At 31.3% G+C, this 135,926-nt stretch overlaps 4 protein-coding genes and 1 long non-coding RNA gene across 10 annotated transcripts; 3 read left to right on the top strand and 2 right to left on the bottom strand.

Moving 5' to 3' along the window:
- The first annotated feature begins 4,785 nt into the window (after window positions 1-4,785).
- LOC143074398 (sialate:O-sulfotransferase 1-like) lies at window positions 4,786-14,147 on the top strand. Its single transcript, XM_076249878.1, has 4 exons — window positions 4,786-4,872; window positions 6,591-6,715; window positions 13,643-13,781; window positions 14,046-14,147. Exons 1-4 carry the CDS (start codon window positions 4,797-4,799, stop codon window positions 14,048-14,050), a joined length of 345 nt encoding a protein of 114 aa, XP_076105993.1. The 5' UTR covers window positions 4,786-4,796; the 3' UTR covers window positions 14,051-14,147.
- Window positions 14,148-29,828: 15,681 nt separating this feature from the next.
- Window positions 29,829-80,124, top strand: LOC143074397 (uncharacterized). Its single transcript, XM_076249876.1, has 15 exons — window positions 29,829-29,912; window positions 39,032-39,340; window positions 40,840-40,900; window positions 61,872-61,987; window positions 64,850-64,891; window positions 65,836-65,934; window positions 67,196-67,312; window positions 67,701-67,817; window positions 70,674-70,759; window positions 71,973-72,149; window positions 73,023-73,233; window positions 74,815-74,919; window positions 77,428-77,556; window positions 79,050-79,153; window positions 79,840-80,124. Exons 1-15 carry the CDS (start codon window positions 29,855-29,857, stop codon window positions 79,948-79,950), a joined length of 1,842 nt encoding a protein of 613 aa, XP_076105991.1. The 5' UTR covers window positions 29,829-29,854; the 3' UTR covers window positions 79,951-80,124.
- Window positions 80,125-92,231: 12,107 nt separating this feature from the next.
- Window positions 92,232-101,417, bottom strand: LOC143075432 (uncharacterized). Of its 2 annotated transcripts, none has more exons than XM_076250836.1 (6): window positions 101,280-101,417; window positions 97,589-97,762; window positions 96,695-96,800; window positions 95,324-95,419; window positions 94,985-95,047; window positions 92,232-92,528 (listed from the first exon to the last, which is right to left on the bottom strand). In XM_076250836.1, the coding sequence occupies exons 2-6, from the start codon at window positions 97,687-97,689 to the stop codon at window positions 92,247-92,249; spliced, it is 648 nt and encodes a 215-aa protein (XP_076106951.1). In that variant the 5' UTR covers window positions 97,690-97,762; window positions 101,280-101,417; the 3' UTR covers window positions 92,232-92,246. The 2 variants fall into 2 exon arrangements, with proteins under 2 accessions (XP_076106951.1, XP_076106952.1); XM_076250837.1 differs by lacking the exon at window positions 101,280-101,417 and adding an exon at window positions 101,105-101,236.
- A 114-nt stretch (window positions 101,418-101,531) lies between these two features.
- LOC143075431 (rab5 GDP/GTP exchange factor-like) lies at window positions 101,532-115,093 on the top strand. Of its 5 annotated transcripts, none has more exons than XM_076250831.1 (8): window positions 101,548-101,641; window positions 102,867-103,065; window positions 105,299-105,417; window positions 106,503-106,529; window positions 109,859-110,119; window positions 110,959-111,186; window positions 112,465-112,721; window positions 113,959-115,093. In XM_076250831.1, exons 2-8 carry the CDS (start codon window positions 102,884-102,886, stop codon window positions 114,430-114,432), a joined length of 1,548 nt encoding a protein of 515 aa, XP_076106946.1. In that variant the 5' UTR covers window positions 101,548-101,641; window positions 102,867-102,883; the 3' UTR covers window positions 114,433-115,093. The 5 variants fall into 5 exon arrangements, with proteins under 5 accessions (XP_076106947.1, XP_076106946.1, XP_076106945.1 ...); XM_076250830.1 differs by having other exon boundaries at window positions 105,296-105,417; XM_076250832.1 differs by lacking the exon at window positions 106,503-106,529 and having other exon boundaries at window positions 101,532-101,641; window positions 105,296-105,417.
- An 11,916-nt stretch (window positions 115,094-127,009) lies between these two features.
- On the bottom strand, window positions 127,010-133,408 carry LOC143075430 (uncharacterized). Its single transcript, XR_012978311.1, has 3 exons — window positions 133,189-133,408; window positions 132,706-132,732; window positions 127,010-131,635 (listed from the first exon to the last, which is right to left on the bottom strand). It is a non-coding gene; the product is annotated as an uncharacterized LOC143075430 (long non-coding RNA).
- Window positions 133,409-135,926: the final 2,518 nt, after the last annotated feature.

Raw genomic sequence — 135,926 nt, 5'->3', positions numbered from 1 at the left:
TATAATTTAACTAAAACTTGATTGTAAAAATATAAAAATGTAGAGTTGCAATCAGTTTCAAATACAGATCTTTAAACTTACTACGGTCTGAAAAGACTTGTTTTACTAGACCTTAAAGGATCATCTGGTTGTGTCCTAATGTTACACACCTTAAAAATTATGTAGGCAAACATTAATTTATTGGCTGATGTGATAATTACCTGAACAGAAAGTAAAAAAGAGTTTTGTCATATCCTTGTTAACAAAGGTTGGACACAAGATATGTATTTTAATCCGATTGAAGGCTATTTGGTATGATTGCTATTAAGACAATACTCAACAAAAGTCCAATTGACATGTACTTAAAAATTGAAATATAGGTACAGTAGGAATTTCAATCATTAAAAAAATCCATAAGTTATAAAAAGACTAAATGTTAAATAATTCAAACAAGAAAACTTAACAGTCTGATCTTTAACAAAACAATGAATTAAAACAAATATGAATCGAGGCAACCACTGAATTATGAGCACATGGTAATTGGTTTTACTGACATTGCCATTAACACTCAACTACATTTGATTAAGTACAATCAGATAAAGGATTGATTGATTGCTACTGAAAACCATTTATAATCAGTTTGTATAACAGTCCAGCACTGATTTTTGCTTTCAATTGATGTCACAAAATCATACATTTTTCTCAGTTAATTATGCACTGCCTTTCCGTAAATATGAAAGTAATACTTTGAATATACCCATTCTTCAAATAGTTTCTTTATGTAGATCATATTCACCCTCACACAAAAATTTGAGAAAGCAACAATCAGTCTGTCAATGCCTATAACTGATCTGTTTGAGTGTTTTAGGTTGCACTTTGTAAAAACAGCTGTTTCTCAAGACACGCCTCTTTTGGGGAGATCTTGAATATTCATAGAAAATTAATTTTTGTTTACATACTGGTTCCCAGTTATGCTCTCTGTGTTCCATATCTCAGAGACAGAACTTGGGAATGTTACCAGTTAATAAACATGTGCATATTGTTTACATTGAAATCTGTGGTAACCTTTCATTTGAGGTAGGGGTAGTTAAGAAAGTTCGTGTTAGTTTAAACTCTGAGAAGTTCAGGGCATATAAACGTTGAAAATATGCCGCACAGCCCTATATTTTGACCTTTATAAAAATTGTGGTGCATATGAACTTTCAATTCTAAGGTAAGATTTTTTTCAAAACTTCATAGTAAAAGTGGTACAGTTTTAGTCGTAAAAGGAGTTCCTATGGGAAATTGCATTGTCAATATTTACTGAAATACAACCTATAAGGTTGATTATCTTCAAGATGAAACTTGCATTATTTACTTGTCATTATGATTATGAATATGGTAACATCATGGACAAACACAGATATACAGTTATCCGTTTGAGGTGGTTTTCGATATTCACTTTATAACATAAAGCTGTCGAAGTTAGCTTTTGTCTTAATAAATTCACCAAAAGCAAAAGGCTTCACAACCTGGACGCATCTATATATAATGGATGTATACAAATACAATATGTCTACAGTAAAAGAGGGACGAAAGATTCCAGAGGGACAGTCAAACTCATAAATTCAAAAATAAACTGACGACATGGCTAAAAATGAAAAAGACAAACAGACAAACAATAGTACACATGACACAACATAGAAAACTAAAGAATAAGCTACACGAACCCCACCAAAAACTAGCGGTGATCTCATATGCTCCGAAACGGTAAGCAGATCCTGCTCCACATGTGGCACCCGTCGTGTTGCTCATGTTATAACAAATCCGGTAAATAGTATAATTCGGTAGGTCACATTGATGATGTAGTTACGACGTAAGGAACATATCCGATATCATTTGTGAAACTGTTATTCCATAACGGTCAACCAACTCGTGATGGCGTCCGTAAAATTTACGAAGGGATGATTTCAACTTCACCATTTGGAACTCTTGGTTTAATAGCTTCCTTGTGAGCGGCAAACCTATATCAAGAAAATCATGATAGGAAGTGCAAGCACGAGAATATCGTTTCAATTGGAAGATATATAATGTATACAATTGAGAATGGAAATGGAAATGTGGCAAAGAGACAACAACCCGACCATAGAACAGACAACAGCAGAAGGTCACAAACAGGTCTTCAATGCAGCGAGTAATTCCCGAACCCAGCGGCGTCCTTCAGCTGGCCCCTACACAAATATATATATTAGTTCAGTGATAATGAACGCCATACTAAACTCCAAATTGTACACAAGAAACTAAAATTAAAAATAATACAAGACTAACAAAGGCCAGAGGCTCCTGACTTGGGACAGGCGCAAAAATACGACGGGGGAGATCTCAACCTTCCCCCTATAACAATGTAGAAAATAATCGCATAACAATACGCACATTAAAAATCAGGTCAATAGAAGTCCGAGTCGGATGTCAGAAGATGTAACAAAAGAAAAAAACAAAATGACAATAATACATAAATACCAACAGGCTAATCATTAACTGACATGCCAGCTCCAGACTTCAACTAAACTGATTGAAAGATTATGTCTTCATCATATGAATATCAGGCACAATCCTTCCCGTTAGGGGTTTAGTATCATACCATCATAACATATATGAGAAGAACATAACCCGTGTCATGCCAACAACTGGTTTTTAAATAAATGTGTTTAGTTCCGATGCAAAGACCCTATAAGTGGATTAATATTAACGCCAAAATATGCAATCCTTAATGAACTGACAACAGTATCGTAACTATATCCCTTCTTAATAAGTCTATTTAAAGTTTTTGTTAGCTTCTGAGGTGAATACTGACATTTTTATGCTTTATTAAGAATATTTCCATACAAAAATGGATGTGAAATACCTGAACGTATAAGAAGTCTGCATGTTGAGCTATATTTACGAATGATGTCCTTATACCGATGATAAAATTTAGTAAATAGTTATCAAAGGTACTAGGATTATAATTCAATACGCCAGATGCGCGTTTCGTCTACATAAGACTCGTCAGTGACGGTCAGTTCACAAAAGTTATCAAGCCAAACAAATACAAAGTTGAAGAGCATTGAGGACCCAAAATTCCAAAAAAGTTGTGCCAAATACGGCTACGGTAATCTATTCCTGGGATAAGGAAATCCTTAGTTTTTCAAAAAAATCAAAGTTTTGAAAACAGGAAATTTTTAAAATGACCATATAATTGATATTCATGTCAACACCGAAATGCTGACTTCTGGACTGGTGATACCCTCGGGGACGAAACGTCCACCAGTAGTGGCATCGACCCAGTGGTGTAAATAGTTATCAAAGGTACCAGGATTATAATTTAATACGCCAGACGCGCGTTTCGTCTACATAAGACTCGTCAGTGACGCTCAGTTCAGTGCTGACTACTTGGCTGGTCATACCCAATGTTTTGACTAGTTTGTGATATCGAAAACCCTGGTGTAATAATTTTTCAGTAATACATAAATTTCTCTCGTTAAAATCTAAAACATTGTTACATACACGAGCCAATCGTACAAGTTGAGATATATAAACACGTAAGATGGTGACAATGGAACGTTACCATCTAAAAATGGATAATTAACGATAGGAAATGAAAAATCATCTCTTTTATCATAAATTTTAGTATTAAGCTTTCAGTTAATGATATAGATATCAATAAAGGCAACAGTAGCATACCGCTGTTCAAAACTCATAAATCCATGGACAAAAAACAAAATCGGGGTAACAAACTAAAACCGAGGGAAACGCATTAAATATAAGAGGAGAACAACGACATAACACTAAAATGTAACACACATAGACAAAATCCCACGAGAATAACAAATATAACATATATATATAACATCAAAACCAAATACATGAATTTGGGATAGACAAGTACCGTGACACGTCTTATCGCAATGTGAATTTACACTCAAAAATAAGAGAAAACAAACGACACAACGTAATAATGTAATACACACAGAAACGAACTATAATATAACAATGGCCGATCGAGGAAAGGGTAGTGGTCATTGTTAGTTTTAGCTTTATTTAACAGGATAAATTTATTTAGTATACATACTGAAGTCGTCATTATTGAGAGCCAAAATATCATCCAAATATCTAAAAGTATTATTAAATTTGTGTATCAGATGTTGTTTCGATGGGTCTTTGCTGATTATGGTCATAAATTGTAACTCATAGCAATACAAAAAACAGGTCCTTAATAAGTGGTGCACAGTTTTACTTTTGGTTTACTTTCCTTTATTTTGTGTATAGATGCTTTAAGATCATGATTCCAGTGATTGTAGCATGAATATGAACCACACTATGCATTAATTCTTCACAATCAAATCCTGCAATTTCTTATGCTATTTCCTAATATTAATTGTTACGACCTATCATATATATAAACTTTTGAGAAGATCATGTAAAAATTGCATTATTTGTTATAAAACATTTCCTTATGTAATGATGATTAAATGGTATTAAGATTCCAGACACGAATTTGAAGACATTATTTTTTTTACATAATTTACTGTTTTGGCTTACAAAATTGTACACCTAGCATATTTGCTGAGTTGTGGCAAATAGCAAAAACAAAAGTTCAAACACTACAAAGGCATGGAAAGCAACTGTCATATATCTGTCTTGGTACAGACATTTGTTATTTTATAAAATGTTGGATTCAACCTTGTTTTAAAGCTAAATTTATTCAATTGCTAGTGTGTGTGATGCCAATAATGGGAACTGCTTTCTTTTCAAGATTTTCATATCTTATTTACATTTGTTTTGTAGTGCGAGAAATAATGGCAAGTTCCGTGTCAATACATGTGTATCTTGTAGTAATACTGGTATTCTATCACACTATAACTCCTGTAAGAGGTAAGTGTAGAGGGAATACAAGTGCAATATCTTCAAAAGCTGACAAAAGAATAAGTGAAAAACAATTCACTAGGTAATTTTGATTCATTGTAAAAAATGCGAAGAACTGCATATATATAACTAAAATCATATCTGGATGGCTATACATTCTCTTTTCTCAATACATTTCGTCCTCAAACACTTAAAAGATTCAGAGGTTGATTGTTTATCTAATTTATGCCCATATATACGTGCAGCACTTTACGCAATATTAACTCTTACGATATACTACTGGTAGTCGTTAATTTAAAATCCATGTTCAGAATGTTCGTGATTTTACTTTTTGACAGCAATGTTTTGGTTTAAGATAGTTCCATGGTATACCGCCATCTTGAATTGTACAACCACAGTACATAATCGGTCTAGTTCTTTGCCCAAATTTATTGGTTACACTGTTTATTTATATAAAGAAAACTGAGTGATTCTTTGCATTATCAACAATGTTTTAACAAATACCAAATATTTGTGTTTTTAGAATCAATTTTTCAAATAAGCCATTCAAGTATGTTAAGGGGAGATAACTCTTTTAGTACAAAATTTATACTGGACATATAGGCAAATTTTTCATTTTTTACTTGAAGCAAAAAACAAGTTTGGTGACACCATTTTTATTTTTTATTTTCTTAAAATATGTTATAAAACCTATTTTTCTCATATTTTATTTCAAAATTCTGTCTCATAGATCTCTTTTTATGCATAATAATGTGTTTTTTCATGAACAATATAAGCAAATTTTGGCAATTTTGAACGACTCGTACCTTGAAAAATAGCGCGGTGACCCATACTTTTTATTGTTTTTTTTGAAAAAAAGCATAGTAAAATCTTCATTTTGACAAAGTATAAGAAATTCTGTTATTTTTTTCTGAACCCCTAAACTACCTTAATGAGCTAAAGTTTTACAAATGAATGTCAAACAGAATACTGAAAAAAAGTTATGTATTGAGTCAACTTACAGTGACGCCAAAATAAATATATTGTCCGACTTGCACTGTTTTGTATTACATTGGTACGGATAGACACACATTATTGTATTTTGTCATAGTCTATCCTTTAACCTTGCCATTCGTTAGTCATTTTGACGCCAGTTCTTGTGGGTTGTTCATTACATCTTTGGAGACTCATCGATTGACCAATTTGGTGTCAATTTATTATAACAACGAACACGTGCACGTTTATGTACATTGCTCCAAACTGGTCTAATATAAGGTTCCGAATTCCGCGTTGTAAAAGATGTTATGCACTTCAGTAGTGGTTGTAGCATTGATTGTTTGATTTCACATTTGAAACACCTGCAAATACAGATCTGTTGCCATTTAATATCTGTAAAAGGGGTGAAATAGTAATCTGGTGAACGTTAAATTATCGGGAGACATCAGTATAAAGACGGCCATAGAAGCAGGGGCGTAAAGCGGTTTTTCACAGTTGCAATGACTATTGCCTATTTAACATCCAAGTTTTACGCATGATAGGGAGATTGAACCACAAATTTCCTGTTGAATTCATAAACAATTTGTCTGCCCAATAAATGCGACCTTCAATTTTCAGATCTTGAAAAACAACATTGGTTAATCATGTTAATATTAGATAATTTAGTTTACAATTATTTTATGTTAACTTAATATTTTTATGAGTGTTTGTATGTTGAATGGAAATAACATACGAGTAATCTTTCACTTTAGGAAATGTTGGTTGTTTTGCCGATGATGCAGGGAGACTATTTGACACTAAGAAAGCTAAAAACTCATCTATGAGTCTCAAAAAATGTCGTCAACTGTGTCAGAGCTACACATATGTAGGATTGGAGGTGAGTTTATTGAGAACGCAGGTATGAAGGTAATAACAATGTCATCAACAGTGATGATCCTACAAGTTTTAAGGTTTGAACACTGGTATATTACTGTTGCCTTTATTTACAATGCTATCAACAGTGATAAGCATTGTATATGCAGGTAAATTACAACAGCGATGAGCAGCATACCAGTATTAAAGTAAGTTATAATGTTATCAAAAGTGATGAGCATAAAAGTATGAGGGTAAGTTACAATGTTATCAACAGTGATGAGCAAACAAGTTTTAAGGTAGATTACAATGTTATCAACAGTGATGATCAAACAAGTTTTAAGGTAGATTGCAATGTTATCAACAGTGATGAGAAAACAAGTTTTAAGGTAGATTGCAATGTTATCAACAGTGATGAGAAAACAAGTTTTAAGGTAGATTACAATGTTATCAACAGTGATGATCATATAAGTTTTAAGGTAGATTACAATGTTATCAACAGTGATGATCATACAAGTTTTAAGGTAGATTGCAATGTTATCAACAGTGATGAGAAAACAAGTTTTAAGGTAGATTGCAATGTTATCAACAGTGATGAGAAAACAAGTTTTAAGGTAGATTACAATGTTATCAACAGTGATGATCATATAAGTTTTAAGGTAGATTACAATGTTATCAACAGTGATGATCATACAAGTTTTAAGGTAGATTGCAATGTTATCAACAGTGATGAGAAAACAAGTTTTAAGGTAGATTACAATGTTATCAACAGTGATGATCATATAAGTTTTAAGGTAGATTGCAATGTTATCAACAGTGATGAGAAAACAAGTTTTAAGGTAGATTGCAATGTTATTGTCGTAATTTCTGCTTCTCGCTATGTTTTGATATAGTTATAAAGCCAGCAAATACGAATATCTCATAAAACTAGTAAATGCACGGGGTAATAAATAAATACGGACGTCAAATATGTTGTCTGTTCTCTCTTGGTAGCGTGAATAAATAATCAATAGTAAAAATGATACGTTTATTAAACATCTAGAACTGCCGATATATTTCCATACAAGTACAATATTCCAACAATAATATATAATAAACATACGGGACGAAACTACTAAAATAATAATCTTTCTCATGTATTTTCGTACGGGTCAACTGGGATTATCTTACATATTACAATGATAAATACGGTAAATAAATGCAAGGCATACAGCTAATGCGCTGCTTCTTACCTCTAGGACCCCCCGGGATGAGCCTTGCTGCAAGCCAAACGTAAACACAGCAAAGACTGACGAACGTGACGTTGCACTCGTATTTATTTTAAATTACCGGAAGTAAATATTCTAAGCAGGAAGAAAAACATAACGTAACATAACGTAAAACGCTTACATAAAATATAGGAGTCCTCGACTCAAAATGCTTATAATCAAACACTCTTATAAATAAACATATCTAGATATATTAATTCTTCCAGTTAAAAACTCGTAAATGTACACTTTTGGGTTCACGCTTAAAATATTGACCCAACGGTAACGTTCTGAACAATACATGACAAAGTTGCGCCATATACGACGTTATCGATACAGCTAATAACATAAAGTAAAACGTACGTTAATTACTCATTCAATATACTAAATACTCAATCGGAACAACTCGGCCTTTCTGGTTGCACGAAGAAATAACCTCGTATGCATTAGGCGGAGGAATCATTGTCCGGAAAATTTTCCGATTCGATTCAAAATTATATTTTTTCGACTGGACTGGTACATTTTTTTTACCACTACTGATTTAACTTGCTCCTGTCCGGAAAATTTTCCGATCCGATTGAATTTTATATTTTTTCGACTGGAATGGTACAAATTTTTTACCATTACTTATTTACTTTGCTCCTTCTTTCGCGCCAAAATATTTGGCAGAGTTAAAGTTCTTGATTACTGTGATATGTAACCAAATTATAGCGCCACCTGGAGGATAGAACTTCTTTGTGTCGCGGATCACTACAATTCCGGCCAACAATTTAAGAAGAATTTCTCCGTAGTGCATACGAGGCTATTGTACTGCGTAGCGAGAATGGCCGAGTAGTTACGATTGACTAAATACTAGAAATAACTTCTGACAACTTATATAAACTCTCTTAATACAATAATAACAATATTCCTTTACTTGGAAATAACCAATATACACATTTACAACACTGCCCCTCCCCCAGAATACATTTCGTCCTCGAAATATGGTCTTGTCAACTCTGACAACTGATACATTTAAAAATATTATGTTCACAATATTCATACGTACGTAACCCTCTTATCATACAAATAAAACAAAATTAAACATACATGAACAAACTACTGCGCCTGTTAATGTCATAGAAACTAATGTCTGTGTTAACAAACTAATGCGCCTGTTTATACTTTAAAAGGCAAAATACATTTTTCTAAAATTTTCTTCCAAGTATGAATATCTTCTCTTATACCTATATAACAGTAAAGTGTCACGAAAAAACAAAGTTCTATTTTTTTTTCATCCAGTTACAACACTAATATACTTCATTTAAATTCAATCCAAGATTCTCCATTCTATCAGACACTGGAATTATAAAAATCATGAAGGTCAACTTCTTTTAAACACCCGGCTTACCATAAGCCGACAGATGTCCTATTAAGTTCTATACCACAAGGGTACCCCGCGTATAAATATATACACCATCTTCGATACTGATGCACCATACAAACATAAGTATACAAATTAGTACAAGGTACAACAAATAAAAAAAAAATGGTCATCAGTATTCCCCGAGAAATATCTAAAATGGTGTAGACTATAGCTCAGCATACCCATGGTGTAACCTAAATGCATATTACAATCTAGACTAATCATTAGCCTTAACTTATTCTCGCACCAAAACAAAAATGGCACCTAAAGTATCCCAACTGTCAATATACACCCACCGAAAGCAGCTTCCCACCAAAATAGTATTAAACAATCTTTTCTGCATAAAAACAACAACAATTCAATAGGACCATCAAATTCCAGATTCTGATAAAAAAATCTCCTGTTTTCTAAAAATCTCAAAACAATTTCAATATCACAATATTTTCCTTAAAGTGCAAAATCTATACATATTGGTGCTACGTATACTGTATTCTCAGTGGATAAACTAATATTACAATTCTTTCTCAATAAACAAATTAATCAATTTTTACATTTTATCAATCACAAAAAAAACCACACAAGTTTCATATCTACATTATAAAAAGTCCTAAATCTACTCAAAAATATTCTGATATTTGGCCAGTAGGCTTATCTGCTATATAGGCCTAACTATTTCTGATAACCCTGACTTGTAAATCCAAAGTGCGGGCTCCCTCCGAAAGTATTCATATTTTCTGGTTTCCCTCTTTTTCCTCTTGAGAAAGGACAATCTCTGCTGTAATGTCCCTCCTGGTGGCATGAGTAACATGTATTTACTCGGTAACTGCTGTTTGCATTAAATTGGTCTTTCTTAATGTCTTGAAAATCCATCAACTCGTCTATGCCCGTTTTAAATTCTGCATTAGCGATATATTGGGTTGGACTCTCTGTCTTACATACCTCGAAGTCTTCCGTTTTCCCTTGTGCTGTGAAATTTTCATCGGTATTTACCTGTCTGACATTACAATTTTTGCCTACATTTTTTCTACAACTTGCGTGCCATGTTACTATTTTTATTGCATCCTGCAATGTTTCTGGTTTCTGTATGAGGACTTCATATGATAGTGACTGGTCTGGCAGACCCTTAATAAAGTGTTCTGTTTTAAAACGGTCCAGCAAACTCGAGTCATTTACATCAGGGTATGCCTTACCTACCATCCACTCAACACGAGAAGCATATTCTTGTATGCTTTCTTTCTGATCCTGTTTGATAAACTGCAAATTGGTCCTATACGTCTCTGGTAAAATGTGATCCCCAAATCTCTGAGACATGGCATCGTGTATTTGTTGTATGTCTCTGTGAAAGGAAACAGGAAGCTCATTTACGAATACCAAGGCGTCATCTCTAAGACTATTTAAAATGAGCTCTTCTACTTGTCTGTCGCTGGACCAATTGAACCTACTACTCAATAACCTAAACTGTGTCCAGAAGGCCTTGAAATCCCCCTTACCATTAAATAATGGGCTTCTAGGTTTTGGTTCTTCCCTTTGTATTTGCTGAACATGACTACTTTCTCTTATATGATTTGTACTAACTGGGCGTGGTGTATAAGTGTTATCGGTACTTGGACCAGCTGCTAACTGTTGGGTCACTGATACCTGGTTAGTTTGTTCAGTTGTGGTCATGTTAAGGCCTATACTATTTTGACTAAAATTCTGAGTATTGGTGTTATTTTCAGCCACATGCTTACCCCTTATAATTACTAACTGAGCTATATTTTCCTGATTTAGCTTAACTTGCGTGCTCATCTCAGAAACTTGCGTGCTTATCTCAGAAAATCTATCATTTTGATTTTTTAATTGTCTCTGAATGTCCGTTAGAATCGCAATAATAGTATTATCATTTAAATTCGTCTTACTTTCCTCAATCGTCCTAGTATTCTGCACAGGCGAGTTCATCGGACTTACTGTGGGGCTGGAGGTGGATAAATAAACATCATCTTCTATTCCCAAATCTATTAAATTACAGGGCTTAACAGTTCCGCTCTGTGAAATAATCATATTTTTCATACTTTCCCCCCTTCCAAAATTTGGAGCTGGGATTTTTCTATTTCTAAGATCCATGTTTTAACAAACAATAATATGCCAATAGAAGCTAACTGCACCTCTATTTCTCTTATAAATAATTACTAGGAAGCTAAATGCACCTCCTTTATATATATTTTTTTTATTTCTAGGAAGCTAAATGCACCTCCTTAATAAATATTCTTTTTTTTTTTTTTTTATAGGAAGCTAATTGCACCTCCTTAATAAATTTTTAAAAAAAATCAGAAGCTTAATGCACTTCTGTATTTTCCAAAATAAGCCATTTATCACAGTGTAATGTATAGAGCTAAATGCACTCCATACTCAATATATGCCACTTAGCGTGTTCCATACAAATTAATATTTCTAAAAATAGACGTGCCAAATTCCTTGAAACGTGAGAACTAAACCGCTGCCACCATTGTCGTAATTTCTGCTTCTCGCTATGTTTTGATATAGTTATAAAGCCAGCAAATACGAATATCTCATAAAACTAGTAAATGCACGGGGTAATAAATAAATACGGACGTCAAATATGTTGTCTGTTCTCTCTTGGTAGCGTGAATAAATAATCAATAGTAAAAATGATACGTTTATTAAACATCTAGAACTGCCGATATATTTCCATACAAGTACAATATTCCAACAATAATATATAATAAACATACGGGACGAAACTACTAAAATAATAATCTTTCTCATGTATTTTCGTACGGGTCAACTGGGATTATCTTACATATTACAATGATAAATACGGTAAATAAATGCAAGGCATACAGCTAATGCGCTGCTTCTTACCTCTAGGACCCCCCGGGATGAGCCTTGCTGCAAGCCAAACGTAAACACAGCAAAGACTGACGAACGTGACGTTGCACTCGTATTTATTTTAAATTACCGGAAGTAAATATTCTAAGCAGGAAGAAAAACATAACGTAACATAACGTAAAACGCTTACATAAAATATAGGAGTCCTCGACTCAAAATGCTTATAATCAAACACTCTTATAAATAAACATATCTAGATATATTAATTCTTCCAGTTAAAAACTCGTAAATGTACACTTTTGGGTTCACGCTTAAAATATTGACCCAACGGTAACGTTCTGAACAATACATGACAAAGTTGCGCCATATACGACGTTATCGATACAGCTAATAACATAAAGTAAAACGTACGTTAATTACTCATTCAATATACTAAATACTAGAAATAACTTCTGACAACTTATATAAACTCTCTTAATACAATAATAACAATATTCCTTTACTTGGAAATAACCAATATACACATTTACAACAGTTATCAACAGTGATGATCATATAAGTTTTAAGGTAGATTACAATGTTATTAATAGTATGATCAAACAAGTTTTAAGGTAGATTACAATGTTATCAACAGTGATGAGAAAACAAGTTTTAAGGTAGATTACAATGTTATCAACAGTGATGATCATATAAGTTTTAAGGTAGATTGCAATGTTATCAACAGTGATGAGAAAACAAGTTTTAAGGTAGATTACAATGTTATCAACAGTGATAAGCAAACAAGTTTTAAGGTAGATTACAATGTTATCAACAGTGATGATCATACAAGTTTTAAGGTAGATTACAATGTTATCAACAGTGATGATCATATAAGTTTTAAGGTAGATTACAATGTTATCAACAGTGATAAGCAAACAAGTTTTAAGGTAGATTGCAATGTTATCAACAGTGATGAGAAAACAAGTTTTAAGGTAGATTGCAATGTTATCAACAGTGATGATCATACAAGTTTTAAGGTAGATTGCAATGTTATCAACAGTGATGAGAAAACAAGTTTTAAGGTAGATTACAATGTTATCAACAGTGATGATCATACAAGTTTTAAGGTAGATTACAATGTTATCAACAGTGATGAGAAAACAAGTTTTAAGGTAGATTACAATGTTATCAACAGTGATGATCATATAAGTTTTAAGGTAGATTACAATGTTATCAACAGTGATGATCATACAAATATTAAGGTAAATTACTATGTAATAAGGAATGCAGGTGTGAAGGTAAGTTTTTATGTTATAAACAGCGCTGATTATACAAGTTTTTAAGCATACAAGTAAGGAGGTACGATTCAACCTTATCACCAGGGGTGAGCATACAAACCATTGTTAAAATACTTAGTAGATTAAAAAGTGTTTATCAAACCATGCATCAACAGACTAAAATTCTCAATCTCTTGCATAATTCTTTTACATAGGGTGGTGATGAATGTTTCTGTGGCAACAGACTAAATCGTCAGCAGTATCCATCAAAACCAAATTCCCAATGTAACAAGAGATGTTCAGGAGAACATGCCAGAATGTGTGGTGGCACATGGAGAATTTCTGTCTATAAAGGTTTTTATTTTTTTTTTCTTAAATTTATTTTATTATCTTATTTCTTTTCTTTGAATTTATTTGCATTTGACAAAGAGAAGAATTTAAAATTTTATAATTTAGTTTTAACTTTTGCTTACACACACTTTTTCTCTTTCAAATCTTGGTATAACGCCTTATGTTTCACATTTTTTTTTGCAGCGCTTCGTAAGTAATGCGTATTCATAACATCTGTATAAATTTGACCAATTCCATATTTAACTGGTAAATATTATATAATTTTAGTTTGAAGAAAGATAAAGAGCCTGCTGTACAAGATTTGAAATTGCTTCACCAGTGTCATGGTACTTTTTTGTAAATGCAAATCTAAAAGTAAAAATTAAAATTAGTCAAAGTTTTATTTGTATCGTAAAAACAAATCGTCATTGGACAGAAAAGAGCAAATCGTGTTAAAAAGATAATGTTGGTCATCTTTCAATTCCATTTTCCATTGTAAACAACATTATAATAGCAGTGCGAGTACGAATAAAAAAAACACTCTTGGTGCGCAGGTGAAATATATTGATGTAGTCATTTTTGGCTACAAGTTTTGAGCGAATTCTCAATTTCTTATGTACAGACAACTCGTCTGTCTTAGACAGATTTTTAAAGCAGAAAGACAGAAAAACAGGACACCACAATAGAATTATAGACTGTTATTCACATAAATGTATCAACTCAACAAAAGGTGACAAACTGAACTTTCCCTTTGAATATAACAAAGCTATAGTTCTTTGTTTAGTTCATTTAAGGGGAACTTTGTAATTCTCTTTGATAAAAGAATCATTCTTAATTAATTTTGCTAAATAAGAAAAGAAACCTTGTATTGAAAACTATGTACCATCACTTGAAAATGACACCCTGGATGTGATAATGTATTTATGTCTAGACTGTTTCAATGGAGTTCTAGGTTGTATGAGGAAACTGTTGACTGCATTGCCATAACAGCCTTATGTTTGTCATTATAAAAAAATCCCAAAAAACTAATATAATTTCTTTGTAGTAAGTAACATTCAAAGGGACATAAGCTACAATTAAGACAACAAAACAGCATGTGGTGGGGTTAAAATTGTTTGCTGGCGCCAAACCGTCTCCTAACCTGCGACAGCGGTGAAACAGTACAACTAATAAACAATCTATAAAAATCATTCGAACGGATTCAACTCACAAGACCGTTACAAAGCACAACACAACTAACAGACACATAAAAGACACAATGTACAGGGAATTCTTGTGGATACTGAAAGCTAGTTACAAGCAAATTACAACTGATAAAAACATCTTGTTATTCAAAGCTCGAGTTATCATAGTCTGATTTGTCTTTGGTCCGTGTTGTTTAACACCAATCAACTAATCAATCAAACATTGCTTTGGTAATTTAAAAAAAAAAGGTGTACATAGAGGTGGATATCAATGTAATATCTCATCCTATAATTTGAATAGAATACGTCATCGTAATTAGCATAACAAGGGAGTGAAAGTAATGTTATACAAACTGAAATTTGATTTAGAATATTGGTAGGTATATAAATAAATTAAATATTATTTATTCAATGGTTATGTGAGACGGGATTTATTTATAGTTTAACATAAATATTTTTCAATATAAATGGACTGATTTTACTTGTCTATATAGGCTATATAACCTCGGCATTTTATATTTGTAACATTAATAAAGTATTCTTTCGTGATTTATGAAACATGTGTTTAGCAATAAAATATTCTAAAAACGAAAACAACAATGTAACCTATAAATGCTTTCATCTACTTTATTTGGACTTGGACGGAAAGTTGTCTCATTGGCACTCATACCACATATCATTTCGTGGTATGACCATGCTGATAATAATAATTGTATACCAGATGTAAATGAGAAGTACATGTATGTTATTATGATTGCCAATGAGACAAAATCAAACATAGTCAAAATGAATTAGATGTAGGAATCTATAGGTCATATTTTGCATTTAAATTTATTAGTTGTTTTGAAATGCAGGTAAATAAATTTAGTTTCATAAGAGTTAATTGATTACAGTAGGAAGATACAGTAACATATCGTTATTTGTTTGAAAACACGTCCTTTAGAATGATAAATTACATGATTTTGAGATTCTTTACACGGATTTGAAGACACAATTAACTGGTTAAGAGGAAAACATTAACTTAAGGCATAGTTTGTTTTAATGAGTTTTGATTGAACGTTGCCACTGAAGGTAGAAGTTTAGTCGCCAACAGAATCAGCTATTTTTTTGTTACAAGTTTTGATATTTCGAATTTTAAATGCTTTTTAATTTCGTTCCTAATTTGGCCGGCCAGCAATTGTTGTATTCCTGCTACATTGATGAGTGTCATGTAGACGAAAAGTGCGTTCTTTGTGCTAATTTATCAGTCTGCTTAGTTTGATGACCTTTGAGTAGACTAAATTGCCAGTAACGATAGACAATGTGAATAATGGATTAAAAGCAAAATCAGGGGAGATAATCTTAAGAATAATTATACGAAAGTAACTTATGTTTCTTTTTATTAGAATTTTTAAAAGACAGCAAATTGGCTATATTACTTTATGTAAGTAATGTCAGGTATGGTTTACCAAATAAAGTACCATATCAAATAATACAATATTTTTTTTATCAGTAATGATAAATAGCAGACACGACTTGAACTGTAAGGAACAATGTATTACGTTCACGAAAGACGGATTTGTAAGTTATCATAAGACCAATTGCAGGGTTTTAATTAATCGTAAGGTGGGTTTCGAATTTTGATGTAAATTATTACTACTAAGAGTTTAAATAGGGATTATAATGACTTAATTGTGTGGACACGTACTTGAAAAATAAAAAAAAGTTTTCTTTCAAGGGAATATTTCTGAACAGATCAGTTAATGTAACAAATGATGAACATTTCGAGGATTTTTCTATTTAAAATTGTTGCTACATTTATATGAAATAATAAGTCTATGCAAAATGAAAGCTGTGGCTTTTACTGCTAAAAAGAAAACATTTGCTTACAGATAATGAACATGCATAACTCTACACACATAATGGTTTTCATCTGCACTTGGCCTTATATATATTTAGAAACTCCTAGTATATAATATTTCTTTTGGACAGCAATTGAAACATAACGCAATGAAAATCGTTCGGCTATTGCTAAAAAAGTGTTTATCTCGTCAGAATAAAGTCATTTTAAATTTTTTTTCCCTTAAACGAAATACATCGTACAGAACAATTAAAATTTTAATTGGTGTACTATTGTATTCATGAGATAGAGATTGTAATTGACTTTAACGTAGACGGTCTAATAGGTTTATGTATATACACTCGATGCGTACATACCGAGAAATTTGTAAAATTAAAAAAAAAAATGCGAATAAGTCGATCGGTTCAATGTTAAACTCATCACACACTGTTTATGTATTTGTTTGAGTGTTTTGCTATTAAAATCACTATGCACAGAACATAAATAAGATATCAGTGCAGAGTATATTTTGATTAGATAACTATCAGCATGTCGAAATGTCCAGTTGTATTGTTTATTTGTATATTTCACTGTTCTGAATGTTCTTGCATGTATTTGTACTGTGATCCTGTCATGTAATGTTGTCTTTTTAGTGTGATATTTAACATTGTCTTAAAAGCACGAGGTTTTGCTAGCCAAAAAACCAGGTTCGACCCACCATTTTCCTTAAAATGTCCTGTACCAAGTCAGGAAAATGGCAGTTGTTATCTTATAGTTGGTTTCTGTGTGTGTTGCATTGTCGTTTTTGTTTGTTGCACTTCAGTGTTTCTGTTGTTTCGTTGTTTTCCCCTTATAGTTGAGGTGTTTCCCTCGGTTTTAGTTTGTAACCCGAATTTGTTTTCTCTCAATAGATTTATGACTTTCGAACAGTAGTATACTACTGTTGCCTATATTTCAATAGAATTAATGAAGATCTTTGCGATTTTAACTCATCGTTTTAATGCACTAACACCAAATGAGCTATCTATTCAAACTATTGGATATCTACATTCGTGTTGACGTTGAATGTTAAATGCAGTTATCAAATTTAGCAACGACTAACACTTCCCTACGAAATGTGTTATCGATAGGTCCAAAATATCGTGAGCCAAAATCTATCAATTGGAAATACAACTTTAAAATTTTGATAGATTCAGTCGAGGATTATGCCAGGCAATGGGCTAAGCGTGAGAAGGAAGACGTAGACACTCTTTCCGAATGGATTAAGGCAGTGAGTTCGTTGATACAAAATAGAATTAAGAAACTAAATGGGTCTATCAATTCCTATGCTGCGTCAATCTTTAAAGACCCTAATGTTGCAAAACACTTATCCTACCTTCATGACAAATATGTTGTTGTCCCCGCAGAAAAAGCCCCAAACAACATCGTTTTTGTGTGTTAAACTCATTAAATTAACTGTTTGATAAACGAATTAGGTATTGACAATTCACATGGAAATCCAACATATACCCTCACGACACTAACCAAAGAGGAAATCCTAGATAATCAGAGGTCTGTTCTATGTTCCTTTGGAATTTCAACCAAAGATAATGAACTGGATCTTCCATCACTGTACTGGATACCTAAACTGCATAAGTGTCCTAACAAACAACGGTATATTGCTGGGTCTTCCAAGTGCTCCACGAAACCTCTCTCTAAATTATTAACATCTATTTTATTAGCAATCAAAGACGGGCTTCAAAGTTATTGTGAAACTGCCTATTCTAGAGGTGGCGTGAATCAGATGTGGATACTTGAAAATTCCAAAGATCTTTTAGAGTACATTCAATCTAACTCTCTTTCATCTTGTAATAGTATTAAAACATTTGAATTTTCTACACTTTATACAAGTATTCCATATTCCAAACTAAAAGAAACATTGAAAGAGTTGGTATTGCTTTGTTTCATAAAAAAGAATAGCCAACGAAGATACAAGTATCTTGTCTTAGGAAGGGATAAATTCTACTTTGTAAAGGATCACTCTGATTCAAACAAAAAATTCTCTGAAACTGACATTATCAAGATGCTTGATTTCTTGATTGACAACATATTTTTTACGTTCGGAGGACGTGTTTTTCAACAGACTATCGGCATTCCAATGGGAACAAATTGTGCCCCTCTTCTTGCCGACTTGTTTCTTTATTATCATGATGCTGACTTCATACAGGAACTTCTTAGGAAGAAAGATAAGAAGTTAGCAATATCCTTTAACTCTACTTTCCACTATATAGATGATTATCTTTTACTAAATCATTCAGAATTTGGTGACTATGTCGAATGCAGCTATCCCATTGAACTATAGATAAAGGATACAACAGATACAGTTAAGTCGGCCTCATATCTTGACTTACATCTAGAAATCGACAAAAGAGATGAATTGAGCTTTCCATTTCTAAGTAGCAACATTCCAGCAGCACCTGCTAACGGTGTATATATCTCCCAATTAATACGATATTCCCGTGTTTGTATTTCCTATCATGATTTTCTTGATAGAGGGTTGTTGATCACAAGGAAGCTATTAAATCAAGAGTTCCAAATGGTAAAGTTGAAATCATCTCTTTGTAAATCACAAGTTGGTTGACCGGATTACCGGATTTGTTATCTCATAAACAACACGACGGGTGCCACATGTGGAGCAGGATCTGTTTACCCTTTCGGAGGACCTGAGATCACCCCTAGTTTTTGGTGGGGTTCGTGTTGTTTATTCTTTAGTTTTTTTATGTTGTGTCATGTGTACTGTTCTTTGTCTGTTTGTCCTTTTTTTATTTTTAGCCTTGGCGTTGTCAGTTTATTTTCGATTTATGAGTTTGACTGTCCCTCTGGTATCTTTCGTGCCTCTTTTGTAAAAACGCAGAAAATGTTTACATTGATTTGTTTTGATATAAAGAGAATAAATAACTTTTCATACCAAACGGGCAATTGAATGTATATGTAGACATGGATGATATTAGTGTAATGGCAGTTTTACCCAAGAAAAAGGTACAATTAATTACAGCCAAACGTGTTCTTCATAAAAGGAAAAAAAAACCTTATGTCTATATATTTTACCTTCTCAAATTAATTAAGTCTTAAATGTCAAATGGAACATCAATATCATTAATTAACCGTCTATTCAAATATTATTAAAGCAAAAATAATATCATTTAGAGATGAAGCTCTGGCAAACAAATATCCGTTGAGGACCCAACCATTGAACGCTAGAATAGATGGAAAATATTGTGTTAGTGTTAATTCCATTGAATTGATTGATTGTTTGTTGAAGAAAATATGTCGTGTTACAAAATATGCTGATTAGGATCGCTCGTATGTTTTAGCTATTGTTCATCATTGAGAGAGAGAAAAAAAACTTCCTGTTAAAATGTTAATCAGTGGATAACTCCTTTTAGATGGATGATTTGAAATAAAACAAAAAAATTATACAAACGAAAAAGAATTATATTGTAATGTATACAATAGAAAACATTATCACTTCTGGAGTTATAGGAATTTGACATAGTTTTATTGTATCAAATAATCTCGAGTTAAACCTCTTGTGTCCATCTATATGTGAAAAGTACTGCCGTAGTCATAAAAGTGAGCTCAAAGGAATGGTAGATATATGTTGATCACAGAGCTTCTCTAGTATTAAAATTCTTGACTTGGGATAGTGGGATAGGCCTATAAAAAGTGTGTCGGGGACAATCACATATGTAATAACCTGGAACAGTGGTGTAACAGTACAACATAAGAAAAACCTATAAAAATCAGTTGAAAAAAGACTGAACTCATCAGATGGATACCGCTATAAATACATCTAATAACACAGAGTGGACGTGGACTGGTCTTTATGCATCCCCTAACAAAAAAGACATTATGTACAGACCTGAGAGTACTTGCAGTTAATCCAAAATTTTCTACAAAAAAAAATTATTGTACAAAGTCAGGAATCTGAAAGCTGTTATCAAATCGTTTGGTGTGTTTGAGCTTTTAATTTTGCCTTTTGATTATGGACTTTCCGTTTTGAATATTTCCTTGGAGTTCGAGATTTTGTGATTTTAGTTTTTATTCACAGCTAGTTCAAAGCCAATGACAATACATAAACATGCATGTATCTAAGACTAAAATATCAATCAGTACACATCAAACGGATTTAATGTAAAAACAGTTAGAGAAAAAAACGATCTTGTTCAATTGAGAGTAAATATTTGTAATATGTTTTTTTTTACTGAAACAAAATCAATATTTATACCAATAAAAAGAATATTCAAAGTTTCAATTACAGTGTTGAATAGGTAACTTTTTAGAATAAGCCTACTTAAAAAATTGATGAATTTATCAAAACCGTATCTAAATTTACTGACTCGGTTTTAGATGTTTTTAGGCATACATAAACTTATATAACCTTTCTACAGTTGGATGAGACCAAACAAAAACATTCTTATATGTCTTTTCAAAAAGTCACACCAACAGGACACATCTTACTTTGTTACATCGTCTTGAACAACACCAAGCTTTACACGACTAGATCATTGGTCGAATGAAAATAAATAAATCTAACTATGTCTTCGGTCAAATGCTGCAATTTGTTTTCTTTTCTTGGACTTTGGTCCAGCAAAACAAATTTAACCTTATATGGGGTACGGTCGGATATAAACCCTTATCAGGTATTTAGTCGAGCACGAACAATCTAGCATAGCTAGTATTTCGAACAAGAAATGATAAACAAGACAATTTATGTTAAAATTACTAATAAAACAAGGGTCTCCATAATAACAAAACAATGTATCTAAAACATTGTATATGGATTTATGAAGGTTTTCCAAATCCAATATTTGAATCTCATGTACAATTATAATATTTCTTTGTTGTAATATTTCATTTATAAATACTGTTGAGACTAAATACATTATATTATATCTTAATTCATTATTATTCAATCCCCTATAAAAACAATATTTTGATAACTTCGAAATTTTTTTAAGTAACTACATATGCTGCGTATTAAACATCACCAAGTTCTATTTCCCATCCAATATTATATAATAAGTTAAAATAATCTTAACCTAATTTTTTTTAAAGACAACCTCGCGATACCAAGAATTCACCTTGTTCTTTGTAGTCGATAAGGGTGTATTACTTCATGTTTTGGCACATATCAAGTGTGTTGTCATAAGACGTGATATAAAGTTTCTTTCATTTTATTATTGCTGTTGAGTCCTTGGAGAAGTGTATTTCATATCCTAATTTTATTTTGGAAATGTAAAAAATCAATGCCTGGCTTGAAGTGATCATTTATGATTACGAGACCATTTGTTTTCGAAAAAAATCGACAATAAACCATCACCTAGCCTTTTCATCAAAATTTGGGTTTTTAATGTAAAATTAGAATAATAGGTGAAAAAGCCTGTGTGAGACCTCGAAATTGAAGGTATTATCCTTTTCCTTTATTAAATTATTGTTAATCAATAAAAAATCACTAAACAAATAATCGTGCTTTGGTACTAGCTGTTATCAAATTGAGACAATTCAATCTCAATCTCAATGTGTTTAAATCCAAGGAAAGATAAATCTTGTTACACGTGGCGATAGCTCATCAATTATAGTCTATTTTTAAAACATCTTCTAGATATGTATTTTGCTTAACCATGTTTTATAATTAATTCTTCATTTTGGGCTCGCAAGGTAAACTTTAGTAGAAACCCTGAATATGTATTTGCTATGTAATCTTTGTGTTTTTGTGAAAAGATAGTTTGTATTGTGTGCGTTGAGGCCATGTAGTTGATAGTAAAAAAATATGCATGGGAGTTAAAAACGAGATGTGTGAAAAAATGGACATTATTTCAAAGCAAACAAATCTGACTCGTAATTTTTGCATGTAGGAAAGAAATCAGGTGGTATAATATAATTTGTCGCCGAATGATGGGTTGTTAATGGGTGCGAGTCATTGTGACACTGATAAGGTGGTGGACATAATTATGGGAACTATGGAATGAGAGCACTAGAAATGAGAATTTGATGGATGAAAGCTTGAGACAGGGTGTTTTTAATCGTGAGAAAAGTGTGGTTAAAACATGGATAATGCATGTTGATGAAAACAATAGGAGTGCAGAGGAACATAATATGGAGTGAAGTAGGAGTTTAGGGAGGGAACTGGGAATCAATTCCCCCGTTCACCAAATAATTGAAAGCCATTAAAGAAATAAGGGAGCGGGGGTCTGACATGTATGTATACGTAAAAGGATCAATTATGCAGGGAATGCAGACCATAGATTGGTCTTATTTGACAACTGATAAATAGGAAGACGAATGTAATAGTGCTATCTAAGTTAAAAAAAATTAAACCAATATATAATTCAATCAATAGTAGATTTTTGATTATGTAGACCAACAGTAGAGAAATGTAGCTTTGCATGACCGTATTAGTTAAAAATGCATCCAGCAGTACACAGCTACCCTTGGTGGGACTGAACTTCAGTCCACAAACATCTCAATTAGTTAGAGATGTCAACAAACCATATACAACTTAAGCCTAGGCAGCCATGTATAGCGCTATAGAGGGCATTTAATCAACAATATTCTTCCAAACGACTTATTAATGATTAAGTCTTTCAAAAAAGGTTATAAATGATAAGCAACACTGCAAATATTGAACTTTAGAACATAAATAATTATCTTAAATAATGAATTTAAAACAGCAATATCTATTCAATTTATCAAATATGTACTGAAAAGTGGCATGTAAATTGTTAAATAAGGAAACACGCAATTTCTATTTTTAAACAAGGGAAATAATATTTACATGACAATCCTGTCTTCCAAATGTATTTTAAACATTTTGTTTTTATCAACAATTACTAATTAAAAAAAAGAAAAAAAAACCACATTCACACACTGAAGATTACATGTATTTTAGTTGCAACAACTTTATCATGGATAAAAACTGCCAACCTGTACCAGAAACAACTAATGGTTTGGAACAAACTATACACTATGAACGACAACTCGACCTAGAATGTTACTCACATTTGTTCATAATGTAAACAAACACGCATATAAAAAAAAAACGGTAGTATGTAGCAATTAAAAACAACCAGAATGCTGTAGTAAAGTTCATCGGGAAATTGATCTGGTTTGCCGCCCGGAGATGACGATAAGTGATGATTTACAAAATCATGTTTTCAGGGGAAGGGATGCATTGTCCTTGCCAAAATTACAATTAATTCAGGTATCTAGCATTACTAACGTATATTGATACCACGATAATACATTGATAATACTGCCTTGTTAAATATATCTTAGAGTCAAAGAATGCAGCAATAGTTCTGTCGTCGACGGCCAAAGAAAAAAATCGTGATGATAAAGCATGCAATTCCGGAAATTGACCGTCTCCAAAATTATTTAATTCTAAAATTGAGTTATCGTCCTTTTCGCGCCAGACGACTATTGAAAAGGCTACATCACCACTCAATCAGGTAGGATTTTAAAATTACGATTGTTATCAATGAATAAAAAAAGTACAACCGAAATATTATTTCAAGCAATACATATAGTTTAAATACTTTCACATAACAACATGTTCAAACATAGGTTTAAACTATATGTTGTGTATAAAAAAGTGAATTCACAAACATACTGAACTGAAAATTTAAAAGGAAAGTCCTGAATCGAATGACAAAGTCAAAAGCCCAAACACATCAAACGAATGGAAAACAACTGTCGTAATCCTGACTTGGTACAGTACTTCATTTTCAGACACATTAAAGGATTAAGGATTAAGCTTTAGATGATTGTCGGAAAAAAATGTAAAAGGAAACTGCATCTATAGTATCCTTTATTTCAAGTTCAATTGGATAGATGCCGTAAATTCAAACTGAACTTTGATATATTCAGAGAAAAAAATATCCTTACCGTTTAGAGTGAAATCATTGCTTATTATATTCTTATGCTCATTGTTGAAGCTCGTATGGTTATAGACATATTATTCTTTTTGTCAATGATTGATAACTTTTGCATTGGCTAATAGGTTTCCGATTGGTTTAGGTGGTTGGAAATAGTTCACATGGAGTTTGAAGACGTAACATAATTGTGTCAGAATTTTAGACGAAGTATGTACAAATACAAGTAGAATGAACATATCAACTAGAATACTCTTTTCAACATCACTAAATATAGTTAACTATATTTCTGACATTTGTTGGACTTAAGATGGATATGATGTATTTGATGGCATTATTGGTTCTGATATACTGTAAAATAACTCGAGGTAATTATGACAAACGTAGATATTATGTTATAATGTAAAATTACAAAAAAATAACACATTACTCTTTTATATAATCATGTATGGTATTCTATTATATTTTGATTTTTTTCACATTATATGGACTTCGGGGGTTTGCTTTTGACAGAATCAAAACGTAATCAAAACATTTTTTGTCCATTCGTTTGATGTGTTTTATCATTTGATTTTTCTCTTTGAATAGGGACCTCTTTTCGAATTTTCATCGGAGTTCAGTATTTTCGTGATTCTACTTTTCAAATATATCAAGATTAAAATTTGGTACACCAGACACGCATTTCCACTATTAAAAATACACCGGTGTGACTATAAACATAGATTGACTGAAACAACGCAACACTATAAATGTAGATACGATCCGGGTAAACTTATCGATATTTAAAAAAAAAAAATCTTTCAAGTTATCAGATCATCACTGTAATTATTACATTGATTTGTTTCGGTATAAACATTGATTTCATTCTCAACAATTTATGATCAACCTACATACTATTGGTTCAACACATATGTGCATTTATGGTCCTATAATCTGTCTATACCTATATTTAGCATTGCACACATAAACTCATCATAGATACTAGGATTGAATTTTGTATTTACGCCAGACGCGCGTTTCGTCTTCAAAAGACTCACCAGTGACGCTTGAACCCCCCCCCCCCAAAAAAAAAAAAAAAAAAAAATTAAAGAGGCCAAATAAAGTAGGAAGTTGAAGAGCATTGATGACCAAATTTCCTAAACGTTTTGCCAAATACAGCTAAGGTAATCTATTCCTGAGGTAGAAAAGCCTAAGTATTAAAAAAAATTCAAAAATTTTGTAAACAGTTAATTTATAAATATGACCATATCAATGATAATTCATGTTAGCACAGAAGTGATGATTACTGTGCTGTTAATATCCTTTGTATTTTAAAACTCTACCAACAGTGTCAGCGACCCTATGATTGTGAATAAACTCATCATAGATACCAGGATTAAATGTTGTATTTACTCTAGACGCGCGTTTCGTTTTCAATGACTTATCAGTGACGCTCGAATCCAAAAAAGTTAAAAAGGCCGAATACAGTTGGAAGTTGAAGAGTATTGAAGACAAAAATTCTTAAAAGTTTTGCCAAATACAGCTGAGGTAATCTATTCCTGAGGTAGAAAATCCTAAGTATTTCAAAAAATCAAAGTTTTTGTAAGCAGTTAATTTATAAATATTACCATACCAATGATATTTTTCAATGGCTGTTAATAACGTCTACACACTTAATTTATTCAATGTTGAAAGATAAACAAACCCTTTTTGACCAGTGGCAATCCAAATGTCTCCGAGCCTCATCTTAGACAGTGTCTATTACAGGAACTAGTTGTCCGTATTGTTAATTTGTTCCTATCCTGAACATGATGAACCAGAATATAAGCTTTGGATTTCAAATTTGTTGGCCACGAGCATCACTGAAGAGACATGTATTGTCGAAATGCGCATCTGGTGCAAGAAAATTGGTACCGTTAATTTTATTACTACCATTGGGTCGATGCCTCTGCTGGTACACTATTAGTCCTCGGGGGTATCACCAGCCCAGTAGCAAGTACTTCGGTACTGGCATGAACATTCGAATTTTTTGTGTTATTAAAATTTGCTGTTACAAAATATTAGAAATTATTATAAATTAAGGAATGTATCTCCCTCATGCAAAGCTCTGATTCCTTTCACGGATTTGGCTATACTTTTTGGACCTTTTGGATTATAGCTCTTCATCTTTTATATAAGCTTTGGATTTCAAATTTTTTGGCCACGAGCATCACTGAAGAGACATGTATTGTCGAAATGCGCATCTGGTGCAAAAAAATTGGTACCGTTAATTTTATTAAATTCCGCATTTGGGTGTGTTGAAGCCCATTTAGTTGTTTTTTCCTATTTGGTCGGGTTGTTGTCTAATTGATATATTCTTTGGTTTATTTTCAATTTTATGCAATATTTGACATCAGGCGTTAAGCAACCAACATTCACTCCATAAACCACAGGAATCAAAAAAAAAAAATCTAAAAAAAAAAAAGGCAATCCAGTAGCAAAACAACCCAAGAAGAAACAAGAAAACAGACAAATATTTACAAAAATACTATTAGAGTGATATAATTTACTCGTGTAGAGTGAGGGAATCTTGCTTGACATGTGACAGAAGTCGTATAGCTAATATAAATTCAGTTATTAGTCTCATCCCGTTATGTCACAGTTGCAGAAAAAGGTAGACTGACGCCAGAATAGATGGGAAATATCGTGTTTGTAGGTTTATTCCATTGAATTGATTGATTTGTTTTGAGGAAAATATGTCGTGTTACAAAATACGCTGATTAGGATCGCTCGTATTTTTTTTAGCTATTGTCCATCAATGAAAGAGAAAAAAAACTTCCTGTTAAAATGAAAATCAGTGGATATTTCGTTTTAGACGGATGATTTGAAATAAAACAAAAAGATTATGCAAACTGAAAAGAATTATATTGTAATGTATACAATAAAAAATATTATCACTTCTGGTGTTAAAGGAATTTTGACATAGTTTTATTGTATCAAACAATTTCGAGTTAAAACCTTTACACCGACAAAATTTTATGTTCTTGTGTCAATTTATATGTGAAAAGTATTGCAGTAAATAGTGAGTTCAAAGGATAAAACAGGTGTTTATGATAGATATATGTTGATCACTGAGCTTCTCCAGTATTAAAGTTCCTGACTTGGGATAGGCCTATAAATATTGTGGCGGGGACAATCGTCTCTGTGATAACCTGGAACAGTGGTGTAACAGTACACCATCAGAAAAAACTATAAAAATCAGTCGAAAAAAGGCTGAAATCATCAGATGGATACCACTATAAATACATCTCAGTGGACGTGGACTGGTACTTATGCATCCCTACAACAAAAAAGACACAATTTTCTACAAAAGAAAAAGATTGTACAGAGTCCGGATCTGAAAGTTGTTATCTATTCGTTTGATGTGTTTTGCTATTTGACTAGGGACTTTCCGTTTTGAATATTTCCTCGGTGTTTGGAAATTTGTGATTTTAGTTTTGTACTGACAGCTAGTCCAATGCCAAAATAATAAATAAACATTCATGTATCTAAGACTAAAATATCAATCAGTTCACATCCAACGGATTTAGTGTACAAACGTCAGATAAAAAAACGATCGTGCGCAATTGAGACAAATTTGTAATATTTTTTTTATTTACTGAAACAAAATTAATATTTATACCAATAAAAAGAATATTCAAAGTTTCAAATGCAGTGTTGAATATGTAACTTTTTAGAATAAGTCTACTTAAAAAAAATGATGAATTTACCAAGATCGTATTTAAATTTCCTGACTCTGTTTTAAATTTTTGTAGGCATGCATAAACTTATATAACCTTTCTACAGTTGGATGAGACCAAACAAAAACAAAGTCAAAGTCAGGTTAATGCAGCGTGCACATTCTTATATGTCTTTTCGAAAAGTCACACCAACAGGACACATCTTACTTTGTTACATCGTCTTGAACAACACAAGCGTTACAGGACTAGATCATTGGCCGAATAAAAATAAATAAATCTAACTATGTCTTCGGTCGAATGCTGCGATTTGTTTTCTTTTCTTGGACTTTGGTCCAGCAAAACAAATTTAACCTTATATGGGGTACGGTCGGATATAAACCCTTATTAGGTATGTAGTCGAGCACGAACAATCTAGCATAGCTATTAACATATTATATGGATTTATGAAGGTTTTTCCAAATCCAATATTTGAATCTCATGTACAATTATAATACTTCTTTGTTGTAATATTTCATTTATATATACTGTTGAGACTATATACATTATATTATATCTTAATTCATTATTATTCAATCCCCTATAAAAACAATATTTTGATAACTTCGAATTTTTTTTTAAGTAACTACATATGCTGCGTATTAAACATCACCAAGTTCTATTTCCCATCCAATATTATATAATAAGTTAAAATAATCTTAACCTAATTTTTTTTAAATACAACCTCACGATACCGAGAATTCACCTTATGTTTTGTAGCCGATATAGGTATATTACTTATTTTTGGCACATATCAAAGTGTGTTGTCATAAGACGTGATATTACGTTTCTTTTATTCTATTTTGGCGGTTGTGTTCTGGGACAAGTGTATTTCATAGCTTAATTTTATTTTGGAAATGTAAAAAGTCAATGCCAGGCTTGTAGTGATCATTTATGATTACGGGCCCATCTAATTTCGAATTTATATAAAGAACCCTATGTGTTATTTATTGAACGATATCAACTTCAGAGTTTATTTTGACAGCTCAAAGAACGGTCTTCAACAAGGAGCCTGTATGTAATCTGGCTATGATCTAATCAAGTAATTAATCAATATCTATAGAAAATAATAACTCAAACAATAGTTAATGGAAAACCATAAACAAACTATTTATTTATTAACAAAAGGTGATGAGTAGAACTTACTGATGATTTTAATAATATTCTGAGGGTATACCCAGGATGTAACGAATTTGTTTTTATTCTAAAATATTATCTTGTGAAATTGTTTATTTAAATTTTTATTAATTTATTAATATTTAATATCATAGGCTCTCAATAAGATATGTTTTGTTTTTTAGCATAATAAGTAAGCAACAACATTCTGAATCATAACCAACAAATAAAAGTAGAATTCAATATTCTTTTCATCTTGTCCAACAGCAACTGAGATCAGTTCATTCATTAAATACAGCTAATTATATTTTAGACAATTGTTGGACTTTAGATGGATATGATGTATTTGATGATATTATTGGTTGTAATATACTGTAAAATAACTCAAGGTAATTATGACATAAGTAGATACTATGTTATTATGTAAATATTTAAATGTATAACACATTACTTTTTTTTTGCAATCATGAATGTAACACTTTTATCTGTGCTACGTTGGATATATTTGGATGAGGTTATTAAGTTTGTGTGTTCACATTACATGGACTTCAGTGGTTTTCTCATGACAAAAACAAAACGTAATCAAATATATCAAGTTTAAAATTTAGTAAAATTGAGAATGGAAATGGGGAATGTGTCAAAGAGACAACAACCCGACCAAATAAAAAACAACAGCAGAGGGTCACCAACAGGTCTTCAATGTAGCGAGAAATTCCCGCACCCGGAGGCGTCCTTCAGCTGGCCCCTAAACAAATATATACTAGTCCAGTGATAATGAGTACACCAGACATGTTTTTCCACAATTAAAAATACGCCAGTGTGAAAATAGATTGACTGAAAAAACACAGCACTATTAATGTAGATACGATCCGGGTAAACGTATCAATATTTAAAAAAAATATTTTTAAAAGTTCTCAGATCCACACTGTTATTATAAAATATGTACATTCATCATTCATAGTCCTACACTATGTCGATACCTATATTTAGCATTGCACAAAGAATTTTTTACACTTAAAAGTGATAAATGTGCACTTATAGGTATGTTAGTCTTCGATGAAAGATGTGTTACTAGTTGTTGTTAACTTTGAACTAGCTTTCAGTAAATACGAGTTTTGTGTTGTCGAAAGATACGTCTTTCTATTGTATCTACCTTATACGTTAAACCTTTTAAACTGACACATTTTGATGTGTATATGTGTTTATGCATAGATCTATTTATTTATTTATAAATTCCAATTCTGTTCTGTTTTCCTATTAAAGGGGCACTAGCTACGAGGTACATAAAAAATCTAAAGTGTGATTTTTTTTGTTCAATCATTAATGAAAGTGAAATAGTGAAATAATAATTCACTTTTAGCAGCTAAAATGGATCAATTTTGTCAAATTAAGCTAATAAAAAAGTGATAAAGAATTATTCCCTTGCAAGTGAATAATTCGACCGCATTAAACCTGTATTCATGTGCACCTCAATTTTACTCCGTAGAAAGAGATAGAATAACCACGGGTAATCAAGGTCGTCATATCGGGGAGCGTTTAGGATAGTGATTTTGTCATAGTTTGATTAAGTTGGTCATGGATAAGTTATGTTACTTCCCAAAACGATTGCCTAAATTCTTTCCAAATGAGCAAATAAAATGCAAATTAAATGTTTGAATCTATGTTGTCTGTCAAACTATCTAAATTGAAATTGTTGTTTTTAAGAAAATAATGTAGGATAACCAAAACAATCCAAATTGGTATGGCTTGGTTAAGCGATTGACATGGTTCAGTTAAGAGTCTAGAAATGTGTCATGGTTTTGGTTACATTTGTCATGGTTTAGATCCAAATTAATACATATTTGTGGCACCTTAATATTGATGGTTTGTTTAAAGGCGATTGTAAAAAAATAAAATAACACAATTAACTAATTGACTAAAGAGGAAAAAAGCCTTGGATGTAAACGGCTAATCGTACATTTATATATGTTTGTACCCCGCGTAACGCATTGTGGGGTCATTGGAAATATCGGGCTTCCGTCTTCCGTTCGTCCATCTGTGTGGTCATCCGACGGTCTCATGTTTACAATTATATCAGAGTTTTTTAGTAATAGTTTGGGCTAGTTCGAAAATCAGTGCCGATCGTGTAGTTTTTAAAGAGTTATGCCCCTTTGAAATATTAGTTATATTAAAAATTGCATTGTTAGTACTCTCAAATTTACAATTCTTGCCAGAATTTTATGAAACTTACGTCATAGGTTTATATTAGCAATCTCTTGGACGAATTAAAAAAATAGTGCCGATCAATTAATTTTTAAAGAATTGTGTTCTTTAGAAATATAATCATATGGAGAACAGCATTTTAATTGCTCTCATATGTACAATTTATACCCGAACTTTATGAAAGTTAAATCATAGGTTTATATCAGAAATGTTTTGGACTGATTTGAGTCCACCTGCTTAGAAATGATACCGTCCATGATACAATAACTCAACTATAAAATTAAACAAACGATATTGAGATGACACCATACAATACAGTCTTCAGACATTCAAGGAACAAAATGTTAACCTGGACAAAAGTTTAAACTTATTCATGTAGTACACTGTAAGTGAAATTAATATGACAATTAATTGTGTGGAATTTAAATGTATGAAAGATCACAAGTTCGAATTAAAAATAGGTCCATAATGTCTATTTTTACGAACAAATAACAATGATTATATTTTATTTATATGGTATAAGTTTATTATGCAGTACCACTTAACTCGTTAAGCCATTTATATTGTATGGCTTAATGTTATTATAATATCAGAAAAAGCTCTGTCAGTTTAGTATTTAGTATGAAAACGTACATTATTAAACATGATTGAAAAACATCATTGAAAAGTGCAATGATACACGTACTGCTGTGCTTAGTAAAAGTACATTTAAACTGTGTACCGCCTTATTTCTGGCCCGACAAGGCGAGAAATCACAGACAATTAGATGACTATTGGTAGCAGTATTCCATTCTGAAATAAATAAAATAAACGTTTTGTCTTAGATTTATGATTTTTTTATTAGTTGTTATTGGCTTGGAATAGACTCAATGATCAGTTCTTTCGTTGTTTTTTTTTTGTTACTACTATGCTCTGTATCGATCTGATCAGTCAAGACTTAGTCCTTTTCAACTAGTTTTCATAGTTTGTTGTGTTGTAACCTGTATGCCCAGATTAAGACAAGGGTCTGGTTGGGAGCACGCAAACATAACCACCTCATATTCTGTAGTCTGTGTTACACTGGCTGCCGTTTTTTTCCTGTATATCATATTTATTTTTTGCTTTTTGTTTTGAACATAAGTCAGACTGTAAGTTTTCGTTTTTGAATTGTTTTATCTTGAATTGTTATCGAAGCCTTTAATTACTTAGAGGTATAAGTTGAAGGCGTACGGCGTACGATGAACGAACATTTACGTCATTTGGTCTAGGGTGGATAGTTTTCCCATTGGAAATCATACTGTATTTTTCTAATTGTATATCATTATGTGCTTTCTTAGGTTATATTCGAATTCCGAATACACCAACTTTTGAAGAAATTTGCTATAATTGAAATTCATGAATATATCACTATAGTGATCTCTTTATATGTGTTTGTTCTATGATTATGATAATTATAATGATAATATCTTAGCTTTACTGTAGACGACTTATTTTCTCGAGCGGTGTCTTTTTGCGAGTAGAAGATCATCGTTAATATGTTAAACTCAGATCTACTCGTCTGGAAACAAAACAACAACATAAGAAAATAGCGACACTATATTTACTCAAAAAAGGCTAGAATGTGTTTAACATGAAAAAAAGTATCAATAAACATATAGTTTAACCGTATTTTAATAGTTGTACATGCCTGATCATTTTGATTGTAACACTTCCATCATTAACCACAGGAATCACATAACTGAACCATGTCGAACATGAACTAAACCATGACACTAATGAACCAAACCATGACACCGAATTTTCTGTAATCTTAAATTGTGTGCAAGTAAAATTGAGAAAGGAAATGGGGAATGTGTCAAAGCGACAACAACCCGGCCATAGAGCAGACAACAGCCGAAGGCCACCAATGGATCTTCAATGTAGCGAGAAACTCCCGTACCCGTAGGCGTCCTTCACCTGGCCCCTTAAAAAGGCTCCTGACTTGGGACAGGCGTAAAATTGAGGCGGGGTTAAACATGTTTATGAGATCTCAACCCTCCCCATATACCTCTAGCCAATGTAGAAGAACATAACCCGTGTCATGCCAACAACTGTTTTTTGAAATAAATATGTTTAGTTCCGATGCAAAAATCCTATAAATGAATCAATATTAAAGCCATAATATGCAATCTTTATTGACCTGACAACAGTATCGTAACTATATCACTTCGTAATAAGTCTGTTTAAAGGTTTTGTAAGCTTTTGAGGTGAATACTGACATTTTTGTGCTTTGTAAAGAATATTACCATAAAAGATTGGATGTGAAATACTTGACCGTATAAGATGTCTGCATGTTGAGTTATATTTACGAGTTATTCCTTATACCGATGATAAAATTTAGTAAATGTTTGACTAGTTTGTGATATCGAAAACTCTGGTGTAATAATTTTTCAGTAATACATAAATTTCTCTCGCTAAAATCTAATACGTTGTTACAAACACGAGCGAATCGTACAAGTTGAGATATAAAAACATCATAAGATGGTGACAAGGGAACGTCACCATCTAAAAATGGATAATTAACGATCGGAAATGAAAAAAATATCTCTTTTATCATAAATTTTTGTATTAAGCTTCCCGTTAATGAAATAGATATCAAAATATCAAGAAGTGTAGGTTTTTATTCGGAAAAGTTGACGGCAGATTTAAATCTTAACGAAATATGTGATGTTACACACAGTAAAGAAATAACCGTACATTATGCATTAGATACGAACAACAACTTATAAATTTTGACATATGCAAGCATTATTTTGTGTCAATTTGTAACTATATGATGAAAACTTAAATGTACTAACATATTAGCAATAGACAAAGATACTTGCCAGCTTGAATTTACATTCAGAGGTTCCTTTAGCGAGAAATCCGAATGTTTATATTTTGTCATTGATTGTCAATAAAAACTCTTAACACAACCATGTCTAACTTTACCAAACCATGACAAAATCACTGTACTAAACGCCCCTCGATATGACGACCTGACTACCCGTGATAACGCATGCATTGTCCGTGTACGGTTATTTAAAGGAAAGGAATGTCAACATTGAAAGTGAAACAAAGGTAGATAATTTGATTGACTGATTCGATCCACAAAAAAATCATTGTTATTTAGGAAAAAAACGACGGTAAACATAACGTTTTAATCTACAATACAAAATTTAGTAGACATATAAAAATCCAACTGAACGAGTTGCTTAATCTATTTATATCTATATTTATGTATACATCGCTTATATGGTCATAGAAGGTCAACTCGAAATTTAATTAGATGTCGTCATTGCCAAAATTCAAACGTAACGAAGCTAAATCTTATTGAGACCATGGCCTGTAAATTGCTTATTTTAAATTTTGGATAGTTTTGAAAAATGTTTTACATTGTTATAAATAAAATATGAGAATTTGAGTCAAATTGGTGAACAACAATTTGACAACTAGTGCCCCTTTAAAAGTTTGCCTGATGGTGGGTCAGTGATTTTCTTTTTATTTTGAAGAACCATCAGTGGCCTTTAGCGGTTTGCTACCCTTTAGTTGGGTTGTTATCTCTAGGACACATTCCCAATTTCCATTCTTATTTTTTATCGGATATGTTCCTTATGTCGTAACTACAATCCCGTTTCCTTTTCACGAATGTGACCTACCGAATTAGACTATTTACCGGGTTTGTAATAACATGAGCAACACGACGGTGTCACATGTAGAGCAGGGTCTTCTTACCCTTTCGGAGCACCTGGGATCACCCCATGTTTTTGGTGGGGTTCGTGTTGCTTAGTCTTAAGTTTTCTATGTTGTGTCTTGTGTACTATTATTTGTCTGTTTGTCTTTTCTTTTTTAGCCAGGGCATTGTCAGTTTATTTTCTATCTTTTAATGAATGTTTATATCATGTTTCATAAAGGCAAACTTTATTTCTTATTAATTAAATACAATGAATTTTATTTAGAAGTAAGTTATATTCTTAATACACAATGACTTAGGTCATTGAAATTTGTTTCTTTTCTTTATTTAAATTTCTTTGGGTGTTTAAATATGTTTTTATTTAAATAAACAGTTTTTAAATATTTTAAAATATTTTAAGCTCTTTATTGAGTTCTTGCTCCTATTCATACGATCCAACAATAAATTTAAAACCATGTGAATAGCAGCAAGAACACACCAATTAAATGAAAATAAGCAGAATGTAGAAGACATTTTGTTATTGTAATGATGGTTTTCCATTTAAAAAAAAAAAACCAGAAAAGGATCTTCTGAAAAAACCGGCATTTCATTGACGAACGAAAAAGACGCTTAAAAGGAGTAAGTTTGGTATGGGACATATTTGGCCCCGATTATAAAGTTCAATGTTACAAGACAAAAAACATCTTAAGTTGACTTAGAGACATATGAGAAACTTAAATAGAACTATTCTTGTCAAAGTTTAATTCAGACACGTTGATTTTTACATCCCAATAAGGTCAAGATCAGAGATGTTTTGTAATTTTACAAAATCGGCTATATTTCAACCAAATTAGCAGAAGGAAACATAGAGCGCAGGCGTCGACAAATAAAATATCTAAATAAGAGATGTGAAATGTTTTCACAAACATTATTTTAAAAGATCTTTGTTATCGACGTATGCGCTCTATGTTTCCTGTACAATAATCTAGGAAAATTTAACCATTTCCATGATTTTTTTGTGGAAAATCAATAAGAATACAAATTGTGACGTCATAATAAAACGCAGGAACGTAATTTTCAACATAATGGATTATTATATATTACTTATCTATCTAGTCGCTCTATTAGCTATAATTTATTGTGATATTGGTCAAAAAATCCTAATTTGAAATTTACGCTAAAAAAGTAGGCCGTTTTATGACCTTACGGAATCTACTCCTTTCTCGTCGTTTTCTACGTTTGAAAATACCTGTAACAAGTCAGGAATATGACAGTTGTTGTCCATTCTTTTTTTATGTGTTTTGTCATTTGATTTTGCCATGGTTAGGATTTTTCCGATTTGATTTTCCTCTGAGTTCAGTAATTTTGTGATTTTACTTTTTACACTTGCGAAGGCAAGTTCTCAAAATTCACCATCATTCATACAATATGTAGTCGGCAAAGGAATTCAGTCTGTAACTTGTGTCGTTTAGAATTGGAGAATGCGAAGTGTATTTCTGCAAAGGACATTTAATAACCAAACGAGTATAATTCTCATAACGTCAGACCATACGCGTATGGTTGACATTCGTACATGGTCCAGAACACACAACTGAATCGATTACTTGTAAAATGGCTTGTTCGGCACGAAACAGAGTAAGACAATACCAAAGGTTTTATATTCTGTGTGTGACTGGAGGAACGGAATGTGGTCACTGTAGGTATTCTTCCGACAGGCATTAAAACCCTTGACTAATGGGTTGACCGTTTGGCTGTGTGGAGGTTACAAGTACGTGGTCAAAATGGGGACATTAATTCAAATGCCTCTTGTTCAGAGAATGCTGTGTCCCTTGCAGCAACTCTTCGATGGGGTCCGTAGATTACCTGTTGTAAGATAAAGTGTTGGTCCTGTTAAAGTTTTTTTATTGACCAGTGACAATCCAAACGTCCCCGAACTTCATCCCGGACAGTGTCTATTACAGGAACTTTTTGTACGTATTGTTAATTTTTCCTCGCCCTGAACAGGATATACTAACCGAATCCCGCCTTCGGGTGCGGGATTATCTAGCTGTGTTGAAGAACCGGATCCATTGGTAGTCTTTGGTAATTTAACCTCCTTGGTCAGGTTTTTTTCCTTTTGAAATACTTCCTGTTTCTATTTTCATTTTTATGCAATATTTGACATCAGACGTTAAGCGACCAACACTCAATCCATGAACCACAGGAATAATACAGAAGTAAAAATACCGGCAATCCAATAGCAAAAAAAAAAAAAAACCAATAAAGACAAGAACACGAACAACCATTTACAAAACATTATTTGAGAATGAAAACCACCCTTCCCGGAAATTGGATGAAATAATTTACTCCTGTAGTTTAAGGGACGCCTGCTTGACATGTGTCGTAAGTCGTATAGCTAATGACAAATACAAATTCAGTTATTAGTCTCATCCCGTAATGTCATAATTGAAGAAAGAGAAAGACAGATACAAAGTTAGATAGTGTTAATTAATTTGAAAAAAAAAGTTAAATACCAAAAATCAAATATCAGATAGAAAAACATTCCACATATAATGATCAATAGAGATTTAGGGAAAGTCTCGGTTCCGAATGTTGACTCCAACTCTGAAAGCAACAATACTTGGGTTTCAAAATTTAATTTAGCATCGCACTTTATTCATTATGAGTCTAAAACGGAGCATACTATCGCGCCACCGACACTATGAATCAAAAGTTGAATCCAGAGATTGTTAAATAGCAAATTTCAACTCATACACATGTATATTAAGCTAGAATTTTAAATCATTTTTTCCCTGCATCTATTATTTCCACAGTGATATAATGATTAATATATATATATATATATATATATATACATATGTACATAACCATATCCTGTTTTCTGATATAAAAATATCCTGACAGATACGAAAATCTAGGGAACATCAAGGATTGGGAGTAATCTTTAAAATTTATAAAGGGGATAAGAAGAAATAAATAGACAGTAATAATATTTACTGCATCTCTTCTTAGCACGAAGCTTAGTCGGTCTTGAGTCAGAATAATGGGTTAGGGTGGTTTGACATATTCTTATTCGGAGACTTACTTTTTAAAATGGAATGTTAAAGATCATTGTGTTGTTTTTGTACAATGCCAGGTCAAATAAACATATCTATAATTGTATTCCCGTTCCTGAATTAATTATAAGTTGAACATATATCCATTCATCAATCAACATTCGTTTTTGACAAGAAATTGAAATATAAAAGCTGAGGTAACAATTTGAAAATTTGAAAGGGTTGACAATCATAATTTCTGCAGTTAAAGAGCTTTGTTTATACAACGTTTGGTAAAATACTTATTTTCAGTCACAGAAAATAATTGGCAAATTTCACCCTGTGAGGCTAATCATTTGTTCATTCTCATTTTGAGACGACCCCTGTATTTTACATAAAGGAGTCGGTGTCAACAGTCGGTACCGAGACTTTCGTAAATGTATTTTATCATCTCTCTATTGAATACATTATCTAATTTTTCCGCGCGATCGTTTATTTTGTGTAGATTGTTTATTAATGTCACATACGGCTTAATTAAGAACAACAGCACGAAGTTAATTAGCAGGAAAAGTTTTTACTGGTTATAGCATACAAATTTCAGGTGTTTTGGAATGGATAGTCATTGGAAAGGTTACAGATTATGGACAAAACGTAACATTATTTTGCAATGTTTCACACTGCTGTCCCGATGATGCAGGATGGGATAGATGGACTCCAGTACAACAGACACTGTTTATAGATGTCAAAGCAGGAGGAGGAGAAAAAAAATATGATGGAAAGGTAATGAGGGATGGATACACCTTGATTATACAGAATTTGACGAAAGACGATCTTAACGTTTCTTATTCTTGTTTGTATGGCGTTACATTAGGTGAAAGGAAATTTTTACAGGAAGAGGATGTCTTCAGTTGTAAGTACTAAAGCTTACAGGTGTTATCTGTCAATTGTTGTGTAAGAGCTTTTGATTTTGTCATTTGAAAAGGAACTAATCGTTTTTATTTTCCTCTGAGTTCGTTTATTTTTGCGATTTTACGAAGTTTAGCTCTACATTAGGATGCTTACCAATCATAACGGACGCACAAAATTATAGGTACACTGTTTTAATTTTCAATTTTGGTAAAACATTCATCTAAGATAGATGATTATTATGCTAAAATATGTGAACAATTCAATGACTGAACAAGGACATGTTTTTATTAAGGTGGTACCTAACACAACAGGGAGATAACTCTGTAAAATCAGCTGAACCTTTTAATCACGTTGTGTTGTGAAGGCAATATTTAGCTAATCAATGATAAAAAGTAGTGTTTGACAAACTGTTATATAACTAGTGTAATTTTTCTGACAATATGGTTGGTTCAAATTTTTTGAAATTTAATTTTTTTGTTAAAAGGTCAAAGTAAATACTTTTTCAATATCTTATGAAAATTGAACGAGCCAAATTAATTTTAGTTAAGGTGTTAGGTACCACCTTAAACTATTTATGGCGTCTTTCCAAAAAAATATGTCGGGTGTGTATTCGAGTACTCTAATATCGTTTGGATGCAATAGGTATTAACAACAAAACGATACCAGTCTTACATTTGTTTTATAAGCAGTTAAAAATAAATAACTGACATATTTCGTGTGTATATATAATACTAAAATAACGAGGTCCAATTTGTCAGCCGTCACGGGGTAAAAACGACAAATCAAAGAATTCAACTTTATATATAGCTAATATAGGACATTGGTGTAGATTAAAAAGTACACCACTTCAGACCCTTTGGTTTTCCACACAATTAATATTGCCAATAATTAACAAGTTCCGGGACTAATCCGATACCGATACCAATAGTATATTCATCTGTTACCTATTTTCTAACGGGTGTGTTCTAGTTCAAGAAAAACCTATGACACTTAAATCACAAATAGCTGATAGACCAAATAAAAAAAAAACAAGATAAAAGTATGAAGTTGAAGCATTAAAACCAAACATAAGATGAAAAGGAATGCTTAGGCAATATGAGCAATGACGCAAAAAACCATTACATAGGGTTTCAAATCTTTCAACATTTAATAACTAGTAAAATTGCCGTAGATTGGGACAGAATTGAATTGTCAGGAACATTTAAATTTTTACAAATCTATTTTTACGTCAAAAGTCGTTGTCAACAGGCCTTTTTTAAATTTTTTTAATCATATTACATATCTTTGGAACTTAAAAAGCTGAGTCATCTATCTTAAATAGAATGAAATCGTAACGAATCACAGTGGATGGATATTGTTAATTTACCGGAAGAAAATATACAAGTCAAACAGCTCGGATGTTAATTCCCACAGTGTTTGTTAACTCTTTACCTTTGTTTTGTATTATAAAGTTACAGAAATGTTGCATATCTATAATTGTCAAACCTTATTTCATTTTAGACAAAAGTAATAAAGAATACAATGTACCCATTGGTAGCAGTAGCCAGTCTGCGGGTAACATGTAAGTGGGATTACTTTATAGGGTTATATGCAAGATTTCCTCTTAACCGATAGGCTTAGTGTCTTTTATATTGTTTAAAAGTTATATTTTATTGTTCGCTAATGAATACTGATTTATCTTCTTAATGTTATATGTCAAATAAAATGTGCACACAATAATGTTTGCATTTTTATGTACAAAAACAAATTGAAAGCGTGTATTTCTCTACGTCTCTCCGTCAATACATAATTTTATTTTGAGTTTTACTGGTAAAAAGGAACGAAATTTAAGGATCGATAAGGCAATGTTTTTTTTTTATATTGTTTATCTTTTAATCGATTTTTTTCTTGTTGTTGACAATAGGACTTGCTATGTGAACTAATACCTGTTGAGTACTAATAATTAGTTTAAAGCTATCTGTATTCATTTAAGAGTGGATACACTTACGTTTGAACTTGCAACTGTTCTAGCATGACCAACTTTTAACCAAAAGAAAACCGTCTATTTTTTAAGGAGATGTAAAACGCAATAATATGTTTAATCTGACTTTAAAAGCTATAGGAAGATTCAAATACTATTTCGATAAGCCCATCTTCCATTTTACCTAAAATATATTACTATATTTGATTGAAGAATTGACACCAGAATAAAAAAGGACACTTTGCATAAAGTGGCTTATACCATTGTTCAGTAAAAATCCAATTCAAGTGAACACATTACAGAGTGGCATTTATTCGAAACATTGATTCTTCAAAGTTAGGTGTTTCCCTCTTCAAAGTCATTAGTAGTAGTGTAGTGCCTGTTCTGGAACAGCTTCCGGTTTAATCTTATGCCTGTTCTGGAACACTTCCGGATTGAGTAATGATCTAAGGACACAGGAGGTCAATCAAAGTTCAAATAAGTGACATTCCAGCAATTGTCAGAATGATGTCATCAAGAATGTTGTAACCTTAGGAATGTGTAGAATGTGTGTATTTTGATTTTATGAATATACAGTATACATAGGTATACCTCATTCAGTAATATGTTGTTTGGATAGCAAGTAAATGGCTTGGGAAAAGATACGATGATTAAAACACATTAACATTTATTCAAAGCTAACATGCATGTTTCAAGTACCTTTATCATTTTTAAGTTAACATCATGTTTTCAATAAACTATATGTATATATAATATAAAATTACGATTTTTATCCAACGCAATTATAGGTTTGAACGTAGTTTTCAATTTAGACTCGTTTATATATAATATATATATATAAGTCGTCTAAATATCAGCACAACAAAGTTAGATCTGTAAATTTGCTTTCGCAAATGTTTTGTTCTTCCTTCGTCAGGATTAGAACTCATGGCACTAATATATCGTGCCATCAAATCGCCTCGCACTATGTCCGATGCGAAAGACCACTCAACCACCTAGGCTTTACTATGGTACATTGTTTTAAAATATGTTACCTGAGTTTTTTTTCATTGAGAAAATTATGCAGTGTATAGTTGTTAAACATCAATATATAAACATATAAACATATAACATGTATAACCTGATATAGTATTCAAAAATATGTTACCTGAGATAGCTTTGATTTAAAGAAATACACCAGTCAAGGACAATTATGTGATGAATACTATTATGTATTTACACTATATGTTGACATTAATGGCATGATGTGTAAAATAGACGATAAACAACTATACATGTCAACATCAATAATATTCATACATATGATAAAGTCTTTAACATATGTAAAAAACAAATAAAAAAAACCCGATAAAATTGAAAACGTACCTGAAACGAAATATTTTGAGCTCATTAAATCGATATATATATTAAACTTTAAACTATAAATTAAATTTTGAACTGATATAAGGTATGAAAAAAGTTACTTTATTTTTTTTCTTCTTTGAAACAGGTTTCTAAATAAAAATAAATAAATTGATTTTTTTTTAAAGAATTGCACCAATATATCAAAGAATCATAGAATAAGTATCAAATGAAATCCATAGAAACAATCAAAGTATACACATGGTCATATAAAAAATAATTTGATAAAAAAATATATCTGAAACACGGCAAAACCATAAAAATGCGACAATATTCTGTATACTAAACTTGGATAAACTATTAACTATGTAAAATGAGACATATATATATATAAACAATCAAAAGAATGACTTAAATATATAACTGTAATTTAAAACATAAAAATTTGTCTATAAACCCATCAAGCGCAAGACTAAAAAAAATATCATTTTCATAAACACCATCTATTTTAATTGAAATACCCGACCATGTAATAACTAAAGGTGTGACATATCACATATCACAAAATTGATTTATGTAAAAACACGACACATACCACATTTCATGTAAAAGAAAAAACAGCAAAAACTTCCTTTCAGAACTGTCTCGAATATCTGGAATAAAAGTGGGGAATGGTAAAAAAAAAGATTTATGTATTGATAGTTAAGTTCTATCTTTACATATTAAATAAAGGCAACAGTAGTATACCGCTGTTCAAAACTCATAAATCCATGGACAAAAAACAAAATCGGGGTAACAAACTAAATCCGAGGGAAACACATTAAATATAAGAGGAGAACAACGACACAACACCGAAACGCAACACACACAGAAACGGACCAAGCAATAGACAAAATGTTGTTAATATTATCAACACTAAGTATGTTAAGGTATCATATAAAAAATAAGTTATATAAAAAGATCATATATTAAGAAAATAATTGACATAAATAAGTGTTTAATTATATAGATGAGAACGTTTACAACTTAATGATTTTATATGCATTGGTAAAGCTAGATTTTTAACATGCATTTTGAAACATTAAGGAACTCTCAAAAAGAAGCAATAAGATTGATAAAAAGAACTTCACATACAAAATTTACACAAACAAAATTTTCCAATCTATAGTATTGTATTTATGTACGCTTTTTTGTATCTGTTTCTGAATAAAATATTGTTTACACTAAAATTTGACAAGTTTGGTCTTATAACTGTGGTTTTTTTTTTTTGTCTTTGAGACCTTCTCAGTACTTCCATTTCATTGACATATGGTATTGATTGATTCTGAAGGGAGTATTTGTTTATTCTGATCAAGTGCTGGAGCAATGGGATGGTCCTGACCAGCCTATGGTTTGTCATCTTGTTGTGCAGCAGGGTTTTCTTGGTGGTTAAGTAAACTTTGAAGTCTTTGTACAAATTTTCTTATAATTTCTATGATACCTTCAACAATCATCACCACAGCTAAGATATATTCTGTAAAAATAGTATTATCTACTTATTATTACATCTCTTGTTTCATCTATTGATATTCCATCATCAATTGATGTATAATCCTCATTTTACTTCTATCCAGTTGAAATTGTTCCATTTGAAATTCTTCAATAGGAACTCCTTTTCTTTTGATATTTGATTATGAATAATGTTGAAGTGCTCAAAATGATTATCAAAACTGAAAAATAAGAACAATGTCCAAATATCATGGCTCGCACATTTCAATTATCTTTTTTTTCTGCCACAAGATATGATATGAATAGTTTTATTTTGAAGACACAATATAACATAACTCCAAATGCTATAGCAAACACCACTGAAAAGGGAAAAAAATAAAGATAGTTATTCTGAACTTACCTTTCTTCTCAGTGTTTTATTGTGTAATTATATTTTCCTTTTCTGTGATATTTTTTTCTTTAATTGTATTTCTTTTGTTTAAGTTGTATTTCTTTTTTATGAATATGTTTTTTTCTTTAACTGTATTTCTTATGTTTAAGTTGGATCTATTTTTTATAAATATGTTTTTTTTTTCTTTAATTGTATTTCTTTTGTTTAAGTTTGTATTTATTTTTTGTGAATGTGTTTTTTTTTTTTGTTTTTTTTTTTTTTTAATTGTATTTCTTTTGTTTAAGTTTGAATTTATTTTTTGTGAATGTGTGTGTTTTTTTTTTTTTTGGCTAAATTTATCATAACATGTCAACAATTCTATTGAATACCTACTTCTTTTTTTTATTAATACATTTTATGAACGTTTACTTAAATATATATCCTACCAAGCTAACCCCATAAAATTAAAAAAAGTAACTAAATAAACTCATGATATATTGCAAGAATGAAATTTTGTATTTGCGTAAAACACGCGTTTCGTCTTAAAAAAAATCACTTTTGACGCTCGAAGAAACAAAATCGAGCATTATAGTCCATACCAAACGACAGAAATACAGTGTTTTGTGGTCATTTGTACACGAAATAAATGGATTTTATGTAGATTTTTTAAAACAAATGTATGGTCAAATTGTTTAAAGGACAAACAAAATATGAAATATAGAACCCCATCTTGAGCCTGATATTACACACCATTTCAGTTCATGGTTTTTTTTTGAAGACCTTGCTTTACTTTTTACATCAAAAGAATGTAAAATGTCTGTAAACCTCTTAGTTCATGTTTAACGAGATCAATAATCTATTGTTATGCCAAATATAATTATCTACATGTATTGTAATTGTTTCTATCGATTAATGACTGCATGAATTTTATTATATATATATATAAATATATATGAGACCGTTTGTTGTGTTTCAATACAAACTATGATTGGTTTAAATGACAATTATGTATTGTTTACATGTCAATATTTGGATAATGCAGTACTGTGTTCTTATAAAAAAATTTGCTGGTATATAGACTTTGAAGGGGTTCTTTCAAAACAAATACACATAAAAAAGTTGATAAACAAAAATGAAACTTGGGAGAAGTTTTCGGGGATAAAATTTTCATTCTCTTATATTCAAAAAATAAAATTCTCTAAATATTCATATTTTATGCAAAACAAACCCATTTTCAATGATCTCAATTTCTAGTAATCAGAATGATTTTTTTTACATTCTAAATATTCAAGATATATAAATATATATGTATTAAAACTGTAACACAATTAAAATATTGTCCATACAATTCTGTCATTACGGCCCTCTCCATTGGAATAAGTTCCATATCTATATGTTTTTAGGGTAACAATCAATGATACAAACAAAAATAGTTCATATCAGAAAAGAAAGCAATAAAATGAATAATATGTATATATTTATAAATGTATATGTTGAAATAAAGAATTACTAACAAAATAGATAATAAGTTAACGGAAAAGAAATTTGAGAAATTTGAGGTGATTTAACCCATAAAGAAGTCAACCCATTTATTGTTAAAGTATTTTGTAATGGGGGTTTATTCTCTAAAATATTCCTTTTCATGTAAGAATTCTTTAAACTTACTGATTTTAAGAAGATGCTAATATATATATATATATATATATATTTTTTTTTAGAAATGTTTTTTGTTGCAATAAAAGAATCGATAGTAGTTTGTATACGTTTTATGTAGATTGAAGGTGTGCGAATATTCTGGTAGCTGCCTTGTCAAATCAAACATATATAGCTACAGGAAACTTTTGACAATATTCTGTTACGCAAAAAAAAAAAACAACTTGTTGAAAAATCCTTAACGAAAAAAAAACCCGTTATAATATGAATAATTTTTAGAAGCAGACGAATTTCTGACTAAATTTTCGTTGTTCTTTTATAAGACATTTAGTTAGTAGAAATACTGGTTTGCCATATTATTGGCTTGCCATCCTTGATGATTTTATTCAATGAACAGACTCGTACCAATACTGAGTCATACTTGAGTTTTGAGATTTCAGAGCTTCTTGTTTGAAATTATTTTTGTGGAATTCAAAAAGGTGCATACGGACAGTTAACACAAAGTCAGTATTGAAAATATCATAAACTGTACAATACCTTCAAAATAGACAAGATGAAGGCATCTCACTAAAGTTCATTTAATGGAATAATTCCCCGAATTAAAAAATATGTAGCTACTATTAGAACAGACCAATTGATCCTTCTAGGAAATCAAATACCGTCATATATAAGACCTTAGGATTTGTTAGACATTATCGGTCCATTTTTTTGTTTGTTTAAAAGTTTTCTTTCTTTCTAAATGTAATCTGCCAAAGCCTGATATTTTGTTTATAATGGTTACTGTATACTTTTATCTTTTAGCTTGCCTGACCTCACAAGACACGTGAGATATTGCTATGACTTGGAAAATTTTGGAGTGAATAATAATGTTTTTCTTTAAGTATATACATAAATAGATAAAGATTATAACATTAAATGGAGTTAACTAATTTATGGTTGAAGTATTTTGTGATGAATTTTATTTCTCTGTAAAATATTCCTTTCCATGTAAGAATCTTTGAAGGTTTTTCTTTCCTTCTAAACTTACTGATTTTAAGAAGATGTCTTATGATGTATATATAAATGTTTTTAAATGTTTTTTTTTGTTGAAATAAAAGAATCGATAGAAGTTTCTGTAGGTTTTAAGTAGATTGAAAGTGGGTGAATATTCTTGGTACTGCCTTGTCGGCTGCCAAATCAAATACCATAATACAATGTCATAGTACCATTAGGGCTTATACGAAGACATCAGTTTTCCATTATTTTTTTTATTAAAAGTTTTCTTTTTTTCTGAATTGAATCAGCCAAAACCTGATTTCTTTTTATAGTTGTTACTGTTTACTTTCACCTTTAAGCTTGCCAGACCATACTAGGTACGTGAGCTTTTGCTATAAGTTATTGTTTGCTGAAATGGTCATAAACTTTTTAAAATCGTCACTTCGAAATCCACTTGAAAGCTCCAATTTCCACTAACGTTTGCATAAAGATCCTTAGACTATCTGAAGGATAATGTGTTTGGTTGTTCCTTTCTATGGAAATATATAATAACTTAACCTTTTATTTTGCTCATATCTTAAATAATATGATATAATGTACCAAGTCAGGAATACGGCAATATTAATTTAATAGTTCGTTTCTTTGTATGTTGCATTGTCGTTTGTATTTTGTTTCACTTCCGCGTTCTGTTGTTTATTTGTTTTACTCTTATAGTTGATGCGTCCTCGATTTAAGTTTGTAGTACGGATTGCGTTTTCTCTCCATCAATTTATGATTTTTTTACAACGGTATACTACTGTTGCCTTAATTTAAAAGAATTCCAATTTATTGGCATTCGAAGCTAAACATATTTTACAGATATCTACAATATTATATAATAAATACAATTTTCACTAAAAAATCCGTAATTTCAAAGTTCACTGGTACAATATTGCAATCAAAAGAATGCATATTGTCTTTTTTAAATAATAAAGATAACAATTTTTATATCTGTTCAACCTTGAAAAAAGAAAAGAATATTTTTGATACATAAGTTTTAAAATGTTCTAAACATAAGCTGCCATTGATTGATTACATATTCAATGTAACAATAAAAAAAAAAACGAGTGGAAAAAGAATCATTTGATGTATAAGATATAAAGTTATTCCAAGTCAATTAACCTATATGAATCTACGCCTAAAAAAAGAGTTTATCAAATAATGGAAGAGTTTGTATAAAACTGAAATTATTTTTTACAGATAAAATTTATGAAATATTTTGTTGAAAATAAACCTTAAGCATATATTAATGTACTTTCAAAAAGAAAAAAAGTACAAAAAGCATACTAAATAAATATAAAATGATCTTAAGCCTTAAACACTAGAAATTACTGTGGGTCAATTAAAGCGATAGCACATATTTACTAATGGAAATTCATTCAGATGGCAGAGAAGTAGAAATTAGTTATTTCTTTTTGCTCATATCTATGCTAAGATGTTTTAAAAAGAAGCCTGAATGGAAAGAACGCTTGTTTTATACTGTTCTTCCAGACAATATGGTTTGAGGCAAAGTTTTTCACTTTCAATAAGTTACTTGATAAAAGGTTATCCTAAGTACATTTCAGTAATATTTGAACCGCTCGTTATCCTTCAGAAGTAAACTGTGAAATAATTCATGCAAAACATTCATTCCGCAGTTATATTTAAATAGATTTTGTTATTAGTTATCAGGTAGCAGGATTATAATTTAGTACGCCAGGCGCGCGTTTCGTCTACATAAGACTCACCAGTCATGCTCAGATCAAAATAGTTATAAAGCCAAAAAAGTACAAAGTTGAAGAGCATTGAGGGTTGTAAAATTTTTATGAAGGACTTCATCTTTGTAAGTTCATTTTGCACATCACATTTAAATTGCTTGACACAAACCAGGATCAGGACCATAACTACGTTTTGTTCAATGTTAATCTACTTTTTTCTGAATTCATAGAACAAAACTAGAAGTGGGCAATTTTCGAAGCTGTATTTTGGCTATATAATTCTAAAATTATAAACATTTCTACAATTCTCTATGCAAAAGTGGAAATTCATTATGTATATTTTAACTCTTTTTAGGGGGAGGGGGTGACAAACGGATACCGGTAGTTGCCAAAAAAAAACCCGCAGTTTTATATTTACTGAATGCATCTCTAAGGCTTAAGAGAACACAATAATTCTGGTAGAAAATGCAGTGAATTTCTGTATAATGCGAAAAAAAATAGAATAAAAACTTGTTTCTTTAATCGCAAATACAGACAGGAAAAACAATTATTCTTAAACTCAATGTTGTATTTAATTTTATCATAATTTTCAAGGGAAACTATTTGTTCACTTCCCTTATAAATAAAATAAACTTATTCTTTTCAGAAATTAATAATCAAACAATGTATCTCCTTCCCCTTTTTAGACTCCTCTGTTTTTTTCTTCAATAGCCTAATAAGTCAATAAAAGTGTGTGTAGTGACTCGTTTTATGATATACACTTTAAAAAAATATCTACCAGATCAAACTCAAAACATGGACAATTGGATGTGATAAAGACAATTTTATTCAGGTTGACGCACAGCTCACTAAACTAATATCGAACCATTTATCCAAATGAATAGGATTACGTTTTTAAGGTATACACAAATATATAACAAAAATTGGTAATGTGTAAGAAAATATGGAATTAAGAAATCAGTGGATTAAATACATTACTCTCACTATAAAAAAAAATCAAAGACATTAATCAAAGCTCGCCTGCTGAATGAGGTAGATTGGAGAAGAAACAAATCAAATAAGCCTACATCTGGAATTACAGCTTTACAAAGGAATATATTTATAGCATTCTTACTTGGACATTGTTGCATTGCCTGGTGTAAAAATGCATTCGATTTTATGATTAATAGTAGGCTCAAGTAAAAAAGTTGGCTTTACACGTATGAATGTATGCTGAATTAATATAACAATTCCACAACTTGTGGCATATTCGAAAATATTTTAAACAAAACTAAATTTATTACTGCATAAAAAATGTTAAAGGAACATATGCAGGTCTTCAAAGCTCAATAAAGATGTTATATGTTTTCAATATATAAAGGACGATGTGATTTGAGTGCCAAGGAGACAACTCTCCATCTGTTTTTCAACCACAAAGACTTCCAACTGGAACATATCATATTTTTATGTGAATTATTCTTTTCCCACCTTCCAAAGCAAGTGTGTCCCTTTACACACTTCACATTAGGGTAAACATTGTATGGACAATTAAATCTCTGTCTTGAATAAAGTACAGCATTCCACAGGAATTTCTTTAGTATGAATCATTGATATTAATTTTTTTTGGGGGGGGGGGGGAATGGGGAGGGGGAGGATGAGCCCGATGCAAAGATAATGTCAATTCGATTTTGATCATTTGTATAAATTGAGCTTTAAAATGAATTAGTATACAGATTTGAATCATTTGTTTAAATTGAGCTTCAAACTGAATTATTGTACAGATTTGAATCATTTGTATAAAATTGAGCCTTAAACTGAATTATTATATTCAGTATTGATTAAGTAAAATTGAAATTAGTTTAGACTTGTATATGTTCCTTTAACAACTTTTATGCAGTAATGAATGTATTTCTGTTAAAAATATGTTCGGATGTGCCATGAGTTGTTGGAATGTTATAATAATCCAGCATACATTTGAACGTGTAAAGTCGAATTTTAACTTAAGCCTACTATTAATCATAACAGATTTTTTGCAAATTTTACTATATTTAAAATCGAATTGACATTATCTTTGCATCGGGCTCATCCTCCCCCTCCCCATTCCCCCCCCCCCCCAAAAAAAAAAATTAATATCAATGATTCATACTAAAGAAATTCCTGTGGAATGCTGTACTTTATTCAAGACAGAGATTTAATTGTCCATACAATGTTTACCCTAATGTGAAGTGTGTAAAGGGACACACTTGCTTTGGAAGGTGGTAAAAGAATAATTCACATAAAAATATGATATGTTCCAGTTGGAAGTCTTTGTGGTTGAAAAACAGATGGAGAGTTGTCTCCTTGGCACTCAAATCACATCGTCCTTTATATATTGAAAACATATAACATTTATTGAGCTTTGAAGACCTGCATATGTTCCTTTAACATTTTTTATGCAGTAATAAATTTAGTTTTGTTTAAAATATTTTCGAATATGCCACAAGTTGTGGAATTGTTATATTAATTCAGCATACATTCATACGTGTAAAGCCAACTTTTTTACTTGAGCCTACTATTAATCATAAAATCGAATGCATTTTTACACCAGGCAATGCAACAATGTCCAAGTAAGAATGCTATAAATATATTCCTTTGTAAAGCTGTAATTCCAGATGTAGGCTTATTTGATTTGTTTCTTCTCCAATCTACCTCATTCAGTAGGCGAGCTTTGATTAATGTCTTTGATTTTTTTTTATAGTGAGAGTAATGTATTTAATCCACTGATTTCTTAATTCCATATTTTCTTACACATTACCAATTTTTGTTATATATTTGTGTATACCTTAAAAACGTAATCCTATTCATTTGGATAAATGGTTCGATATTAGTTTAGTGAGCTGTGCGTCAACCTGAATAAAATTGTCTTTATCACATCCAATTGTCCATGTTTTGAGTTTGATCTGGTAGATATTTTTTTAAAGTGTATATCATAAAACGAGTCACTACACACACTTTTATTGACTTATTAGGCTATTGAAGAAAAAAACAGAGGAGTCTAAAAAGGGGAAGGAGATACATTGTTTGATTATTAAGTTCTGAAAAGAATAAGTTTATTTTATTTATAAGGGAAGTGAACAAATAGTTTCCCTTGAAAATTATGATAAAATTAAATACAACATTGAGTTTAAGAATAATTGTTTTTCCTGTCTGTATTTGCGATTAAAGAAACAAGTTTTTATTCTATTTTTTTCGCATTATACAGAAATTCACTGCATTTTCTACCAGAATTATTGTGTTCTCTTAAGCCTTAGAGATGCATTCAGTAAATATAAAACTGCGGGGTTTTTTTTGGCAACTACCGGTATCCGTTTGTCACCCCCTCCCCCTAAAAAGAGTTAAAATATACATAATGAATTTCCACTTTTGCATAGAGAATTGTAGAAATGTTTATAATTTTAGAATTATATAGCCAAAATACAGCTTCGAAAATTGCCCACTTCTAGTTTTGTTCTATGAATTCAGAAAAAAGTAGATTAACATTGAACAAAACGTAGTTATGGTCCTGATCCTGGTTTGTGTCAAGCAATTTAAATGTGATGTGCAAAATGAACTTACAAAGATGAAGTCCTTCATAAAAATTTTACAACCCTCAATGCTCTTCAACTTTGTACTTTTTTGGCTTTATAACTATTTTGATCTGAGCATGACTGGTGAGTCTTATGTAGACGAAACGCGCGCCTGGCGTACTAAATTATAATCCTGCTACCTGATAACTAATAACAAAATCTATTTAAATATAACTGCGGAATGAATGTTTTGCATGAATTATTTCACAGTTTACTTCTGAAGGATAACGAGCGGTTCAAATATTACTGAAATGTACTTAGGATAACCTTTTATCAAGTAACTTATTGAAAGTGAAAAACTTTGCCTCAAACCATATTGTCTGGAAGAACAGTATAAAACAAGCGTTCTTTCCATTCAGGCTTCTTTTTAAAACATCTTAGCATAGATATGAGCAAAAAGAAATAACTAATTTCTACTTCTCTGCCATCTGAATGAATTTCCATTAGTAAATATGTGCTATCGCTTTAATTGACCCACAGTAATTTCTAGTGTTTAAGGCTTAAGATCATTTTATATTTATTTAGTATGCTTTTTGTACTTTTTTTCTTTTTGAAAGTACATTAATATATGCTTAAGGTTTATTTTCAACAAAATATTTCATAAATTTTATCTGTAAAAAATAATTTCAGTTTTATACAAACTCTTCCATTATTTGATAAACTCTTTTTTTAGGCGTAGATTCATATAGGTTAATTGACTTGGAATAACTTTATATCTTATACATCAAATGATTCTTTTTCCACTCGTTTTTTTTTTATTGTTACATTGAATATGTAATCAATCAATGGCAGCTTATGTTTAGAACATTTTAAAACTTATGTATCAAAAATATTCTTTTCTTTTTTCAAGGTTGAACAGATATAAAAATTGTTATCTTTATTATTTAAAAAAGACAATATGCATTCTTTTGATTGCAATATTGTACCAGTGAACTTTGAAATTACGGATTTTTTAGTGAAAATTGTATTTATTATATAATATTGTAGATATCTGTAAAATATGTTTAGCTTCGAATGCCAATAAATTGGAATTCTTTTAAATTAAGGCAACAGTAGTATACCGTTGTAAAAAAATCATAAATTGATGGAGAGAAAACGCAATCCGTACTACAAACTTAAATCGAGGACGCATCAACTATAAGAGTAAAACAAATAAACAACAGAACGCGGAAGTGAAACAAAATACAAACGACAATGCAACATACAAAGAAACGAACTATTAAATTAATATTGCCGTATTCCTGACTTGGTACATTATATCATATTATTTAAGATATGAGCAAAATAAAAGGTTAAGTTATTATATATTTCCATAGAAAGGAACAACCAAACACATTATCCTTCAGATAGTATAAGGATCTTTATGCAAACGTTAGTGGAAATTGGAGCTTTCAAGTGGATTTCGAAGTGACGATTTTAAAAAGTTTATGACCATTTCAGCAAACAATAACTTATAGCAAAAGCTCACGTACCTAGTATGGTCTGGCAAGCTTAAAGGTGAAAGTAAACAGTAACAACTATAAAAAGAAATCAGGTTTTGGCTGATTCAATTCAGAAAAAAAGAAAACTTTTAATAAAAAAAATAATGGAAAACTGATGTCTTCGTATAAGCCCTAATGGTACTATGACATTGTATTATGGTATTTGATTTGGCAGCCGACAAGGCAGTACCAAGAATATTCACCCACTTTCAATCTACTTAAAACCTACAGAAACTTCTATCGATTCTTTTATTTCAACAAAAAAAAACATTTAAAAACATTTATATATACATCATAAGACATCTTCTTAAAATCAGTAAGTTTAGAAGGAAAGAAAAACCTTCAAAGATTCTTACATGGAAAGGAATATTTTACAGAGAAATAAAATTCATCACAAAATACTTCAACCATAAATTAGTTAACTCCATTTAATGTTATAATCTTTATCTATTTATGTATATACTTAAAGAAAAACATTATTATTCACTCCAAAATTTTCCAAGTCATAGCAATATCTCACGTGTCTTGTGAGGTCAGGCAAGCTAAAAGATAAAAGTATACAGTAACCATTATAAACAAAATATCAGGCTTTGGCAGATTACATTTAGAAAGAAAGAAAACTTTTAAACAAACAAAAAAATGGACCGATAATGTCTAACAAATCCTAAGGTCTTATATATGACGGTATTTGATTTCCTAGAAGGATCAATTGGTCTGTTCTAATAGTAGCTACATATTTTTTAATTCGGGGAATTATTCCATTAAATGAACTTTAGTGAGATGCCTTCATCTTGTCTATTTTGAAGGTATTGTACAGTTTATGATATTTTCAATACTGACTTTGTGTTAACTGTCCGTATGCACCTTTTTGAATTCCACAAAAATAATTTCAAACAAGAAGCTCTGAAATCTCAAAACTCAAGTATGACTCAGTATTGGTACGAGTCTGTTCATTGAATAAAATCATCAAGGATGGCAAGCCAATAATATGGCAAACCAGTATTTCTACTAACTAAATGTCTTATAAAAGAACAACGAAAATTTAGTCAGAAATTCGTCTGCTTCTAAAAATTATTCATATTATAACGGGTTTTTTTTTCGTTAGGGATTTTTCAACAAGTTGGTTTTTTTTTGCGTAACAGAATATTGTCAAAAGTTTCCTGTAGCTATATATGTTTGATTTGACAAGGCAGCTACCAGAATATTCGCACACCTTCAATCTACATAAAACGTATACAAACTACTATCGATTCTTTTATTGCAACAAAAAACATTTCTAAAAAAAAAAATATATATATATATATATTAGCATCTTCTTAAAATCAGTAAGTTTAAAGAATTCTTACATGAAAAGGAATATTTTAGAGAATAAACCCCCATTACAAAATACTTTAACAATAAATGGGTTGACTTCTTTATGGGTTAAATCACCTCAAATTTCTCAAATTTCTTTTCCGTTAACTTATTATCTATTTTGTTAGTAATTCTTTATTTCAACATATACATTTATAAATATATACATATTATTCATTTTATTGCTTTCTTTTCTGATATGAACTATTTTTGTTTGTATCATTGATTTTTACCCTAAAAACATATAGATATGGAACTTATTCCAATGGAGAGGGCCGTAATGACAGAATTGTATGGACAATATTTTAATTGTGTTACAGTTTTAATACATATATATTTATATATCTTGAATATTTAGAATGTAAAAAAAATCATTCTGATTACTAGAAATTGAGATCATTGAAAATGGGTTTGTTTTGCATAAAATATGAATATTTAGAGAATTTTATTTTTTGAATATAAGAGAATGAAAATTTTATCCCCGAAAACTTCTCCCAAGTTTCATTTTTGTTTATCAACTTTTTTATGTGTATTTGTTTTGAAAGAACCCCTTCAAAGTCTATATACCAGCAAATTTTTTTATAAGAACACAGTACTGCATTATCCAAATATTGACATGTAAACAATACATAATTGTCATTTAAACCAATCATAGTTTGTATTGAAACACAACAAACGGTCTCATATATATTTATATATATATATAATAAAATTCATGCAGTCATTAATCGATAGAAACAATTACAATACATGTAGATAATTATATTTGGCATAACAATAGATTATTGATCTCGTTAAACATGAACTAAGAGGTTTACAGACATTTTACATTCTTTTGATGTAAAAAGTAAAGCAAGGTCTTCAAAAAAAACCATGAACTGAAATGGTGTGTAATATCAGGCTCAAGATGGGGTTCTATATTTCATATTTTGTTTGTCCTTTAAACAATTTGACCATACATTTGTTTTAAAAAATCTACATAAAATCCATTTATTTCGTGTACAAATGACCACAAAACATTGTATTTCTGTCGTTTGGTATGGACTATAATGCTCGATTTTGTTTCTTCGAGCGTCAAAAGTGATTTTTTTTAAGACGAAACGCGTGTTTTACGCAAATACAAAATTTCATTCTTGCAATATATCATGAGTTTATTTAGTTACTTTTTTTAATTTTATGGGGTTAGCTTGGTAGGATATATATTTAAGTAAACGTTCATAAAATGTATTAATAAAAAAAAGAAGTAGGTATTCAATAGAATTGTTGACATGTTATGATAAATTTAGCCAAAAAAAAAAAACACACACATTCACAAAAAATAAATTCAAACTTAAACAAAAGAAATACAATTAAAAAAAAAAAAAAAACAAAAAAAAAAAACACATTCACAAAAAATAAATACAAACTTAAACAAAAGAAATACAATTAAAGAAAAAAAAAACATATTTATAAAAAATAGATCCAACTTAAACATAAGAAATACAGTTAAAGAAAAAAACATATTCATAAAAAAGAAATACAACTTAAACAAAAGAAATACAATTAAAGAAAAAAATATCACAGAAAAGGAAAATATAATTACACAATAAAACACTGAGAAGAAAGGTAAGTTCAGAATAACTATCTTTATTTTTTTCCCTTTTCAGTGGTGTTTGCTATAGCATTTGGAGTTATGTTATATTGTGTCTTCAAAATAAAACTATTCATATCATATCTTGTGGCAGAAAAAAAAGATAATTGAAATGTGCGAGCCATGATATTTGGACATTGTTCTTATTTTTCAGTTTTGATAATCATTTTGAGCACTTCAACATTATTCATAATCAAATATCAAAAGAAAAGGAGTTCCTATTGAAGAATTTCAAATGGAACAATTTCAACTGGATAGAAGTAAAATGAGGATTATACATCAATTGATGATGGAATATCAATAGATGAAACAAGAGATGTAATAATAAGTAGATAATACTATTTTTACAGAATATATCTTAGCTGTGGTGATGATTGTTGAAGGTATCATAGAAATTATAAGAAAATTTGTACAAAGACTTCAAAGTTTACTTAACCACCAAGAAAACCCTGCTGCACAACAAGATGACAAACCATAGGCTGGTCAGGACCATCCCATTGCTCCAGCACTTGATCAGAATAAACAAATACTCCCTTCAGAATCAATCAATACCATATGTCAATGAAATGGAAGTACTGAGAAGGTCTCAAAGACAAAAAAAAAAAAAACCACAGTTATAAGACCAAACTTGTCAAATTTTAGTGTAAACAATATTTTATTCAGAAACAGATACAAAAAAGCGTACATAAATACAATACTATAGATTGGAAAATTTTGTTTGTGTAAATTTTGTATGTGAAGTTCTTTTTATCAATCTTATTGCTTCTTTTTGAGAGTTCCTTAATGTTTCAAAATGCATGTTAAAAATCTAGCTTTACCAATGCATATAAAATCATTAAGTTGTAAACGTTCTCATCTATATAATTAAACACTTATTTATGTCAATTATTTTCTTAATATATGATCTTTTTATATAACTTATTTTTTATATGATACCTTAACATACTTAGTGTTGATAATATTAACAACATTTTGTCTATTGCTTGGTCCGTTTCTGTGTGTGTTGCGTTTCGGTGTTGTGTCGTTGTTCTCCTCTTATATTTAATGTGTTTCCCTCGGTTTTAGTTTGTTACCCCGATTTTGTTTTTTGTCCATGGATTTATGAGTTTTGAACAGCGGTATACTACTGTTGCCTTTATTTAATATGTAAAGATAGAACTTAACTATCAATACATAAATCTTTTTTTTTACCATTCCCCACTTTTATTCCAGATATTCGAGACAGTTCTGAAAGGAAGTTTTTGCTGTTTTTTCTTTTACATGAAATGTGGTATGTGTCGTGTTTTTACATAAATCAATTTTGTGATATGTGATATGTCACACCTTTAGTTATTACATGGTCGGGTATTTCAATTAAAATAGATGGTGTTTATGAAAATGATATTTTTTTTAGTCTTGCGCTTGATGGGTTTATAGACAAATTTTTATGTTTTAAATTACAGTTATATATTTAAGTCATTCTTTTGATTGTTTATATATATATATGTCTCATTTTACATAGTTAATAGTTTATCCAAGTTTAGTATACAGAATATTGTCGCATTTTTATGGTTTTGCCGTGTTTCAGATATATTTTTTTATCAAATTATTTTTTATATGACCATGTGTATACTTTGATTGTTTTTATGGATTTCATTTGATACTTATTCTATGATTCTTTGATATATTGGTGCAATTCTTTAAAAAAAAATCAATTTATTTATTTTTATTTAGAAACCTGTTTCAAAGAAGAAAAAAAATAAAGTAACTTTTTTCATACCTTATATCAGTTCAAAATTTAATTTATAGTTTAAAGTTTAATATATATATCGATTTAATGAGCTCAAAATATTTCGTTTCAGGTACGTTTGCAATTTTATCGGGTTTTTTTTATTTGTTTTTTACATATGTTAAAGACTTTATCATATGTATGAATATTATTGATGTTGACATGTATAGTTGTTTATCGTCTATTTTACACATCATGCCATTAATGTCAACATATAGTGTAAATACATAATAGTATTCATCACATAATTGTCCTTGACTGGTGTATTTCTTTAAATCAAAGCTATCTCAGGTAACATATTTTTGAATACTATATCAGGTTATACATGTTATATGTTTATATGTTTATATATTGATGTTTAACAACTATACACTGCATAATTTTCTCAATGAAAAAAAACCTCAGGTAACATATTTTAAAACAATGTACCATAGTAAAGCCTAGGTGGTTGAGTGGTCTTTCGCATCGGACATAGTGCGAGGCGATTTGATGGCACGATATATTAGTGCCATGAGTTCTAATCCTGACGAAGGAAGAACAAAACATTTGCGAAAGCAAATTTACAGATCTAACTTTGTTGTGCTGATATTTAGACGACTTATATATATATATTATATATAAACGAGTCTAAATTGAAAACTACGTTCAAACCTATAATTGCGTTGGATAAAAATCGTAATTTTATATTATATATACATATAGTTTATTGAAAACATGATGTTAACTTAAAAATGATAAAGGTACTTGAAACATGCATGTTAGCTTTGAATAAATGTTAATGTGTTTTAATCATCGTATCTTTTCCCAAGCCATTTACTTGCTATCCAAACAACATATTACTGAATGAGGTATACCTATGTATACTGTATATTCATAAAATCAAAATACACACATTCTACACATTCCTAAGGTTACAACATTCTTGATGACATCATTCTGACAATTGCTGGAATGTCACTTATTTGAACTTTGATTGACCTCCTGTGTCCTTAGATCATTACTCAATCCGGAAGTGTTCCAGAACAGGCATAAGATTAAACCGGAAGCTGTTCCAGAACAGGCACTACACTACTACTGTCATTATCGAAAATTTTTAGCCAAATAAAAAGAGATTTATTGTCAAGTTTTGAAATATTTTATGATTAACCAATTTTCATGGATGGAGGAAAACTTATATGTTCGTGGATATTTAATTTCGTGGTTTTGCTGAATTCTCCAAACAAGCCTTAAGGAAATTTGTCATTGTTTGAACATTTAATTTCGTGGTTTAACTGTACCCACGAAATCAACAAAAAAGGGTATCCAACGAATATGAATCCACAGTATTTTATGTTTTTTTGTAAGCCATTTTAGATTCAGAAAGCAGTACAAGGTCATCAGCATAAAGAAGACAATCACATGAAACATTTGATAGCAATACTGGGTCACTGGTTTCATCTAATCCTTTACTGGAACTCGGTCCAAGATTATATTATTGTCTTGCTCAAATACATGATCTAAAGTCTGCTTTTGATATGTTTTATGTTTTTATACATATAATTAATCATATATTAAAATAAGCATTTTTGATTGTATTATGAAAATGGGTTCCTACTCCAATTTAACTTAATTTACAAAACAGTCCTCTATGATTAACAGTACCAAAAGCTCTTCTAAAGCCAACGAAGCCTGATTTTCAATACTCTGACCTATAATGATTTACTTTTACAAATTGTGAGTTGGATGTTCATTGGCACTCATATTACACCTTCTTATATCCATATAACGATTTTGATAAATAAAGGCAACAGTAGTATACTGGTGATCAAAAGTCATAAATCGATTAAGAAAAAACAAATCCGGGTTACAAACCAAGACCGTGCCTTTTTGTGTATGCTGGTCTATTAGTGTTTGCCAGACAAAAATATGATCACTTGTCATTTTACCTTTAGGGAATCCGTTTTGTTCTTGGGATATAATGCCCTGTTTTTCTAAAATTTATAAATAAGTCTGTTAGCTGTTGAGAAAAATTTAGAAATTTATAAAATCTCTTTGATACTTATCAAATCTTCAGGTGTTTTTTTAATTATTTTTTAAGATTTCACTGCATCAAGAACCTCTTTTTCAGAAATTTGGAAATCTAACTCATTAAATTGTCTCCATTCAAATCCTAGTTCCCAGTAAGCTTTTGGATTATTATCTATAGAGCTGTATCATGGTTAATATATATGCTTTAGCGCACTAAAATAAGATGATCTAATATATTTATGTTTTATACCTAATTCAAAGCCAATTATCTGAACCAAAATGATTATGATATAGAAAGATATTCATAAAACTCAGGAGGTACCAATAAGGATTGTCACATCATATAAATAAGCAAAAGCAAAACAACAGTCTCATAAATAGTTATCAAAGATACCAGGATTATAATTAGATACGCCAAACGCGCATTTCGTCTACATAAGACTCGTCAATGACGCTCATGAAACGGTATAATACAGAATAAGCAAAACGAAGGCCTTACAAATATGGACAGGATAAGACAGCTGTGATCTAGCGAGATTTGTTATTTTATTTGAAGTCTGACCAAACATTATTAATTTTTCGTAACTTTTTGGTTGTAAGTGCAGTAAAGAGATTTGATATTCAATCTTATTGCATAAAATAGAAAATTCGTTATGATAGGAATATCACGCCTGTTATAGTAAATGTAATTATACATCGTCATTATTACATGAAGGGCGATAAATCATGAATGCTTTGTTTTCAAATTTCTGGTTTTTCGAAAATAAAGAAATTCTCAGATTGAGTCAACGATATTGTTTAAAAGAGGGACGAAAGATACCAGAGGGACAGTCAAACTAATAAATCGAAAATAAACCGGCAACGCCTGGCTAAAAATGAAAAAGACAAATAGACAAACAATAAAATACATGACACAACATAGAAAACTAAAGAATGAGCAACACGAAACCCACTAAACACTAAGGGTGATTAAAGTAACTTTGATTTACAAATTACATTTATTATTTTGTTTGATTCTTTATGATTTGATTCTGATTAACATCTACATCTTAGGTTTCAATTGAATCTATATAACTTTACCTAATTCTTAAAAAAAAAAACCCAACATATCTAAAACGTTTGACAGATATAACAAATGTTTGTGTGTTTTATTTAATCTAGTTTATTTTTATCCATTTGAATTTAGTGCTGGTATTACCATTGGAGTTATTTTTGTATTAGGGACAGTTGTTGGTTTCTTGATTTATTATAAAATAAGAACCAAAGCACCAAAAGACAAGAAGAATCGACCAAATCAAGAATGTAAGTTCCTATGTCACATAATATGAAAACAACCAAAAGGATAAACTATCGCTTTGTCAATTAAGCTATGTTTATATAAATGTATCTATCACATATGTTTAGATAAATAAAGTAAGTAAGATCTGGAATAATAATTATCCAGCTTTAAGTGTTAAATACAAATATTATTTTCTAATCCTGCCATCAATCAACTATTGTTCCAGTATAATGGACAAACCAACAGAAAAAATTTAATTAAATTATCTATACTTTATTGATTTTTTTATCGAGTATTTGTATTGTTATTGTTGTAAACATGCATGACCATAGTGGTATTATATTAAATGATGTTACACAAATAAACGTTTTCATCTCATACAATATTTCTGATCATGTGTGTATTATTTAATTTACTTTACAGTGTTTGCATTTTTTAACGTACAAAAATCTTCCATTTGGTTATGTGTCTCTTTATTGGGCTGAGTATATGTGCATCTCGCTTTCAGACATATAGCCTTGAAGGTTCCTGAGGAGGTTGGATCAGTGGTGCAAATAAAATGCTTGAGCTGTATATTATAGTGATTTGTTTTCATTTTGTTTACCTTTATTCCTTTGTTTCTTTTATTTTACATACTTTGTATTACCAATGTTATTTCAACTGATCGGGCGGAGCTTACGTTTTAATTTGCATAAGGACAGTCTATTTAAAGATGTGTGTGATAAGGATGATTGCCGTTATAATTATTACTGATTTCTAATCACCTATCAGTGTCATCAAAGGTATTCACAAAAGAATGACTGGACACTTCATTGATGAGTTTATCCTAAAACACCTATCTATAGATGAACTGGTTTATTATGAGCGAACTGGTTAAACTCCGCCCAGTCAAGTGAAATAAATCAAGTAATATCTTACCGGGGAAAAAAGTGTTTATGTCAGTATGACTTACTATACTGATTATCAACTACATTTTGTTCATGTTTGTCAGATTTAAAATCTAAAACACAGATGTGTTGTATGTATGTTATGTGTGTAAAGGAGGCTCGAAGGTACAAAAAAATCAGCAAAAATTTAAACAATTGTTTTTTCATTACAAATCTAGTGTATAACACTATTAGACCAAACACTTATATTCGTTTAAGCCCTAGATGAGTTGAAAATTTTATATTATTGAAAAAGCTCCAAATTATCTTCCTTTGGTGAACAAATGCATTTTTTTTGTATAAAAATTGAAATAACTTTTTTATTTCATCGGTGACATATATTTTTTATTATTTTTTTCAAATGAACTGTCCTTAAACTAAACTAATACCCCATATTTCTAAATATTTGGATTTGTGAACGTATTTTTCCTTCCGACAGAAATTGTTTTGTTTTAAAAGATAAACACAACCTGTTTTTTGTCAAATTATTTTTAATTTCTGTTTTATACGAGTATCCAATAAATTTACGATTATTATTTTAAAGAAATAGCTCAAAGGAGTAGGTTAAGTAAGACCCCTTTTTGCCCCAAAATATAGCAGTTTTACAAAATTGTGAAAATGTAATCTTTAAGCTATATTTTAGAAAGTAAAATGCTTCTGCTACATAAATATGGGCTGTTTTTGACAATACAATGCACAAATATCGCGTTCTAGCAACATTGAGTCATCCTAAATTACTGAAATCTTAAAAACCTTAGCATTTTGGTTAATTTTAGACGGTTTCCATCTAAAATGAAAGTGGCCGCATTTGTGTTCATTCATAATATTGAAAAGTAAGTTGTATTTGATGATAATACAAAAAATATATAAAGGTTGAGGATAAACACGGATGCGGCCACTTTCATTTTTGTCAAAAACCATCTGAAACTTAACGTTTTTTTGCATATTTGATAGATTTTTCATATTTAAGAATGAATCAGAGCGTTTTTAATTATTAAATCAGTTAAAATCTTTCACATAAACTAATCGAATCAATTGAAGCAGACACTTTTAAGTGTTTAAAAAGTGTCCAAAAATTTTCGTTAGATGAACCTGAAATTTGAGGCCAAAATCGGCCCTTACCGGACCTACTCCTTTATCGTGCTTGTCATAGTGAACTTCTTAAAACGACGCAATGTTCATGAATGTTGAAAAAGCATAATTGTTTTGCTGTAAATTTATCAAATTTAAAAAAAAATGCACTATTGACTTTTTCATGAAAATTAGTACAGATAACTTTGATGCGTTATCAAACCGAATGTCATTTTAAAAAAAGGGTTCACGAATTCTTTTCCAAGTTAAATCAGTTTGAATAATAACAATCAGTCAAACAAAATAATCTTTTCACGATATGTCAAAATTTGACGTCGCGAAAATAAAATTTTACGTTAGCAACTTTATCACTTGCCCTGTAACTGTATCGTATGCCCTTAAACCAAGAAGATCAAAGACACATGATAATTTAATTTCACATACAGGTAAAATTTTGAGGTGCATTTAATATCAGTCTTATATTTTCTGATTAGCTTCCATTGATATATTTCCGTGAAAAATATTATATATATGAAGAATACAGCTTCCTCCGCTCATTTTTAGAATTCATCTCGAATTTGACAACAGCTGTCAACACAGTACTAGCCTCTATAAAAACAAGACAATTCTCATTATCTTAAATCTAAGGTGTCTGCTCATTCCCACGTACATGACACTTTTGTAACGAGTACAACACTAAATTAACTGAAAATCTACAAGAACAAGCGTTCAGATTAGTTTACAATAACTATTTTAACACATACGAACAATTAATTGAGTAACGTTAACTTCCAACACTTAAAATCAGAACACATTAAATTGTAATAATATAAAGTCGTTAGTTCTTACACAATACGCTTAATTTTAAAGAAATTAATATAATTTTAGATTCAAAATTATCGAAGACAGCTATCGACAACGAACAAAAAGGTATGACAAAAGTAGCTTCAGCTTTACGAGAAGTCAAAATGGTGTTCTTTAGATAACTATTTCTGTAGCTCATGAAAACAATAGCTTTGCTGTCTCAAAGCTGAAGTCATCTAGCTTTAAGTGTTCGTTAATTGTTTGCTCTTGTTTCAATTACTATTTCCTAGTGCTTTGGTATTTTTAATAGCTATGGTAAAATGTGTTTTAGCTTGCTTGTTTTGATGAACGCATGTTATTCAGTTATTACTAATGATATGCATATATTATATTTATAATTGTTATATAAATGAATTGTCAGTCTCAATACAAGAGACCTTTTAATTCATTTACCAGTATTCTCATTACATGCGTTTGTGCGTTTAATTTTTTTGTGTCGCATGACTTATGAATTCACTCATTGTTTTTTTACACAACCTGCGTTATTTCTTTATTTACTTTGGGTGTTCCGGGTGCAGATGTGTTCTTATGTACGAGAAGCATCAACAATCAATCAATCAATTTTAAAACTTACATTTTGGTTGCACGTCTAAGCTGACATAAAATGGGAGTGTTCTCTTCTCTTTCTTTAAAAAAATGGCTTTATTGTGAGATGACATAACTCGCTAACCATATATAAGAGAGACCTAGGATATCTTTATTTGAGGTCCATGCTTAATGACCATGACATTTAGGTCATTGTCATAGGAAATTCAACGTTCTAGTTTTTGACCTTTTTTTATAAATTCATATTTATAAATTATAAAGTCATGGGATCTTTGCTTTGAAAAGGTCAGTCAAACGTTACGTAACTTTTTGATTGTTATACCGGAAGTGAAATTGTCATTATATGTGCAATTAAACAGAGGAATATAGACCCAAAATAGCACCTTCCTTCTGACAAAAGTATATAGTAACCATTTTCTTTTGGAATCAGCAAACAGTATTATTTGACTATATTTACATTGCAGGCGAGACAAATTTACAAATGTTGGAGACTAGTGATTCAAATGATGAACACGATGTCATTGACAACAAACCTGTTTCATCAAGTAAAACATTGAATGAAGGTAAACAAATAGTAACATTCATGGTACAAATCTCACTGTAGATGTAGCTAATAAACCTGAAAAAGACAAGTAACGACAAACATTACGAGAATTCAAAGCAGTACATGAGGTTGGTACATATTTTGTCACCGGGTTTGTTCTAACACGAGCAATGGTTACCATATGTGGAACTACATATGCGTACCCTGCTGATGAAACTTCTATTCGGCCTAGTATTTGGTAGGGGGCGTTGCTTATTATGTTGATTAGTTATGTTGTGTTTTGTGGACTAATTGTCTATTACGGTTGTTAATTTTTGCTAGAACATTTCCATATTGTTTTCAACTTTTAAGTTTGCATGTCCCTCTTGGTAGATTTTCCCTCTCGTTTATGAAATGATATATTGAAAAATTTTTTTTTTGCTTATCTCGGTATCAGTTTGTTGTGTGTTTGTGAATAACTTTTATGCTAAAGTTAAGAGTTTACATATACGAAAAGCAGTGTTGTCAACAGTTAGTCGTTTAACCGGTTAACCCTCGGAAGGACGGAATACCGAATACCAAAAACGCTAACCAGTTAACCGGACTTTTTTTTCAATTTCAATAGTTTTGATATAAATGTGTGTTGAAATCATTTAATAATCGTGTTATCTAATATAACTTGGACTACATCTGAATGTGCAACCTTCATCGAGCAAGGATTCATTACACTTTAAAGGAAATGCCAACTCAAAAATTGTGAAATGCTTATCAACGTGAATGTATACTTGATTGTACGGGTAAAAGGCTTCAAGTTTTTTATTATTTTTCCAAAGTTATTACAAAAAAATTCATCGTAGATACCAGGAATAAAATTTTATACGTCTACAAAAGACTCATCAGTGACGCTCGAATCAAAAAATGTTAAAAAGGCCAAATAAAGTACGAAGTTGAAGAGTATTGAGGACCAACAATTCCTAAAAGTTTTGCCAAATAGAGCTCAGGTAATCTATTCATGAGGTAAAACCTATAGAAGATACGATGTATTGAATTATTAAAAGTCAAATTTCGCCAGGAATCCTTACAGACAAGTCTTTAAATGACAAAAAGACAAACTTTAAATCATCGTTTTATGAAAATGAACATTTGTAGGATACTATAGATAAGGCCTTCACACATAAACTTAACTACCGGTTAACCGGTTAATTGGTGGAACGATGATCCGAGTAACCGGTTAGGCAAAACTGTACGATTTGACAACACTAACGAAAGTTAATCGGGTAATAACAAAATTTATATTGCAGGCGAGACAGATTCACCTACGTTCCAAAGCAGTTGTTTAGTATCAAATGTATCAATAGATGACCGGCCAGAAGTCATGAATAACAGTCCTGGACTATTGAAAAGACAATTGTTTCCAGGTATACAGTACCAGAAGTATTTTGATAATTAATGTCGTAGCAGTAAAAGTAACCTAAGCAAGATATCAGAGATATGCATGAGGGGCATAAATAGCTGCTAATATCAAAAAATGATTCAGAAAGAATATACATCAAATTTTATTAAAGAAAAATCAGTTTTACTCAGAACTTTACTGAGGTAGATGGTATTGGTTGGTGATAATAACGGGAAATAAATGATAGCAAACCATTTCAAACACAAGGGTATCACCAGACCAGTAGTAAACACTTCTGTGATGACATGAATTAATATTGAATTAGTCACAATTATAAGCTAACTTTTAACAAAACTTTGACTTTCGCGATTTATACTAAAAGTAATCGGGTAATAACAAAATTTATATTGTAGGCAAGACAGATTCACCTACGTTACAAAGCAGATGTTTAAAATCAAGTGTATCAATAGATGACCGACCAGAAGTCATATGTAACAGTCCTGGGCTATTGAAAAGCCAATTGTTTCCAGGTATACAGATAATAACATTTTTAGTATAACTACTACTGTACCGGAAGTATTTTGATAATTAATGTCGTAGCAGTAAAAGTAACCTAAACAAGATATCAGAGCTATGCATGAGGGGCATAAATAGCTGCTAATATTAAAAATAATTCAGAAAGAATATACATCAAATTTTATTAAAGAAAAATCAGATCAGAACTTTACTGAGGTAGATGCTATGAGTTGGTGATACTCACGGTATATATGTGTTTAGAATTTTCAGACATCAGAGCTTAACATGATAATATACATCTCTTATTTTGAAATGATTTTCAAATTTCGAATGCAACAAAATCCGAATTGTTATACCTGAATTTTATCAAACTTTTTTATGTCTGTTTTTAATAGGGGACACATTTGGACCGTGTTTAAATGTTAAAATATAATTGATCTATTAAAACCTCTTTTTTGCAATAGTCTTCCAGTTCTTACTCTGTTGTATTTTTTTGCTGTCGCCATTTTTTATATTCATATAAGCAACAATGTTAATATTATACCCTATTATTACTTTAATACTTCTAATGTTTAGTAACCTTGAACATGAACAATGGCAATATAATAAATAAATAAATAAATTCTATATTCAACAAAATTGTCTTCTCTGAGGCCCTGAAAAACCATTTAGACAAATCGAGAAAAAACCCAAAGAAAGTACGTACAACAGTAGACACATATAGTGTACATACTGAATTAGAATATATGCATTCAAGAAGGAGACAACATACATTTGATTAAGGTATTTTCATTTTGTAAAGTTAAAAGAAATTTACCATTTGATATTTTATGTATATAACTTACTTATTTTCATAATATTATTTAGTCAAACATTCCAGGTTGTTACTCTTGAATATTTGAAAGTTTATTTTTGAATAGGAACACTTTATGTATTTAATATGAATAAGCAATTAAGGTGTTATGGATTATGCAAAAAAAACAAAAAAAATCACCTTCTTCTTACTATATATCAACATGCAGTTGTGGATAAATGGAAAGGGATCAGCTGCAACCTGTTTGGATAATCTCTAGCTAATGACTTGGTATGAAACTTAGCGGCAATTAAGGAATGTTTTAGTCAATATAACTATTTAATTCAAACATTGTTGAACATACACTTCCTGATCATCATATCTTTCACTCCCGGTTTTGAGTGGAGTTCGTGTTGTTTCTTATTTATTATTTATAACTGTTGATGTAAATGTCCTTTGGTTTTGTGAGTCTTTGTTTACTCCTTGGTTTTGATTGTTATTGTCTTTAATATAACTGTTACATCAGGCTTTAGTATGGAACGCCACAGCTGCCATATGATTACAATAACCATATCAATACGGCTAAAGATATATCATGAAGCAAATGTTCTATACTATAACGACATTTGACTACAATACTCTGTCAATTTGCTATATCACTAAGATAAATTTATATACTATAAAGACACTTTGATATAACATGGGGCCATCTTTTCATACTATTCTGTCATTTCACTTTGTTATGAAGAAAATATTGCATACTATGAATAAACTCATCATAGATACCAGGACTAAATTTAGTATATACGCCAGACGCGGGTTTCGTCTACAAAAGACTCATCAGTGACGCTCGAATCCAAAAAAGTTAAAAAGGCAAAAAAAGTAAAGTACGAAGTTGAAGAGCATTGAGAACCAAAATTCCTAAACGTTTTGCCAAATACAGCTAAGGTGATCTATGCCTGAGGAAGAAAAGCCTTAGTATTTCAAAAAATTCAAAAATTTGTAAACAGTAAATTTATAAATATAACCATATCAATGACAATTCATGTCATGAAGACATCTTGATATAACATGGAGCTACATAATCATACTGATTTGTCATTTAACTAAACTATTATGTGATATTGCTATGTCATAAAGATCCATTTTATACTTTAAAGATATTTTAATATAACATGAAGCAACTTTTTCATACTATTTTGTCACTCCTGTATATTATAACGATAAATTTGAATACTATAATATCATCTCGATACAACATGGTACAATTTGGTCAAACTATTATGTCATATAACTATCTTATAAAGACATATTTTAATATCAAGCTAACAATTCTTATATCACGAGGTGTCATATATATACCAGTAGACTATTTGATTACACTATAAGACCATTTCATCATACCATAATACCATTTCACCATATCATAAGACCATTTCAGCATACCATAATACAAATCTATAAATAGCGAAAATTTCCCGCAAAATTCACCCGCAACATCGAATGAAAAAAAAGGCCGTAAAGGAAACCTTTTTGCGGGCCTTCGGGAATCGCTTTCAAGATGAATAATTTTATAGACAGAACGGGGTGCCGCTGGGATTCTTGTACGCTTCCCTTTTCGTATATGAATGAATGAACGAATATTCAAGTATTAAAAAGCAATCTGAATTATAACAAACAATTACATTCACATATACAACCATTTTTTTAGCCAGCCAAATAGGCTTATGATGAACTGTACATTGTATATCATTATTGAAAATAAAATCTTTAGTTTGGAAATCAACACTTTGAACAACGTTACGTGTTTGAACATGATATTGCCTCATCATAACAAAAAGCCAAAATAATTCCATAACTGCTTCTTGAGTGAGGTAATAGATAAGGACATATAAGATTGAAAACGTATGGTGTATATGTTTTGTACGCGCGCAAACATAAAACATGAAATGACAACTAAATTTAGCAGACTGAAATGATGTTTTCAATCAGTTATCAGTGTTTATTTATTTAATTTATCATTATTTTACATTGTATAGAGGTAAATATCTAGTTATTGGGCATGTTATAATTACAGAATGGCCTACAGATGAGACAAATTCTCTTGTTAAATTCGAAAAAAATACAAGGACACAATTGATGAAGATCGTTCAGACAGACAGGGTAATACCAAATTAATCTCATTAAATTGTTAGATTTATATTTCACAGTTTGTTTCTATGTATATTGGTGTTCGTTTTTGTTTCACTTCAGTGTTCCTTTGGTTCATTTGTTTTCCTGTTTTAGTTGATGTGTTTCCCTCGGTTTTAGTTTGTAAACCATAATTGCGTTTTTTGAATTATGCTGCTTTAAACTTTTACCAAGTATTGTTTGATATCAAATAGCCTCTTACCTTCAAGATTTTGTCGTGTTTTTTGTAAAAGATTTGAATACAATATTTCAATGCAGTATTTTTAAGTATAAACTATTGATTTCGGGGACAAGTAATATATTTTAACACTGCGGTATATTTTGAAATAATAATAATCAAATTATTATTCAAACTTGTACACAAACTGAATACCTTAATGATAGTTTTGATACAATTTAATAAGGCGGCCTTATTAAATTGTATCAAAACTATCATAAACTTAACATGCATTGAAAACTTTCTTACCAACGTAATTGAAAAAGAGACAAAAATCCCTAAATTACATGATTGTTATTTTTAGCGAAGTTGAAATATTTGTAACAGAGCAATGGTTCATAAGTGCTTTCTTATGATTATGTTGTACTATTTTTTGTTTGAATGACAAACCAGACATATGTCAAGAAAATAATTGTGGAATTGTGTTATTATTGTGTAATTAATACAATTATTTAACTATGTTGGTATTTCTTCTAAATCAAGTTATAAAACAATTAAATCCTGTACATATGGTTGCTTGAAACTAAAATCAAATAAATGGACTGGGTGTTTGATTATCTTGTATTTTACATATGAATAAAACATAAAAAATAGAATTACTACTAAAAATACAGCAGGACAAGTGCATATTTGAATTTCATAAGAGAAAAAATCATTTCCTATAATGATAAATAAACTCATCATAGATACCAGGATGATCAAACTTAACTTAACTTAATTTGACTTACCTAAACTTATCTTAACTTAACTTTGCTTTAAAGAAAGTCCCTAATGTATACCAAACTCAAATCAAAAACGATGTTTGTTTGTTTTTAAAAAAAGTCCGTTATTTTTCATATTGCGGACAACAACATTGCGAGGAATGTAGCATGTGTTTTTGCTGTCTATACCAATATGGCAAATTTTTAACAGTTTACTCTATATTGAGATATATTTCAGAACACTATATATAGTTTTTCTCTTTAACAGATATATAAGGCAGACCCAAAGAAACAGTGCCGAGTGTTATGCATACTTAACGAAAAGAGTAAAGATAAAATTATCTACAGCTTTAAGTCTTATATGGACACTGAAATCACCTCCCTTCAAATGATTGGAAAGAATTTGGGATGGGACCTAAAGATACATCTCAATCAATCATCATCTGTAAGTGTAATTCAGTTTTCATTTCATTTGCTGCACATTGTTGTATTTGGCTCACGTCTATAATCATTTGTAACATATATATCATGTAGCCATTAAATGTAACAAAGGATTGTATATCATACTATAATGAGGGTTTTTTTCTAAATCAAGAAGGGTGTAGCAATTATCCATACTTTGCAAATATGTTTTGTTTGACATTATCCATTTCTATCATAAATACGATCTAATAAATGCTGCGTTCAAACATCTGATTGGTTGGTTTAGTAATGCGTGTTTAGGAACCGATAACAAGTAAAAAATAATCATTTAAAAAAAGCTTGGTCAGTGAGGCGTCTTATTCAATTGAACCAGTTTGGGAGCTTTGATCATATCTAGATCTTTTTCATATAGTTTTATAGGAGACAACCAAGTTCAATGACATAACAATACATAAATAACAAAAAAGTTCCCCTCTATGCACCGTAAAGGTATTTGACAACAGGGTTTAAAAACAATGATATAGGGAGTGTATGTGACCACCAAATGTTTTCGATTATCTTTTGTCGAAGGAATTTTTTAAAGACCAATGTAAGTTATCATGTTAACCTAGTCTTATAGTTTATGGTTTAACATCACCATATGAAGAACAAAGTTAAATCGTAAAACGCCAGGTTTGCAATTAGATATTTTCTTGTAAACAATTGCTATTAACTCAGTTTTGATAATTTTGTAGTGCAACTTTCTACAGCGAGAAAAGTCTGTTGTTTTGAAAAGAGCAAGTGATAGATGTATTAACAAATGACACAATATGAATAACAATCAGTATCAGACATTTTGTTTTCCTTTTTCATGATGGCAGGTACATGACTAATTACTCCGAGATGTTTCTTTCAGGAAATTATTACAATTTTGGAAAATGAAACGAAATGTGAATTTACATCTATACGTGCTTTATTTGTCATTGTTGTGTCGAGCGGAGACAAGTCTGGAGTATATGGTACCGAGGGAGAAAAGATACAACACGAGGAAATCACAACTAAATTTGAGCAAGTCGCAGGTCTTAGAGAAAAACCAAAGATATTTATTCTAGACTACTTTGATATTGGTAAGCTGAAATTTAATTACTACGCTTTACTACATCATATGTAATAGTTAAAACGTGAACTATGTTAAATAAGATAGCAACTTAAAATATTGTACGCAAGACGCGCAATACAATTGACATGACCGATAGTTTACGAATTTTGATATGTCTTAGGGTTAGATAAGAGTCAGTTGGCAATACACAATTTACAAAACTAATCAGAGTACCTCATACCTAGTGCTGCTTAGTATTTAGTTTTCCATGTTGTGTTTTTTTTTTTTTTGTCGTTTTTCGTTTTATGTCGTGTCACAATCAGTTCGTGTCCGACAATGAGTTTTTAATTAACATGTTTTATTTTTTAATCTCTATTAAAAGACGGAAAAAGTTGAAGAGTTTAGAAAGAGCATCGAACCCGAAATTTAGATAGGGTTTGCCAAGAAGGTAATTGTATTCGTCGAGCAGAAATATCATTGTGTTATGGAATCTCGTACAATGTCTTGTTATGTTTTGTGTTTAGTGCGAGGGGAAATTTGAATTGATTTTGGTATTTGAAAGGAGGATAAAGTAGGGTTTAATATTGTATGCTGCAATGTTAAATCATTGCCGTGACATTAGCCTTCACATTTATCGTGCTTTTTCTTTTAAAATCAATATAATACTTGGTTGTTTGTGGTGTATAGTTCTACATAGGGCCTAATTAATCAAAGAACTGTAATTTTGAAGAAAAAAACCATTTTAGCAATAGTTTAAATAATAGACAAAATGTTTATCCATTGTTACTACTTTATGCAATCATTAAACTCGATAACAGCGTACAGTTTATACCGTTCAAGGGCTGTCCATTCGTATGAGCCGCCGAGAAAACAATACTTGAATTACTGATTATCTATTGATTTTATAGTATCTGACCTTACATGTTCTGAAAGGTGACGTACCTTATTGGACAACATATTTGTTTAATATTTATAATTTATAATAGACTTAACATCATTTAATATGCCAACTTTGTTGTCCGTAGTATATTTTCAAATTTTATATGAGATACTTCGTTCATAACATATATTTGTATTTAATATGTCTGCATTTATGTTCATCGCAATATAGAATTGATAAGATGTGGTATGATTGCAATTTGACAACTCTTCACCAGAGAACAACTGAAATAGACGGAACTTATCAATAATATGCATTCATACATTATATTATACAAATATATCATGATGAAAACAGAAATACGCGAAAGATTATTTGTTTTTGCGAACCGCTATATAGCTTAATTTATTCAAATTCAGAAAAAGGGTAACGTTATGATAAAGTAAAAACTAAATCGTATCACCATTACACACAGGTTACGCCTCTTGGGAAAACTTCTCAATTAAATCTATAGATAGCGTCTTGATTTTTTTTTTTTAAATAACAGAAATTTCCGAAATGTTTCAAAAGAACTTTTTCAGTACACGATAAACGTTCAAAGATCAGCATGTATGCAAGTCATGTAATAATGAACGTTTTATAACATTTTTTTTACCTGGACCATCTTTAAAAAACCTACTCTTTATTCATATTTGCTCAACTAGTAAAATAAGTTCATTTTGTTATCAGAGAGTAATATACCTGATCAAAGAAAGCCCCCGGCAGATCAGCGAGATGATGCCGAAGTTCCAAACCAAAATGGAGATATCAAAATGTGTAAAGTACCAACAGAAGGTAATTATTGAACAAGACCCCAGATACCTATACCGAGAGCAGTAAAACATGAACGATTAATCCAAAGAAATCCGATTGACAAGTTATAATTTGCAGTTGTCATTACACATTGAAAATATTTCAATAAAATGTCAAATTTTAATACGTAAGAGAAGGAAATAACTCAATGTACGAGATCTAATTTTTATCATCTTATTTAAGAGGAGGGGATAAGGCGGCTATGCAATGTTATGCGGTGATGTCGTAGAAAAGGAGGGGCAAAGGATACCATAGGGACAGTCATAGATCAAAAATTAACTGACAACGTCATTGCTATAATTAAAAAAAGACATACAGACAAATAATAGAAAACAAGAAACAACATATAAGTGAGAAGTAAAAAGTACTGGTTTTAGCCCGCTTGGTACGGAAATTAAGAATCAGAATTACTCTAAAATTGTAAGCTTGAATTTCTAGGCACTTTATAAGTATTTTAACGCCCGATATATGTTAAATCAAACGGACAAGCTATAATTTACATGAGTCACTTTCAATAGACAGACAGACAAACACACATACACACACATATATATACATAAATGGATATCTCGCTATCTCAATAGCATAGGTAATTACGAATATAATATGTGTTTTCATCCGTGTTGCACCTAAACTGGTGATCCAATGGATGGATCTGTCGTAGCATTGTCAATTGTTTAGTCGTACTTACTCTTATTCATTTTCTATACTTTCTTAGTCTATAGTTTCAATTCAACAAAACACGACGAATTTGAACTTACTTCCAGTGAAATTTTCAAAATGTTCACTTAATGGGATATTTTTGTATTTTGTTTAATGCTGCTTGTTAATCCTGACTCTTTCACAAAACATGTTCTCCGTTTGTCCAACATAACTCTCTGTGCAGCTGAAGCAAGTTGATTTCGTTACTTATACATCTTCGGATTTCAAATGTTTGGCGTTGAGCGTTTCTAATGAAGGTAAATGCAGAAAAGCGCCTCGGACGCAAGAAATCATTAAACGTGATGTTTTCAATTTTTTACATCACTGGGTCGATACCTCTGCATATGGACTATCAGTTCATGAGGGTATCATCAGCTCAATAGTCAGTACTTCGGTTCTGACATGATTTAACAAACTTTACTAAAATTGTCCGTTGATAGATTGTAAAATTACTAAGAAACTAAGGTTTCAACTTCCTCAGGCAAAGTTGGCTTTAGATGGATTTCGGTTATTTATTTTAGGTATTTTTGACATAGAGCTCTTCAACGATTTCGGTATTTTTACATCTTCGGCTTTCAAATGTTTGGCTTTGAGCGTTCCTGATGAACGTAAATCCATAAAAACGCGTCGGACGCAAGGAATTGTTAAACGTGTTGTTTTTTAATTTTTTCTGCAATATATCAAGTTTTTTATGACTCATATGATTGTTAGAATTCAAAAGTATATTAAACAATATGCCTTTTTCAAAGTGATCTAGGGTGAATAGTAGAGCCCCTCTATCAAACTGCTAGTACCTTCTGTTAATTTCGTCTGAATGAGGATCATTGGGATCCTTTGTCAAGAAGTTGTTCATAACATGTTACTCTACTAATCATATGTTTAGTATTTTTTCTCGCCAAAACCAGAACATCCTGATGTGCGAAAAGTATCCAAAGACAGTACATAGTTTTGATTTGAATAAAGTGAAAAATACATTCATATTCAACACCAAAGAAGTTAATGTGTCTTAACTTTTATATTATCCACTGTTTATGAGAAACAACTCTTTGGTAGGCATTCAAATAACTGAATGAAAACAACGGTGCGTAGAAAAGGTTAAAAAGAAGAAACAAAATAAACATTTCTAATTTTTATGTATAGTAATATTCTGTAATATTGATCATATTTATTTGGAGATGTTTTGAAAAACAAACAAACATTAGTATTGTAGGTCCTAATACTTAACAGCGATATGTGTTATGCTTTTGAGAACTATCTACTTATAATTTTCATTATTACATTTTTACTACTTCTTTAAATCTAAATTTAGGTTACATCCACTTCATTTGAATATAATATATTAGTGGATAGTTGTCTTATTGGCAATCATACCACATCTTTTTATTACTAATTATCCTTTTCTCTTAAACTTATCACATTTTATCAAAAAGCACATCAGTTACGTTAGTTTTTCTCTTATTTGCCTTTACACGTTTTCAACCATTATACTAATTAAGGATCGGACATAATATTCATAGGTCTGACCTAATTTCAAACCACTAACTCCTTTTACTTATATTCAGAATCAATTTCAATATTATAGTGAAGAAAAGGTTCGGGTACGAATATCTTCAAAACACTTGTTCGAAGAGTTTTATAGATTATTTCTTTCAGAACTCATTACATATTTGAATATAGCCATACTCAGAAAAACTTTCAGGATGTTACCTTATTACTACAGTTTCGACATCATGATTTTTTACACAGAAATGCATATCTATTATTTATATTCCTATTTTTATGATGAAGATTTCACAACAGATACGCATCACCTGAACAGGACAAAGGAAGGTGTAAAAATGCTAGTAAATAAGAGCTGTTATGAAACTGTACCAAACGAAGATCTAGATACCTACAGATGCATAGCAACTACACTAGGTACGTAACAAACTAGCATTTAGATTTTTCTTGTCATTCTTCATATAGCTGCTTATATTATATGCACGAAGTGTTGGTTCTAGGGAATAGTTAACTCACTTGAAATCATACCATATCTTCCCATTTCACATTGAATCTGTACCCTATCGACAAGAGAATGTGGATACATAAGTCAGTAACGTAGCAACATAGTGGTGTTATCGATACAAACGCTACATAGTTATAACACACATGTGGAGCAAAGAGACGTACTCTTCTGAATGACCATCTATGTTACCTCGGCAATTCGTGCTGTTTGTGTTCCATAATATTCTGACTAATGTGGTACTGTTATAATGTGGATTTCATCGATTTGTTTTGGCCATGTCTTTATATTTGTTCCAATTGCACTTATGTTCTCCATATGCTTTCATATGAATCTTAGTTAGGGTCCAAAACAATGCGCGTGTAATGGACACAAAATGTAAAAATTAAATCTTTAATTAAAGAATCGGTGGAAGTGTTGTCTAGTTTACCTGTTTAAGTTGATCTGCCAATAATCAAATACTTGATTTTGATAAAGAATGACCGCCTCCCCCATTTTATAAAAAAGAATCATTTTGTAAAATTTCATTTCTCTCGAAAATAGGACACTTGCAGGTTGAATTTGCAGGCATGTGAAACAGAGAAATCTTTGATTTTCATGTCCGTCCATCTATAAGTGTCCGGTTTGATAGCGTCTACCGTAAGGCTAATATTTATAAAACTCATCTTAGATTAACAGCTGAGAACGTCAGACGTTCAATTCGTTTACACTATAATCATTTATCATGCTTAAAATGGTACCTGAGTCAAAACCTGACCTACAGGTAGCATATTTACAATGAACACATAAATCCATTGACTCAGTATATGATTATTAATTCAGTTTAGTAAAATAACAAAGCTACAACAGCCACCACACATCTTTCGACAAAAGAACATTATGCAACCAATTTTAGAAGTTCTAGTCAAAGTCAAGTTTTCAAAAAGTATTTATTTGTGAATTAAACAAACTTGACCGAAGATTCGTATCATTGTGCTGAAGTTCACAAGGATAAATGGATGTTAACACTCATTTAAATGTGGTGTATTGTGTTACAAAAATTGTACCTATATGCTAAAGTCAAATTAATGAATAAGCAACTGAATTTTCTGAATAAAAACTGTTACATATGAATTTTAAACAAGAAGGCAAGTTATAGATCACAAGTCGTAACAATTGTAATATTGACTCTCTGCTGAAAAATTTGAACAAACTAAATAATTATGTTGACGATAAAAAAAAATCCGTCACTTTGATATCATCTTTTGCGTATTTGTTGTCGGTATCAGAGTTGTTTTTCGGACTATCGGATTTATTTTCTAACATAAAAGAAACTTATATTTACAAATAAGATACAAAACACTGTTTATTTTAATGTTGAAATACTGTTCAATGTTTACTCATAAATATACAATATACAATATTTTAGGAAGAAGTGATGAAATAGTCAAGGGATCATGGGTAATTGGTGCTTTACTCTCTGTGATATGTGAGGCTGGCCATTACACGACATTTAAGGAGATGATGAAAATGGTATAAAATAATAATGTTTCTAATATAACAAACATGCAGAGCAGAGACCTAACTTGGATCTATGACTATAAATAAGTTTCATTATTTACTTTTTCCATCGGTACATCATTTTTTTCTGCATAAATATATATGGGTGGTTCAATCTTGTATGTAAAGGTTGGACAGTTCATATTGTTCAACATACAATAAATGTGGGTATTTCTTGTTTCTGACTTATATAACATATTCATATTATGTATACATAATTTTAATATAAAACGGTTTAAAGGGTTGTGTACCATTAAGTGGGGGTTGAAAACGAAAAATAACAAAAATACCGAATCTTAAAGAAATTTTAGACGGAATGACCATTATCAAATGTCAAAATCAAAATTTCAAACAGATAAAACGAATGGGAAATAAAAGTTTATTGCTAGCTTGGTACAAGCATTCAAATGGACCAATTGCTGCGATTTTCTTTCAAGGATAAGTTTTGTGGTTAAAATAATGAAGAAATAAGATCACATGCTCTCTCATGTCAAAGTTTCAAACTTAAGAAATCTTTTTGTACTTTGATATTAAATGTGTATTGCATTTCAATTGATCATGCATCATGCATTTAAAAAATAGCCAATATTTGAATTTGGAAAAACATTGACAAACGTCTAAATTGCTAATTTCTAAGTTGTTTAAATTGTATTGTATAGGTAGAGATAATGGTAACAGAAGCTATCATCCCTGAAGGACGACCGGAACCCAAAATTGAAATAAACGATTGTCTAACAAAAGATTTCTATCTGCTTCCACCATCATCTTGATCATTCTGTGTTAGCTGCTCTGACCTTTATCGATATTAAGTTTGAATTAATTTTATTAATGTAATAATTTTTGTATTGCATTTCTGCTGTAACAGTATATATTAAGGTTAATGCGTTTAGTTTAGTATCCCTTTTGTTAACTTACTTCATTTATACATGTTTACAACCTCTGAATGTCATATTTTGTATTCTTAAGGGTGTATCAGAAAGTAATAAACTGACAAACCAAATCTTTGAATCCATGAACACGATGAAGTAATATAGAAAAGGATCTAAGTAAATTTGGGTAACAAATTCATGAAATTATAGTTTATCGGTAATACTAAGATAACGGTCATTAAAATCAAAGAAACACCACTGCATACAATTATATATATATACACTTCAAGAAGAAGCCAACAGAAACTCATCGTTCTAAAATTAAAAACAAAATTTTATCGTTTGAGAAGACGAAAATCAGGAGTTTACCAATGAATTATACAGTGTGAAAAAAGAGTCAACCTTATATGTTCATATTTGCTGTATCGTTGGTCCGCCGTATAATTAGAGAATTGGGGTATTTCAAGCAAAACCATCACCGCCTTAACGGTAAAAATAGTAAAAATTATTAATATTTAAAAATTTTAAAAAAATTAATGAGGACCTGAACTGAGTATGCATTACGTGTAATGCATAACATTGCACGACAACATTAATTGTTAGTGAAGGAACGCAATTGTTGTCGATAAGAATACATACCTCTCGATCTACTGTATGACGAAATGATTTTTTTGTGTCTTTAAGCAAATCACTTATTCTAAAGATATTAACGAAGTTTTATACACTAAACCCATTGGATTTGAACTGATACATATTTTGTCTCTAACACAAGATGTTTTATTGGTTTTCAGCTAGCTTTTAATACATGCAAGGAGTCATAGTTCGTCACGTTGTTCTTTCTTTTGTTTTTATTGTTTCGTTTGCCTTGTATCAATCTGATGATTACAGACGTTTTCTTCTGATTTTTATAGTCCGTTTAATGGTTTCCTCATATCACATCTCCTAATTACACATATATGTTGTTTATATACCTGTCCTTTTGAAATACCAAATTGAATATACATTGACAATGTGAATTTAATTTGTAAATAAAAAAGACAACACTGTTCATGTCTTTCACCTTTATAGTGTATCGGCGCATAGTAAACAAATGTTTCATGTATCTATTTTATTTCAATAAAGTTTATCAGATAACACGTCCAAATAAAAAAAAAATGGCACATAATTTGTTTTGAGGTAGTCTACAGGGATTGAGTTAACACATTACACTTACTTTATGCTAATCCACAACTTGGAATCCGTTATTTGGTGCGACAGACTGTTTGAGTTATTTCATGTGCACCTCGGCCAAAGTTAATGTACATCCATATAGTTTTGTTAATATTGCTAAATGAGATTTCTGAATGTTTATTATATTGTTATTGTATATATAAAAGCTTTTCGTATTCATAAATATTTAGACTGTATACAATTAACATCATTATTGCTTTGTTATGTGCCAAGTGGTAAACACGAAAAGAATTAATTAAATGTTTGTGTTTTAGCGAGTACTGACCTTGTGGGGAATGTACAAGAAGGCATATTTTACTGGTAATTAGTAACGATTAAGTAAGAATCTCAACTTGACGGCGTTTAGTTGTTTTTGAAGTAATGTCAAAGTATTGATATGATATTTTTTTAAATTATAGAAGGAAGTTGATTTCAATATTGAATGTTTGCACTAAAGGAATCCATGTCCACACCGACGCAAAGATTTTTGTAAGAGGAGATAACTCTTCACTAGACACCACATTACGTAGAAGTTTACAATTATAGGTCACCGTAAGTCCTTCAATAATATGCAAAACCACACCTGCATATAGAAACCTATAAAAGCCCCCAAAATGAAGTATAAAACAATTCAAAGGAGGAAACTATTGGCCTGAAACAATAATTTAAACATAATTAGGGCACACAGCAAACAATTATAACGATTACCACTGAATTGCAGTTGTTATCATTAGTTTGATGTGTCTGTGCTTTTGATTGTGCCATTTGATTAGGGGCTTTCTGTTTTTAATTTTAATCGGGAATTCGGTATATTTGTGACTTTGCTTTATTTAGATATAATTGATTTATTTCATCAATTGCGTCGAATTAATAGCAAAAGACAACATGCACCCCCGAAACTATGCAACAAACAAAGACCCTTGTTTCTATTTCATTTTTTTTGGGGGGGTGGGGGGGGGGGGGTTATCTTTTGATAGTCTCCATATAAAGAATGAAAAATAAGAACAGCTAGAACATGTGGAAAGTTGACACTATTGGAATCAATTGTTGTTTAATGTAATTTCGTTTCTTTAGTTTAGGATTCAATTTAGACCAATGGAAGAGATCTGCATCTTCTAAAACTAAACATTCAATTAAAGTTGATAGTTAATTATCTAAAATTCAACTAGTTGAATTCTGTCATTTAACAACAACTACAATTATTTTTGAAATCTTAATAGTGTACGACTGCACTGCAGGCTAGGGCCATTTTCCATTTTTTGTGACAGTACTCTTAAGATTTTAATTTTTTTTCTTAAGAAAGTTAGGACTGAAAAATCTATATAATTTTAAATTTCCATTGATAAAGTTCCCAGTTACATCTCTCATCACACGGATACAGGTACTAATAAAAATAACAATATGATTGATGTAAACTGTGTGAAGCTTGTTTCCAAATCCTACATTTTGAAATATTTGTAAAATTTCATGAATAAATAGGTTTAAACTACAAAATGCAACATTTGTAAATTTTTTTGTTACAATTACAATGATTGTGTTGGTACACAAAATTTAGTTTTAATGGAAGACTACTTATCATATACTAAATGTCACATTTTAAGTGTTTATTTTAGTGGATAGCTCATAAATTGAGGTGCTCCTGAATTGGAGGAAGATTCTCAAAACAGAGTTTTACAGGAAAAAAAGTGAAAAGATCGTTTCTCTCCCCGATCTCATGTAGTCCCTCGGACTTCCTGTTTACTTTGGAAGTTGTTGACCTACAAATTAAAGTATTGCATGTTGATATTTGAATCATCTACAGCAAACATCATTATGTTTAAATTTAACAAATACTTAATAAGTGCACAATCTTTGAGAATGATTTAAATAACCAGTGAAGGATATCCCTGCTGATGCGAAGTGTGGCATTCCAACAATGACGTCACTATAAAATATAATGTAGGTTGGAATATTTAGAATATCTCGTCATACTGATTTTTCCGGATTGTAAAAGAAACGTAAATAGTGTAAAGGAGACCTCAATATACAATAATTTCGAGAGAAACAGAAGGGAAATGTGTAAAAAAGTGTTTAAAGTCAATTTATTCATTTGTGTCTCCCCATCTCATCATTCTCAGTAAGATTTGTTGGGGGGTTTTCCACACTATAAAAACAAAATGAATGATGTGAGGGAATGTCACTCTGGTCAATCCCATTAGGGATTGACGGCTTGATGCCGTCTTCCCCAAAAACTGTGGTACATAGTGGTACCTTATTTTAAAAAATCTGATTATACATCCGACAACAAAAATAAATAATTTAATAGAAGAAATTTCTTAAGTATCAGAAGCGAAAATATTTCAAGCGAATCAATATTTTTGCTGGTAGGGTAAGCAGATCCTGCTCCACATGTGGCATCCGTCGTGTTGTTCATGTTATTACAAACCCGATAAATATATAGTTTAATTAGGTAGGTCACTAAAAAGGGGAGGTGATTGTAGTTACGACGTAAGGAACAGATCCGATATCATCTGAGTAATGGTAATTCCAAAACTGTCAACCAATTCATGATGGCGTCCGTAAAAATGTGTTACCAAATGTCACTTTACCTTCTGTTTTGTTTATATCTGGCAAAAATATTGTTAAACAGCTTTGTCGGTCCGTCACCTCATTGATCTCAGAAATATTATAATGAGAGCATTTTGAATGGATTGTCGAAGTCAGTAGAGATAATCTCCTCCGCCTCTTGTTTGCAATTAAGTTTTTTTATTTGTTATTGCCGATCCACATTCTTTCTGATGTACTGAATTGGAATGAATTTAAATGCACATTAGCAACTTTACATAAAATACCATGTATCAACATTTCTTTACATCGTCTGTCTATCTTCTTTCTGTTTAATTTTTGTTAAAAATCATCGACACAAGACTTATTAAAGTCCGAGGCTCTTGATTTGGAACTGGCGCAAAAATGCGGCCGCGTTGGACATGTTAGAAAATGTAGAAAAAACAAACACTCGGGGATACGCACAGTAAAACTCCGCTTAAAATAAGTCCGACTCTGATGTTAGAATAGTCAACAGAAGAAATTAAGGAAAATGTCAATGATATATAAATAAACAAAGGACTACTAACAGTTACTGACTATGCCAGCTCCAGACCTTGATTAGACTGATGGAAAGTTAATGTTTTCATCATATGAAAATCAAGTACTGCCACAAGCCCTCGATTCCGTTATGGGTATACCATCATCGAATATATGAGAACATAACCAGTAACATGACAATAACAGGTTTTAGAATAAATGTGTTTATTTCCTATGCGAAGACCCTATGAGTGAGTCAACATAAATTACAAAATATACCATCTATCATGACCTGTTAATAGTATCCTACCTAAATACCATCTGAACAGGTCTGCTTAAAGAATGTGTTAGCTTTTGTGAGGAATGACGACATTATTGTTCTTAGTGTGGAATATTTACATTAAAGATTGGATGTGAAATACCTGAACGTATAAGATGTCTGCATGTTGACTTATATTATTGTTCTTGTACCGATGATAAGATCTAGATGTTTGGACTGATTTTTTATATTTAAAACCCTGGTGTAATAACTTTTCAGTTATACAGAGATTTTTTTCGTTAAAATCAAATACGTTGAGACCGTAAGATGGTAACAAGGGAACGTTACTATCTAAAAATGGATAATTAAACTATAGGAAATGAAAAATCATGTCTCTTATCGTAAAAATTAGTTTAAAGCTTCCAGATTAAGATATAGATATGAAGATCCAGGAAAGGACAGTGCTCTTTGTTTGAATTAGCTACGTTAATGTACATACTAAAGTAGTTATTATTGCGAGTAAAAAATATTATCCAACAAGAGGCTGTCACAACGACAGCAAACCGGATTTATTAACATTTATTTGTGTCCTGGCAATATCACAAGAACCATTACTGATGAATGGTGAAAGTGAAAATCGTCAATATCAAATTTGACCTCCATTTTGTCATCAGTATCAACATATTAAAATTTGAAAAGCTTAGATTGAATGGTTCATGAGTAAATGCAATAAAGTGAATGGAAACGCCATTTTACGATCTTTCAAGAACCATAACTCCTGAACGGTAAAAGTAAAAATCGTCATTATTGAACTTGACCTCTATTTTGTCATCAGTAACAACATATAAAAATTTCAAAAGCTTTGGTTGAATGGTTCATGAGAATATGCACGGACACGACTGGAAACACCATTTTTCAATCTTTCAAGAACCATAACTCCTGAACGGTAAAAGTCAAAATCGTCATTATTGAACTTGACCTCCATTTTGTCATCAGTAACAACATATTAAAATTTGGAAAGCTTTGGTAGAACAGTTCATGTATAAATGCACGGACACGACTGGAAAAACTATTTTTCAATCTTTCAAGAACCATAACTCCTGAACGGTAAATGTCAAAGTCGCCATTATTGAGCTTGACCTTCATTTAGTTGTCAGTAACAACATATTAAAATTTTAAAAGCTTTAGTTGAACGGTTCATGAGTTAATGCACGGACAACATTTGATTGCCGGCCGCCCGCCGTACATCCCCAAATCAATAACCGACATTTTTGTCACAAAAATCCGGTTAAAAATCTAAAAGTGTTATTAAATGTGTGTCAGATATTGCTTCGATGGGTCTTTGGATTGATGATTTTAGTAAAACATTGAATAAGAATCGATACTTTGAAAAGGGTCCGTGTAACACTTATCAATTCAAAGTTTTAAAAAGTTTTAAAATTTTAGATTTTTGGAATTTTGATCAAAGTTTCAAAATATCAAAATTCCAAATTGTGTAAAAGTTTTGAAATTTTGAAATTTTCACCAAATAATCAAAATATTAAAATTGTAAATATCGTTTATAAATTTGATAGTTTAGAAATTTGATCAAACTTTTAAAATACTAAACATAACGTGCAATTTTGATTATTTCACTTTTTGAAAGTTTGATTTTTTAGATTTTTGATTAAAATATCAAAAATAGAAAAGGGGCGAAAAGAGGGGTACCTGTAAACACTGCTCTGATTCTTAGTTTGGAATAAACAGCTCGAAATATATAAAACAAAATAAACAATTAAAAGAAGAAGTCGGGTTTAAAAAAAAACATAGATATCACCTGGGATAACAGTATCTTGATATTTTAAGCTTGTGCATCTATTATAAAAAGAGTCAAATCTATTTAAACCGGCATTAAATAAATTGATTTAAATATTTGATAGAAAGATAGCGTTTGAGATAAAAAAAAAAAAAAAATTAATAATAAAAAAATAACAGCTATTTGGTGTTCCCAGTGCCAAAACTTTAGAGGTAACAGTGAACCTACTCGCAGTAGGCAAAATAGTATTATTCGCCTGTTTGACGTTCCTGATGAAGGTAGATCCAGAAAAGCACTACAGCCGCATGCAACTTTAACTCTTTGTTTTGTTTTTATTGATTGCGTGACGATAATATATTGGCTTTTATGATTGATTTCAGTTCCAAGTAATGATACGGAAGGAATACTTAATTTATGGTGTCACAATGAACGGTGTGCTAGGCGGGCTTTAGCAGGCCCCTAATTGAAAACAGTGTACAGGGTTGCGTAGATATTGATAGCAGCTACATAGCGCTGCTACGGTATTGAACACGACCCGGCTTCAGTAATGGTTCAGTGATGGTTCAGTGATAATACACGTCATACTAACTTAACTCCGAAATATAACAATGAACTAAAATTAAAATTATACAAAACTTATAAGATCAGAGGCTCCTAAATTGAGACAGACGCACAAACGCGCCGGGATAAACATGTTCAATGAGATCACAACCCTTCCCCTATATATACAAATGGAAAAAAGTATTGCAACACCTTGATTTTTTAAAATTTGAAAAATCAGCCTCTTTTTCTTGATGAAATATAATAAAATATTTGTATAATATTATTAAAACATAGTTTATGATAACATTGGCATTGAAACGAACAAAAAATGTTTGAAAACAAATTATTTATATAACCACAATTTTAATAACAAAATGAAGTGTTTTTTGTACAAAAAAATGCATTTTACAACTTTTACTGTAGTCGAACTTTACAATGTCAGACATTTCAAAATTAATCTTCAGATGACTGTTCACATGATGTTTAATCGTTATACGCCAAAGAATTAGTACTTTGTGCGCAGCCTCCATTCAAACGGATAACCGCATCTAAACGTTTTCTGATTCCTGCCAAAAATCGACTAATTTGATGCTAAGGTAGCAGCAACCATTTCTGATGAAGGGCATTGTTTATTTCATGATGTGTTTGAACTGGGGTGTCCTTTCGCGCACGTTCCGCCCAATAGTGTCCCATATATGCTCGATATGGTTCAAATCCGGGCTACGATCCGTCCAAGGAAGATGAACCGAATTCCATTGGAACAATGGATCTTCCTCCACGATGTTAATTTTCAACTTTAGCGAGCTCTGCACTACATTGGATACGGAAAACTGTGTCTGTTCGTAAGCAAAGGTCTCCGAAATGGTCTTATCGCACGATAACCAGTAGCGATGAGTCGATCTCGAACAGTTCTTGTTAAAAGGCTCCTGTATGCCCACCACTCTCTTTTTAGGATTGTATTGTATGCAATGGGTTTCCTTCTGACCAACCTTCATTATGCTTGATTTTCCCTAGCAAATGGTATAGGTGGTCTTCTTTATCTCGGAAGGTCTTTAACATCGTTTAGTGCCTTATTTTTATTCTCAAAACGACTTATAGTGGAATGGTGATGACCAAAAATACGTGCAGTTGTTTCAGCAACATCCCTGCTTCTCTCATGCTGATAATCTGCCATCTTGCTGCAGTTTAGTGTTGTCGAGGACCCATTACAAGGTGTCAATCACATAACTTTAAAAACTTGGTTATTTAAAGTGTTGAAAACAATGAGGATGAAAACATCTGTTTTGCTGTTTACGGGTACAGTAGCTGCATGTGCAGATAAAAAGTTATCGAGTCGATATTTATTGATTAAACTCAGGTGATACTTAAATAATGTTTAATTAGTTCTATTTTACCAAATTATATCACAAAAAAATAAAAAGTGTTTTTTTAATTTCAATTTCAATTTGGTGTTGCAATACTTTTTTCCATGTGTATACATCTTGCCAATGTAGAATCAAAGTGATGGAAATCACTCATGGAAAGATTAGAAGAGTAGTTTGAATTATTTCATATTAAAGTATGGTGGGGGAAAATGAACATTTATAAAGCACTATTGCTGAATATTGCATTTACAGCAGGTCTTTAGAAGGAAACTTGCTTTTCCAGTATGAGGATAAAATGAGCTCAAATTAAATAATATGGGTCTCTTAATTTGCACAATTTTATTTAAACTGAAGTTTATATCTTATCGAAATTATGTTGCCGGTTCTGAACATGTTTCAAAATAACAAAAAATGCAAAAATTCTTCTGGTAAATGTTACTAACTATCCGTGTAAGACATAAATCTGGACCAACAGCTTAAAACTTTAAACTGTGAACAAAAAAAATTGAAAAATGTTTTTTTGGGGCATTTTGTAAGTTGAAACATAGGTTATATGGCATTGAAGATTAAAAGTTTTAGAGTGCATTTTGATCAATTTTTAAAGTATTTTTCAACACAGGGCATTGAAAATGTACTTTTTCAACGTAAACCAATTAAAAAACTTATCTATACTATTAAACGAGAAGACCTCATTTTGGGTGTCGCTTCTCCTCCTTCCACAATAAATTAATCATCATGCCTCTGTGTCCTATAGGTAACATGTATAGTCGCATTTGTCATCCATTCTTATGATCATTCAGTTTGGGTTATTTTGGGATAAAAACGAAAAAGAATGCGTCCGGATATTTTCCCGTCATTGGACAAAACTTTAAGTCAGATTAGTCTTCCGGTTTGTGTTTTTCTGTACTTTGAACATACAAAGACTATGAATAAAGTATATAAATTTGCTTTGTGCTATCATTTTGAGTTCTAGCATGTATCATCCTTGCTTAACGTGTTTCAGTTTGGGTTATTTAGGTAGGAAAACGAAAATGAATAATATTTGCTATTTACTATCAATTAGTTTACAGTGGCAGATCCAGAACATGAGGGAGGGGGCGCTGACTGATCTAAACGGGGGGGGGGGGGGGGGGGGGGCGTTCCTCTCATGCTTCAGTGATTTCCCATATAATCAACAATTTTTTTTCAACGAAATGGGGGCAGGGTCCCAGCCAACCCCCCCCCCCCCTTGGGATCCGCTTATGGATTAATATCAACGGCGGTCACTGCGGATATATTTCTGTATACTTACATACATTTATTTACTATGAATAACTGTTTTTGTTACAAAAACAGAAGGTATAAAAATCGGGGTATTTGGAAAATAGGTGGAAGGCAAAAAAAAATGTGCCCAGTCACTAAGTACCTTTGACTTTTGATACCTCTCCTGAAATTCTTCAGTCAGTATATTTTTTTTTACAGTTTACATACGCTCTATTTCCCCGCGATTTCGCGGGTGTGTTCTAGTCTTAATGAAATGTGGATTCTTTCTTGATTGCAAAAATATATATTCACTTCTAATAAAAATTCAAATGACTAAAATAGACATAATGATTGACGGGAAATAAACTAATAAACAATGGTTTGTTATAATTAAAAGTTTTAAAAGTTTTAAACTGTTTCAAGCCAATTCCTGATGAAAAAAAAAGTGTACTAATTTAATTGTTGATTAATTACTAACAGATGATTATTGGAAATTTATCAAGTAAATTATAGGCCTTACTTAAATACCTTTTATTTATTCATATTTATATTCATATTTCATTGTTTTTAAGATCTTGTTAATCCATTAGTCATTTATCTTTCAGATATATTTTACAGAATCACTTTATGTAATGTAGATTAAAAGTAATTGGCAATAAATAAATCTATCATCCTTATAAATATCAAACATCTAATATATACATTTGTGTATTCAATTATGAGGTCAAATACTTGTGTATTAACAATTACATGTGTATTAAGTGGTCTGTTTAATTATATAAGACTGAGGTTGATAGGTAATTTGGTCAATTTGATTGGCAGTTTAGGAGGTGGGGCATTGTAATGAAAGGTCCACATTGTCTCTGATTGTTTAGTGATAATGACAGTTGTCAATCATATTAGTTGAAATAATACCCAGTTACCTAATCAAAATGTTTTTAAAAAGCCTGCAAATCAACACACCTTAATGACATACATTCTTGAATGAACTGCTCCAATAATATACCCAGGTTTTTTTCAGTTTATATGTGTATTATGTGCACATACATAAAACCATAGGGAACTATATTTCAGTGTGAATACATTTAGTAACAGTAGCTAACCTGTCCTGTTGTTAGGGAGGCCGGTGCCTAAGTAAAGATTTAGAACAAGTTCTAATCTTTCCAAAAATCAAACACACAGAAATACACACAGTTAAACGCACTTTAAAATAAATCCAAGTCCCATGTCAGAAAAGGAAACAAAAGAAAAAAATTAAAATGACCATTATAATAAATTAACAAAGGACTACTATATATAAAGCTAGCAGTTACTGACAAATGCCAGCTCCATACCCCAATTAAACTAATTTAAAATTAATAACTTCATCATATGAATAACAGGCACAATCCCTCCCTGTTGGATTTATTGCTTATTTGTTCCTGAACACTCATGAAATATTTGTCACTGGCAACCAAAAATGGATAATTTAAAATAGATTGTTCCTGAACATTTGATAAATTTAAGTTATTTGTAAACAAAATATTAAATAAATATATTTGATAGATATGTAAAAGAGGACTTATAAATAATTTATAAATAAACAGCTTGTTTTTATCTTTTAAAACAAAAAAGTTGTGCATTTCTGTCAGGAGGAAAAATACGTCTCCAAATCCGAATTTCGAGCAAAGATCTGAAATTTCGATCTCGTCTTACTCAAAAAGTAGCACATGAAGGGATATTTTTTTATTTCATATTTGATTTAGGCAGGTAAAAATAGCCTACATATCTTCAAGGAAGAAACTCACCGTCAGAAACAAACTGTTTAGGGATATGCCCTTCAAAATACACAAGCCGTAACAAATACGGAACAATGATATCCCTTCATACAAAAAAAAAATCCATTTCCTTTTATTTGCTATTTGAAAACAGTGGTTGGTCCTTTAGGGTCCCTAATATATATAATATGGTAAATGCGTATACTTTGTACAAGCATCAGTCCAAACGTTGTCTAAGGGAGCAACACTTTAACTTCAAAATTGGGGATATGGTTGTTTTGTCGAAGTGAAGAAGAAAAAACCGAGCCGTGCGATAAAAATGAATTCTCTTTTTTGAGAAATATTTATTTTCTCATCCAATTTTTCACCTGTTACAACTGCCTGTCTGTGGTTTTATGTTTTACATTTACTTTTAAGTATCAGTATGTTTTCATTTCATTTTGTTTCGTTTCGATCCGTTTATTTCGTTTTGCAGTTTACAAGTACCCCTCTTTTCGCCCCTTTTCTATATTTGATATTTTAATCCAAAATTTAAAAAATCAAACTTTCAAAAAGTGAAATAATCAAAATTGCACGTTAGGTTTAGTATTTTTAAAGTTTGATCAAATTTCGAATTTTGATATTTTGAAACTTTGATCAAAATTCCAAAAATCTAAAATTTTAAAACTTTTTAAAACTTTGAATTGATAAGTGTTACAAGGACCGAAAAGATACCTTGAGCCCGAATGTCTTTGACCGACTCGCAATTGGAATCGCTGCTAAACGCACAAATACAATCGGCACATTAAATAAATAATTATTATCATCCAGTCACTCTGATAACATAGTGATAACAAGCAACCAACTGTTATACTATCAAGAGGGCTTTTATAAATATTATCATTTTTTTCTTTTAAATACATAAATAAATTAATAATTTACATTATATTGAGTAATTTAAAATTTCACATTCAAAGACATTTCTACTAGGAGTCTGTGACAATTTCAGGAATATCCTTTTCATCACCTCCATGTGGACTCACAGTTGCATGGCCCATGATATCACCTTCTTGGTGAATAACAACTTCTCCAAAGTGAGGTGTATTTGGTTGAGTATTGGTGTTATGTTGTTCACTGTTTTGCAATAATGGCGGATCATTCAAATGGTTGATCTTTTGTTCTGAAATAGCTAAATCAGTGTAATGTTTGATCAGTTCCAGTCTTGCTTTGTTTAATTTGTTGTCGTAGAAAGGCACCCAAAAGAACACCTGCAAAAGAGAGAGAGCAGCATTATTTACACATCGTTGAGCCAACCTTCAGTGGCGGATCCAGAATTTTTCATAAGGGGAGTCCTCAGACTACCATGAGAGGGGGCATATTCAAGTAATTCCCTAGATAATCAACCAAATGTTTTCCACAAAAGGAAGGCAGTGGCCGCTCTGTCCCCTAAATCTGCCTCTGACCTTTATAATTTGAGACACAGGATTCGACCGTAACTAAAATCTTTGAATTAATACAAGCTTAATCATTAATAAGAAGTTTATATTTCAATGGTTACATAGTTAACTTAATACGTCATTGATCGATACAACATATTTATAAACAAACGACACTGACGCACCAGATGTTTCAATGGGATATTTCTGACAACGTAAGTATATACAAAGTTACAGATACAATAACTATTTAATTTGTGAAAATCGACCAAATTTTGAAAGTCGTATTAATAAGATCTGAGAGATTTCAAAATTAGGTCCACAAGTGATCTTTTGAGAGATTAAAACTTAATTTACGATATGAGATAAACTAGAAGAAGGATAACACCAGACATACCGACCAAGGTTGGTGAAAAAGGATGGTCTTGTTCATCCTGTATTATGGTTTATGTCTTATAGGGTTTCTTTAAAAGGCTATACAAATTTCATATAATTCACAATTTAAATATCAATTTTCGGTTAAAATAAAAGGTATGTATTTCTTATACTTGTAATAAGAAACGTTTACATCATTTAGTCTCTCGTTGAAATAGTCTCATTGACAGTCAAACCACATCTCATTTTTATAAGTATTATTGACAATGACAATGATGTCAATAACCCTTATAAAAATAAGAAGATGTGGAACCGGTATGGACGTAAACTTGTGTGAAAATCGTACGAATTCAAACGTGGATAAGTTAAGATAATAACAATGAAAAGGATAAAAGAGTGTACTCGTGTAATTTATCCCCCTTAATGCTACCATTTCTATTGAAATTATATAGCCATTTTGAGAATAAAGGGACTTTTTCAAATTAGATATATATCATCTAAGGTATGAAATTACAATGTGTGGTGACCAAACTGTTAAGCAAATACAAGAAAAGAGGAATAAAAAAGATTTCAAAGTATACGTATACTACAACAAGCAAAATATGGTAAAAGTATTAAAATGTCCAATCAGTTGGATGGAAGAGAGAAATCAACTACACATAATGATAATATAACTACCACGTATGAAAAAGATTAAGGCATTATGTCTAATTCGATAGCATTCAGAGCGTGTCGTTATGCTACAACATGGTGCCAGAAGAGTAGCGTTCACATTGCGTCTCAAAGATTACTATAGTATTAATGAATGGGTATTTTTATAATGGCCCTGTTATATGTCCAAGGTCTGTAATAATGGTCGAGGAAGTCTGTAATGGCCCGAGGCAACGCCGAGGGCCATTACAGATATCCGAGGCCATTATTACTGACCAAGGACATATAACAGGGCCATTATAAAAATACGTGGTAGTTATATTATCATTATGTGTAGTTGATTTCTCTCTTCCATCCAACTGATTGGACATTTTAATACTTTTACCATTACAGAAATACCAGGGCCATTACAGAAAAACAGGGCCATTACAGAAAAAACAGGGCCATTACAGAAAAACAGGGCCATTACAGAAAATATGTTATTTTTAATAACCAGTCATTTTTGGCAATAATGTACTTAGTTGGTTAATAAAGTATGGTTAATTTTGAATAATGCCAAACTCTCTCACCAAGTACATATGAATGCTTAAGGATACACGGTCTTAGAGGAATACCGTTCACATATAGAACAAGCCAAAATGACAAAAGATTCATTATTCGTGTAAATATCATATCGTTTTTTAGACATCCTTGCTTTTAAATATTCGGTTTTGAGCGTTCATAATGAAGGTAAATCCAGCCTGTAAAACACTTTGGACACATGAATTATAAAAAAGTTTTTTCATCATGTTTTAACTTGATAATTCTACATTGAAGTATAATATGGACAAATATACAACATATATTTTTAGCTATCAATACATTGTTTTTTAACAAACTTCTTTAATGTGTAAATAGATTAGTTGGGATATGTATGGTTTTGTTTCTATTGAAGTCATACATTAAGATTTTTTTGTTTCAGTTTGAATTTAAACTTTAAATCATAACATTTGTTTTCATATTAAAACAAAAATGACAATGATTTAGAAAATAGTTCACATCTAAAGCAGATTCTGTAATGTAAGACTGTGTGTGCTCTATGTGATTTAAGAATCCTTGCTACAACTTAATTCTAGCGATATTTGTTGTCACATGCAGCTATGCCATTATTTAGCAATAATTCATTTCAAAATATAAAAAAAAATCATTATCATAGTGTATGTGCTTGATGGTACTTTTGTATTGTGTATGCATATATAAGGTAAACATCAAAACATACTTACACAATTAAGAATAAATGCAAATGGTATGAACAATGGAAGGAAACCACTAGAAAAAGATTTGGCCTGAAAAAAAAAAGAATTTCTATTTTTTTCTAAAGTTTGGTTATTAGCATATATATATATATATATATATATATATATCTATCATACATCTGACCATTTTGTGTAGTTTGAAGTCTTCTATGTATTTGAATCTTCATAGATAATGCTCTGTATTTCAAAAAATCTACTTGTCAATATAGAAAGCACCAAGGCACCCTAACTTCGATCTTTGTAATATATATGGCAAGATAAGCTAACAAGAGAATACTGTCAATTGTGAAAATGAATTTTATATACCTCGATGCTGTCTTCTTTTATTTCAATCTCAACAACATCCAACCATTCTGCTCTGGTAAAACAAAACACACGCAGAAAATGTTTGTCTTTATTAATCTATAAAGAAAAAGTTTAATGATTTCATCAGTATTATTAATAGTGTGGCTTTCTATGTAACAATGGTAGGAGTTAAAATTTATTAGTCAAAATTGAATTATGTTGTTCATAAATGACTATTTGTGTTATGGGGTTCATACCAACATTTGAGCACTCCTAATATTGAAAATCACGATTTCTGCAAATAAAACAACGGACTCGGTTATATTAGCGGATTAAAATTTTATTTATCAATGATTTCAAATATTTTTTCATATTTCCTGTCTATCTGTGCATCAATATTTGTTTGTTTTCTAACAATATCCACTTTACTTTCCATATCCGTATACTGAAAAATCCTACGAATATGGATGGTAAACTGTTGAAAATGCATACAACGTTCGGCTGCGCCACAAAAATTCTGTAAACCCCAAATTACACCAAGATTACTAATAATATCTCAAATAAAACTTGTTGCATGGTTCTCTGTATCATTCACTTAAAAGGTATAGAAGCAAGGAATTAGGTCTATGAATTTTGTATTCGATTTACCACAGTAGATCAACAGTTACTTCCTCGCGACGTTTGTCAGGTAATATGCATTTTCCATGACAGACGGCATAATCCCTGTTTACTGTTTTTTCGTGTAACACACATTAGTTTTGGCAAAAGTTCATTAAAATTAAACTTATAATCACTAATTTTTACTACGTTCTTGCTCTTTAGAAAAAAGGGGGCCCATGCCAAAACCATCCGTGTTTTCAAGTCTTGTGTATTCAAATTATTTTTGCAAAAGAATTCCGCTCAAGTCGGTACAAGGTGGCGTCTTAAACTTGCAAGAGAGGTGAGAGCTGTTTTGCTCTGTGTTGAAGCCTCGCTGTGATTTCGAGATGAACAACAGCTATAAAAGCTTTGTTGTGTCTTTTGTTGCTGTACATGACTTGATTTGGTGTCATTGATCATAGATATATACCCTATATCCTTTGATATTCTATTGCTTATCTTTAAAGGTGATATGATTGCCAATGAGACAAATCTCCACAAGAGACAAAATGACACAGAAATTAACAGCTATTTGGCCATCGTATGGCCTTCAACAATGAGCAAAACCCATACCGCATAGTTAGCTATAAAATGCCTCGAAATCGTAAATGTAAAACGATGCAAACGAGAAACCTAATGGCATAACTAATGTACAAAAAATAAATAAAGAAAAACAAATATGTAACATAGCAACAAACGACAACCACTGAATTACAGGGTCCTGACTTGGGACTTTTATAAAATCATAATTACCTTATGTATATCATAAAATGAACCTGTATCATCTGAAGACTTGATCTGTTTAATAGCAGTAACCAATGCAGCTAGTACCTCCGTCGGGGGTTTGTCGGACTGCCATCTTAATTAACGAAAACAAATGCTTCATCAAAATTATATCAAGTCTAAATCAAACATGTGAACCCGATATGCAACGTTCAGGGACGGACCCAAGATTTTTTTTTAAGGGGTCGGAATTGTGGCGAAAAAAAGTATCGCCGAGTGGAGGGGATATTTTTTTTGGATAATTTTATGCTTAAAAGTAATATATATCCCAATCAAATGTGTGGCTTCTACCTGATGTTATTCTTAAAAGTGATATATTTTACAAAAAAAAATCAGGGTTTACCACACTGTTAATTAATTAATCATTTGCTAAGAAGAAACAAATTAATGATGAATGTGCATAGAGTCCATTGTCTTATGATCAAACATCCACTTCATACCCATTTCGCTATAATACTTGCATTTTATGTTTAGATAAAGCATAGCAGATCTTAAGGGAAATGGTTCATATGGGGGGGGGGGGGGGGGGGGGGGGGGTTGTGAAAAAACCCCAATACTATGTAATATAACATTCTTTCTACTCTTCTGAATATCCTCTTATTATGATGCACCTACATGTTTACAACACAAATCCGCCATAGATTAGGAAATTACAAAACTTGCCTTAGATTAGGGTTTAAAAAATCTGCCATAGATTTGGAATGGCATGACGTCATATTTACCATAAATTAGGATTCTGCCATAGATTTGGAACCCACCATAGATTTGTGTCCTACATACAATGTATATACTAAAGTGATTATTCACTGCAAGGTATGATTTGAACGTTTAGGCAAAAAGTCTTTACAATATTACTTAACTCACGTCACAAAATGGCTGTGTATATTTTTTATGCCTGGAATCCACATTGCAGGTCGAAGTAAAGCCTGCAGAGGCGCCTGCAACATACTGGGTAGAGTCACCATTTGTACTAAGTTTGTGTATGTGTTAGGGTTTACATCTCGAACACAAGTCGACAGTTTGATTTATTTCAGACTACTGTAAAAGAAAAGATCTTCACTGATATCGATATAAATTGTAAATACATTAAAACAACATATTTCATTTATTAGTGGAATATAACGATATTATATCTAGAGAAGTGTAGTGTATATATATCTTCTGATCATAAAGGGAGAAGTGTAGTGTATATAAATGATAATGTCAATGAAACAAAATAACCAAAACAGAAAATCGAAAATAAAAAAGGAAAAAAAAAAAACCCTATAATATTCAAACAAATATTTGAATCCATATCACAAATGGTTAAAGTCTAAGAGAAGCGAATGATTTTAAAATAGACTACCATAGATATGTTATCGTCAACATAGAAATCCGCAGACGATTGATTGATTGTGTGGTTGATTAACTTCCAGTGGCAAATATTTCATGTATGTTCAAGACAAGAGCCGCTGACAATGCTCCTTACTTGTGCATGTCAGCTAAGGTGCATTTACATGTCAAAGGTTAAACTATAATTTTATGAAAATTGAAGCTTCGACCACAGGAATAAGAGAACACACCAAGTAAGAAACATTACAATAAGAGAACAATATGTGATCATATGTGCATAACGATGATATAATTGTAAATGCGTTTTACAATTAGCCAAAATGAGACTTGACGGGTATTTCTTAAAACTTAGTTGCTTTGTAAACAACATTACCGTTGAAAACTTGGTATAAAATACCATTTTCGATTTGATTCTTGCAAATCATTAGTGGTATCATACGTAGATGAAATTTTTGAAAAATATATATATAGTCACAAACATGCAGATTTCTTGAATTTGTTGAAAGACTGCCAACAAAAGAGACTTGTTCTGTGCTTTGAAACTGCTATTGTAGAAACATCACAAAAAGGCTATCTCTGTTTTTCAATGATTTTGAAAAATGTCGAAATTAGGAATACGACGAATCCCCCTACTTCCCTTTTCAATTTTTCTGAATCCGCGATTGCTTTCATGCTGCTTTCGTTTTAGTTAAGACCGAAAGAATAAGATTGTCATGTTTCTTATTTTGGATAGTTCACATAATATTTAGGGGAATTTTGTTGTTTATTTATTTTTCTCTAGTGGACGAACAATCCAAGATTTTAAACTAAAGCACTTTTTTTCTATGTTAACATTTATTGACTAAAGTTTTTATTAACTTCATTTATCTTCGAAATTTGTTAATCAGATCATACGTTCATATGTTGGTAGGTTTTTTTTTAATTTGGTTAAACCCACTACTTTCATGCAGTCGGAATAGTCTGTGCACGTGAAAATTATAACAGTAACTTTTAATTTCAAGGTTGCACAATGTCCTACCAAATAGTTTAAAAATAAATTAGAAATGGTCAAGATATCATATATTGACATTTCAATATCCTATCTTGCAAATCAATATAGCTATAAAACTGGGATGAACTTTCTTCTTTTCGGATTGGCTTGAGAAAAAAAAACCCAGCCCTGACAACTATTACGATAGTTCTTTCCCTTCAACATGTATTTCTGTCTCCCTTTTAGTCCTGAATTGGTAGTCCGATACTGACAGTGTTGGTTTTTGTTTTATTTTTAATCAGAGCAAGGTAAATTCTGAAGCTAACAAACATCAGATTAGATTAAGCTTAACCCCCAGGAACGTGACCTTTGGACTGAAAAATGCGTGAGAAAAACATTATTGAAGGTCGTAGGGTGACATATAGTTCGATTCAATTCAAAGAATTTATTGTTTAAGCATTCAAACAAAGGGACTTGAAAAAAGGCTCAGCCTGTATAAATCCTTTCCCATACAAGATGAACAGAATAATAATTGACTATAATTACATATACGTCAATCGTGTTGATTCATACATCATTTAGTCTCACAGTGAGTCAGGGGAGGGAATTTACAAGAAATTTTATGTATGCATTCATAGTGTGTTAAATTACGTTTTTTGATTGAGTTAAGCCTTCCAATTGATATTTTATCGTGTGTTTTTCTATTTTGTGATGTTATACATGTTATACTATTGTTTCAGTAAAAGAGAGAGGTTTGGTACCATTAAAACGTTTAATCCCGCTGCAAATGTTTGCACCTGTCCTAAGTCAGAAATCTGATGTACAGTAGTTGTCGTTTGCTTATGTAATTTATACGTGTTTCTCGTTTCTCGTTTTTATTTTAATATCAATTAGACATTTGGCTGTCCCGTTTGAATGGTTTTGCACATCTAGTAATTTTGGGGCCCTTTATAGCTTATAGCCAAGGCTCCGTGTTGAAGGCCGTACATTGACCTATAATGGTTTACTTTTATAAATTTTTATTTGGATGGAGAGTTGTCTCATTGACACTCATGCCACATCTTCCTATATCTATGTTTTAATAATAAAAGGTAGCACTCTATTAAAGAGGAATCAGAGTGTTTTTATGATATTATCAGACTCACTGTGCCAAAATATTAATATATTTAAGTACAGCTATTTGATGTATCACTTACATTCAAGAAATTTACCTTGATATATATTGTAGATATAATTTATATATATTTTATGACCTATAGTTGTCAATTTCTGTGTCATTTTGTCTCTATAGTGACGAGCTGTCTCATTGGCAATCATACCACAACTAATAATTTTGATATTTAAATATTATTAAAAAATATTTATACACAAATACATGTACTTTTGAAAGATTCTATCCTGGGTCAATTTAAAATTCTGACGTTATAATGGAGGAGAAATAAAATAAGGTTCCTACTTGAATGTCTCTAAATTGGTTCTTACTTGAAAACAGTTAATATTTTTTCGTTTATGATCTCGTTTTGCAACCTATCCTTGACTTCGTAGACCCATTATATTGATTGTTGATTGCTTAACGTCCAGTGGCAAATATTACATGCATGTTCAGGACGATAGACCCATTAGATATGAGGTTATTATCTACAAGTCCATCTGTTACCATATGGTACCTGATATTGTGCTAATGTATGTCTACTTGCATAAAAATAGATTGATGCAACGCTAACTTTACTGGCAATCATTTGTGATAACGAAAAAAAAAGAGGATAGAATGGCATAAATCTAAAATAAACAATACACATTATCTATCCAAATAGTGAAGCACGCTTCGATCTCTATTAATAATTTAACATTTAGGTCGACACCTAAATAGGGGGAGGGTTTCCTAGTTCAGCATGTTCAGAGTTACATATTAACTTATGGAAAAAATGTTATGCAAGAGCGATGTAATTCGTACCTAAACAAGATGTGTGACAGATGAAATAAACCAATCATTGTTAAATTATGAAGATTAGACTGAAATAAACACACATGATATTAAAAATAATACATAAACAATGAGAAATGTCAGAAATACAAACCTATACTATAGCCACCTTGGCAACTTGAGGAGGCTCGACGGTACTGACATAAAACTGAACTCTGATTATGCATAAGCAATATTCCAAATGTAATCATTGTCAGATCTGTGCCAAACTTTGATTCATCGTCATATACATATTTTGTTTATAAACGAATTGAATGAGCGTTACTTACGTTTTTGTTTTCCTCAACTTTCAGTTTCACTTTGAATCTGCCACGCCCCCTTTGTTGAGAGAAGATAAATACAGGTTACAGAATTACTAAAGTAAATAATCAATACAACAATTGAATTTTATCTGAAACTAGAAAGGTGTCGTGTTTATCATATGCAAATTGTTTTTATGTATTTTCTCCTTAATTTTGTTTCAACGATAAGTTTTAATGGGACATAATATATATTGTTATTTTGGTTTGCGCGTAACAGTTAGCTCCCCTCCCGACCTTCACCTCATGAGACGTTCGATACAAAAAGAATGATCTTGTGACAATAATTGAGTTATGTGTCATTTATAGATATTTTAAAGCTTGATCAACAGGTAAAGCATAAGTAAATCTTTTAAATGATAATATTATCAGGTAACTCAACATTACATTAACTCAAAATTGATGGTTTTCTTCCACAAAAAGCTCTTTATATTCTCTCCGTCTAGCTGGGAATGAAAAAAACCCAAACAAACAACATTTCCATAGTACTTTGCATTGCACTGTGCAGACTTCATGTATAAATATTATAGCTACGTGCATCAGACATTAAGTATAATAGTAATTCATATCAGACAGTTCTATGCACTTTTGCCCATTTTATGATTTGTTTCTAGACTTTCTATTTCAAGCAAGCTTTGACTACCATCCATATGCATAATTATCTAACAACTAGCATGGATGTTTATCTACAACAAGGACATATAACTAACATAACTCTAATATGCGTCCTTGTCTACACCAAGGATTTTTAAAGTAATGCCTAGTTCATGCATTGACAGATTTGACACTGGATTACCAACGGATCCGATACAATCTGGCATCTTTCGTCTGTTCATGGCAATCTGTTATGGTCGTATATTTCCTTAGCATAGTCGTAGTCATGTGTACTAGTGCTTGTGTATCTGTAACAATTTTAACATGCACCAAATTTGACAGAGGATCTAACAACTTAATTATATCCTTACTAACCCGTATTAGAATGTACTGATTCCTTTTATTCCTTATTTAAAAAAAACTGTATTGATCCGTTCTTATTAGTAGGCCTGATTTCTACATTTTTTTTCGGAGAACTAACATGTATGTGCAAGTATGGTTAGGGATACAATATGGTTTGTTACAAATTTGTCGTGAAATGGGAAGCTCTCGCTACATTGCATTATGTACCAATGGCTAGGGATCAGCCAGGGTTCAGTATAAATATTCTCTACTTTAACTTATAGGGCCAAAGTAGTCTCTCTTTTCGCTAGAGGTATACATAACATGAACTATCAACAACTGACATGACTGATGCTTGCAATTAATTGGTTGGAATAGGATATTAATATGACACTAAATGACAGAACAGTGGTCGAGCTACAAAATACTTGATTACAGATATAGAGGCGACTTAAGGCAGAGATGAAACTTGCAACAGGATAGTTTTCACATTTAAAATAATTGGTTTCACATTTTGTCACTTGTGCAACAATCACAGTCACTTACATGACTTAATAAACATGATGAATGCACAGAATAATTTCCAAATAAATTTACAGTATCTCCTTGATTTTATTTCAGTATAGTTACAGCACAGAATGAGTGCTACCGTTGCAAAGAAAGGTTTCCATCTAAATAAAGATGACCTGTTGTGTGACAACGGTTGTGGTTTCTATGGGAACCCAAACTGGCAGGGATTTTGTTCTAAATGTTACAAAGAGGTGTACCTGAAAGCAAAGCAGGCTCAGCAGGACCATGATGAACAACAGCAATCCAAGAGGTATTTAAACACTTTTATGGTATAAAATATTTGGTATTTATCGGGGTATGTCTTGTTGGTCTTCTTACATGTCTTATCAAAGATGACAATATTTAGACTTAGAGGGCTTGTTAATTTGGTTTAAAACCATAACATTTTCTAGTATCTGTTCAAAATTAGGGGCCTTATTGTTGGTTGTTCTCTGTCACATCTTGATAGTTATAGCTTTCAGAGATTTTGGTTTTGATGGCAGATCTTTGGTTGTTTCTGTTGAATTGATTTACGTCATTTATAGACTTACTATTACATTTTTGTACATGTATTATTAGGAGCTTGACGTGTGTATGACACATATTTTATGTTTGACTTTATATTTGTGATACATGTATATCAATAACTTTACTTAAATAGTTTACTTGCCCTCTTGAATGAAAGATGTTTTTGAAATGCAAATATTATGCATGTTATAGAAAAATGCACAATTGTTTTGTTTCATAATTATATAATTTGTAAATAAAAATCGTCAATTTTAGCAATATTATATATATATGTTAATCATGTTAATATGTTAACACCATCAGTTGTGAATTTCATATTTATTTTGGATATTTATATATACTAGCCAAAGAAAGAAACGATACCCAACCTTTTTAAATAATAATTTTTATTAACAAAAAAATGTTTATTGCAACTGGCCATGGGGTATATGTTCAAAAAGAGTCATAAGTCTGTAGGTTACTGCACTTTTGTTTTTGTTTTACCGGAAAATAACGTCATTTTAGCATATTTTGAATTTCGAGCGGAACCACATTTATGTTGTCCGAAACACGGGTTTTAAAATTAATGAGGGTGATTAAATATCCAGTCAATACTGATAAACAAAAGGTGATTGAGGTGACATCCAAAAAAGCCAGTTTCATATGCCTCGCCTACGCCAACATGAGTGTGATAGAGCAATGGGAATGGTACAAACAGGTATGCGCCATATTGACTTCGCAAACAATTTTGGTGTTTCTAAGTTGACAATAACAAGATTAATAAGTCATTTAAGACAGACTGGGTCCTCAAATGACAGACGACGTTGTGGACTTCCAAAAGAAACAACGTTACGTCAAGACCGTCGAATAAGATTCACTCATCTCAGGGATCGGTTTTTGCCAGCTATAATTACCACAAGACAAACACCTGGGAGGCATTATCCAAGGTATCCTCAAAACTGTATGTAATAGGCTAGGAGAGGCTGGTTTACGTTCACGACATCAAGTAGTAGGAGCCATTCTAAAACAGCGTCATCGAACTGCACGCCTACATTGGGCAAATGCACGTTTGTATTGGAACCGTGTTCGTAGGCAAAACGTCATTTTTAGTGATCAGTCCAGATTTGGCTTACATAGTAGTGATGGCAGAATGAGAGTTTACAGACATCAAAATGAACGTTATGCAGATGCATGTGTGCATGAATGTGATCGCTTTGTTGGTGGTGGTGTGATGGTTTGGGCAGGAATCACACATTGTGGACGCACTGACTTGACGTTCATAAACGGAAGCCTTACTGGAGTTCGTTATCGTGATGAAATTCTCTCTCCAATTGTACAACCATTCATTGCAAGGCATGGAAATCGGCATACTTTCCAACAGGACAATGCTAGGTGCCATGTGGCACGTGTATGCTCACAATATCTTGGGCAGAATAACATTGACATTCTTCTATGGCCAGCTTTATCGCCAGATCTTTCACCCATTGAACATTTATGGGATGAACTTGACAAACGTGTATGCAGACGTCATCAGCCACCAAAATCAGTCAACCAGCTACAAGCCGCTTAAAATAGTGGAAGAGTGGAAAAACATTCCACAACCATTTATTCAGCATTTAATTGGATCAATGCATCGGAGATTGACTGCTGTGATCAATGCAAGAGGTGGCCATACGCGATATTAACTCTTCAACTTTTGGTTTTGACAACGACATCATCAAACAGTCCATGCAATAAGGAAAATTAAGTGTGATCTGTTATCTTTGTTAAGTTTGTATGCTTTTATGTTATTGTTCCATAAAATACAAAACTAAAATAAAATTGTTGAAAAATAAAATAGATATTTTTGATAAAATCTGGGTATCGTTTCTTTCTATATGTTTATGATAGTTAAACAAGACAAGCCATGTTCAAATTTCTGAGTAAAACATGGATGTTAACAGTTTTACACCTGAACTCCTTAATAGGTATTATGTTTTTTTCCAATTTTTCAGCAGCCAACCACCATTAGAAGAGGTTCCACCATCATTTTCGAAGTTTGCAGAGAAGAAAACCCAACAAACAAACAAACGGTCACACACAGTTAAGTCCATATTTAGGAAAGGACCATCAAAAGGTTAGTCAAAGATAAAAAAGTTTATTGAGAGTTGTAAAGGGTATATCTTAGTTCAAGTAATGATAAAATTATATGTTTTTGTTTATTCCAAAAAAACTTTTATTTGCCACATTTCAAATACATTTGTCAATGTTTGTAGCATAGAGATGAATTTCTATCAATTTCAAAGTCATACAATTATATGTTCAGATAATTTTCATTCTTTGTTAATAGATACAGGTATAGGAAGATGATTGCCAATGAGACAACTCTCCATCCAAGTCATAATTTATGAAAGTAAACCATCAGTGGTCAAGGTACAGTCTTCAACTCTGAGCCTTGGCTCACACCGAACAGCAAGCTATGAAGGGCCCCAAAAAATTACTAGTGTAAAACCATACAATTGGGAAAACCAACAGTCTAATCTATATATTAAAAATGAGAAACGAGAAACACTTATGAACCACATCAACATCAACAACTCACATTGATCTGCTGTTTCACAGACTGATGTTTCTGCTGAATAATAAAATACAACTAAAAAAGTCTATTTGAGGAATTTAAAATTTTTTGAACAGTTTCTAAATCTTTGAATGCTGATTTTTCAAAATGCAATTTGTTGTCAAATTTATTGCTATCTTTAATGTTATAAAGGATTCATTAAAATGGAAATGCCTAAAACGTTTATATGTTAACCTGTTAAGGTATTTTTAGTGTCAAAACTTCAATTACCGTATAGAGGGTTATTTTCGCGGGTGTAAAATTTCACGATTTTCATTGAATAAGGTATACGAAATATTTTCGTGGTTACTATTTAAGCGGATTTAAAACTTTTATCAATACCTTTGCATGTGCTGTTTTAAATTGTCGGAAATTATTTTGGCGATTTTGTTCTATTTGCAAAAATAGGCAAAAATAAATCTTTTAGAAAAAGTACCTCATTACATCTTAACATGTTAAAATAGTTGTTGCCAAACCTCTTAGATGATCTTAGACTGAGTATTCAGGATGATGTGTTTTAGGGGACAGAGACATAAGTAACGTGTCAAGATGATACACTTAATACATTCATTCCTTACTTATTTTAAAAATTCCATTAATTTTAGAATTAAGATTTAGATGGCCAAAAAAAGGTAATGGTATACACACATGGTACATGTACATGATGTATTAGTGCATGAAAAAATCCTCAATATTTTTTTACTATTTATCCACATAGTATATAAAGTGTATATTTTTTTTTTATAAAAATAGAAATTGAATCCTGTAATATTTTTTGAATGCATGTAATTAATATTACACATACTGAATTACTAACAAAATTTGTGTATGATTTTATATGGGTATTTAACTATTTATCATATTTAACTCATACTAGTTTGGACACAGCCATTGTGTCTATGTTTTATCTTTTTAGAATAAAGATGTAAAAAAAAATCATTTTAGGAGCCAACTTTTAGACTCCAAGTGGTGAAATAGTTCTTACAATGATGTTTTTCTTTAAAAAATTTTTTTTTTTTTTTTACTTATTTATTCTTAATTTTGTCAATTTGGAATTTGGTAAAATGAATTGCCTCCTTTTTCATGTTTTTTTGTATCACACTTTTGTCTTTATTAATAAAATCATACAATATATTTAATATAATAATAGTATCACTACCGGTATATTACTACCGGTAAGATGTGGTATGATTGCCAATGAAACAACTGTCCACAAGAGACCAAAATGACACAGACATTAGCAACTATAGGTCACCGTGCTTTGTTTATTCTCTTATAATGTTCACAACATATTTCATATTAAAATAAAGGAAAGCTTGTATCATATACGATAAAGGATATGATTACTGTGTGCTGTTTTCTACAGCAAATCTTTGAAATAACCCTTTCATTGTACTGGAGACTCAAAGTTTGTATTGATTTTAACATTTATACTATTATATATCCAAGATTTTCATCAGGACGCTAGACTTAGAGAATATTGCTCATAAGAACACCCCCCCCCCCCTCCTCTTTTGTCATTTTTGTCAAGTTTTGATTTTATGTTACAGTTTTATTTCTTTTTCTGATTTTTATCCCAATTTTGAAAGCTCAAAATTTATATAAAGCAATTGTTGACATTAAAAAAGTCAAAATGTCTCTATAATAATGTCAAATTATAATCAATAAGTTGCTGGTAACAGCTGGTCATGTGATCATAATCCTAATTTCCAGTACACTAAATTTCATGTGATTATTACTATTTTTTTTATGCGTTGTTCAAAAGTCAAGTACAGGTTTTACATAATCCTTATAAGATTACACTGCATATTTATGAATGGTGACAACATTGAAACATTTCTTTATATGAATAATTTGTAATTTAATATTCTTGGAGGAAGATGAAGACCATATTTTTTATCAAGGCTGCGAAGGGTAACGTTTTTATACCTGAATTTTTTATTGTAAATATACCAGTTTTCTTGAAATGAATGAAATGAAAAAGAAAATGTGAACAATTCTGGTAAAAATGATAACAGAGATAATAAAAGTGGTTTGATATCTATTTATGATAAAGCTGTAAATAAATAAGTGAAAATAAAACTATTAAAAAAGATATAACAAAAAGTAAAAACACAAAAATACTGAACTCCGAGGAAAATTCAAAAAGGAAAATCAAAAATCAAAAGGCAAAATCAAAAGTCCAAGCACATCAAACGAATGGATAACAACTGTCATATTCCTGACTTGGTACAGGCATTTTCTAATGTAGAAAATGGTGGATTGAACCTGGTTTTATAGCTAGCTAAACCTCTCACTTGTATGACAGTCGCATCAAATTTTATTACATTGTCAACGATGCATGAACAAAACAAACATACTCAAAGAGTAAAAATGTCAAAAATAGGGGTACAACAGTCAATGTTGTGTTATCATCTTAATATCACTACATAAACAACAAATGTAACAAAGTAGCACAAAAAGGCATACATCAAATTCAACATTCTCATTTTGCTTTTCCTATACGGCTGAATTTATCTATGTAAAGTCTACCCATAAATGAAAGAAGGTTTTCATTACTGGTGTAAAATTGCGCGTTTGAAATTCGCACAGGTAGACATAAAAATAATTTTGTCGTATGACGGCATACATAAATGCAGACTTACGTAAAGTAGATATAACAAAAAACAGACTTACAGTAAAAATAATAAATAAAATAATGGTGTGGTTCAAAGTATGACGGGATACATAAGTACAGTTTCACGTCAAATACGGCTGAATTTATCTATGTAAAGTCTACCCAATGAATTAATATGAGATTTTCAGATTATTAGAAAACACTTAAACATCCAACATGTTTAAAAATGTAACATGAGGTAAACTAATATAATATAATTATATATATGTGAATAAAATGACACTACCAATATCAAAACTGAAATCAACATTTCTTTTTACCACAACTTTTATAATTACTCTAAGTATTATGCAAGGAACAAACTGTCCAGACAGTACCATACCTAAATTTAACAATTACAATAAATTAAATGTTTGATAAAATTTAATTATGTAATGTTGCCCAAGGTCACACATTTAATCCCTTATAGGAAGGTTATGTGCAGTTCACCTGTCACTAATTTACATGTATGAGGCACCCTAAGGGACACTTGTTCAGTACTGTTTTTTCTTCCTTTTTTATAATTGTGTATTTATATTTAATTAAATTTAGTGCTAAGTATGTAAAAACAGTTGAAATATTTCAAATTTTTTTTTTTTAATATTCTTTTAATCCATTATTTGTCAATATTGAAACAATTCAGTATTAAATACTGGTCAAGAACTGTTATTTTTATTGACCCTCAGGTGAACTCTGATTTAGAATGTCAGCTGTTTGAAATTATTGCATCATCACACCTCTTTGTATGTCTCAGTAGATCAATACAAGACTCCCAATAAATCTCTGTAACACAAAAACACCTGCTCATTTATACATGTAAACTGGTCTTTCAGAAATTTCTTAGGAAAATCGCACACATGTATTTTTATGCATTTGATGAAAATTGGAAAATGCAAAAAATTAAAAATTTTGAAATGGATGAATATGTTGTTATCAATATTCAAGTAACTAATGTGTATACATGTACCTCCGAATATATATATTCATTTCAGGGTAAGTTTAAAATTTTAAGTTTGCTTTGAATAATTATGCCATTTACAAAGCCTCATAATAGAAACATTCATGGAACTGTACATGTGTTGAGGATAAAAATCGAAGGATGTATGATGCTGGCATGAGACAGAGTTGTCAAGTCACAACTGGAGATTCTTAGTGAAATTTTTATCAACATTGCTACTAACTGGAATTTTTAGCTGGAATTTTTGGCCGCATAACTTGAGATTTTATTTTGACAATTTTACATGTATAATAACAATGTATGTATTCCCATTCATGTTTGTTATTAAACATTTTTTTACATTACAGAGAGTCAAACACAAGAGAAGACATCTAAGCCAGTGACTGGTCGACCACTTAACACAGATACTCAACAAGTTGGCGCAGAATTTGCCAAGTTTTTGCAGACTCTACGTAAAAACACAGCAGTAGATGTATCCAAACATATAAAAGCCATTGTAGACAAGATGGGAACGATAGCTGAAGCCCCTGTAGAAGAAATGTCTGAAGTTGTACAGGACTTCTACCAAACTCTGCTGGATAGAATGGCTAATAATGCATTGTATAAAGGTTAGAATATTTGTTGAAAACAATTTAGATAAAAGAAGATGTGGTATGAGTGCCAATGAGACAACTCACCATCCAAGTCACAGTGTGTAAAAAGTTAACCTAGTTCAATACGGCTATCAACACCTAGCCTTGGCTCACTCCTAACCGCATACTATGGAGGGCCCCAAAAATTCAAACAGGAAAACCAAATGTCTAATCTATATAAGAAAGGGGGAATGTGAAACACTTAAAGGAAAAGAATTTGTATACATGTACTTATACAGATGATCAATTGGAAACTATGCACAGGTGTGTGCTACTAGAACGAATGCCTTCTTTCACTCATATTTAAGTTTATGTATTTATAAACAAAAACAAGTACCAATCAAAGAAAAATAGAAGCATCCAAAATGTATTTATATATATAGGTTCCCATTGAAACTTTGAGGAAAATGAAAATTCACATTGTCTACTGAAACTACTTTTTAAAATTTAATCTTTATGAGAAATAATGCATTTAAGGTCCTCTACTGATGGTTTAATAAGAAACAGAATCATGATGTTGAAACAGAATTTATCAAATTTTTTCTTTTCTTGTGCAATTCAGGAGTATATTTGCAGTCTATAAACATACTTTTTTCTTGCCTAGCACTATCTAGCCTACTTTGCAGCATTTTTTTCCCTTTATTTTATTTTCTTATTTTCATATTACAAAAAATGTATTTTGATACAAGTGACAATCCAATTTTTACATGATCATAATAATTTATAATTGCATACATCACGAAAAAATATTCTCATGACATTTGTTTATTTAAAGAGTTCTATATCATTTCTATATAATGTTATTTTGTTTGTAGGATATAGCCAGGATATATTGGACAAGGCCATGTTTTATATAGAAAGTTACATGACAGTTAAATTATATGCAACACTATTCTGTCCATCTCATACAGAAGACGAACAGAAAGATTTACATGTACAGAATCACATCCGTAGTCTACATTGGGTCACGCCCACTCAGATAGACACACCCATTAATGAACATGATCAAAATGTTAGGAAGTTGGTGGATAAAGCGATTACAGGTAATTAAACAAAATAAAATTGAGAATGGAAATGTGGAATGTGTCAAATAAACAAAATTGTTACCCAACAAAAGAGCAGAAAACATTCCAAGGCTACCAATGGGTCTTCAACACAGCAAGAAAATTCTGCACCTAGAGGCAGCTTCAACTGGCCCTTTAAACAAAAATGTGTACAAGTTTTGGAAAACATATAAATGAATTAAAATTAAAAAAAAAATACAGGACTTACAAACAAATATTGATCAATGAGAAATAAGAATCAAGTATGTAGTGTATATCAATCATGTGCTTATGTTTGCAATATTTTCTATCGGACATTTGTGGTACATTCATTAATAAGATTTGTTAATTGTGATCATTGTTTGAACCAAAATGCCATTATTTTCATGGAAGGATAAGGTTGCATATTTGTATAAAATGATCATTGGTAGGGGTCTGGTTACACCTTGCAGTCATTAGTAGATGTTAAACAAACCAAGCTAACGTCTGTAGCATAGTTTCATACTAATGTTTAAAACTAAATTGGGCCTATATTTTTTTCCAGTGTGTTTTTAGTAATCTGTGAAACTAAAAAATGTATGCAGCAGCATTTAGAACTATCAGGACGTCCAAATCTAGCTAAAAGAGGGGCGAAACATACCAAAGGGAAAGTCAAACTCATAAGTTGAAAACAAATTGACAATGTAATGGCAAAAATGGATAATAGATTTAAAAAAAGATACACAAAACACAACTTAGATAAAAACAAACTGAGCAACACAAACCTCACCAAAATCCAAGGGTGATTCGAGGTGCCCATGAAGTGTAAACAAATCCTGCTCCCTTTACTGGTCATAAAAGTGACACAAAGTTAAAAGTTGTAATCAGCTCTAGATACATTTCCCTGTCATTAAATATGTTATGATAGGTACTAACAAGGATTGATTAGCTGATAATATGGCCGCCAACTAAACTCAGACATAGCTTTAAACAGACCCTGTACAATTTTATTTGACTAATATTTTATATACATAAAAAGTAAAGTCACAAAAATTCTGAACTCCTAGGAAAATCCAAAACAGAAAGTCCATAATCAAATCATGCAAATGGCAAAATCAAAAGCCCAAGAACATCAACCAAATGACAACTGTCATATTCCTGACTTGGCACATACATTTTCTTATGTATTACATATTGTGGATTAAACCTGGTTTTATAGCTAGCTTATTCTCTCACTTGAATGATAGTCATATAATAGGTACAGTTTAATACATATTATCTTATATATTTTTTTAATAGAGATTATAGACATGAATTCAAAGAAATCTCCACCAGATAAACTGGACTGTGTGACCAGATGTTGTAAAAATATATTTGACATTCTAAAAGTATCGTTAGAGGGACCGGCTAATGCTGACGATTTCCTACCAGCATTGATTTATATAGTGCTTAAAGCCAATCCACCACAGTTACAGTCCAATATACAGTATATAACTAGGTTCGCTAATCCTAGTCGACTAATGAGTGGCGAAGCAGGATATTATTTTACTAATCTGGTGAGTCTTGTAATAAAAAAATTTATAGTTGTATTGCAACCACCTTGTCTGGTCTTCTTTCCATCAATCTGCTTGTCAAACACTTTTTGTTGAAATTTTCTTTGGATGTAAATTTATTATATATGGTCAGCAGTTTGACAGTGATGCGTTTTTTGTCATTTGTTTTATTTGAATCGGATGACAGTTCTTTTTATATCTTATTCAATAGTAAACAGTTATTGACTTGGTTTGAGGTCAACAGCTGTTTTATTTGACCCATTGACTGAACTGTTATCTTCTGACAAATCAGTTCAAAATTAGATCTTGAACATTTTCTATCAACATTTGGGCTGTCATCTTTATATTTGATTTACGGATATTCTTCTTGTAAGATAAAGTGGCAGTTTTCTTTTAGAATTTAATAGTTAAATAGAACGACAACATACTTTTGCATAATAGAATATGACTCATTGATGAAACATGGTGTAATGAAAAGAAATATCCAACATAACATTAGGCATGACTGAACAATGAAAAACAGTATTTTGACATGTTTCATAAAAGAGGGACAAAAGATACCAGAGGGACAGTCAAACTCATAAATGGAAAAATAAACTGACAATGTCATGGCTAAAAATGAAAAAGACAAACAGACAAACAATAGTACACATGACACAACATATAAAACTAAAGAATAAGCAACGCAAACCCCACCAAAAACTAGGGTTGATCTCAGGTGCTCCGGAAGGGTAAGGCGTTTCATTAGATCATGCAGATGATCAATGTTGAACAGTCAATGAACAGTTACCTTGCTAGAAAAACTGTTTTAAAAATAGCCAAAATACATAATGGTAATGTGATTGCAAATAAAAAAATGATTATGAATGCAAAGGTTTAAATATCCCTCCTTGCTTTCATGGCAGGGAAACGAATAATAAGAGGGGATCACACATAGAAAATAGAATAGATTTACATGTGCCTGTCCTATGTAATGTTTGTTTGAGTAAAACAACTACAGTGTAACCTGCCTAATCTGACCGAGTATTCCAACATCCTGCTTTAACCAACACATTTTTCTGGTCCTTAAATATGCCTATCCTTGCAGAATAAACTTGAGTATTCCGACACCCTACTTAATCCAACATTTTTTCTGGTTATCCAGTATGTCAGATAACACAGGTTACACTGTAGTAATTGAATTGTAAAGAAATACATATATTTAAATGAAATCATAAGAAAAACATACTTTCTTTTTCAGTGTTGTGTTGTATCCTTTATTGAGAACATTAATGCAGAATCCCTTAATCTTACCCAGGACCAGTATGATAGGTATATGTCTGGAGAGGCTGTCCCTCCTCAGCGAGGCAATGAGTACATGTGTGAAGGACTACGGTTAATGTACGATAACTTAAAAACATTATCGGAATTAAAACAGAGACAGGAAAAAGTAATGGCGGACACTTTACAACTTCAAGAAGACATGAAGGACTTTAAGGATAGCTTTAAGCAAGAAATCCAGGACGTGCTTGAACGGACGCCATTAACAATTAAACCAAGTAAAATGAAAGTGAACTTAGATGATGATAGTGGATCATTAAGTGATCTGCCTACTCCTTTAATGCCTATGACGGCACTTATGTCTGGTGATGTGTTTGGTCAGGACCAAAGTGATATAAACAATACTCCTTCTATTGACAATCATGAACAAATGTTGTCTCCTTCTAATGGATAGATATTGTATATATGAAGTATGAATAATGAGACAAATTGCAATACATGTATTTTATTTCGTTGTAAATAGCTGTTTCTTGTGCAAAACAGTAGAAAAATATCTTCAGATGGCTGTATAATTATAACATGTATAATGCAGCCATGTTGTTGTAAACCAGTGGAAGTCGAGTCATAGCTTTGTTTACAAATAGTCAACTTCAAACATTTCAATAAATGTAATGGTATTTTACAGTTGAAATCACCTCAAGCAATGTTGATACTTACTTCTATTTTCTTGGAAATATGTGTGCATATGTGTATGAATGATAGTATAAAAGAACAGTACTTGCACATGTTAGACTGCATTTCTGTGAACAAATACACCAGCACACTATCTGTTATTTATTCAAGTAAACACTACCATGGAAGAAAAAAAGACTGAATAAACATGATAAACTCTTTTAATTTTTTTATTTTGAAAATGATCATGATGATAAGCATTTTAAAATTAAAGGGTCATTCTTTCAATTTTTAAAAGGCACTAGTCTTTATCTTAGTCTTCATTTTTTTCCCCTGTTTATCTATAATTTTAAACAACTTAAGGTGGCTCGGGACTATTCAACTGTGCATTATTTCACGCATGAATTACAAAAATATTTGTCGTAAATTCAATATATTTTTTTTTTAATTTTTTGATTGATTATAAATATTAAATCATTGTAGTTATGTGACTAATAGAATATTTTCGTTATTATCGGTATTTGTTAAAGTGTCAAAATGACATTTCACCCATTTTCACAATTTCCCCGCCAAAATTTGAGTTTTAAGGCAAAATAATTTTTTTCCTTATCGGTGACCTATGTTTTTTGTTGGCTCATTCTTTGAAGCTATATTACAGCTTTTTATATTACAGTTTTAGACCAATTGTTATGGAACGTTTTTTTGATATTCTGATAAAAATATGTCAACACCTCTATTTTCTCTATCATTTCATTGAAAAATGGTCCCTTTTACATACCTGTTTAAATGTAAAATTTTGAGCTTAAATAGTCTGTGACCCCCTATTTTTTTTCAACCAATTTGATTCACTTTCTGTAAAGAATAAAATAACTAAAAATACGGCACTTCTGATAGAAACTTTGAATAGGCCCGAGCCACCTTAATTTGCTTTGGCAATAAGGCAACAAAGTGCAGCAGCTTTTAAGGTCCTTTTAAAATAAAAATATTACATTAAATAATTGCCTCTGACATGTCTGATATGAAATATTTGTCTTTCTATCTGATTAAGGGGGACATATTACTGTAGTGGTATTGGCAAATCATTGTGTTTACATAATTTAATATTTGACTATTATTTGTCATGAATAATTTGTTTCATCTTTCATTTCTTTCAGGGTCCAGGGACATTTCGTTTTAAATTTTCCTTGGAGTTATTGTGAATTTACTTTTTAGTACAAATGTAGGCATATGGGATTTTAATATTTGGGACATGGTTGAAAAATCATCACCTCAAAACAATGTGTCGAGTACCATTAAACTTTGACCTTATGATACATGTAATGATATGATTGTGCTTTAAACATGTTCATGATGTTAAACATGGTTAAAAAAAAAAATGAATTTGAAAAAGGCATGATGGAAATTCGTTCAGCAAGCTCTTCAACTTCGTAGTTTATTTGGCCTTTTTAACTTTTTTGGATTCGAGCGTCACTGATGAGTCTTTTGTAAACAAAATGCGCGTCTGGGGTATGTACAAAATTTAGTCCTGGTATCTATGAAGAGTTTATCTACAGTATTGATAATTCAAAACCCCTTGTTTGTTCTTGATTTTTTTTTCAAGTATAAATGGGATATGCTTATGCCATTTCCAGCTTAAGAACAGTCTGATTTAATTTAAGACTTTCATCTCTGCCATGTCTACACTGCTGCTAATTATCAACTCAGTCATATTCATGGATCATCAAACATTTAAAGTAAAGAAAATTGTGATTGTCTATGCTAGTTTCTTCAATTCAAATGAGTTTTTCAATACACTTTTTAAGCATGTTTGGGGCTATTTTCATGGTCTTGCATTGGGAACAAGGTATTAAGTTTATATCGAGCACAACCAAATCATGTTGTAAAAATCGTTGGTATAACATAACAACCATCATGTTTTTCGTTTATTAAATTTATAGATTTTTTCATTAAATTGGTGTATTTGATAGAAATAATAACTTATGATAACATGCAATAGCAAAAGGCTATGTTTGAAAAGAAACATACCTTTAGACTTGTAATCTACTATTTACATTTTAATATATTTCTGTTTTTCAACATCAGAAAATAAATAAAACAAGTTGTTTATCATGTTAATGTGTATGTGTTTATCAGTCGACTTTTATCAGAGATTACATCTATATGTACCCAGGCAGGGAGGGTATAACTATTTCTCATATGGCAAGCTTTTCAGTGTAAACAAAAAATGATCATATATCCCACACATTATTGTTTTGTGTCCTCATTAGTTTTGTGCATTTTAATAAAATTTATATAAAAGCAAAAAGAATATTATAAATTGATTATATTCTTATTTAAAAAAAAATGATTACAGAGTAGCTGATCAACGCATCATTTTGCAACATACAACCCTAGAAGATAACAATATACAGTAAAATTGAAATGGAGAATGCGTCAAAGAGACAACAACATGATCAAGGAGCAGGAAACAGCAATAGGCCACCAATGGGTCTTCAACACATTGAAAAAATCCCTCACCCAGAAGGGGGTGGGGGAGCTTCAACTGGCCTCTTAACTACATTGTCCAACTTTATTAGTTAAAAGTCTGCATAATTTTGAAATATTATTTTGCAGCTACCAATCACAGATTATCATTATAATAATGTAGAGAAAATTGATTCATTAGTCTATACATTGTACTGGTAATTTTAAACCATGGATACCCTGTCATTCATATTTATAAAATGAAGTCTAGGATCAACATTATTTTCATAAGCAATCAATAACAATGAGAAACAAGGGTTTGAACAGAAGTTTTACCTTTCATGGCTTTAAAAGTAAAATAACAAAAGTAATAAACTCTGAAGGAAAATCAAAACAGAAAATCCGTAATTAAATGACCAAATCAAAAGCTCAAACACATCAAACGAATGGATAAAAACTGTCATACTCCTGACATTGAGCTGGAATTTTCTTCTGTAGAATGGATGGAATCTGGTTTTTGTCAAGCCTGCGACTTTTGTTGCAGAAAGCTCGACATAGGAATAGTGATCCCATACTTTGTATATGGTGGCCTCATGTTACGAAGTTTCCGTCAGTCACATGTCCAATGTCCTTGACCTTATTTTCATGGTTCAGTGACTACTTGAAAAAAGTTAAAACTTTTTGCAATGTTAAGTTCTCTCTTATTATAAGTAGTAGGATAACTATATTAGGTATGTGCGTACCTTGCAAGGTCCTCATGCCCGTCAGCTTTCATTTGCCCTCGACCTCATTTCATGGATCATTGAACAAGGTTAAGTTTTGGTGGTCAAGTCCATATCGCAGATACTATAAGCAATAGGTCTAGTATATTCAGTGTATGGAAGGACTGTAAGGTGTACATGTCCAACTGGCAGGTGTCATCTGACCTTGACCTCATTTTCATGGTTAAGTTTTTATACAACCGCAAAAATTAAAAAAATTTTGGTCGTATATTGGTATCACGTTGGCGTCGTCGTCTGAGTCGTCGTCGTCCAAAGACATTTGGTTTTCGCACTATAACTTTAGTATAAGTAAATAGAAATCTGTGAAATTTAACATAAGGTTTATGACCATAAAAGGAAGGTTGGGATTGATTTTGGGAGTTTTGGTCCCAACAGTTTAGGAATAAGGGGCCCAAAGGGTCCAAAATTAAACTTTGTTTGATTTCATCAAAAATTGAATAATTGGGGTTCTTTGATATGCCGAATCTAAAAATGTACTTAGATTTTCAATTATTGGCCCAGTTCTCAAGTTGGTCCAAATCGGGGTCCAAAATTAAACTTTGTTTGATTTCATCAAAAATTGAATAATTAGTGTGCCAAATCTAACTGTGTATGTAGATTCTTAATTTTTGGTCCCGTTTTAAAATTGGTCTACATTAACTTCCAAAGGGTCCAAAATTAAACTAAGTTTGATTTTAACAAAAATTGATTTATTGGGCCTCTGTGATATGCTGAATCTAAACATGTACTTAGATTTTTGATTATGGGCCCAGTTTTCAAGTTGGTCCAAATCAGGATCCAAAATTATTATATTAAGTATTGTGCAATAGCAAGAAATTTTCAATTGCACAGTATTCAGCAATAGCAAGAAATCTTTAATTGCACAGTATTGTGCAATAGCTAGAAATCTTCAATTGCAAGGTATTGTGCAATAGCAAATATTTTCAATTGCACAGTATTCCACAATAGCAAGAAATATCTAATTGCACAATATTGTGCAATAGCAAGAAATTCCAATTGGATTTCAATTGGAGTTATCTTTCTTTGTCCAGAATAATACAATGTATATTCACTTTTACTACCAACTGATAGATTAAAACAATCTTTACCATTCAGTGATAACAAGTACTTTTTTTACATTTTAATATTTTATGATGTATTTAAATGAGTAGTTATTGTTGCAAACTTCATTAGAAATTTGAATTGAGATCAGTTTTGAAATAAGGGAAAGGGGGATGTGAAAAAAAAATTGGAGGGTCAATTTTTTTCATTTCAGATTTCATAAATAAAAAGAAAATTTCTTCAAACATTTTTTTGAGAGGATTAATATTCAACAGCATAGTGAATTGCTCAAAGGCAAACATTTTTTTTTAAGTTCATTAGACCACATTCATTCTGTGTCAGAAACCTATGCTGTGTCAACTATTTAATCACAATCCAAATTTAGAGCTGAATCCAGCTTGAATGTTGTGTCCATACTTGCCCCAACCGTTCAGGGTTCAACCTCTGCGGTCGTATAAAGCTGCGCCCTGCGGAGCATCTGGTTCATTTTAATATTTTATGATGTATTTAAATGAGTAGTTATAGTCAGTTTTGGAATAAGGGAAAGGAGGATGTGAAGAAAAAAAATTGGGGGGGGGGGGGTTCAATTTTTCTTATTTCAGATTTCATAAATAAAAATAAAATTTCTTCAAACATTTTTTTAAGAGGATTAATATTCAACAGCATAGTGAATTGCTCAAAAGCAAAAAAAAATAAATTTAAGTTCATTAGACCACATTCATTATGTGTCAGAAACCTATGCTGTGTCAACTATTTAATCGCAATCCAAATTTAGAGCTGAATCCATCTTGAATATAGTGTCCATACTTGCCCCAACCGTTCAGAGTTCAACCTCTGCGGTCGTATAAAGCTGCTCCCTGCGGATCATCTGGTTGTGTTTTGGTCTGTTTTGCTTATTCTGTATGCAATTGGTCTACTATATTTGGTGTATGGAATGATTGTAAGGTGTACATGTCTAGCTGGTAGGTGTCATCTGACCTTGACTTCATTTTCATGGTTCAGTGGTCAAAATTAAGTTTTTGAGTTTTGGTCTATTTTTCTATTACAATAAACAATATTTGGTGTATGTAAATATTTTATGATTTATATGTCAGCCGCGCAGATTTTATTTGACCTTGACCTCATTCTCACAGTTCATTGCTCAGTGTTAAGTTTTTGTGTTTTGGTCTGTTTTTCTTAAACTATAAGCTATAGGTCAACTATATTTGTTGTATGGAAGAATTGTTAACTGTACATGTCTGCCTGGCATGGTTTATCATGTTTATCTGACCTTGACATCATTTTCATGGTTCATTGATCAATGTTTAGTTTTCTTGGATAATGTTAAGTTTATGTGACAGTTTTAATAAAGCTTTACATTTAGGACTATCAACATAAAATCAATAATTAGCAAAGAAGGCGAGACATTTCAGTGTGTGCACTCTTGTACAGCTAGCAACGAATTTCATTATATTGACAACGATTTGTAAAAAAAAAAAACCCAGAAATAATAGGTAATAATCTCAAAAATAGGGGTACAGCAGTCAACATTGTTTCAGACTCATCAAATGTAAAAACAAATGTAATTTTTTCATCGTGACTTTTGACCCAGAACAAAGCTTTTGTAGAACTTTTGTATCCGAGACCAATTGGACCCAAACCTTGGTTATAGCTCTGATATGTTTGTTTGGATAGCTGTAAACAACAGGTTGGTAGTCATTTTTTACTCTATTTACTATATACTAACAAGTATTTGGACAATAAACATTAACTTCATTTCATGTCAATTTTTATTGTCCAATCATTTCCCAGTACATTTATATATATATATAATAGACTGAAACTCCTCCTACCTATTGTTTGCAAACATAGCAAGCAAGTTGATCAAATGTTTGCTTTGCATGCTTTTATAGAAGAGCTGAAACATACATTAAAATTTTGCTATCATCTGTCAGAAAATTTGAGCAATTGTTCTCCAGCAGATTACCAAATATGGACTATTTTAATTTGATGTTGTGATGTGTGGTCCTTTTACCAAATTATGGTCGTCAGTCTCTGACATTCATGAGTTTCGTGTTAGATTACACGAGATCTACATATCTGGCTAAAAGAAGATGTTTAAACATTGAAGATGTTCAACTATGACATTACGCTATGTTGTTTTATTAATACTTGATGATATTTTGTTTTGACATCACCATGATTACGTAATGATGTTTCGATATAAATCAATATGGAATAGTCATCACTTAATGATATTTCGATATTACACGATATGGTTTCGTTTTGACTTGACATAGTTTTGTCATTACTTAATATGGTTTTGCCATAACTCGATGTGGTTACACAATTATTTAATCAATGTGTCTGTGTCATTATTCAAAGTGGTTATAACATTACTTGATGTGTATGTGACGTAAGGTGATATAGTTGTTTCATTACATGATGTGGTTTTGTTATTTCATTATGACGATTTACCAAATCTTTATATGGCTGTAACATTACGTAATGATGTTTCAACCTTTGACTAAATAAAGGCAACAGTAGTATACCGCTGTTCAAAACTCTTAAATCGATACAAAAAAACTAATCCGGGTTACAAACTAAAACTGAGGGAAACGCATTAAATATAAGAGGAGAACAACGTCACAACATTAAAATGTAGCACACACAGAAACGAAATAAGCATTAGGCATCCGATGAGAATTACAAATATTGAATGATGTGTTTGTTTCAGTATTTGATGTGGTCCTTATAAACATACATATCTTGGGTATTTCAAAGCACCATTTTTAGCTCACCTTGCCCAAAGGGCCAAGTGACAATTCTCATCACTTGGCGTCCGTCGTCGTCTGTTAACTTTTACAAAAATCTTCTCTGAAACCACTGGGCTAAATTTAACCATACTTGGCCACAATCATTTTTAGAGTATCTTGTTTTAAAATGTGTCCGTTGACTTTTTTCTATCTCACAATCAATCTCCGACACAAAGTTCGTATCCGTTTTGTAAGTCCTTTTGTCAGTTTGCTTTGCTCACACATTGTTGTCAATATTAATGATTTTTTGCGACTGTCATACAGGTGAAAGGTTTAGCTAGTTATAAAACAAGGTTTAATTAACAATTTTTACATTAGGAAATGCGTATACCAAGCCAGGAATACGACAGCTGTTTTTTCATTCGTTTAATGTGTTTGAGCATTTGATTTTGTCATTTTGTAAAGGATTTTCCTGTTTAAATTTCCCTTGACATTCGGTATTTTTGCAGTTTTACTTTTTTCGTTATACCACAGATTACTGGAAGATATTTCAACCTACCCAGACACATCTTGACGATTACTAGTAAATGTAAAGAAAGCTAATGATATCAATATTGTTTCTTGTGAATTTTACATTGAGGTTCTTCAAAAGGAAATGACAATTATACCAACATTCCAACTGACTCAATGTTTTGAAAATGACATCTGTTAAAACATAAACGTTTAGCTACTTCTTTACAAGCAGAACCAAATGAAATGAAAGTTCGTTCCAACGATGTACTGGCTTCCAAAGCTGCACAAAACACCTTACACATATTTATTCCCTCTTTAAGTCATAGTTCGTGTGTTCGAGCGAGAACTTCTCTAGTTCATTACTTTAGGAATATTTATCTAATACGGATAGCGTTTGACATCTTTAGCCGAACAGATTTTATCATTTTTCCATAACTTAATTCATTGTATGCTGGTTCATATTCTGGACACCAGTCTTTGCTCCTTTCTGATATAATTCACATCTCATGGTTGTAGAACAAATCGCAATCAAAGAAAATTTCAGACAAATCATACCAATATTTCGGACCTTATTTCTATTTCAAAAAACAACGGCAGACATTATCTGTTAACAAAGCTCTGTTCATTACCGATTAATAAGTTAAATAAAATTTTAGAGGATTGCAACAACATTTCATATAGCAGCCCTATGTATGAAATCGTTCAAATTATAATGGCATATTGTTATTCTAAACTGAAGATCATAAAAAAACATTTTATTAAAATAAAGCATGTCAATAAAGGTTTTGATTTTTTTAATATTGCTGGTATTTTTAACGACCATTCTGTTAAAGAACAAATTCCTGGATATTTTGATAATACTGAGCTCCCTCTTATTTGTTATATTTACAAGAAATCTACCCAAAAATTTGTGTTTAATTATATCCAATTGTGTAAAGATGTTAATATCAGTGAAAATACACCTACTGCATGTAATTGCAGTAATTCCGAATACATTTATGCACCTATTTCCCATGTTATAACAGGAGATCTTAACATCGTTCAAGACCGAGAGTTTAAATCATTCCTCAGTGAAGGACCCAAATATCGTCCCCCTTCAACTATTAATTGGAATGAGTGCATGATATCATCCACGACTCATTCCGTACTTACTGTTTGAAGTGGATAAAACGGGAAAAAGCTGACAAAAAATCTTTGGACTCTTTTTTTAATTCAGCAATAAACAATGTTGATATACGTATTCAACATTTTAAAGAACATTTTACTCTAAACAATAACCACAATAAACCTATTTCTCGTATCAAACATAAACGAAAAGAACTAGCCAAGGAATTTGTTTTTGTCACGGCCGATAAAGCTGCTAATAATATTATTGTTGTTTGACGTAAATTTTACATTGAGGTTCTACATAAAGAAATCACAAATTCGACAACATTCCAACTGACTCCATTTTCAGAAAACGACATCTGTAAAAAACATAAACTTTTAGCTACCGCTTTACAAGCAGAACCAAAAACAATGAAAGTCCCAACTATGTATTGGCTTCCGAAACTACACAAAACAACTTACAAATATAGATTTATTTTGTCTTCAAGCCATTGTTCCACTACTACATTATCTATTCTTCTAACCAGTACACTTGGTACAATCAAAAACCTGATAATAAATTGTTCAAATAAGACCTTCGAAAATAGTGGAATTAATTACTTTTTCAGTGTCAAAAACTCGTTGGAAGTACTTGATAAATTGCATGCTTATATTGGTGATTTTGAATCTGTTCAAAGTTTTGATTTTTCTACCCTATATACCACATTGCCTCACATTCTCATTAAGAAAAAAATCACACACCTAATTAAATGGGCATTAAAAAAGTCAGAATGTGAATATATATGTTCAAACTCTTTTAGGTCATTTTTTAGTAGCAATAAACAAAAAAACCGTGTCAATTGGAAATGCTTTGATACTATATCTGCCCTTGAATTTTTACTAGATAACATTTTTGTTCGCTTTGGAGATTGCGTATATCGTCAGGTTATCGGAATTCCAATGGACTGTGCACCACTTATTGCGGACCTGTTTTTGTATTGCTATGAGTTACAATTTATGACAAAAATCAGCAAAGACCCATCGAAACAACATCTGATACACAAATTTAATAATACTTTTAGATATTTGGATGATATTTTAGCTCTCAATAATTACGACTTCAGTATGTATACTAAAGAAATTTATCCTGTTGAACTTACTTTAAATAAAGCTAATACTGACAATGACCACTGCCCTTTCCTCGATCTTGATATATATATCATTAACGGAAAGCTTAATACTAAAATTTATGATAAAAGAGATGATTTCACATTTACTATCATTAATTATTCATTTTTTGATGGTGACGTTCCCTTGTCACCATCTTACGGTGTTTATATATCTCAGCTTGTACGATTCGCTCGTGTATGTAACAATGCTTTAGATTTTAACGAGAGAAATTTATGTATTACTGAAAAATTATTACACCGGGGTTTTCGATATCACAAACTAGTCAAAACATTTACTAAATTTTATCACCGGTATAAGGACATCATTCGTAAATATAGCCCAACATGCAGACTTCTTATACGTTCAGGTATTTTACATCCAATATTTTATGGAAATATTCTTTAAAAAGCACAAAAATGTCAGTATTCACCTCAGAAGCTAACAAAACCTTTAAATAGACTTATTAAGAAGGGATATAGTTACGATACTGTTGTCAGGTCATTAAAGATTGCATATTTTGGCGTTAATATTGATTCACTTACAGGGTCTTTGTATCGGAACTAAACACATTTATTATTAATAAACCAGTTGTTGGCATGACATGGGTTATGTTCTTCTCATACATGTTATGATGGTATGATACTAAACCCCTCACGGAGGATTGTGCCTGATATTCATATGATGAAGACATAATTTTTCAATCAGTTTAATTGAAGTTCGGAGCTGGCATGTCAGTTAACTGCTAGTAGTCTGATGTTATTTATGTATTATTGACATTTTGTTTTTTTTCTTTGGTTACATCTTCTGACATTAGACTCAGACTTCTCTTGAATTGAATTTTAATGGCGTATTGTTATGCGTTTACTTTTCTGCATTGGCTATAGGTATAGGGGGAGGGTTGAGATCTCACAAACATGTTTAACCCCGCCGCATTTTTGCGCCTGTCCCAAGTCAGGAGCCTCTGGCCTTTGTTAGTCTTGTATTATTTTACTTTTTAGTTTCTTGTGTACAATTTGGAGTTTAGTATGGTGTTCATTATCACTGAACCAGTATATATTTGTTTAGGGGCCAGCTGAAGGACGCCTCCGGGTGTGAGAGTTTCTCGTTGCATTGAAGACCTGTTGGTGGCCTTCTGCTGTTGTCTGCTCTGTGGTCGGGTTGTTGTCTCTTTGGCACATTCCCCATTTTCATTCTCAATTTTATTCCACTGCTAAACTGTCTTTTCTACTTACTAGTACAAAAATTCGTAAGAAGTTCTTGATAAATAACATGCTTATATTTGTGATTTAAAATATGTTAAAAGTTTTTATATGTCTGCCCTATGTACTAATTTGCCTCATAATCGTGTTAAGACAAAATTCACACATCTAACTAAATGGGCATTTAAAAAGTCAGAATACCAAAATATTTGTTTTAACTCTTTAAGGTCATTTTTTAGTAACAACAAATAAGAGAACTATGTCAACTGTACCGGCTTTGATACTATGACTGCTCGCTATGGAGATTCCGAAAATCGTCAAATTTATCGGAATTCAAATGGGGACTAACGCGGACCGGTATCTGTATTGTTATGAGTTACAATTTATGACTCAAAATAAGCGAAGACTCATCGAAACAATATCTGATACAAAAATTTAATAATACTTTTAGATATTTGGATGATATATTGGCTCACAATAATGACGACGTCAGTATTTACACTAACGAAATTTATCCTGCTAAACTGGCTTTAAAAAAGCTTATACTAACAATGCATACTGTCCTCTTCTGGATCTTGATATCTTTTTCTTTAACGGGAGGCTGTATACCAACAGTTATGATAAAAGAGATGATTTTTCATTTCCTATTGTTAAGTATCCATTTTTAGATGGTGACGTGCCCTTGTCACCATCTTATGGTGTTGATGTATCCCAAATTGTTCGATTCGCTCGTGTATCATGTGTATGTAACAACGTATTTTATTTAAACGAAATACACCTCTGTACTGCGGAAAAATTTATTAAAATTACGAAGAAAAACCCCAAACCAAATCAGTCAACTGCTATGACAGAAGGATATCCATTGTAAAAAAATATCCCTATATACGTCGCCGATAGTATTTGATACATGCTGAAGTCTGCTAGAAATGACGGTCAATTTTGTAAATGCCCCTTATATCAACATTTTCAAACATTAAAAAAAAAATTAAAAAAATAATAAAGTGTGGTAAAAATTCCATATTAAATTGATTTACTCAAACATAGAATATTTATAAAGATGATATTAATTTGTCAATACCATCTTCAAGGCGCTTACAATGCATAATTTGCAACGTATATAGTGACATGCTTAATATAGTCCTTTGAAAAAAGCAACGCAGGAGTTGTGTATCTATATAAAGTACATAATGCATGCACATGACTATACATTACTAATGAAATTTTATTTCATAGATATAAGTATATGAGGTTTGAGTCCCTATGTTACTTTATTATTATTATTCATGAAACTCGAGTTTCTTCAAAGATTTGCAATCCTTTTTTCATCTGATTTAATATATCTGGAACCTTTATAATAGTAACTAATGATATATGCACTATTCTACACTTTATTACATCATAAGATTTTATATATCTGGAACTTTTATAATAGTAAATTATGATATATGCACTATTCTACACTTCATTACATCATAAGATTTTATATGATATGTCAGTCACTATGTCATAAATTTTCTCTGTACACAAATAAACAGTTATAAATCCGCATTAACTATAGATCAATATTTACAAAACTTTAAAGTAATAGACTATTGTCTTTCTCCATGTGATATTTTCAATTATAACGGAATATCACTACCGCAATATGATTCACGTTTTTGTATTAAGTCCTCCATAAAAATTTCACTTTGGTAAGTCATTAATTTCACCTCCTTCAGAATTGAACATTGAACCGACAGGTAGACCTAGCACTCTTTGATGTATATCATCAAGAATGTGAGATAACCACTTGACCAGGTCTTTGTGTTTATTATGATGCATTAACATCTCCAAGAAAAAATTCAACCAACGGGCTTTTAACTGATTATACAACTCAAGACAGTTTATACTTGTAACATCTAAATAATGCCACATCAAAGCTAAACTCTTCACTTGATTTCGAGTATGTAGATCCCAACAAGTGTGTATCAATGTCGATTGTACATCCAGTTCTTTGTGGTCAACATGTGATAAAATCCACTGTACAACTTTAACATGTCCATTGTTACATGCTCCCTTCAAAAGATTCTTCATGTCTGTATTTCCACAATGACCTTTCTCTAGAAAAAATAGTACTACATGACACGTTCTCGATTTAATAAGATTATTCAGATCACTGAATAAACTACATATTTTATCCCGAAAATTCTGAAACAGACAATCCACAACACATAGGCCTAGTTGAACATCAACTTCCCAATCATCCAACATTTGATAGGCCCATTCGAATGCTTCTGTAATGTCAAACTGTTTATTGTTTACTGTATGTAATACGTATTTCACATGATTTAATTTAGTAAGTCGACAGCAAGCGATTAAAACATCATTGATTGGCATTTGCTCATGGGGAAGATTAAGAAGAATCCATGTCATTAAATTGTCACTGATATCATCCTCTTTACATATTTTTGTCACGATAGAACCTATATCAATTGAAACGTGGTTAATTTCTTTAAAGAACAGATCTAAACAAGCAATTTTCTGATCATCATTATAAGGAATGTACATCAACAGCTTGTCATGTATGTACTGACAGTCTGTGATAGACTGCAATGTACATGCATGGATTATTGCTTCATGTATGTCTAAGCAATGGAATTCTTTTTTAAGTATCTTTATCGTTTTAATTTCACCATCTGTTAAGGCTATGTTGAGAATTTTTTGTTTATCAAATGAACTAGAGCCTTTATTTTCCAATAACCAATTCACAAGATCATAATACTTCTGTTCAAGTGATTTGTACATTATTTCTTCAATATCGTCCGTACTTAGATAAATCAAGTTATTTCCCAATATATCTATAACTAAATTCATTTTGAAATCCATAAAGTCATTCTTTTTTTTCCAAGTGACATCCCCCTCATGACTTATAAGCTTTAAAACACCAGTCTTCAGATCCGAGGGATTCATTAGAGTGACGTCACGAGTCCGATCTATAATTCCAATGATTTGAGTTGTTATTTCTTGCATTTCACAAATTTTATCACACGCAATCGTAAATAAATTTCCTTCGTCGATTCTCAATGATATTTGTTCAAAAGTATGAATAACCCACTTTGCTACATCAATTCTGCATTCTTGACATGCCAATCTGAATAATCGCTTTGCATTAAAAGATATTTGTAACTTGCAGTTTCGATGAATCCACACCAATAACTCAAAGCATTTTCCTTCATAAGCCATTCTTACTATTTCCTCCATTTTTAACTCGCTTTTGCACTTTGCACTTTTCCAGATAGTACTTACTGTTTTCAATATAACAACATAATATCTGGCAGTATAGTATTTAGTAATATATTTTAAGACTCCCATTTTATCTAAATTTACCATTTTATGTTCATCCATTATATATTCTAATATTTCTACTTTCCCCCCAACTAAAGCTGACTCTATAATGATTTCTAAATCCAATATAGTTATGTCAATGTTCTTAACAAACCAGCTCATAATGTTGAAATATCCAGAATGATATGCCTCTTGACATGCATGATTTAGATCAAACTGTTCAAACACGAATTTTTGAAAGATGTATTTTACTATTTTTAACTTATTAATCTCCACATTTGATTTTTCTGATCTAGTCATTCTCCAGAAACCATTTTTCTCGACCTGCATGCATGCTGCGATTAAAGCAGATTGAATGTCTATGATCGTGCTTTTTTCCATTATTAGATTTGCCACATAAAAATGTGCATTCTTGCATGCCAAGATCAATATGTTTGTCTTATTTAAGCATTCTGGTAGGATAGCATCAAAAACATTATCAGGAACATGAGTTTTCTTTAAAATTGAAATAACAATTGGAGTCAAATCTGTTAAAGCAATGTCAATTTTTGGCAAAAGAAAATTAAACAAATCTTTCTTACGACAAAAATCACTTGCTTCAGGAAATCTATATGCACCATCTTTATCGAGCAATAATTCGAGACTGGAGTAGGCATCAAATGTTCTACAACTAGATGCAAGATAAACGACTGTATCCCACAAATTGCATTGGCAAGCCGTTTTTATGATGAAGTCAGAACTAACTACGTTCTGATCTACAAATCTGTTTACCATCCATTCCAACGGCTTATAAGATAATGATGATTCAGTTCCTATCCAATCTTTAGTATAAATCATCTCTAAAAACAAACAAACCTCAAATTGAATCTCGTTGTATTTTGAAAGTAAGTATTCTAATACTGGTTCATTAAATGCTTCATATGCCTTCCAAATGCAAAATGTAAGAAAAATATATGTAGTATCACATCTATCACATGTATCATGATCTTCAAACAAGCCAAATGATGAAAAACCTATACGTGAAAGACTAATGCCTTGATCAAGTAAAACGGGTATTTTGGTTTCTTCTACCATATCCAAGGTGGCTTTAACGAATTGTACATCTTTGTTAGAGCATGTATCATATAAAGATGATATTAGCTCAGCTTTTATGTTATCAAGAGTGCAAAAATCATTACTCGTTTTGAGTATTTGTTTAAGCTCCTGCAATATAAAGTTAAACATCTCAAATGTGGTTTTTCTTTTGTCCACTGACGTACTAAGCAAAGTAGTGAGGAAACATTGCTTGCTTTTCAGATGTACAGCAAGTTGATTCGATCGACCAGATTTCGACATATTTTCAGTATACTTATCTTTGTAATCTTCCTTTTCAAAAGCTTCTAGTAAATAAGGCAGCAGTAATAGTCCGTCTTCTTGGAATATTTCAGTATCATATAAGGCCTTTACAAAATCATATACAACTTTGTTATCACTGACATATGCCATATATATATCTACTAATCTATATGCCAATGGTTCATAACTGTAAGTTGAAATTTTCAATACAACCTCTCCTTCCTTTTCTTGGTATGAAACTGGTTTTATCATGTTGAGAAAAAATGAACAGCTGAGTAAAGATATGATCTTATTTATATTTTCTTCATCAATTTGCGCAAAAGATAAGATAACACTTTCGAGTAGCCTCTGATGGTGGATTTTGTAAATCTGGTTATTTTTAATAATTACTAAATAGCTTCCTTTAAGTTCTTTCACGGCATCCGATATGTGATATCTTTTCAAATTGATCGTCTGTCCGTATATTGCATCAATCATTTTCTTAACCTCTGAAACATTTGAGCTATCATCAAGGTTGATACTGTTTTCGTTAATTGCTATGTAGACTAAAATAGCATACCATATCATGAATTTTCGTTCATCCTCACCCTTACATCTTATATGATTTATATCTTCCAATATGGCCTCTGTTGGCCTGTCAAAAAACTTGCATCCTAGCTGGAAATATGTTTCATTATGGACAAACTGATAAATTGCTAATGGAAACCCTTCAACTGGATTCCCCATTATAATACCCGAAACTTCATTCCAATCTAACATTATAACACCTTTGGAGTTCACAAAAAACCCATGTTTTTCTATATAGTTTGATTGGCGAACTGTTTTCATGTATTTGACGAGAATACCTTTTTTCTCAAAATAATCAAGTGTATAATTGTCTGAGCTAAGATCAATAAACTCAAACTTAAATAGCCTATGCTTTTCAAACACTTCTTGACATTGACGTTTGACTGTATCTCTTATTGTTATGATGACTTTGATATTACCTTTACATGCATATGCATAGATCTTGTCTAGAATTGGGATATCTTTCTCTCTATTATAAATACAATTTGTCTCCCCGAAAATATCATCAAGTAAAATAATTGAGTGTTCTTCTCTACAGATGATAGTTCCCCATTCTGCCAATGTATTTAGCTTCAAGTATTTGTATGAATTGTTTTCAGAACAAACTATTTGAAGAATATGACGACTTATTCGACTTTTTCCTGTACCTGCATGCCCAGTAATTAATAAGACTCCATTTTGTTTCAGCAACAACAAGCCATCTTTCACTGCTTTTGTCATAACAAATGTATCCTCTTTTAGATCTCCCTCGATAAGGGCTTTAGTATCATCTACAATAATGTGGAAATAATAAAAAAAAATGTTTGTTATGGAAACACAATACATCAATCAAATGAAAAATACTCCAAAATAGTACAATGTATTTCCTCTCTTAAGATTTTTAATGAGAAAACAGTCTGTATCTACATAGTTTTCAGAACAATGTGTGAATGATTTACAAGCTAAAAAATGTGAACAGTGGTCATTAGTCACTCAATTCTGCGAGAAATTCACAGGAAAACAGCATGTAAGTCCAGAATAAATTTCTCTACAAATGATGTTTTTTTTTATAAAATCAAAGAAATAACACATGTTTAACTTATGTCTTAATGGTAGTCATATATTTTTTTTTTTGTTGATAGAGGACAAAATTGATACTCAGCTCAATATTTAAAAATAATCATTTTAAAATTTGGCTAAAATTTATCCTGCTGAGTCACACGCGAAGATTTGTAAATAAATACGGAATGGAACTTAGAAGATGCACCTGCTTGTATGTAACATGTATAACGTTAGAAAAGAACATAACTCAAGAACAGTAAAAGTGACGCCACCCAAGCAAATACGAGCTTTATTGACTTTTGTGGTAATATGCATTGATAAAACACACTTTTGTTAAGGCCAGCTGAAGCACGCCTCCGCTGTTTCCTGCTCTTTGTCGGTTTGTTGTCTCTTTTACACACTCCACATTTCCATTCTCAATTTTATTGTGTATAAGTTTTTTAACATTTGATTGAGGCATACTTAAGTAAGACAACGGAAACGGAAAATCATTCATTTTATCCATTAGCAAAGGTTAAAGGCGCCACCCAAATTTGAACTTGATCCGTGTTTTGTTGTAATATACATTGTGTATAACTTTATAAGTTACAAGTTTATTCATATTTGGTTGAGTCAAACAAAAGATACATAATGGACATTCAAATTCATACATACGTCGAACAAAACGACCCCAACCAAAACCTTGGAGCGATCACACGTGCTCCTAAAAAACATGTTTGTTGTAATGGGGCTCACAAAATAACTAAAAAATACTGTAAACCTTTCAAAATAATAATTGATAATATAAGTTAATAATTACCCTCTAGTCTTTCTTGTTTTTCTCCAACTGAAAAATAAACAACTGTTATATTTACAATGAATATTGTTGAACACAAAACCTTGATTGAATTCTCAACTTTTCTATAAAGAAGATTTCCTTCTCTAAATAGAAACATACCACAATCACGTATATGCCATATATATATATACTATGATGTCAAAATTTCAAACTTAATGATTTGCTACACAAAGGGTTATGTCAAGTTTAAAAACTTTACTGATAGAGCATGTCCACTGTATATAAGTGATATGATGGTGACAGAATACTGGCTTATTCATTGTACTTAGCCAAAAGATATAACATAAAAAGAGCGTCATTTTCATATTTGCTTATATGATGCTATTAGTATGGTCATTGTGAAACTTTTACTTTATTTTCTCTTTTTTAATGTTTTGGAATGATCCATTTTTCTAATCGTTAAAACAAAGAAAAAAAATCAAATTGAAAACTTGACCAAATTACCTGATGCGACACCAGTATCATGCTGTTTCCTCTTCATAATGTCAATATCTTTTACGCATGTTGCTATCTGTGCATCATGTTCTGCCATCTGTTCACCTTGCTCCATTATCTGTTCATCATGGTTTGCCAACTGATCATCATATACTGCAATCTTTTCTCCCTGTTCTGCAAACTGTCCATTAAGTTTTGCCAACTGTTCACCATGTATTGTTATATGTTCATCATGTTTTGCAAACTGTTCACCGTGTATTGTTATTTGTTCATCATGTTTTGCCAACTGTTCACCATGTATTGTTATCTGTTCATCATGTTTTGCCAACTGTTCACCATGTATTGTTATCTGTTCATCATGTTTTGCCAACTTTCCATCATGTTTTGCAAACTGTTCACCGTGTATTGTTATTTGTTCATCATGTTTTGCCAACTGTTCACCATGTATTGTTATCTGTTCATCATGTTTTGCCATCTGTCCATCATGATTAGCCAACTGTATATCATGTTTTGCCATATCTTCACCTTGAAGTGCAATCTGATCATCAAATTCTTTTATCTTTTTATCATGTTTGCAATCTAGTCCCACTAAATGCTTTGTCAATTTTTCAATTTGGTTCTGTCTGTCCAATGCATTTGCCTGTATTCCTTCCATTATATGACCCATCTTCTCTATTTCTTTCGAACATGCTTCTATCTCCTCTTGACATTTGTCTATAGTTTCTTTGTGATCAGAAAGTTCATAAGCAAGCTTCAGTGCCTCACCTTCTCCTTGCTGTAGAGAATCATGAAGCCGCTCAATCTTATTTTCATGTTCCATTTTAATGTTCTTTTGATTGTCGATGTCTACCTGAAGGTTAGATATCTTTTCTGCATGTTCTGCAACATTATGCTCACAAACTCTTACCATGTTTAACATCTCTGTTAGTGATTTGTCTAAAACAATGTGTTGTGTCGACTGAGCTTCCTTCAGCAGTGTTTTCCCACCAAGACGTTCAATAGCCTGTATAAAAAGATAAAAATGTTTGTGTGTCTATACAATATATGTTCCATATGTCAAGCTCTAGGTATACTGTAGTCTATAACAAATATGAATAATTCTAACTTTAACAACCAAAGATCGCCCAATCAAACTTTTTATGATAAAATTATACCTAAAATATCAAATCAATATCTTCAAGCACGAAGAACAAAATTGTTGAAAACTGGTTCGCTGTTTGTAGGGGACTAAAAACATACATAATGTGTTACAGTGGTGTAATAAATAAAAGCAACAGTAGTATACCGCTGTTCAAAACTCAAAAATCGATTGAGAAAAAAACAAATACGGGTTACAAACTAAAACTGAGGGAAACGCATCAAATATAAGAGGAAATCAGCTACACAAAAAAACACAACAATAAAATGTAACGTACACAGAAACGAACTATAATATAACAATGGCCATTTTCCTGACTTGGTAAAGGACATTTTAAGAAAAAAATGGTGGGTTGAACCTGGTTTTGTGGCATGCCAAACCTCCCGCTTTTTTGGCAATGTTAAATATAACAATAAAACGACAACATTACATGACAGGACTACAATACAAATAAATGGGATAACATATAGGACAAAGAAACACACGAGTAATAGCTAACAACAGGTACCAGGTTTAAAATTTAATACGCCAGACGTGCGTTACGTCCGCACAAGACTAACCAGTGACGCCCAGATGAAAAAGTTTCAAAAAGCTCTGCCAATGCGGCAGGTTTTTTTGCCTGGGATAAGAACATCCTTATTATTTAGAATAATTTTTACTTTTGCAAACAGTAAATTTTATAAAATGACTACTAGTATATAATAGATATACATGATAAAACCGAAGTGGGAACTAACTACAGAATAAAAACTGATACATTTCATAAAACAACCTAATCCAGCACATAAAATACACAGACGAGTTAGCCAAAGCCTCAACGCACAAAGTGACGTCAAATTTGAAATTCTAAAAAAACACACCAAGTGACGTCATTTTTGAATTTCTTAAAACATTTCCCAAAAATAAGATAGAATTAAAATTGATTCAAGATTAGATTTGTAATAATGCTATTACATTTATTAATAACAATGAAAATGACATGACTTATTAATATCAAATTGCGGTAGTAATTAGATGATTAATTGTATTATCTTGCTATGTCAGTTTTTCTTCTTAATCACACTGTAAACCAAATATATCGTATAAATTTCGCTTAACCAAACTAAAATCTAATAAATGAAGGGGGTGATTATTTTATCTTTATCACGACACACACATATAACAGAAAAGACGTTGAGACATTTGACAAAATCCGATGAAAATAATAAATATAACATCAAAACTAAATACATGCATTTGGGATAGAAAAGTACCGTGATACGTCTTATAGTAATGCGAATTCACACTAAGTAAAACAGTCACAATCGAAAATAAGTCACGTTCGGTAATTAAAGGATCAGACGACGTAAACATGAAGGCAAAGTGTCAGAAAAATAACAAAGATCTAACTTCATTAGAAATGTCTTATCAAATAACTTGATAGGATATTATTGTAACAAAAATGATCTGTATACGTACACCTTCAAGATCTCCCCAGTACTGAGTGAAATCTGCTGGAGACAATTTCCCAACCTCGCTATGAGCTAGCTTGTTCCGGTACCATTTAACTCTTGCGAGGTCTGCACCTGTACTGGTATCACCTGGTTGTGGTATGTTATCCCATCCTGTT

Source organism: Mytilus galloprovincialis, chromosome 5, assembly GCF_965363235.1.
Source record: "Mytilus galloprovincialis chromosome 5, xbMytGall1.hap1.1, whole genome shotgun sequence".
NCBI classification, from domain to species: Eukaryota; Metazoa; Mollusca; class Bivalvia; order Mytilida; family Mytilidae; genus Mytilus; species Mytilus galloprovincialis.
The sequence above is the reverse complement of the archived record's forward strand: the minus strand, read 5'-3'. Positions and strand labels throughout refer to the sequence as shown.

Excerpts from the sequence above, each read along its gene's own strand:
- LOC143075431 (XM_076250830.1), top strand. The coding sequence starts at position 102,884 with ATGAGTGCTACCGTTGCAAAGAAAGGTTTCCATCTAAATAAAGATGAC. Across the intron at positions 103,066-105,295 it reads GAACAACAGCAATCCAAGAG|CAGCCAACCACCATTAGAAG; the intron begins GTATTTAAACAC and ends CCAATTTTTCAG. Across the intron at positions 110,120-110,958 it reads TAATAATGCATTGTATAAAG|GATATAGCCAGGATATATTG; the intron begins GTTAGAATATTT and ends TTTTGTTTGTAG.
- LOC143075432 (XM_076250836.1), bottom strand. The coding sequence starts at position 97,689 with ATGGTGACTCTACCCAGTATGTTGCAGGCGCCTCTGCAGGCTTTACTT. Across the intron at positions 96,801-97,588 it reads ATACACAGCCATTTTGTGAC|ATGGCAGTCCGACAAACCCC; the intron begins GTGAGTTAAGTA and ends TCGTTAATTAAG. Across the intron at positions 95,048-95,323 it reads TAAAAGAAGACAGCATCGAG|GCCAAATCTTTTTCTAGTGG; the intron begins GTATATAAAATT and ends TTTTTTTTTCAG.
- LOC143074398 (XM_076249878.1), top strand. The coding sequence starts at position 4,797 with ATGGCAAGTTCCGTGTCAATACATGTGTATCTTGTAGTAATACTGGTA. Across the intron at positions 4,873-6,590 it reads CACTATAACTCCTGTAAGAG|GAAATGTTGGTTGTTTTGCC; the intron begins GTAAGTGTAGAG and ends CTTTCACTTTAG. Across the intron at positions 6,716-13,642 it reads ACACATATGTAGGATTGGAG|GGTGGTGATGAATGTTTCTG; the intron begins GTGAGTTTATTG and ends TCTTTTACATAG.
- LOC143074397 (XM_076249876.1), top strand. The coding sequence starts at position 29,855 with ATGGATATGATGTATTTGATGATATTATTGGTTGTAATATACTGTAAA. Across the intron at positions 64,892-65,835 it reads TATCGACAACGAACAAAAAG|GCGAGACAAATTTACAAATG; the intron begins GTATGACAAAAG and ends TTTACATTGCAG. Across the intron at positions 73,234-74,814 it reads TCTAGACTACTTTGATATTG|AGAGTAATATACCTGATCAA; the intron begins GTAAGCTGAAAT and ends TTTTGTTATCAG.